Source organism: Felis catus, chromosome E1 (assembly GCF_018350175.1).
Source record: "Felis catus isolate Fca126 chromosome E1, F.catus_Fca126_mat1.0, whole genome shotgun sequence".
Lineage (NCBI taxonomy): Eukaryota > Metazoa > Chordata > Mammalia > Carnivora > Felidae > Felis > Felis catus.
Window position 1 is genome coordinate 54,700,775 of NC_058381.1, and position 121,896 is coordinate 54,822,670.

At 54.2% G+C, this 121,896-nt stretch overlaps 2 protein-coding genes and 3 long non-coding RNA genes across 11 annotated transcripts; 3 read left to right on the forward strand and 2 right to left on the reverse strand.

Moving 5' to 3' along the window:
* Positions 1-4,671: 4,671 nt before the first annotated feature.
* Positions 4,672-6,991, reverse strand: LOC123382124. Its single transcript, XR_006590042.1, has 3 exons — positions 6,469-6,991; positions 4,887-5,038; positions 4,672-4,727 (listed from the first exon to the last, which is right to left on the reverse strand). It is a non-coding gene; the product is annotated as an uncharacterized LOC123382124 (long non-coding RNA).
* Positions 6,992-37,088: 30,097 nt separating this feature from the next.
* Positions 37,089-41,984, forward strand: RPL38. Its single transcript, XR_441931.5, has 5 exons — positions 37,089-37,204; positions 37,403-37,441; positions 37,613-37,673; positions 41,062-41,184; positions 41,910-41,984. It is a non-coding gene; the product is annotated as a ribosomal protein L38 (long non-coding RNA).
* Positions 41,985-47,061: 5,077 nt separating this feature from the next.
* TTYH2 (tweety family member 2) lies at positions 47,062-85,254 on the forward strand. 3 transcript variants are annotated; one of them, XM_019818193.2, is made up of 15 exons: positions 47,097-47,226; positions 53,563-53,875; positions 54,147-54,319; positions 59,092-59,203; positions 64,033-64,253; positions 68,750-68,845; positions 69,414-69,486; positions 73,943-74,012; positions 74,272-74,327; positions 74,622-74,714; positions 74,994-75,086; positions 76,864-77,006; positions 77,691-77,876; positions 78,384-78,462; positions 83,314-85,254. In XM_019818193.2, the coding sequence occupies exons 2-15, from the start codon at positions 53,870-53,872 to the stop codon at positions 83,392-83,394; spliced, it is 1,482 nt and encodes a 493-aa protein (XP_019673752.2). In that variant the 5' UTR covers positions 47,097-47,226; positions 53,563-53,869; the 3' UTR covers positions 83,395-85,254. The 3 variants fall into 3 exon arrangements, with proteins under 3 accessions (XP_003997178.2, XP_019673753.2, XP_019673752.2); XM_003997129.5 differs by lacking the exon at positions 53,563-53,875 and having other exon boundaries at positions 47,062-47,226; XM_019818194.2 differs by lacking the exons at positions 53,563-53,875; positions 54,147-54,319 and having other exon boundaries at positions 47,063-47,226.
* Positions 66,655-68,397, reverse strand: LOC123381894. The gene is made up of 2 exons (XR_006589450.1): positions 68,075-68,397; positions 66,655-67,259 (listed from the first exon to the last, which is right to left on the reverse strand). It is a non-coding gene; the product is annotated as an uncharacterized LOC123381894 (long non-coding RNA).
* Positions 85,255-93,231: 7,977 nt separating the features above from the next.
* On the forward strand, positions 93,232-121,272 carry DNAI2 (dynein axonemal intermediate chain 2). Of its 5 annotated transcripts, none has more exons than XM_003997188.5 (13): positions 93,232-93,376; positions 98,820-99,013; positions 100,991-101,152; positions 102,119-102,240; positions 105,239-105,381; positions 106,347-106,460; positions 109,916-110,055; positions 111,156-111,278; positions 113,300-113,523; positions 117,087-117,222; positions 117,745-117,891; positions 118,651-118,875; positions 120,551-121,272. In XM_003997188.5, exons 2-13 carry the CDS (start codon positions 98,831-98,833, stop codon positions 120,635-120,637), a joined length of 1,806 nt encoding a protein of 601 aa, XP_003997237.1. In that variant the 5' UTR covers positions 93,232-93,376; positions 98,820-98,830; the 3' UTR covers positions 120,638-121,272. The 5 variants fall into 5 exon arrangements, with proteins under 5 accessions (XP_003997237.1, XP_019673760.1, XP_019673758.1 ...); XM_019818199.3 differs by having other exon boundaries at positions 93,271-93,376; positions 98,823-99,013; XM_045044412.1 differs by lacking the exon at positions 93,232-93,376 and adding an exon at positions 93,427-93,445.
* Positions 121,273-121,896: the final 624 nt, after the last annotated feature.

Consider the following 121,896-nt stretch of genomic DNA (forward strand, 5'->3'; position numbering starts at 1 on the left):
ACTCAACCAAGTAGAGTTTATCCCAGGAATGTAGTATTCATTCAACATTTCAATATCAAGCATTATAACTCAGTGTATTAATGAATCAAAGGAGAGAATGCACAAGATCTCAAAAGATTCAGAAATCCAAAACCCACTCCTGACTTAGAATCCTCAGCAAACTAAGAATTGAAGGATAAATACTTCAATCAGATAAAAGGCATGTACAACAAAGCTACAGCTACTATGATATTTAATGGTGAAATACTGAATACTTTGCCCCTAAGATTGGGAAAGACAAAAAGACTTCTGCTCTCATCACTTTGACTTAACGTTGTTCTGGAAGTTCTAGCCAGAGCAATATGGCAAGAAAAATAAATAAATAAAATATATACTTCTTGGAAAAGAAGAAAAAAACGCTTTTCACACTTGACATGGTTGTTTACATTTAAAATAATAATAATCTACTAAAAAATAATAGAATTAAACAGTTAATTTTGCAAAGTTGCAGAAAATAAGCCAATATACCAAAGATTTATTTTTTTTATATAGTTCAAAAAAAATAGAAAATGAAATAACAAATCCCATTAACAATGACATCCAAATGTGTAAACTACTTAGGACTAAATCCAGTTGGATTTATTCCTAAGACCTTTATATTGAAAACTACAAAACACTGATGAAAAAAATTAAAAACACCTAAATAAATGGAGTAATATACCATATTTGTGGATTTAAAGACTCTGTATTTCAAGATGTAACCTCTCAAAATGGTCTATAGATTCAAAAGAATCCCTATTAAAATCCCAGAAGGCTTTTCTGTAGAAAACGACAAGGTGAGTCTAAAATTTATATGAAAATGCAAAGGAACTAGACTAGCCAAAACAAATTTTTTAAAGGGAGAAAGTTGGAAGACTCATATTACCTGATTTTAAGACCTGCTATAAAGCTACAAGACAGTATGTTATTAGTATAAGGGCAGACAAATAAATCAATGAAATAGAATAAAGAGTCCAGGGAAGAATAGACTCACACATACATAGTCAATTGATTTTTGATAGGCATCAAGGAAATTCAGTGGGAAAAAGATATTTCCAACATACATGCTGAAATAGCTGGGTACTTATATATTAAAAAAAAAAAAAAAAAAAGCACCATGACCCCTACCTCACACCCTACACAAAAATTATTTGAAAAGGCTTATTGACCTAAACACGGAAGGTAACAACTACGAATCTTGAGGGAAAATCTTCTGTGAACTTATGATAGGCAAAAGACACAAAAGCACTAACTGCTTTTTTTTATAATCAAGTTAACTTTAACAAAATAAAAAAATATATATTGCTCACCAAAAGACACCATTAAGGAAATGGAAAAACACTCATCACAAGAAAAAAAAACTGTAACTACATGTGATGATGAGTGTTAACTAAACTTTTTGTGGGGATCATTTCACAATATACGTATGTATCAAATTATTATTGTACACCTAAAACTAATACAATGTTATATGTCAATTACATATCAATTTTAAAAAGAAAATGAGGGGCACCTGGGTGGTTCAGTCGGTTGAGCATCTGACTCTTGATTTCAGCTCGGGTCATGATCCTAGGGTCATGGGATGGAGCCCTGTGTTGGGCTTAAGATTCTCTCTCTCTCTCTCTCTCTCTCTCTCTCTCTCTCCCTCTGCCCCTCTCCTCCATGCATGCTCGCTCTCTCTCTCTAAAATATAAATAAATAAATAAATAAATAAATAAATAAATAAAGGAAAAGAACAAGAAAAAAAGGAAATGAAGAGACTCAACATCAAGGAACGCAATCAAAATCTGTCAGCATGGCTAGAATTGAAGACAGGAAACAACAGGTGTTGGAGAGGATGCAAAGAAAAACAGAACTCTCGTGCACTGTTGGTGGGCTTACAAACTGGTGCAGCCACTGTGGAAAACAGCATGGAGGTTCCCCAAAATACTTTGAAATAGAATCACTGTATGATCTAGTTATTCCATTACTGGGTATTCGCCCAGAGAAAATGAAAGCATTAACTCAAAAAGATATACACACCCCTATGTTTATAGCAGCATTATTTACAATAGCCAAGTTATAGAAGCAGCCCAAGTGTCCATCTATGGATGAATGGATAAAGAAGAAATGGTATAGGGGCACCTGGGTGGCGCAGTCGGTTAAGCGTCCGACTTCAGCCAGGTCACGATCTCGCGGTCCGTGAGTTCGAGCCCCGCGTCAGGCTCTGGGCTGATGGCTCAGAGCCTGGAGCCTATTTCCCATTCTGTGTCTCCCTCTCTCTCTGCCCCTCCCCCGTTAATGCTCTGTCTTTCTCTGTCCCAAAAATAAATAAACGTTGAAAAAAAATTAAAAAAAAAAAAAAAGAAGAAGAAATGGTATAGGGGCACCCCGGTGGCTCAGTCCGTCGAACATCTGACTTCAGCTCAGGTCATGATCTCGCTGTTCCTGAGTTCAAGCCCCATGTCAGGCTCTGTGCTGACTGCTCAGAGCCTGTAGCCTGTTTCGGATTCTGTGTCTCCCTCCCTCTCTCTGCCCCTCCCCTGCTCATGCTGTCTCTCTCTCTCTCTCTCTCTCTCTCTCTCAAAAATAAAGTAAACATTTAAAAAAAAAAAGAAAAAAGAAGAAGAAGAAGTGGGACACCTGGGTGGCTCAGTTGGTTAAGCATCCAACTTTGGTTCAGGTCATGATCTTGAGGTCCATGAGTTTGAGCCCCGCATCGGGCTCCGTGCTGACTGCTCAGAGCCTGGAGCCTGTTTCAGATTCTGTGTCCCCCTCTCTCTCTGCTCCTTACCCGTTCATGCTCTGTCTCTCCTTCAAAAATAATCAAGCATTTTTAAAATTTTTTTAAAAAGAAAAGGTGTTTATATCCGATGGAATATTAATCATAAAAAAAGAATGAGATTGTCCCGTTTGAAACAAGAGAGTATAATGCCAAGTGTAATAAGTCCATCAGAGAAAGACAAATACTATATGATTTCATTCATATGTGAAATTAAAGAAACAAAACAAAGGGAAAAAGAGACAAACAAACAAAAAGCAGACTCTTAAATATAGAGAACAAACTGATACTTACTAGAGGGGAGGTGGGTGGGGGGATGGGTGAAAGAAGTGATGGGGATTAAGAGCACACTTATCATGATGAGCACTGAGTAACATATAGAATTGTTGAATCACTTTATTGTACACCTGAAACTAATATAACACTTGTTAATTATACTTCAGTTTAAAAAAAGAAAATGAAAAGAAAAAATACAGACTGAGAGAAAATATTTGCACATATATATAATTATAGTAATTATATAATAATTATAATATATATAATTATATGTAATATAATTGCACACACACACACACACACACATATATATATATATCAAAAGACTTCTGTCCAGAATATACAAAGAATATACAAAGAACAATACAATCAAAAAAAGACAAACAACCCAATAAAAATATGGGCAAAAGCTTTGAATAGATACTTTACAAAAGAGGATATAAGAATGGCAAAATAAGCATAGAAGATTATCAATGTCATGAGTCATCAGAGAAATGCAGATTAAGACCACAGTGAGATATTACTACACATTCACAGGGATGGCTAAAATCAAAAGGGTGATAACCAGTGTTGACAAGAAGTTGGATCAAAAAGGACTCTCACACAGCGGCAGTGGAGTTTTATAAAGCTGTCTGACCACTTTAAGAAACTATTAAGTATTTACCTGTGTAATTCACTCAGTTAAGCGTCTGACTTCATCCCAAAGCATGATCTCAAGGGTCATGAGTTCTAGCCCCACATCCGGCTCTCTGCTGTCAGCATGGAGCCTGCTTCAGATCCTCTGTCTCCCTCTCTCTCTGCCCCTTCCCCACTTGCACTTTCTTTCTCAAAAATAAATAAACATAAAGAAAGAAAGAAAGAAAGAAAGAAAGAAAGAAAGAAAGAAAGAAAGAAAGAAAGAAAGAAAGAAAGAAAGAAAGAAAGAAAGAAAAGAAAACTATTAGGCATTTACCTATCATATGGGTCATCACTTTAGCTCCCGGGATTTGCCCAGGACAAATGACGACATACAAAATAGTTGTACAAGAAAATGCATAGCAGCATTTTAATAGCCACAAAGAGGAAATGACCCAAACGCCCATTAGCAAGAGATGAATAGAACAGCACAGTATATTGGTGCCGTGGAGTACTACACAGCAGTGTAAAGGATCGAACCGCTAAAGCCTGCAAAGTATGCATGAGTGTTTCCGATGATGCATAGAGAAGACAGACACAAAGGAGTACTTACAGTAGGATCCCATTTATATAAAGTTCAAGAACGGACAAAACTAATCAATGGTGAAAGAAGCCAGAGCTGTGATCACCTCTGTAGAGGCTGAGGTTAACTGAAAGGAGGCACCAGGGAATTTTTATATTCTGATTGGAAAGGGCTTCAGATACACCAGCGTTTCCGTTTGTCAAAACTCATCAAACTGTACATTTAAGATCTGTGCATTTCCCTTTATGTAAATTTTACCTTTGAAATTTCTTTTAAAAAACAATCACAAGTGGGGCGCCTGGGTGGCTCAGTTGGTTGAGCGTCTGACTTCGGCTCAGGTCACGATCTCGCAGTCCGTGAGTCCGAGCCCCGTGTCAGGCGCTGTGCTGACAGCTCAGAGCCTGGATCCTGCTTCAGATTCCGTGTCTCCCTCTCTCTCTGCTCCTCCCCTGCTCACACGCTGTCTCTCTCTCTCTCAAAAATAAATAAAGATTAAAAAAAAATTTTTTTTTTAAATCACAAGTTAAAGAACAAACAGAAAACCACAATCTTTGCCTGGCCCGCCTGACCCTACAAGATGAGGCCGTGACCAGACTCGGGCCCCACTTTGCATAGCTCAGCTCTTCAGCTCACCTTGCTTTGGTCTGACCAGCTTTCCTTTCTTCTGGCTTCTCACACGCAGCGAGCTCATACCCTTAGGGCCTCGTGTGGTTCCCCGTTTCCGGAGTTCTGCCCCAGACCTTTGCGTGACTGTGTTCCTAAGAGAGGTTCTATCAGTCAGAGTCCTGACATAAAAGAGATAGCAGATGGCACAGTCAACCCGGGGGATTGGAGGCCAGTTCAATAGGAGCACTCTTTTCAGGGTGTAGGAAGACCGCCAGGTCTGATGCGATGCCTGGAGCTGAAGTGCGGGGGCAAGGAGAGGGAGCTGCTTCCAGAATGTGTTCACCTGCCAGGGTGGAAGCCACGGAACAAACCCAGCGTCATCCCCCGTCCCCAGCCCTGCCGGTGCTCCCCAAGGGAGAACTCAGTCGGAGTCTGCTTCAGGTCGGCCCCCCAGAAAAGGGTGGAGAGAGAATTTGGGGGAGCAAACAACGACCATCCAGCATAGACACTGTTCCAGCTTCTGACCTGAACAGCATTCTGTACGCGCCCTTTTCATTTTCTCCATAGAACATACCACTGTCTGAACGCATCTTATTTGCTTTATTTGGTTACTTGCTTGTTGCCAAACTCCCGTCCTCTGAATGTGAGCTTCAGGAGCACAGAGACTGTGGCATATTTATTACTGACTCCCTAGAGCCTAGAACAGAGCATTCCCATAAATTCTTGAGAGAAAACCGATGGGTGGGAACGCTGCCCCCACCAGGCTGGGATACTATTGAAGGCTCCCACGTTCTCAATATCATTTTTAAAAAACTAATAGACTTCCTTTACTTTTTTTAAGCAGTTTGCAGAAACATTGATCGGAACGTACAGAAAGTTCCCAAACCCTTACAGCCACCTCCATGCCTCCCTTATTATTTATGTTTTGTGTTAGTGTGGCACTTGCTACGAATGATGAAGCAATGCTGATACGTCAATATTAGCCAACGTCCATAGGTTACATTAGGGTTGACGCTTTGTGACAAATGTATAGTGACGTGTGTCCGTCGTTACTGTCTCATACAGAATAATTTCACCGCCCTAAAATCCTCTATGCTTCACCCATTCACCCTTCTCTCTCTCCCCCAAGCCCGTGGCAACCACTGATCTTTTTACCGTCTTCACCTTCTCATCTTCTCCAGAATGCCATATAGTTGGAATCAGACAGCATCTCCAGTGTTTTTCATCCCTGTGGCCAAGCACCACCCAGGCCTCACAGGTATTTTCCAAATACGCCAATGAATGGACCAAAGGACCCAACGATGCTCGAATTTTCCAGGGCTTCGAGCACATCAGGAGGAAGCCAGCCCAGCCCCCATCCCTATCTGGGGTGAGGAACCTTTGTTCCCTTCCCTTCTGCCCTGTGCTCCCCCAACCTCACTCCTGTTCCTTTAAATTATACGGAAATTTCCTCGTATGAAAGCTAATTTAGGCGCCATAACAGAGACTATATTTAATGTAAATGGAAGAAGTAGAAGCAGAAGGATTTATGGTAATAATAACCTGCTTGTAATAACATGGAGTGGGTCACCTGCTTAAGATACAGTGGATTAAAGAGAAGGAAATTTACCTCCCCAAAGAACGCGGTGTCACCAGAAAACTGCAGTAGGTGCCAAGGCTTGGACGATCTTATTAAATCCCATAGATCTTATTACGCTTTCCTATTGGAGAGGGTTACTTCTTTCCCTGGTTCATGAGAACGGCCAAAGTGAGGCTTGCCGTGGAAATAAGGGCTGGAGGCCGTTCCCAGAAAGGCCTGGAGTCAGTACCTATGGGGCAGAGGCCCCTGTCGGCACAGCGCCCGGGCGCGGGGCCACTTGCTGGGGGGCACAGCACAGTCGTGAGGGTGCAGGGGTCTTCCGGGGGCAGGGAGGACAGGAGCAGAGGGCATGCAGGAGGCAGGAAGCATCCTTTGTGAGGATGGCTCTGACGTCATCGATCCAACCCTGTCTGGGTCTGGGTGACAGGGAGGCCATCAGCAATCTTCCAGAAAGCAGGTGCAACACATACTTCACCCCCAAAGGGGTTGTCCATAGAAGGAGGCTTTGGCAACCCAGCGGGCTCTGCACATTTCAAGACACTTGGGGGGTGCCTGGGTGGCTGAGTCGGTTAAGCGTCCGACTTCGGCTCAGGTCATGATCTCGCGGTCCGTGAGTTCGAGCCCCACATCGGGCTCTGTGCTGACAGCTCAGAGCCTGGAGCCTGTTTCAGATTCTGTGTCTCCCTCTCTCTGACCCTCCCCCGTTCATGCTCTGTCTCTCTCTGTCTCAAAAATAAATTAAAAAAACGTTAAAAAATAAATAAATAAAGACACTTGGGTCCAAATCCCAGCCCTGCCCCCACCTGCTCACACCCTGGGTGACGCTGAGCAAATCCAGACCTGCTTCATTCATTCCCCTTAGGGCACCGGCCCAGGATCGGACCTGCCCTAGCCAGGAGGCCAGGTGCAGAGCCCGGATGTCTCCCCAGAAACGTTAGAACCGGGAGAACCCCTCCTTGCCTCATGAGGGCCCTCATCCCCAGGAGAGATGCCAGGCCCCCAGCCCTTGCCTCCTCCCCACGTTGGAGAAGCCTCAGCCCCCTCCTCCTTCCTTCCCTCTTCCCCTCCCCACCTCCTTTCTGTGTTAATGGTTTGTTAGGAAATGGGTAATCTGGAGAGGATCATTAATGCAGTGAACAGAGATATTGCACAAAAGGATTATGGCAGCTTCCTTAGTGCACTGCGGCTTTTTTAATGTGTTTGCATGAAATCACCCCATTATGAGAATGTCCTCACCGGGGACGATGGGGGGAAGGGGCACCATGCCTCAGAATGAAGGCAAAGCCACATGTGCTGAGGGGAAGGGTGGCTTCCAAGAGGCCCCAAGAACCGAGTCTGGGGCCCCTTGAATGACCTTGCATGCTTCTGAGGTCTCACACCAAGACGGATGCTGTGACATCCCGGACAGGAGACCAGTTATCTCCCTGCAGGGAAAGGACCTGGACCTGAGGGACCTGGTCCTGGTCCTTCCTTTCCCAGGGGCCTGAGTGAGCAGGGCAGGGGCTGGACGTATCATTTGCCCATAAAAACGAAGGATGGGGCCATCCCCCAGAGCTCGCACGGCAAGCCACAACTCACCTCCTCCTGCCCACATCTCCCCTTCCCAGGTCCTCCCCTGATCACTTATTTAATCTGCAGCCCACTCCTCCCCAGTCTTCCCATCTCTCTTGGTTTCTTAGTTGGCTCTTGTGGGCTTCCTAACCTGCCACGAAAGTTACTAAGTTATGATTGCTAGGCACGTTCCACTCCCCAGGAAATGATACGCCCCATGAAGGCAGCCACTGCAACCTCTTTTGTCCACTGATATATCTCAAAGGACTACAATTGCTTCTGGAACATACTAGATGCTCCACAAATATTTCTTGAACGAATGCATAAATCGGGCCCCTAAGGAAAGAAGTGGGCTCTCGTCCCACCTCATGCGGTTCCCCAGGTCTCCCTGGGAACTTCTGTCCAACAACCCAAACCTAAACCACATCTCTGGCCTAAATGGCACAAGGTCCTTCCTAAAACGGATGAGACACCTTGAGACAAACCCAGCTCAGATTCAACACCCGGCTGTCAGGGCGCCTGGCTGACTCAGTCAGCAGAAGGTGTGACTCTTGATCTCAGGGCCGTGTGTTTGAGCCCCATGCTGGGTGTAGCGATAACTTAGATAAAACTCTGCTGTCTCACCTGCCTCACATTCTGGGCTGGTGTTCCTGCCCCCGCCCCCGGCCCTGTATGCCACCATGACAGCCTTGCTGGCCTCTGGGCACACAGTCCACAGTGACTAGGATGTCATCTGCATTGACCAGATAAGTACCCTGTCACTTCCCAGCCAGTGGCCCCTGGTTTCTCCAAGCAGGATGGCCAAGAGGACTGGTTTGCTAGGACCAAAGAGGTTCCAGGATGAGGTCTTTCCATGCCCAAACCAGGAAAATCCCAGGCAAACCAAGATGGTTGGTGACCCTATTTCTAAGAATGTTAAAAGGGGGACAAATGGGATATCCTTCCCAGAATAGCTGGAGGCCATCCCAAAGGCCAGGACATCTATTGCTACGTGAGGGGTCACCTGCCCAGGGAAGAAGCTGGATCTCCATATGACTTGTCATTGAAGTCCTGTCTGCCCTTCTGGGTCCTCCCCATACTGATGATGGACAACACCCTTGTGGCTCAGCCAGCCCAGCCCAGCCCAGGTACCAATGCAATAGAATATTAGAGGTTGAATTGTGTCTCCCCAAAAGATACATTGCAGTCCTAATCCCCAGTATCTGTGAAAGTGACCTTACTTGGAAATAGGGTCTTTGCAGATGTAATCAAGTTAAGATGAGGTCATCAGGGTGAGCCTTAATCCAATATGACCTTGTTCCCTAAACGAGAGAGAAATTTGGACGTAAATGAACACACGGGTATAAAATGGCCAGGTAGAGACTGGAATGATATATCTACAAACAAAAGAAGGCCAAGGAATGCGGGAGAAAACCAGAAAATAGAAGAGTCAGGGAAGGATCCCTCCCACAGGTTTAGAGGGAGCATGGCCAGCTGACACCTTGATTTCAGACTCTCAGCCCCCAGAACCACAAGACGGTGCATTTTTGGTGGTTTAAGCCACCCAGTTTGTGGTTCTTTGTTATGGCCTAGGAAATTCATGCACTGGTCAAAGTAATGGATCAAATCAGACTGAAAAAACAAAAGGAAAGTTGAAGCCAAAAGAAGAAAGTGGGAGCGAGGGACATCATCCTGGCTCAGGGTCCCAGCTGGAGCTGGGGGAAATGTTACAGAACTTCCGTGACCGCGTCACAGGGACAGGACTTCAGAACGTTCCCTTGCTTGCCCAGGCCAGAATGCTCCTTTCCTCCAGAGCTCTTGTCTGTACAACCACAAGTGGCCAGGCTGTGGGCCCACCCCCTGACCCCCCTGAGCCCAGGTCCAGAGGCTCGGGTCACTGTCAACCTAAACTGGCCGAGTCAGGTAAGGTCATCATGCACCTTCCCATCTCCTACCTGCTGCATTGCCTCCTGGGAGTATCCCAGCCCAGACTGAGAACTGACCTGGGACCTCCAAACCTTAACTCCTCTCTGTTGTCGGGGATCCTCCAAAAGGTAGGTGTCTTGGCCTGGTCCTCCCAAAAGCAGAGCCTGAGACGAGGGCATGCGCACAGATATTTTATTTGGGAGATGGCCCCAGGGAGCAGGAAGGAAAGAAAGGAGAGGAAGAGACAAGGGCAGACTAAAGCCAATACAAGGCAGGCTATTGAGATGAGCAGACCTGGTTTCTTCCAGGACCTCCGGAGAAGAGTGTAGATTACCTCCTGGGATTGTGCCCCCGGTAACACTAGGGGCGGGAGTTTTGCCCCACTGTCCCAGCGTTTCCCCTGCACTCCCCAGCAGGAAGCAAGAGCCTACAGAGCTCTGCAGGCATCCTCCACAGCAGAACAGCCCTGGGGCAGAAATGCATATGTGTGCCCTTGCTTGAGGCACCGCAGGCGAACCAGAGGAAGCCTGCGGGGACTGTCTCCCGGCTGGCCCTGATCAGAGGTGGGGCATGTGGATGTGGGTCAGGTACCAGACTGCCTGCTCACTAGATGAATCTTCCTACAGACCTTTGAGGAATGACTCATCACTTCTGCCCAGGTGGAAAGTTTGTCTTTCCCTTGAAGGTCTCGGTAAAGAAAGAGAGAGAGAGGGTGGTACAAGAGGGAGCCTCTTTATATCGTTTCCCTGTGTTACGAGCCCAAGGAAACCTCCGGTGGCCCGTGGGCCCCCACAGGTACAGAGCAGGGGAGCGATCCATGGGGAGACCGAGCAAAGCTTCAGGGGAGCTGGAGCAGAGAACTCAGCAACAGGATAGCTGGACGGGAGAAGCCGTGCAGAGCAGAAAGCCCCACTTACCTGCACCTGTCCGTCTTTCTGAGCCCGGAAGCCAGCACAGGCTGTCTGTCCCCGAGCCTGCGAATAGGCCGGGCTCCAAAAGCGCTTTGAAAAATCTGCTGTTTGGAGCTGGAAAGCTTGGAGCACATCTTCCTGTTCAAATGACACTAAGCAAGTTTCTTGGGCCCCAGTCCAGCCCCCAGGAAGCCCAGAGTGTGAGCCCCAAAGCGCAGCACCATGGACAGGTCACAGGGTCCCACAGAAAGTCCAGCCAGGGCTACAACCCCGGGGGGGGGGGGGGGGGGGGGGAATCAGGAACAGACTCCCCTGGGCAGCGAGGTCAGGAATTCTCTCCACCGACCCCCTCAACCAGAGGCAGTGGAACCAAGCAGTTTCCAAGCTCCAAATTTTAGATCTCAAGTCCCAGAACCAGAGCAAGGGGTCCAGCAAATGGGCAGGACAAAGCTGGCAGAGGTTGAGCCGCCCCTGAAGTTAGCAATAATCCTGGAACTCTGGGCATGGGGGAGGGGAAGGGAAAGGTGACACTGTGACCTCTTTCTAGCCACGTCCTAGGCTGATGTGGGCAGCCCCTGCCTGCGGGCTAAAGATCGCCACACAGTCACCGGCTCCTTGTGGCTAATTCTGACTCCTATGCGCCTGGATTCTCCACCTTGCTTACTGATCTCGGCTCCTGAGCTCCTTCCTTAAGGTTCTTGTGCTCTACTGGGATTCAGACCCCACCCCGCCTGCCTCCCCAAGCCCCCAGCACAGCCTCCGCTTCCCAGATGGGAAAACTGAGGTCCAGAATGATCCAGCAAGTTGGTGCCAGGATCTAGACCAGCACGCAGAGTCAGAAACCCCTAGCCAGCCCACCGGTTCTCCAAGAAGGGGAAAGGGGACCCCGTGTCAAGGGGGTAATGAAGGCCGCTCAGCCTCTGTTTTGGGACAGAGTCTCAGGAAGACTGGAGCACATCTTTGGGGAAATTACAGGTATCACTTTATTTTCCAGGGGAAAAAATAACCATGGAAAACGTCTGCAATTATAGCTCATCACTGCTGACTGTGTAACTTGCAATCTAAGTACCTGGTAATCAGAAGATCAGAGACAATGAGATTTTGGCTTTATTTAGCACCTTTCCACTCCCCTCCCTCAGGCCTTCCTGTGTGATGTGACAGAGCAGCCGGGTTTCTCAAACACCCAATGCAGGCTTCCCCTCACCCCCCACCAAAGATCAGACCACTGACCCTTGGCAGTGCTCAGAAATTTCAACCCCTTTCCCTTCCCCCGAGGTCAGGCTGAGTGTCACTGGGCCACCTGGCCCCTGTCCGCTCCCCTGCCGTCCATCCCTCATGGAGACAGGGGCAAGTGGGCGAGCCAGGCAAGCCTTGTCCTCCTAGAGATGATGTTCTGACCTGGGAGACAGACGGCAAACAAGCCAGCGTATGGATACAGGAATCAAAGCACGTCAAAAGAGCGTGAAGAAACTCAGGGATGATGAGACAGAGGGCAACACCACAGGGACCTTCAAGTGGGATCAAAGGCACCTCCAAAAAGGGGACTTGTTTACTGGAACAAGAAGGATGAAAAAGAGTTGGCTGCAACAGAGCGAAACAGGTGCAGAAGGCAAATCAAAAATAAAACACCGATCCGCACGCACCCCCAGGTTCACTGGGGCCGCATGCACAACAGCAAGGATGCCGAAGCAACCTAAGTGCCCATCGATGGACGAACAGGTAAAGAGGATGGGGTCTACGTGCACACTGGAATACTACTCGGCCATGAAAAAGAATGAACCCCTGCCATTTGCAAACATCATCATAGCCCCATCACACTCCTTCAGACAAGACAGCATCTGTCGGCCAGTGCCCCTCCGTGGAGGTCTGAGCCTGGCTCCAGGCAGCTTCTTCTTTAAGCTTCTGGGGTCACATAACCCCGCCCTCCCCTCTTTCTGCTGCCAGCCCTAGAAGTGAGGGCCTCTCTCCGCAGTTACTACGCCCTTGCCACTTCATCGTTCTTTCTCTTTTCTAATACGTGGTTAGCCAAGTCTCCATGTTACATGCTCCTTGCTAGAATAATTGACATGGTTTCTATTTTCCTGACCAGACCAGACAAGGTCTGCCAGAGACAGGCAGACAATAGTAACTTTTTACTCTAGGCCTCCTATACAAAAGGATTTTTCTTTACCTCTGAACATGTACTGTGTCTTGTTAACATCTCATATAATCCTGTGATCTAAGGGTTAGGAGAGTACAGCACCATGGAGAAGGAAAACCTCGTCTACACTGGATGGGTCCTGGAAGGCTTCCCAGAGGAAGTGACATCTAAGATAAATTTGAATAATGAGTTGGACCTTTGTAACCTTGGTGAGGGGCTGGGATGTTTTGCTGAGGACTGTGGGGATGGTTCAGGAGTTTTCAACGGAGGGAGGGTATGACCATATTGGCTGGTAGCAGACACCCCCAATGTCATTGTCCTGACCTGGAACGCCCTGGCCCTCCCTCTTAGCCAAATCACATCTGCCCCAGGGGTTTGCCCAAATTCCAAACCTCGTTTTCTCCTGAAGTACCTCCTCAGAAAAAAGATATAGATAGATAGATAGATAGATGATGATATAGATAGATAGATAGATAGATAGATAGATAGATAGATAGATATTCGTGCTGTGTCTCTTCCTCTTGGAAAACTTGTTAGGGCACTAGTTAGTGTGATAAACTAATTCACAGTGAAGTGTTAGCAAACAAAAAATGGTTTATCCCTCCTCAGGGTGTTTTCATTTTAATGGAGGCTCAGTTGACAAATATTTACTGAACGGTCTATTACATGCAAGAAACTATGTAAAACTCCTGGGGGTGGCGGGGGGGAGTCATAGCCTGACCTAAATAAATCAGTCTCTAATAATAGAATTTTAGGCTCAAAGGGAACATACTGCAGGCAACAGAGAGCTTTCTTATCTCTGGTCAAACCACATAAGCATCTGTTGGGGTCTGCCTCAAGTCGTCCCGATCCCTTCCAGTGGAGGCGATGATCACCATCTGACTGGTGTTGAGTCATCGCTGCTGTACTGGGGACTCAGGAGCCAATTCTTGCCTCGGGTTCTACAATTCTTAGGTCTGCCCATTTCACTGAGGAGCCCACCTCCCGTCCGTGGCCACCCTCTGCCTGCCCCTCTCTCCCTCAGTCTTCACGACCTCCATCAGGCACCTGGTGGGGTGCCAGGTCTGAAGGACATGGGGGGCCTGGAAGGACGGGCCCCCAAGATAAATGAGACACAGCCTGCACTTAATTCGGTGTGAGATGGAGCTTCCTCAGCCTGGCTGGCTCCCTTCTCTCTCCTGCTTCCTTCCCAGATGCCTCCACAGAGGAAGGTGCTAAACGAAGAGGCTGAACCAGGACAGTGGGAGTCAGAACCCTCGGGTCCCTTGACTCCCTGCGTGGTATCCAGAGAAACCCTTATTTATGCCTTGGCTGTGTTCCCTGTACTCACCATGCACATCTCTAAAATGGGCACGGCTCAGACACACATCCCCTAAGACAGTCTAGAACTTCCCTCTGCAGCATCCCTGCTCCGGACTCCCACCCTCCATCCATTAAGAAACACCGCCATCTAGTGGTTCTGTGGAGGACCTGCAGCACAGAATCACCCTCCAGGTGCAGGGACTTTAGAAGTATCTAGAATCATGGAGACCCCCATCCCATGCTTCCCTCTGCAATTTCCCTCTCCATCCCCCTGAAGTGCCTCCAAGACCCCCAGACAGCCTGGGAGTCAAGAACCACTGTTGAAAAGGCCATGTGTGTTGTGTGTAAAAAAGGAAAGAAAGGAAGAAAAGAATTACCATGTGTGCCCTGCTAAAGACGGCCCGGAAGCATCCTGGGTGGCAAGGAGAGAGAGACCTTGGACGGAACACGTCATGGATAATCCGCAAAGTGAATCATAGGGGCTGAGTACAGGCCAGATTCCAGGAGCCATGCAGGGGCCCCGCCCCCTACTGCTGTCTCGGGGAGGGTCACAGACAGCAAGATGGATGGAGGCAGCTTTCTACCACTCACTCATCTGCCAGCCGCTCCATCATGTGGACCACAGATGCTTATTCAGCACTCCCAGGTGCCCAGGGCCATACCAGGCATCTGACTGTGTGTGTGTGTGTGTGTGTGTGTGTGTGTGTATGTGCGTGTGTGCGCGCGTCCGCACGCATGCACGCATGCGCTCGCTGCAGGGTGTGCGAAGGAAGGGGAAGATGCACACAGTGTGAATAACTGGTAGGCACAAGCAGGTGAACCACACGATAATCTAAACTCATTTATCCAACAAATGCTTCCCGAGCACCTGCTGTGTGCCCAGCATAGGGAGCCACCCCCTGAGCTGCAGAGGGCTCCCACTCCGCCACCTGCTAGCTACCTAAGCCCCCCCCCCACCCCGCATCCTCTAACTGACCTACTTTACATAAACGCCAGGCAACTTCACCATTGTCTTTCATCTATGCATCCCCAGTACCTAGCACACAGGAGGTGCCTAATAAGTGCTTATTGAAACCATTAATCCAGGGCAACCCCCTGCCCAAAGCAGGAATCCCTTCTGATAACGTCACTGAAGGCTGTTCACGCAGCCCTCCTTGAATCGGCCACTGATGGCTACGCGTTACTTCATATGCTGTTCAGTAGTCAGGGCTCTGTGGCAAGTGACAGAAATGCAATTCAAACTCACTCGAGCAGAGAAGGGGAGGCAGTGGCCCCCATAGCCGGGCAGGGAAATGAATAGTGGAGTTGGGAGTGGGCTGGCTGGATTCTGGGAGGATGGCATCAGGCTATTCCCCCTTCTCTCACTCTGTCTTTCTTAACCCCAGCCATCCCCTCCCTATCTCCAGTTTCTGCTTCTTTTTGTCACTGGCCAATGCAGGGGGGTGGAGGGAGATGGCCACGGGGCCTCCCCAGGAGGGCATGGATCCTAGCTCAGGGTCCCGAAGCGCTCTCTCTCCGTCTCCCACTGAAGATACCCTGAGGAATATGTCTGGGGGCGACACTCAAATCCCCAGCCCTGGGAGCCCTTCCCACGGCCTGGGAGACAGGTGCAATTGCCCAGGGGTCACACGTCTGCCTATGTGGCCAGACAGACAGGCAAGGATGCTGGCACTGGGCAATATGGGCAAGTGGGGCAGGTGATCCCCAAATGAAGGCAGGGGAGTGACCAGGAAGAGGCAGGCCGACCCTATGGAGGTGCAGTGAGTTGAAAAGCATCCTCTGTCAGGGAGCAAGCCTGTCCTGTCCCCTTCAAGGTCCTTCTAGCCAGACTGAGAATCAAGTTGACACGAGACAGATTAACAGGAGAAAATCAAATTTAATAGGATACGTGCGGAGAATCCACACAGACACAGAAATTCCAAAGACAGTCAGGCACAATGAGGTACATATGTCACCCTGAACTAAGGAGGAGGGGGTCGGGGCCTGAGGCTTCAAACAGAAGGAATGCGATCCACAGGAAGATGAAAACCAGTAAACGTTTGGCGCACAAATGTTTGCGGGGGCGCGTCGGGAACAATGGGACAGAGAGGGCTGGGATCAAACAGGCCTTGCTGGGTTCCTCCCTGACTAGCCTCCCTGTTCGTATCCCAATGAAGTTATCTATGGTGACAGCTCTGTCCCTGGAGCAGATCCTCTAAGTTCTTTTTCGGCCGTTGAGGGGAAGGTAACGAGATTGGCCGGGTTTTGATTGCTTCTTGTCAAAGGGGCTCATCTTGGGGTGGCCTGCCCTGGTCCCTACACCCGTAAAAACTCATGCTCACCTGGAACCCAGAGTGTGACCTTATTTGGAAATAGTGGTCCTGAAGCCCCGCCCACTGATTGTGACCCCCCCCCCCTCCTTCTGCCATGAACCCCAGGAACGCACATGTGTGGTGTGGTGGAGACCGGGTGATCCTCGGGCTTGTCTAGTTTAGTACCCCCGCCCCCCCCCCCCACCACCACAATGAGTAAACTGAGGCCCAGGGAGGCTAAACACCCTGCCCACGTTCAGATAGTTTAAGGGATTTCTGAATCAAGAGACGACCTCTTGATAAATGATCTACTTCTTTTTTTTTTTTTTAATCGAATTAATTAGGAAAACCCGGAGCACTTGCTATAGCCCTTGCTGAGAACACTGGAATTGTCAGAAAGCTAAACGCTTCTGGGTAGTGGGTGAGGCGTTGGAGGCATAGCTGCTGTTTCTCTGGCCTAAAATTATGACAGGGTCAGCGGGACGCAAAAGCCCTAGGGGGTCTGCACCCTCCTCGTCTATTTCATTGTTTGGAAGTTGGAGAGTGGGGTCAGTTGCCTTCTGGCTTGTTCATCTCCAGCCTGAAATTTCCATTTTCCTCGAAACATCTTTCTTGCCTTGATAAGCTTTCTGGAACCTCCGCCTGCTGGTTGGCAATCTCTCTGCCACTGGGGCTGTGGCCTCCCTCCCGCCAGCGGGCCAGGCTCTGCCCCAGCAGGGGGGGTGGGGGGTGGGCAGGGACTGGGGCAGGGGCAGGACAGCCCCAAGGCCTGGGGAGGGGGGTATGTCGGGGCTTCTCCAACAGCCCCTCCCCCACCCCCACCCCCTGCCCCACCTGCAAGGGGGCAGAGGCGCATCTCTAGGGAGCCCAGCTTCACCCTCCCAGCCCCGCTTAGACAGCAACTGGGAACCACCGGCCAGCTTCTCCAAAGCAGGCTGTTCCACCGCCTCCTTCAGGACCTCTGATCTGCTCCTGGTCCCCATTCCCAGGGCTCTGAGATGCCGACCCCTCTCCCGCCCTGGAAGCTGAGGTTCTGTCCTCTCTCTCTGCTCACAGACTTAGTAGAGTCCAGGCCGCTTCTCAGGTGACTTGGGACCCTTCCTGGGAAACGCTTTGAAGCCCCTTCAAAGCCAGTGGCATTGTATACCGTCACCAAGTGGCAGAAAATCCCCCGCACCCCTGGGCCACCTCCAATTACCAAGCCCCGAGGGGCTCACCGCACACCAAGGCCAGCGATGACAAAGCAGGGTCGGGGCCCAGCGTGGGGTCAGTCCCTCAGGCACAAAGCAAGAACTGGGAGGCCACAGTCTCAGAAGAGCACATCCACCGTGGGTCCTTCCCCTGCAGCCAAGCTGCCCATCGCCACCCCCTCCAGCCATCATGCCTCCAGGGTAGGGCTTCGGGGAGCTTCTTCCTAATAACAAGGAGCTTCAAAAAGAACTGCTTCTGAGGGCAGCTGCTTCTGGAATTGCTCAGGAGCTCGGGGCCAGAAAACAGACACCGTGGATCTGAGAGTTATTAAGCACTGGGCCGACCGAGCTCGGCACCAAGGAATACAAACGTGTTCTGCCGGCTTCTCTCTTCTGTGCTTCAGGCTCCGCCGCTGAGCCCCTCCGCAGGTGGCCTCTGGTTCCGGCAGCCTGGAGAAGGGGCACAGCCCAGAGAGGGTCTCTGGCGCCCCGCCCCTCCCCTCGCCTCCCTCCCCCAGATCCTTACTTAGAAAGATGCAAATACTCCCTGTCCATTAGGGGGATAATTTCGACAGATGCCTGCAGGGCGAGGGCCCCACGCCTCCTCCCGCCCACGCCCCAACCCCCCCCCCCCCCCCCCCCCCCCGCGGACTGTGAAGTCTGATGTGAGGCTCTGTGGAGGGGACCCAAGACAGCAAGGTGTCCTGGAGCCATCGCTAGCCCACCTGCCCCCTGAAGAAGGGAGCCCCCTCCCCAGCCTCCGGCCATGCCTTCAGAGCATGAGGTTGAATCTCATCAACAAGAAATTTGAAGCCATTAAAATACAATAAAAGAGAAATTAAATGTAATCGCTCTGTAAATTATAACTAATTGAAACATCAATTGTAATTTTTATGATCTGCATTCGGAGTGAGTGATGTTCTGAGCCACGGAATAAAAGTTAAATGATGGCGGGGTGTCCTGAAATGCCCTCCCCCACCCCCAGCCTCCGCCCCTCTCCTCCTGCTGGCTTCTCTCCCTTCTCTTCCAGACCCTGCCCCCAAGCACTCTTCCAGAAGCTTCCCTGGTGTAACTGCTCCTCACGCCCCCGGAGACCTCAACTTCCTCTCATTTGGAATATTTCCTTTTCTTTTTTGATTGTTTTTTAATGCTTATTTATTTTTGAGAGAGAGAAAGAGACAGAGTGCGAGCAGGGGAGGGGCAGAGGGAGAGAGGGAGACGCAGAATCTGAAGCAGGATCCAGGCTCTGAGCTCTCAGCACAGAGCCCCACGCAGGGCTCAAACTCACGAACCGCGAGATGATGACCTGAGCCGAAGGCGGACGCTTAACCGACTGAGCCACCCAGGCGCCCCTGGAATAGTTTCTATGTAGGGCCCCAACAGGTGGCCATGATTCCCGGGAAACCCAAGAAGGACTGGGTCTCCTGTGTGCTCCCTGTCCCCATATTTGGACCAAGACCCCAGGTCCCACCCAACACACGACCGGTAGCCAGAGCCTAAGCATGGAAGTTAGGAGAGAATGCCTAGAAGCTACAGATGCCCCCAGAACCTTCTTTGTGCCAGCCACACAAAGCAGACTCATGAGTCTGGAGGAACTGTAGGGTCATCTGGTCCATCCCCCTGCCTCCCTCCCAGTTGGGTCCTGGGGTTGTTCAGCCCCAGCTCCAGCTCCCCTCCCACAGATCCGCCCAGGCACGGCCGTGACAGGGAAAATGTGGGTGACCCTCCGCGGGCATGGGAGCCCACCATACATATTCAGGGGGCTCTTCCTGCCCGATCCCCTCTGCAGACTTGCCCCCTTCCATCGGCTGCCCGCTGTCCACTCTGCATGCGGGCACAGGAGAGAGCTCAGTGTGCAGACACATGGCCGACAGCCCTGCATCTGCCCCAACGTGGCTGTGGGACTCGCACGAGCCACTCGGCTTCCCTCAAAGACTGGGCTAGAGACAGTAGCAGCCACCCAGAGGCTTGGGGTCATTGTGACAGCGTTTGTAAAGCCCTTAGCACAGAGCCGAGCCTGGAGCGGACACCTGTAACTCCAGCAACCGTCATTTATTGCCATCATTATTCACCCTGGCTCCAGATGCTTCCGTTCTGCTCAGGGACCAGCAGACCAGGTGGAGGGCGGGCAGGCAGCCTTGACCGTGGGCGCTGCCCTCACCTTCTCGCGGCTGCAGCCTCCTCTGGATTCGGCAGTGCTGCGAGAGCCCCCTCGGGGCAAAGAGACAAGCCCCCGGTCTCTGCTTCTGCAGACAGCCTGGCTTGCCTTCTGCATGACGGAGGGAAGACGTTCTCTGGGGTGGCCAACTCCCAGCTGAAGAGGCAGGAGAGACAAGGCCAGGAAAGCCAGTCCGCTCCCACCCTCCTCCCAAAAAAAGCCTTTTCTTACAGAGCTTTGTTCCGAGGTGTTTGAGGGCAGGTGTAGAGGCCAGGACACCCTGTGCCCCATTGCTCATGAGCTGAGTCATGAGAACTGCCCATGGCAGAGCAGAGCAGACACTGGCTGATGACCGCAATGCTGGGCTCACCGCTGGAAGTCGGGGACCCGGGCCCCCGCCATTACTCCCACTGGAATGAATCAGGGTCTCTCCTCCGCTTGGCTGCAAGTCAGTTGCCTCATCTGAACGTGAACTAGCCCAGTGCCTCTCAGCTACGGGCAGTGAAGGACCAGTTTTTCAGGTGCCAACCAGTGGTGGGTCGGTGATTTAAAACAAAATATTTTAAGGTGTAATTCACCATGAAGTTTGCTCTTTCAAGGTGTGCATTTCAGCGGTTTTTAGTATATTCACAAGGGCGTGCAACCATCACCACTGCCTAATTCCAGAGTGTTTTTGTCAGCCCAAAAGAAAGCCCGCCCTCATTAAGCAGTCGCCCCCCCCCACCCCCAGCCCCCAGTACCCACTAACCTATTTTCTGTCTCTAGACATTTGTCGATTCTAGACTTTTTACCAAACTGGAATCATACACTTTTTGGGTCTGACTTCTTTCACGTAGCACAATATTTTCAAGCTTCATCCATGCTGTAGCTGGTATCAGTGTTTCTTCCCTTTGTATGGCGGAGAATATTCCGTGGTATGAACAGACCACATTTTTTGTATCCGTTCTTCAGCTGATGGACATTTAGGTTGCTTCCCTTTTTTGGCTCTTGTGGATAATGTTGCAATGAACATCATGTGCAATGCATATTTTCAGTTCCCTTGGAGATATATATGTGTGTGTGTGTGTATATATATATATATATATATATATATATATATATATAGCATCATATGGGAGCTTTAAACAAAGAGGTCATATGTTTCACTTTCTTAGGAACTGCCAAACTGTTTTCCAAAGTGGCTGTGCCATTCCTACTCTGTACAAATACTAGAAACATGAATTGTTAGCAAAATGACATTTAAATAACACGAAAAGAAGCCTGATTTTTGTTACTATTAGATCCACAGACATAAAATTACCTTGTCAATAGCTATGGAAGTTTCTAAATGCTTCCCCTTGATTTCTGCACTTACTTGGTGGAGGACTGGGAAAGAGCGACTCTGGGACCCCCACAGCACGCAGACCACACCCTCCCTCGTGGCTTCTGCAGCCTTGTCTTGTGTCCATGCGGCCCCCAGGTGTCCTGGTGGCCCCCTCCTCATGGTGCTTAAGGTCTAAGCCAGAATATTTCATTTATTTATTTATTTATTTATTTATTTATTTATTTATTTATTGCAGTGGGGAGGAGCAGAGAGAGAGAGAGAGAGGGAGGGAGGGAGAGTAAGAATCCCAAGCAGGTTCTGCGATATCATCGCAGACCCCAAGGTGGGGTTTCAAACCCACAAACCATGAGATCGTGACCTGAGCCAAAATCAAGGGTCGGACGTTTGACCAACCGCGCCACTCAGGCACCCTCAGAACATTTCTTAGAGTGGAAGAAGAGCTACTAGATATTAAGCCAGAACACTAGACATGAAACAGAGCTGCCCTGGGCAAATGAGGTTGTGTGGTCACCCCATCAAGGAAACCATCCGAGGCCACAGCGAGGGTCTGTGGAAAGGACGTGGGGAAAGGAAGAGACAAGAAAATGGCGGACGCTGAAGGCGCCTAGAGCAATGGGCCCCTCACTCAGGCGCAACTGCTCCTCTACAGGCCTTTGGTCTGGTCGTCCTCCTCCAAACCCTTGCTGCCTCCATCACTGTGTGGAATGTGTCCCTCCTCCTGAGCGATGTCACCAAGGCCTACCTCCCCAGCAGAGACCCTCCTTGGGTCTCACCTGCACAGTTGCTTAGGGCTTGAATGTTGAGCCGGGGTCCTGAAAGTCACGGCCAAGTCTTCTGAGTCATGGAGAGCCCAATCAAAGAGAAGAGGGGAGCCCCCTGTGAGCCCTCCCTTCCGAAGGGGGGGGGCGGTGAGTGGATCGCGAACTTCAGCATCTGTTAGAACTGAGTTTTCCACCTTTGTACCACCGCGCCCAAGCTAGTGAGCACCTCGAGAGCTGATCATATGCACGAAAGAAACCCTGAGGTCCCTGCAACAGCCAGTTAGACGTTCTAGAAGCCGGAGATTCTTAGGCCTCTCGGGAGCTACAGGGGGTCAGTCAGTCAGCCTGGAAGTCATCTTTTCCTGCTGAAAACTGGAGAAAAGAGCAATGAGAAGCAAAAAACCGTAAAGCCAGGGGCTCCCCGCGTTCCCAGGTTACAGAATGGCAGGGTCTCCCTGGGGCTGAGATTTGTGGTTCCTGGTTAAATGCCGGCGTTTAATGGGCTTGCTAGGGAAAAATATTTTTTAGTGAGCAGTAAATGTCTCCCTGGTGCCTGGTGGCAGTAATTACATCCATGGGACAATCTCTCCTTAACATGCTCTTAGCCGGCAGGTAGTGGGGGGGCCCTGGACTGAGGGACCGGGTCTGGAAGCCGTGCCAGAGGGCTCCTCCCTGAGGAAGTGGAGGGAGACCCAGGTCGGCCCACACAGGGACCAAGGGAGGATGACGGTGGCCTGGGGAACCAGAGCTTGGGGCAGTCAGTGTGGGGGTGTGCTTAGGTGTGTGAATGCTTCCAGTTAGGTTATTCAGTCATTCAACAAACCATAACTAAGTAGCTAATAGCACAAGTTATGTGCCAGGCACAGTGCTAAGTAAACACTTTATAGGCATTATTTAATTTAATATGAAAACATACTTTAGGGGCACCTGGGCGGCTCCGTCGGTTAAGCACCAACTTCAGCTCAGGTCACGATCTCATGGTTCATGAGTTCAAGCCCCGCGTCGGGCTCTGTGCTGACAGCTCAGAGCCTGGAGCCTGCTTCGGATTCTGTGTCTCCCTCTTTCTCTCAAAAATAAACATTAAAAATTTTTTAAAAAGATTTTTTTTTACATTTATTCATTTTTGAGAGAGAGAGAGAGACAGAACGTGAGCAGGGGAGGGGCAGAGAGAAAGACGCAGAATCCAAAGCAGGCTCCAGGCTCTGAGCCGTCAGCACAGAGCCCGACGCGGGGCTCGAACTCACGGACCGCAAGATCATGACCTGAGCCGAAGTCGGACGCTCAGCCGACTGAGCCACCCAGGCGCCCAACATTAAAAATTTTTTTTAAAGAAAAAATATTTTACAACTATATGCAGCAAATATCATTCCTCTCACCCCCTTACAAAGGAAGGAGCTGTCTCAGAGGAATTAAAGATTCCAGATGAAAGATACAGAAGACAGAAAGATAAGTAAGACAGTCTCTCCCTGGATGAGGTTAACACCAAGGGCAGGGTGGGCCAGACTGAACAGAAACCAGATTTTTCTACTCTTTTTATTTATTTTTTTATTTATTTATTATTATTTATTATTTATTTATTTATTTATTTATTTTATTTATTTTTATTTACAAAGTACACGCACAAGACACACAGATCCTAAGTGCAGAGCACTTTTCACCAAAGAGACAGCTCTATGAATCCACAGGAGCCCAGAAGCCCCCTCTTGACCTTTCTGTCACTACCTTCTCCAAAGGCCACCAGTGTCTGAACCTTTGTCATCATGTATTAGTATTTCCTGAACAATTAGATTTTGTAGGGGATGTTGAATAGTGTGGAAACCATACGCATATATATATATATATATATATACACACACACACACACACACACACACACACTCTGGAGGGACACAGCACACAGCGTATGGCACAGAGAAGATTCCAGAGGAGGTGATGTCTGAACCAAGTCTTGAAAAAGGGTGTGCGTGTGACCACCCACTCCTGTTGGCTCCAAATCTCTTACCTCCGGTTACTGATCTCCTTTCTGTTCCACAAAAAGAGAGGAGTTCAAAAAGAATTTGCGGGTTCCTCAACCCCCACACTACCCACTGACAATTTGAGCCAGATCCCTCATGATGGGAGCTGTCCTGCGCCCTGTATGCTGCTTAGCACCATCCCTGGTTCTATCCTGGTTCTACTACACGCAAGTAGAAAGAAACCCTCCTCCCAAATCGGGATGCCCAGAAATGTCTACAGTCCTTGCCCAGTGCTCCTGGAGGAAGGGGACAGTGCCAGCCACTCCTCGTTGGGGACACATGGGTGAGGACAGGGAGAACTGTCCAGTGGCCAGCAGGAGCTGGGAATAAGGGACCTAGTGTGAGCTCTCAGGATTGTGCCTGGATGGCTGCAAGGAGATAAAGAAGCTTAGCTTAGCTCAGGGGGTCCCAGCACTGGTCTGCATCTCCCAGCAACCACAGGGCACCCGGGAATTCGCAGGGGGTCAGCCCTGGAAGCAAATGTCCCAGAGCTGGCAGCGAGCCAAAGGCAGGATTTTCTCCCTGTTCCAGGAAGATAAGAAGAAGCCGGCCACTCTGAGCAGCCTTCCCGCTGCTGGGATCGGATTTCAATTACAGCGATTAGCACCGTTTATTTAGACTCCGCAGACAATCTACTGTGCATACAATCTACTGCGCTTTATGGGGAGTTTAAAGACAGCAAGGAGGGGCGTGGGGGGGAGGGGAGACGATTCAGCCCAAATTGAAAAAGTCCTTCTGTAATTACGAGATTGGAGAATATCCGTGGAGGAGATCAATAACGGGAACTCTAAGTGGCACTGTTTGCCGAGATTACGGTTTGTGAATCGCTCCTTCTTGGATTTTAATTTCCTCTCTCATTGTCACGTCGCCTTGAGCAGTGATTCCAGCCTCGTCTCCCAGCTTGGGAGAGGCGGGCCACGGAGCTGAAGCAAAGCAGGGTCCATCCAGGCGTATCTGACCCTCTGTATGAATTTTTTATGGTTGTTTTACAAAATTACCACAAATTTAGTGGCTTAGAACAACACACAGGCATTATCTCACAGTTTCCGTGGGTCAGCAGTCCGATCATGGTTTGGCTTGGGGGCTCACCAGGCTGCACTCGAGGTGTTGGCTGGGACTGGGGTCCCCTCTGAGGCTGAGTCCTCTATTCAGACACATGGAGTTCTTGGCACAATTCATTTCCTTACAGCTGTAGAAGCCTGTCAGCTTGCTTCCTCAAAAGTAGCAAGAAAGAAAGCCTCTCATTTTCAGTCACCTGATTAGGTCAGGTCCACCCAGGATAATCTCCGTTTTCATAAACCTAAAGTTAGCTGTTTAGAGACCTTAATTACATCTGCAAAATACCTTCACCTTTGCCATATCCTATGGGTTAGAAGCAAGTTCTAGGTCCTAGCCACACTCTAGGAAAGAGGATTATACAACGGTGCAGGTCAATAGAGTCATTTTAGAATTCTGCCATCCACACCACACCCCCCCCCAGCAGAGCCAGGAGACAATTCCCAGAACCAGGCCATGGGACCACGTCCCATCCTGAGCCAGCCTCACATCTACAGGCCACCCCCCCCTCCAGTCCCAGCCTGAAGGACTGCCCCACAAACAACCCAGCAGCCAGCTGTGACTGACTGAGAGCCTTCCCACATGGGAGAGGAAGTGGAGAAAACAACCCTAGCGATCTGACACAATCTGACTCTCTGTCCAGTGTTCTTTGCTCCAGACCAGAGTTACACTCACTGGTCTCTGGTCTTCTCCATGTCCCAAGCCCTGGCAAGGATTCTTGGCTGCCTTGACCCAGCTGGCCTTGGTCAGCTACTTTCCTTCTTCCCAGGATGCTGAGCACAGGGTCCTGACACAAGCAGGTCCTCCAGGCTGGAGGAGGGGAGGAGCCCAGGATTCGGGAGCCCGGTCACCATTCTAACAATTACCGTGCCATACTATTCCTCACATGCCTCCGTCCTCCTTCAAGGTCTAGACTTAGATGTCACCCTGGATTCATGCTCAGTGCTAGGTTCCGTGGTCTGTGTTGTGCTGGTTTGCTCTTTATCTTTATGTTGGAATCTCTCTTTCACAGCGGTGCACATATTACTTAGGATTAGATTCAGTCGATCGTTGAAACCTAAAATAACAGGAAAAAGGGTTGGAAGTTAATTTCTCTTTCCCATTGCAGTCTGGAGGTTAGCAGCCCAGGGCTGGTCTAGAAGCTCTGTTCTGCACAGTCTTCAAAAGACTCGCCCTTCTTCTGACATGTTGCTCCAAGCGGGCTGGCTCCCAAGTCTAAGAAGGCTGCCCCAGCTCCAGCCATCACCTCCATAGTTCAACCAACAGGAAGGAGGAACAGAAGGAGAGAGGCAGGGAAAAAGCATGGCTCCTCCCTTTACACCACTTCTCCACATACCCCATTGGCTACGAGGTAGTCACATGGCCACAGATAACTACAAAGAGTGGTGGAATGTGTAGTTTTTATTCTGGATAGGCCTATATGATGGAAGAAGGGGATGTGGATGTGGGGATCTCTGGAAATCTCTGTTCTAATGTCTCTGTCTTGTGTATGTAACTTAAGGGATGGGATATTTCGTTTGCATCCAAATCCTTCCCCACCCTTTCAATAGCCTGGCCACGATTCTGTATCCATTGATCAATTCATCAAACGCATTATTCATGCATTCTTTCCCTTGCTCCTCTATCTACTCCTGTATTCACTGTTCCATCCATTCGTTCATCTGTCAAGCTCTCTCCGCACGGCTTGCACGGTGCCGGGCATGTGGTCAATATTCAGGATATGGAGAGGATAACACACACCCTTGCATTCAGGTTGCTTACAAACCAGCAGGGAAAGCAACCAAGAAAATGTAGCATTTTAGCATCTTGACATAAGTGCTATGAGAACGGGCAAAGGTTGCCATGCGGACACCGTGGGCCCTGACCCACACGGAACTGCATGAAAGGTTTCCAGCGGGAGGTGACCTCCCATCTGAGTCTTGGAAAACAGGGGAAGCAAAGGAGCATGAAGGGTGTTCCAGAAGGCGGTAGCATAGAGCAAAGCTGGCCCCTGTCCAAGGTGCTGACCACAGGCCCAGCCAGGAACCCCGTTTGGATGTGAGGTCAAGCCACAACTCCCCCAGTCTGGACCAGTACTCTGGGTGGGCAGGTGGGAAGGCAGTGGGGAGGCACTTAGCTACACACTCATTTTCGTAATGACCTTCCCGTCTCCCCTCTCTGTCTCGCCTGTCAGTCTGTGACCATTAAATTCCTCATTAGCAAACGAGATTTGGATGGGCTCATTAAGATGAGGGATGGCCCCAAGGTGCGGCCGGCTGGGGGTGACTTAGAGCTCCTCTTTATTAGAAAATAATGCACCTCACATTCTGTGCACCCCTTCCCAGGCCTCATACTGGGCTCAGACTCCCTGGGGTTATTCGGGGGACCAGTTTAAAGAGAGGCACCCTATATAGCTGCTGATTCACACACACCTGCGGTCACCCAATCAGGGCCTGGGCTTCTGCCACTTCATCCGGAAGTTCAGACTCCCAAATGTGGCATTCAGAACCCTTCCTGACTGTGTCTCCATCCACCTCTCCTGCCCTCCCACATGTCCCCTGCATTCAGGCAATGGCACAGGACCTGACATGGCCCCTGCTGGAACCAGCTTGTGAAAGCGGCTTGCTGCATATTGAGACGTCGACATCACACAGACAGCTCAAAACCAGCCACGGCGGGAGTATTTACACCACAGGAATCGGCAAATGCTACAAATTAAGAGTTCTGTTGTCATCGTTAGAAAGCCGGGTTTTAAACATTTGCCAGCATACCCCTGTCAGAAAGTCGCTGGGCTTGTCTTGAGTCCCTCCCCATCTTTGCATGCCCTGTCCCCTCTGCTGGGGTCTCCTCCTCTCCCCAGGAAGCTTCCTGACTCTCTTCTTTGTTGTCTGCTGAGATCCCAGGCACTTGCTGAGGCCCCCAGGAAGGCGGCCAGTCCCCTCTTCTCTGTTCCTGCAGTAAAGGCATCACATGTGCCCACCAGGACCTCTACTTCGAAGATCATTCAGTTTCCGGGGCTCTGGGGTGTCTCAGTCAGGTAAGCAGTCGACTTCAGTTCAGGTCACGATCTCAAGGTTCGTGAGTTCGAGCCCCACATGGAGCTCTGTGCTGACAGCTAGGAGCCTGGCACCTGCTTCAGATTCTGTGTCTCCCTCTGTCTCTGCCCCTCCCCCACTCACACTCCGTCTCTCTCGCTTTCTCAAAAATAAATAAACATTTAAAAGAAATTTTTTTAAGGATCATTCAGTTGCCAAAAATGGAACTCTCCCCCTCACAGTACCCCGGGGAAGAAAGTTCTGCTGCTCTTATGGGCACTAGCACCCAAGCCGCTCTTCCTCCCAGGGCCACCCCGCCTCTGACTTCTGCTCACATGCATATGCACGGCTTCCCCCCAAAGAAGTGCCTTTTTCAGACTCATTTCCATGAAATCCCAGATCAATCCATCACCAACTAGAGCCTCTAGGTTCCGGTCCCAAAGCCAGAAGTGTCCCAGTTTAGTCCAATCATCTGAGGCCATGGGCGCAGTCATGCGGTCATGGGGAGCAGGGCACAGTCACCCTCACCTCCTCAGCAGGAGCTGTAGGGCTCGCTCTGAGAAGGGCAAAGGGCAGAGAGGCCATCTCCCAGGCTGGGGGGCTAGGACCGTGAGGACAAAAAACACATCTGTGCCTCTCTAGACCCCCAGTCCCAGTGCAGACGAGGTGCTCGGTAAATATTTGCAGGTTAAATGAATTGTCTCACAGTTTTGGCCTGTCTTCAGCCACCTGTGGCTCAGGTGGTCCCTGGACAGGGAGGCAAAAGGCTTTCAACGAGAGAACATTCCATGCCCAAGAAATGAGGCAACCTCTGGCTCTCTAATTACCAACTATGTGACCTTGGGCAAGTAGCCTAACCTCTCTGTGCTTCATCAGTAAAAGGGAGGTTGGACTTCTGCTTCACTGAGCACTGTTGTAAGGATTCCAGGAGATGATCTTCATGGACCAGCTGGGATGGCAACTGACACACAGTGGGCAGTCAACACAGAGGTAACATTTGTCACCTGGTCTACTAAAGCCACGGTGAGGGTTCCTCAAGGCTCTCCCACCAGGCTTCTTCTCCAGGTCTGATGTGACTCTAGTCAACCACACACACACTGAGGCTCTTCCAATCCCACCCAGGCCTCTGCTCTTAGAAGACTAAATCCAAGGGTTGGACCACATCAACCACAGACTGTGGCCATTCCAACCCTTTCCTTGGAGGTCTGGGCTGAAGACTTCAACTGCTGTGATGAACAAACCAACTGCACCTGTCTTGCTCCATTAATAGATCAGCCTATCGGGCAGGGGCCGAGAAATTCTAAACAGGAAGGTAGGAAAGAAGTGGACAGGGGCTGGGGCATGACCAGCCAGCATCCAGCCTGCCCTCCACCTCCACCCCACCTTCTGTTGCCTCCCGTCCCTCAGCCCCTGAGGCTGCCTCTTTCCAGAGGCCACGGGCTACATCTAAGGGGAGTAGTGACAGAAGGAAGGAACAGCCATGTCCCCTCCGTGGGTAAGCACCAGGTGGGGTGGGGGGAGAAGAGAGGAAGCAGTCATCACAGAAGGTATAGACTGTGAACAGCAGCCACGCCCCCTGTGGGAAGCCCCCTTCCTGGAGTCTCAGCCAGGCAGGAGGTTGGTCGGGGCCCCTTCTGCCTCTATCCCTCCTCCTCTAAAGATGCTGTAATTCAGGCCACAGGAAGTGGTGTGGCTGCAGGGAGCCTCTGGGGAGATGACCATGGCAAAGGTCTCTCACCACGGGGACCCCTGCCAGTCCTGAGGCATGCCACTTCCCCTAGCCCTTGGGATCGAGTATAGGTTTGTACAGATTGGTTTTCCCAGCTCACACACAGCAGAGAAGGATCCAGGAAGGAGACGGGAATAGTGATCCAGTTCCCACCCCAACTGTGGGGCTGCTGGCCTGCAGCAGTCCTCGCGTCCCCATCCCCCAACTCTAGCTCCCTCTGGGGGACTCTCACGTGCTCAAAGGCAGGCACCTGCACACATGCACCTGGTGCTCAGACACGAGCTGCCCGCAGGCCCCTGGACCCCCTGCTTCCAGCCGCGCTGCAGCCTTGAGCGTTCTCTGTAATCTTGGGAGGCATTGCAGCTCCCATAATTGCTTTTGGAAACGCGGTCACCAGTTTAATTGGTAGTACTTGTCCTGGGTGATGTAACACCATGAAGCTTCGGGCCTGTCTCTCAGGAAGCGCAGGCGACTTGCATGGCTGTGTGTGCATGCTGGTGCACGCGCGTGCAAGATGCGGGCGGGCGGGCTCACATGCACAGGATGATCGCCAGCCGGAGCGTGTCTGCGCCGGTCGACAGGCACATTAACCTGGAGACCTGGCCTGGCTTTGGGGCGTCAGGGAATGTAGGGGCTGTTTGGATGGTGAACAGGATAGAAGAGAGCCATCTGAACCCTGGGGGACCTCTGCCTTGCGACCACAAAAGAGATAGACAGACAGTGACAAGTCCACATGAGGTCATAAGGCCACCCCAGGGTGGAGCGGGGTCCTCTGTGGGAAGGAGTAGAGGGCGGAGTATCTTCCGCTGTCTCTGAGGCCACACCTCCACCCTGCTCCGTGCCCCAAGGGAGACCGCCATGGACCTGTTGGGGTGCCCTGGTGGGAGACTGGAGACAGGGAGGGAAGGAGGGCCAGGGGGAGGACAGACACTGAGCTCAAGAGACTGTCTCCAGCTCTCCCTGAGAGGTTGCTGTGGCTGAAGCTTCAGCTGGAGGGCTGAGCCTGTCAGTCATGCAGCCCCTCCCTCCGCACAGCCCCCTCCCTCCTGGCTCCCTCCCAGTTCCCTGCACCTGCCCACACCTTCGAAACCATTTCTTTTACTAAAATTATCCTCCACTCGCCCATTCTTGCTGTGCCTGTTCCCCGTCAGGACCTAGAAGGATGCAAGGTGGAAGGATTGGAGGGTGAGGCCGAGGTTGGGGGTGGGGGGGACAGCAGTGGTGGGAAGCGAGTGGTTCTTTCCCAGAGCCTGCACCCTCCCCCCACTGGGGGCTGGCTCTGGCTTTCTTTTCTGTCAGCCCTCCCTGGAAACGTGGGTCCTGGGAGGGGGGGGGTGGGGAGGACGTGCGGTGGGTGGCCGGGGACAGGCAAAGGCGGTGGGTGCTTGGCCCACTAGCTCATGTCCTTCCAGGAGCCTCCGCAGCAGCTGGCCAGCTCCGTGAAGGACGTGGGGACATCCTCCGACTCCCCCACAGGCTTGCCACCCAGGGGCTAGAAGGACGGGCTGAAGCAGGGACAGAGAAGGGAGGTGGACACAGGCGGGGGTTGCTAAGAGGAAGCCAGAGCTTCTTGGGAGGGAGCAGTTAAGGAGCAAAGAGCTGCCCCCTGCCCCTGCCCCTGCAGCTCCTGCAATGCCACCCCCAACGCACAGGACCCCCACACGCACACACCCCAGGTTACGAGGGTATCATCGGGGTCATTCTGCCTCCCCCACCCCCCTCCCCCCATCCCTGTCTCCATTAACACCTCTAATCCAAGAGGCCTGCCCGCGATCCCTCCCCAGGGACTCCCACCTGGCAGAAGGGACCCCAGACCCAGGACTCCACTGCCGAGGGAAGGGTCTGCTGTCACTCTCCCCCAAGATGCTCCCTGGGCCTCGGGATTTATGGACTTTCATTTTCCCAGATCCTCGGTCGCATCCCTTCCTTCCCTCTGGTCTGCCAGGGTGTTTATCTCCCACCCCTTCAGCCCCCTCTCCCCCTCCCCTGGTTTTTAATTTGGAGCATCCGTCTGGAGCATTCTGAGATGGGGACGTCTGCAGTGTGAGCACGCTGAACTGCTGACAGCTCTATCGATTTTCTCTCTCCCGCTGCATAATGCAAGATATATACAAGCTGATAGGCTGGCCCCTGTCCCTTACTTGGAAGGGACTGCGCCCTTTCTCTCTCTCACTCCAACGTCCCCTCACCCCTGCCCACGTTGATATATAGGAGCGGTGCTTGTCTTTTACACTCTAGATGGATTCCCCTCCGCCCGATATTATTTCCCTCACTGGTGGACGACGTCCATTCCAACCTTTTTATGGTAGCAGATTGGACACCGTGGAAGCAGTTCACGGACTGAGAGGGGCCGGTGGAGGGAGGCAGGGGCGGTGAGGAGGTGTCATCGGCTGGTGCTCCCACCGGAGAAGCCCAGGCAGGTGCCCTCTGCCTGCCCCCCCCCGCCCCCCGCCCAGCGCTGGGGAGGGAGGACCCCGCCACTCGGGCTGACCAGCTCTTCTCCAGGTTGTGGCTGTGCATATCCACCCACAATTCCCGCCCTGGAATCGCATTCAATTAACAGTTACAGGGCCAGCTGCTGGGCTAAGCGTCTTCCGCTCCTCGTTCGTCGTATCTTCTGGTTTCTCATAAGCAGGGCAGCCGCAAGACGCACAATTGGCACAGTGGCCCAGAAGCCTTGGAAGGAGCAAATAATATCCCTGTTTGATAGAGACAGGCTCAGAGATGCCACTGAGGCTCAACGTCTCCCAGCCAGACACGGGCTCTGCCCTGAGATTGTCAGTCTCCAGAAACAGTTTTCTTCCCATCCTTTGTCACAGTGCCTCCTCCAGGAAGACCTCTCAGATTGCTGCCACCCAGTCTGACTGCTTCTTCCTTCCAGCCCCCCTGGAACACATTTGCCTTGAGGGTTTGCACATTCTGGCAGGCTGCTCCCAGGGTGCTGGGTGGATTTTCTCCCTTGTGAATCGGGCATCATGGTTACTTCCTCCTGGAGGATTTTCCCTGGGCCCACCCGCCCTCCCCAGCCTGGATCAGTCCCCTGCGGTCCCCATCTGGTCCCACAGTGAGAGGCACTACTTACTGTACACACAGCCCTGATGCGTCACTGACTCCCCTGCTAGTCTGGGAGTTCCTTGAGATGGGGACAGAGATTGAAAGGATCTGGTGTCTGTGTTGTCACGGCTGTGCGGGGTGGGGGCGCTGGCACAAAACTCGAGCGGCACAGACTTGTCCTGAAAGGTGTTGCTGGGACAGAGAAAGCGCCCAACGTGGTGCCTGGTTAACGGCGGCCTCTCTAAAAACGGCTGGAGTCCATTTACTCCATCAACGAGCTCTCTGAGCAGGTGGTTGTTCGCCCTCTTACAGGTCCTTGCAGGTGCAGTTGGGGGGCGGGGGCTTTTCTCCCACCCCACCCTCCCCCACACCAGGCCTGCTGAGGGTCTGGCATCGGGTGGGTAGGGGGCGGGGGGCTGCTAACCATCCTACAACGTTCAGAGCGACTCCTGCCCTGGAAGCTCCTGCCCCAGCTCCGAAGGTCAGAGGTCGGTAGTGCCCAGTTGGAGAACCCCCATTCCAGCCTGACCAGTCATGCTTTGTGGCTTCTAACTCAGGGGTCCTGAGGTTCTCTCCAGCTGGGGAGGGCAGACTGGAGGAGGGGAGTCACCCATATTCCTTTAGTCTCACCATCCTGGGTCCCCCCAAAAAGCACCGGTCCCAACACCGGCCCTGGACTCTTTCCCTCCCTCCCATCCTTTTCCCAGGGAACCACGTTCAGCCAGAGACACGGCAGACTCTCCCCTCCTGAAAACACACAGGGTGTATCTTATTTTTAATTTTTAAAATTTATTTATTTTTCTTTTGAGAGAGACAGAGACAGCATGAGCAAGCAAGGAGCAGGGAGAGGGAGAAGGAGAGGCGGGGAGAGAGAGAGAGAGAGAGAGAGAGAGAGAGAGAGAGAGAGAGAATCCACACTGTCAGGGCAGAGCCTGATGCAGGACTCGAACCCACGAACCCTGAGATCATGACCTGAGCTGAAAACCAAGAGTCGGATGCTTAACCGACTGCGCCCCTGGGCACCCCCTGCAGCGTTTAATAAACAACTTCCTTCCGAGGTGGCTTGAAGGTCAAAGGTGCAGGCCGCGCGCACAGGCCTCTCGGAGACTTAAACGGGATAGCACATCCGAAAGCACCTGTGCCTTCAGGGACAAATACCACACCTGTCCCTTCATACCCGTCCTGGGAGCCCGGATTTCAGAAGGCAGCAAGGGGCTGTTCCCTCACGTTCCATTTCCAGTCATGGCCTTGGGACGCCCACTGGCGGTTGTGACACTACACCCACGGGCAGGGGGTGGCTTCCCGACCTCCTGGAGCCAGTGGGGATAACAGGAATTCAGCTGTCATTTCAGTTATCCCAGGAAGCTTCGCAGCAGCCCCATGAGGAAAGAGAGAGGTAGGTGACCCCCCCACACATCGCGTTTGAAGGAGGCAAGCCTAGAACCGGCCACAGGCCATTGTGCCCTGATGCCTACGGTGAGCAAGCCCAGGGTGCCAGGCAGACCCACAGAGCAGCTTGGGGTGCCACTCCTCTACCCCTGCCCCCCCTCGTGTAGACCATGAGCTCCCCCACTGGAGGGGCCCCCGCAAAGGCCTGAGTGGAAGCCTGGTTGGCCATCTCACCACTTGGCATCACCCTTGGTTCTCTGGACGTGAACCCCACCAGCCTTTCCCTGCTGACACACTGACTTCCTGCCCCTCCCAGTGGGTCCAGATCACCCATTCCCTGCAGGTCTGAAAGGACCTGGAGCCCGAGGTGTGGCTTTCCAGAGGGAGAGGACGGAAGGCTGTCTGGCTCCCCAAGGGTGCAGGGGAGACTGAAATGAGACCACCGGAGGGCTGGCCTCCCCCCAGCACCCCCTCCAACCTCTTCTCCCCACCCCCACCCCCAGACCATACCTGCCACACTGAACTATTTCCAGAAACCAAGCTACGCCGGACCACGGAAGCCTAGCTCTCACGTCTGGGGGTCTTTATCTCCTGCAGGGCCTGTGCTGCGGAGCTTCCTGTGCTGCGTGGGTCTCAGCACCACCAGGGAGGATTCTGTCAAGTGCGGCACCGGCCCCCCACTCAGAGATGCAGACTTTGCTGTCCCACGACCATCGGGGTCATCTGCCCGTGAAGCACGACGAACGTGCCTCTAGGCTCCTGGCCTCACCTTCCAGGAGCTGCTGTTTATTTTCCTAGTTGTGCCCCTTGGGGAGCTGGAGGGAACTTTAGGTACTTGAGCCAATCTGCCTTCGTGCTTTGCAAATACACCTCTATGTTCTCTTATTATACGGTTCAAGAGGGTGAGCACCTGTCTCTCTGGGACAGCCCCTCCCCTGTCCCCTGTCCCCTGCCCCTGTCCTGTAGGTCCTGTAGTGGAGAGAAACACCAGGCATTCATGCAAGAAATATTTTGTGGGCCTACTATGCGCCGAGCGCTGCTTTGTCCTAATTAATTCCCCCCTCCCTCCCTTCCTTCATTCGCACTCCATTTAGTGAGTGGTCTCGGAGGACAGAATCCTCCCTGGTGGTGCCGACACCCACACAACACGGGAAACTCCACAAGGGGCCCAGGGTGGACCCCGCAGAGGTGAAGCTCACAGTCGGAGACCCCTGTGAGGTCAGCAGGGGCCACCCACCATGCACGTATATACTGAATTTTGAGACTCATCAAATGATGCCGAGCCCCACTCTGGTCTTCAAAGAAAAGACGGCGCAAATGTCTCGAAAGGTTAACGCTGTCACACAGTCTATCAGGAGTGTGTCTGCTGTGCCAGTGACAAGTGACAGGGGTCAGAGGTGAAGATTCCTGCCGGGTAGGACTTAGTAACAGGGGGGGCAGCGCAGACAAGACCTGGAGCCAGGAGGTGCCAGTTGGTTGGGCTGAAAAACCGGTTGCTTGCGGCTGAGCGGTGGGGGACAAAAGACCAGAAAGTCACCACCAGCCTGGGATGGAGGAGGGCTGGCAAAGTCAGGCTGTGGCATTCGGGGGTGTTTTTCTCAGGTCAGAGCTGAGGCTTCCATGATTCCCAGGCTGGACCCCAACCTTCAGACCATCTAAAATGAGGCTCCTGCCAATTAAGGTGTCCTACTATTAATACCCAGATGCCTCTGTATACACATAGTTTGGCTTCTTTTAAAATGCTCCCTAGCACAGTTGGAGCCCTTTGTGATTTCCCGGGGGCAAGGACTGTCGGTTTATCCTCCCCTGTGTTCCCTGGGAAGATGCTCAAGCTGGGCTTGTCTAACAGAAGGCAGGGAGGGAGGGACGGTCGGACGGATGGAGGAGAGTAAGTTCAAAGTAAAGTTCACGGCGAAGTACTCCTTCGCTTCAGGTGGGCTGCTCTATAATAACGAGCAGGCTGCAATTACATCCTGTCCTGCGGTTGTTAAATTGGGGGGAAACAAAATATAATCAAATGTAGACATTTGTAGAGAGGTTGAAAATAGACGACAAGCGGAGGATAAAAATAAAATCGATACCCTCAGGCTTCCCATAGCCTGCCTGAAAAGACGTTGTGTGAGAGCTGAGGGTAAAGGCCTGCGGAGAAAACGAGGTCAGGCATGGGCTGGAGGCTGGGAGGAAGCAAAGGGGCAAAGGAAACGCTGCCTGCCCAGAGCTGCCCGCCCGTTTCAGGGGCACCGCCTCCGAAAGCAGCGGCCAGGAGTCTGGGCTTGGGATCTGACCACCGTGGGTTCGAGTCCTGGCTTCACCTCTCTCCAAAAGGACAAACCTTCATTCGCCCCGTGGGAAAAACTGGGGTAACGACGAGAGCCACCTGTCACAGGTGCACCTGGGGATCAGAGGCTTAGCACAGGGGATGCCCCATGTTATGTTCCATCAATGTCAGCTACTGGAAGTATTAATTTACCCTTATTGTACACCAGTTCTTAAAGGAATTGGAAGCAGCATGACGGATTAGACGTCCACAGGGAAGGCGATCAGACAGAAATGTGAGAAACCCCTAGAAAGTTCTAAAATGTACATAAGAGGATCCCTTTATTTAAATAGGAAAATCTCTGCGTAGATGCCCAACGCACAGATCGAATGAAAGTAGTCGATAATAAGTGTCCGGTCTTTCAACCGGATCTGAAAGAAAGCCTAACAAAGCCTAGGTGGGGGACTGGGGATGGGGAAGGTAAAGAGAGTGAAGGGAGGAGGGAGGCGGCCCACTTTATTCCTCGATCTGCACTATTAATATAGGCCAGAAGGGGGCAGAGATGCTGCAACGGGAAGGACAAACGCCTAAGTAATTCTTGACCCTTTGCAGACACCGTACCCAGTTTCCTTCGGGGGAGGGTTTAACTGCCAGGAAACGGAAGTCTCGCTCTTTTCCGTCCTCCCTTCTTGCTGCTCGCCGCGAGTGTCTCCTGAGCGGTAAGCGGGGCTCTGGCGGGTAATCCGGGGTAATCCACGACCGGGGGAGAGCTGAGGAACCCGGGTGTGGATCGAGGGTGCGGGGGAGGAGGATGGAGTGCGACGGGGTCGGCATTTCGGGGTGGGGGTGGGGGAGAGAAGCGGGGGTCGTCGCGCCTCCCCGCGCCCCGTTGACGCTAACGCTTGTCTTCTCCGCAGCTGCCTGCCGCGCGCTCGCCTGCGCCCCTCGTAACCATGGTGAGTACGGCCCCTGCCGGGACCTTCCCGGGGAGGCGGCGGGGCCCCCGGGGCGGGCGGGCCGGAGCGCCCGAGCAGGGGTCTCCGATCCCCGCCAGGGACTGGTGGCGATGGTTAAGTCACAGCCAGAAAAAGCGTGTCTGTGCAGCCCATTGCCCGTTTGTGTTGCAGCCTCGCAAGATTGAAGAAATCAAGGACTTTCTGCTCACGGCCAGGCGGAAGGATGCCAAGTGTAAGTGGTCTCCCTGACCGGGCGGGAGGAGCGAGCGGGGACGGGCGGGCTCGCGGGGCGGCCCCTACCCCGAGCGCCGTCCCCTGGCGTGTCCCCGGGGAGGCTGTTCCCGCGAGCGCCCGGTCGCCGGGGAGCGGCGGTCCTGGCGTGCTTTCAGAAGGAAGACCTCGTTGGGCAGCGCGTTCCCTGCTCTGCCTGATGGTGAACGCTTTCAGAGCCGTGCTTAGTTCAGAACAAGGTGTGCGTTCCGAGCAGAAGCCTTGCTGGGTGGGGGTCGGGAAAGGCGGGTCTCCGGACCCTGACTCCAGCGCGGCACGTTGGGCTGGGGGCCCGCGGCGGTCAGGGTCCTGGCCCCGCGCCCAGGGAACCGCACGAAGTCTTCGGACTTGGTTTCCCGGCGTGTAAAGCAGGGAAAGGAAGCGGTGCGTCCGAAAGCTACAACAGCAAGCTTCGGATTGGTGAGGTCGCGGCCCGGGTGCCCAGTTCTCGGCGTTCGCACCACGCGTGGGAGGGAGTTCCGTTCTGGCTTTGTTGTCGTGGCGGGAGGTTTGGGGGCTTGTGCTTAACGCGGGGTAGATGTTGAGTTCGTACCTTGGAGGGAGGGTGCTTTATATTTAGAGCGAGCGAAGAAGAGCGAATCTTAAGCAGGCTCCACGCTGAGCACAGAGCCCAACTCGGGGCTCGATCTCATGACCCTGGGATCATGACTTGAGCCTTTGGTGGCTGCTCAGCGGCCACCCAGGAGCCCCCTTGGGGTTTTTTATTTGGGGGGGGGGGTGTTTGTTTTTTAGCCCAGAGTTGTTTTCCTGCTACATCAAATACTCCTTAAAGCTTCCTTTTCCACTCAGACGTGTCATTAAGAGAACATGAGATGCTCTGAACGTGGCCTGGCGTCCTGTTGACGTGGTTCAGGACCTGGTTGTCCTGTCTGGTGCTCTGTCCTTGGAGGGATGAAAGTGCACGTGGGTTCACAGGGTTGGGGGAGGGGGGTCCCATCTGTGTCCTTGTTACCTTCACGCCTCTGGTACTTCTTGAGATGGTGGCCGTCTGTGGGAACAAGTAGCATCTGGTAGGAATGTCTGTCCGGTGGTTCTGGGGACCGCAGGTGACAGCGTGTGTGTCGTGTACTGTCGTGCTTAGAGAGGTTGTCTTGACAGTTTCATTCGGACCAGGGAATGTGGTCACACTGCCTGCCTGAGTCGCATCCCAGCTCTGTCGGTAAGTGGCCGTCCTCAGCAGAGTAGACACAGCACCCCCCTTTCCTTCAGTTGAAGATGGGACAGTAGAATCTGTCCCGTGGGATTGGTGCAAGGATCACATAAGAGGGTCCTGTAGAGACCTCAGTATGTTGAAGAAACGGCCCCAAATCCGTCAGATTGGTTTGCGTTTTAATTTGGGAGCGTGGTTTTCCTGTGGCCTGTGAGGTCGGGGTTGCTGCCCTGCAGACATAATAGGGTGTTCAGTGTCGGTTCAGTAAATTTTTTAAAAACTGAATTTACAAATACGTGTAATATGAAGCTTATTTTTACTTTTTTTTAAGGTTATTTAGTTACTTGGAGAGCAAGCTTACGCACGAGTGGGGGCGGGGCAGAGAGAGACAATCCCAAGCAGGCTCTGAGCTGTCTGTGCAGACCCTGATGCAGGGCTTGATGTCAAGAACCGTGAGATCATGGCCTGAGCCCAAATCAGGAGTCAGACACTCAACCGAACGAGGCAGCCAGGCACTCCCATAAAACCTGCTTTTAAGTGTGCAGTTCACTGGCCCGGAGAACGTGCTCGCTGCATCTTCAGAACTCTTGATCTTGTAAGACTGAAACTACGCTCCTGAAACAGTAACTCCCCGTCCTGTCCCTCCAGTCGCCGGCAGCCACCATTCTGCCTGCTTCGTGGACTGTTCTAGATCCCTCCTGTAGGTGAAATCAGCGGTGTTTGTCCTCTTGTGACTGGCTTGCTTCGTGTAGCGTCGGGTCTTCGTGGCTCATCCACGTCGTCGCATTTGTCAGAATTAGCTTTTTAAGGCTGAATACTCGTACGGACGTGCCCCATTTGGTTTCTTCGTCCGTCAGTGGGCATTCGGTGTGTCCTCTGGCTGTTTTGAATGCTGTTGCCTTGGACACAAAGGAGGCATAAAGTCTCCTGTTTCTGCTCTCGGTCCTTAGGGGTGCAGGACCGTGCCCAGAACGGAACTTCCGCACACTCTGATGATGTTGAGTAAATGTCTCTTCTTTAAGAGATCCACGGGTCTTCCCCGCACACGTTGAGCCTAGTGTGTAGACATAACAGCAGCTGCTAGGGGCAGTGCCGTGCCTTCGCTTTAACGGGAACGTTAAGGTAGAAAGATAGGTTGGTTTGAATGAATACCCAGTTTTCTGGATTTACTAAAACATAAGCTGAGGCGGCCACTGCCTTGGGCGGGCTGAAGGGCTTCTTCCTGTGCCGTGTCTTACTTCTCCGGCAGTTACTGGCGGAGACGGAGTTGTGGGTTGTGAGTCCGAGTTAATCTTGCGCTGCTTCTGCAGGGGCTGAGTGCTTGTGTCAGGTCAGGTACAGGGCTGAGACGCCAGAGCCCTGTGCATTCCCCAGCCAGCGGACTCTTGACTGATACTGATCATCCGCTGATAACGATAATAACGAATTCTGGGGAGAGTCTGGGCTGTTTCTAAAGTTACGGTGGGGAGTTTTGATGGGCACGTGAAATGGCCGTAACATACGGGGAAGTGAGTGGCCTCCAGAGCAGACCACGCCATCCACAGACCACAAAACTTAGACCTTGCAGCGCTGAGTTTGAGTTACACCTGGGACTCTTTGTTGTCTGTGCTCTGGTCCTGGGAGAGAATTTGGCAATAGGAAAGAGGCCAGAAAAGGAGTTTCATGAATTTAAGAAAAGCTTTAGCATGTAACTGACTGTGTAGGTGATGGGATCCTGAAGCAAGCAGTTCCCATTGGCCCAGGGGATGTCCTCTGTGGAAGGGAACTGAAGGGAAATGTAGTGGCTTTTGTTTTGAGAGAGAGAGAGAGAGAGCGCTCCTGGGTACAAGAGGGAGGGACAGAATCCCAAGCAGCCTCCCCACTTAGTGCAGAGCCCACAGGGTTCAATTTGTGAACCTGAGATCACGAGAGCCAGAGTCAAGAGCTGGGACGCTTAACCGGCTGAGCCACCCAGGCTCCCCGGGAAATACAGGTTTCTGACAACTTTTTAAATACTGAAGTCTTAGAGGACCTCTTGTTTTCTCTTTCAGCAGAGGCACGGTACAGGGAGGAGAGCACAGCCCTGTCCGTGGTTGCAGTCCAGAGTGCCCCTTTCTGCATAAATACAAAGCAGGTGCGCTTCATGACATCTCTTTTCTGTGACACAGTTTTTAATTGCTCATTCTGGTCTGTTTGGTAGCCGTCAAGATCAAGAAAAATAAGGATAATGTGAAGTTCAAAGTCCGATGCAGCAGATACCTTTACACTTTGGTCATCACAGACAAAGAGAAAGCAGAGAAACTGAAGCAGTCCCTGCCCCCAGGTGAGTGAGTTTGGAATCGGCGGCGGGGGGGTGGGGGGTAAGACCAGAAATGTGGAAGGTGCACGTGTCTCCATCTTGTTCCTTGAGTTGTCCCCAGATTCAGGAAAGTGCACGTGTGGCTTGTCCTAAGTATCTGCTTTTGCTGTTGGTCGTGCAAGGAGTGAATGGTCGTGGTCCCCAGCGTCCATCCCATACCAGGAATCGTTTCCTTGGCCAGAGGGCAGTTTGTTTCGTTCCCGTTCGTGCTTTGCTAATGCAGTGTGGGGCACTGGTCCATTCTCCCCACAGCCCTGCAAAGTGGCTACTTTACTGTACCAGCGGTGCAGGTCGGGAAACTAAATGCTATAGGCCGTGAGCATAGGTTGGACGGGGCCCTTCCTGCTGGTGGGAGGACCGAGGGCCATGGGGGACACGGTCCGGAGCACAGTGCTCCCAGGGTCTGCCTCTTGACGTGAGAAGTAAACCGATAGGACCAGGCTTTGTAAGCACCTCTTGAGACTTCTTCATGGAGGCTGTGAGAAGAGGAGTGTGTTTTGTTTATTATTACTATTATTATTACCATCGTCATCAAACACTATTATTTTAAGCAAAACCACCTCGGTATGCTTAATTTCTGAGTTTTGTTAACCCTCTTCAGTTTTAAGTACAAAATCCAGACAAGCAAGAGTAACTCAAAATACAATGTATGTTTTGGGTGGCTCACTTCTGTATCTCTTTTCTCCTAGGTTTGGCAGTAAAGGAGCTGAAATGAACCCGGCACACTGATTGGAACTGTATTAAAGTTTTAAAAATTCCTAAAACGTCCTTTGTCTTTGAGGGCAGGAAGGGAAATATTACTTGGTCACAGGTCTTGGTGGGAACAGGCTGGGGGGTCCCGGTTGCTACCTACTTGGTGTCCCTCATCTTTGGCCGTGATCCCAGTGGACGAATAGAACCATCCTCTTTTTAGCCTAAGTTTGAAAATAAATAGATGGAAATAGACGGAAGAGCCAGGTATTTGTGGAAGTAAGCCAGCGTGCCCTCGTGGGATTTAGAAGTCATTTGGGTAAAGTGAGCTTCCTGATAACGAAAATGGTGGTTACAAGGTGGAGTTGATTAGCCGTCTTAGAAGTGCAGAGCCGGCCCATCTTCCCAGCAGGGCTGCGTTCAGATCCACTGTGTGCTGTGGAAGGTCTCCCTCGACGCAGGGTAGGCATGAGGCTTTTCATCAGACTGAAACACTTGTTTCCGAAGTGCTCCCGCTCAGGGTAGAGTGGAGCGGAAAAGAAGAACGTTGCGGATGTAATGAGATCGTTGCCGCGAACAGATGAATGTTAGTCTATGAAACGGGCCAAGCTTTCCGGGGAAGAGGGAACAGGAAACAAGATCCTGGGACTGAAAGACAGTCTGATAAACCCAGTTGATGGTTAGGGGGGAGGAGCCGGGGTTCCTGCTGCAAAGATCTGACCCTGGGCCTTACGGCAGTGGGGTGCACATCGAGTTCACAGGGGTGGGGGGGCATGAATGGGGCCCACTGCTCAGACAGCCCCGTAAGGGTATTCGCAGCGTGAGCGATGCAGGCCCCAGCCAGCCTGGGCTCCTTGGGGATTAAATCCCAAGTTCTACCACTTGCCAATTAGCGTGATCTTGAGAAATCACCTCACTGAGCACCGCGTGCTGGTAACCAGTCCCAGGGAACTGCAAACCTGTCTGCCCACTGCACCTCGATCTCACAGTCACCGTGGACAAGTCCAGCAGGGATAGGACTGTGCTTTCAGAGAAGAGACCGAGATGGCTTTGACAGTAGGCGGCAGTGTCCTGTGGTCAGCAGGTGTCTCCCTGTGCCACTGCAGGGCGGTGAGCCTCCGAGGATCCCCTCCCCTCTCAGGACAGTGGGGTTGGGCAGGTGCTGTAGGATGCACGTATTTCAAGCAGAAAAAACACTGAGGCCGACCAGCAAAGTGCCTCCACACGAGGTCCCTGGTACAAGTTGTGTGGGCTCCCGCGTGCAAGGCCCACGCAGGGCTGGGTGGGGTTTGCTAGACCGCCTTTCCCAGCGTTGCCTGAGTTTCCATATCGTTAAGGCAAATAACTATTGACGCTTCCGTGGTTTATTGTAAGGGGAAAGGAGCAAATAGTAAAAGGTTTGGGACCCTATCTGGCACCTGGCCATTTTGAGATGAATGAGGGCCATATCAGGATAGGCCACAAGGTGGCGACACGCTACAGCAAATGAGCGGTCTCCAGTGCCTAGTGTCTCGAGTTGGTTGACCAGATCAAATCCATTCCCAAGCAGCTAAGTGCCTGAATTCATTAATTTTTTTTTTTTCCTTTTCCCTATAGAAATTCTAAAGTCGTAAGGGAGTTATTGAGTCTAGTCGTGAGCGGGTTTCTTCCAGGAGGGGTCCACAGGCGCTCCGTGATCATTGACCAACCCAGAATGGAGCACCTTCCGTGGCTTCCAGTCTTCTCCATTCTTCGGGTGTTCGAGATTCCCAGGAAGAGGGCGGGCTTGCCACTTGGGCTCCCTTTGTCCCAGCACATTGTCCAGAGACCAGCCCCAGCTCCTAGGAGACAAGCCCCGTGGGCATTTGTCTGGCCTCGGAGTCTAGAGGAGGCACCCTTTCCTGCCGTGGATCTCCGCGCTGGCTTTTGCCTCAGAGCCATTTGGGGCACTTTTTCTAAATTCACCATGATGGCCAAGGCCAACTGCAGAGATTCTCATTCGGCTGGTTTGAGGCCTAGGTGTGTTCCAAGCCCTCGGGTGGCCAGGGTCACCCGCTGCGTCGCTGAGGTCAGCTTGTAGGCTCGGGTGAGCCCATTCGTGTTGCACAGCAGGTGAACGGCCAGGTGCAGGCCACGGCTGCCGGTTTGGAATGGGCGCGGGGGCTGTTCTCACGTCAACTCCACGAAGAGTTCCCGTTCCTGTTCTGCGGTTTTGCTTCACAGGCTGGCCTGCCTAGGTCAGCAGGCCCCTGGAGAAGAAGCTAGAAGGATCGCAGTTGATCACTGTCTAGCTGGGTGCAGACTGGCCCAGCAGGTTTGGGTGTTCCAGGCTGCACCCAAGTGGCTGCAGGGATGGCCCTGAGGGCGAGCTTTTGTGGTTTGTCAGGTGTGTGCAGGCCCGCCCCTTGCCCCACCCCCTCCCTCTGGGGCCCAAGCCTCCGCTCTGGCAGGACGGTCCTGTACCGGGTTCAAGGTCAATTCCCCCAAGGTGAGAGGGGCCAGGAGGCAGACCCCTCCCACTTGAGGTCTCTGGCTTCTCTCCTAAAGCACTTAGAGTTCGCTGCTGTGATCTAATCTTCTGGAGAAATGCCAAATCCTCAAGCCTCCAAGGTGTTCCGGAGGCAGGGTCAGCAGCTAGAGCCTTCTGTGCTATTGACCGAGAGGAATGGGAGGGCAGCCGTGCAGGTGGCACCGGGCGGAGTGAGTTCCAAGGCCACATCCTCTTGTCTGCACCTGCCCTGGGCCCTGGGAAATAGCTCCAAGTATGTTTTCCTCTGCAAGCAGCTATGGCCACGTCAGAGACCAGAATCCATGTGTGAAATGGCCCTTGCGTATCTCTCCCCATCTTTTTTTTTTTTAAATAAAGGTATTTATTATTTTTTTTTAATGTTTATTTTTGAGACAGAGACAGAGCATGAATGGGGGAGGGTCAGAGAGAGGGAGACACAGAATCTGAAGCAGGCTCCAGGCTCCGAACTGTCAGCACAGAGCCCGACGTGGGGCTCGAGCTCATGGACTGTGAGATCATGACCTGAGCTGAAGTCGGAGGCTCAACCGACTGAGCCACCCAGGTGCCCCTAAAGGTATTTATTTTAAAGTAAAGCTTATTGAGGTGTAATTTACAGCGAAATTCACTTTTTTAGTGTGCAAGTCTATGAATTTTGACAAACGTTTATAGTGGCATAACCATCACTGCGGTCCATATTTCCATCACCTGGAAACGTTCCCTCTTACCCACTCCCCCGCCCCGGTGGGGCAATCAGCCCTGATCTGTTCTCTGTCCCTGCAGTTCCCCAGTCTCTCCTTGCCACCCACCCCCCTCAGAGGACTCTGGGATTGTCCCCTTCCACACCCTTACACCGGATATTGGCTCAGAACCCTCCCCCAGGACACCCCAAGTTAACAAGTCCCCCCTTCCCAACACCAGACTCTTGAGAGCACTGATCACTGAGTAGGGTGAAGGCCACCTCTCCTCCCCTAGTAAACTCGAGACCCCATACAGAGAGGAACACGGGTGTTTCATCCATCACCATATCCGCTAGAACAGAGAAGGGGCTCAAAGTTTGTTAAATTCATGAAAACCCCTATGACAAAGGCATGGGTCCGCGGCCTCCTGTGGCCCCCTGGGCACCTCCTCTTTGGGCGTGCATAGATGAGATGGCCACAGCCAGGCTCCGGGACCGTCCCCTGACTACAGATCCGCATGCACTCTCTGGCCCCTGGCCCTTTGATAGGGGTCATGGTAGGGACATGGGTGGTCCAGCAACCTCTAGCAGCCACGCTTTCAGGGCACCCAGCTCCCCAGCCAGAAACTCAGGAGTCTCTCGAGTCCCCTTCTTCACCCCTGTCTCTGGCCCCCTTACGACCACCCACAAGACCGTGTCCCAGCCCGACCCGTCCTTAACTCCTCCACTCCCACTGAAACCCCGGTGGCCCTCCACCCTGACCTCATCCTTGCCTCAAGCCTCACCTCTCCTCCCCCGCCCCTGGCGTCCTGCGGTCACACCACACTGTTTGCAGTTCCAGAATCGGGCTTCTCACACCTGGGCCTCTGTGAGCGCTCAGCATTCTCAGGGCCAGGCGACCAGGAGAGGCTTCACTGGATCTCTGACTACCACCAACCCCTTCCGTGTCTGCTGACTCTGCTCCCCTTTGCTTTCCCCCACAGCCCCCTCTAAGACAGCGGTCTGCAGATTTCTGTGTGCGCTATTAGCAGCCACACCCTGGAGCGCAGTGCCCTTGGCCAAGAGTTTCCATCGGCCCTGTTCAGTGCCTGTGGTGCCTGGCACATAGTAGGTGCTCAGTAAATACATGCTGTTGACGGTCTTGTGTCCTCCCGCCCCCCCCCCAGATGTCCAGCCCTTCCCTCCCTCCTGGTCAGCTCGAGGACCCCTTCCTCCAGGACCTCCTCCCGCCTGCCCCAAAGAATCAAGCTGCTCTTCCCAGGCCCCAGTGTTTCCAAAGCCACATCAAGTCAGTTGTTTGGGCAGATGGCTGGGGGCTCCCAGGACAGAGCCACATCTCAGTCCGCGTGGTTTACGAAACAGAGGCTCCATAAATGATGGGGAGTGAATTTAGAACGAGTGACCCAGGGGCAGACTGTTGTTGCCCGAGGCCCCAGTCTGTCAGCTTACTTACTCTCCTCTGGAAGCCCTAGGAATGGCTGCCTCGACTCTCGGGCCGGGACGCACTGCTCGCAGTACTCCCTGACGCTCCACATCCTGGTTTGATAATAAGTGATGAGAACCCAGGGACCTGGAGACTGCTGTTAAGAAACAGGAGCCGGGCGCCCGGATGGCTCAGTCGGTTGAGCCTGGGACTCTTGATTTCAATTCAGGTCATGATTGTAGAGTGTGTGCTAGCAGCTTGGAGCCTGCTTGGGATTCTCTCTCTCCCCCTCTCTGTCTCCCCCCGCCCCCCTCCAAATAAATAAATTTTAAAAAACAACAGGAGTGCTTGGGTGATGTTTTCACTTCTCCTTCCACCTCTTTGGCCCTCGGGGCCAGGACACAATCCACAGAAGGAAAAGGCTGCTGACTGCAGGGCCGACCCCCTGCAGCCCGAGGGCGCGCCCAGGGCGAGGGTCGAGCCCGGGAGGAGCTAGGCGGGGCGGGGCCTGCGCTGGGGCGGGGCCGGGGCGGGGCCGGGGCGGGGCGTCCCGGGCTGGGTAGCGGCGGCCGCAGCAGGCGGGCGCACTCGGGTCGAGCCATGCTGGCCGCGCGCGTGGAGTACGTCGCGCCCTGGTGGGTGGCGTGGCTGCACAGCGTCCCGCACCTGGGCCTGCGCCTGCAGCCGGTGGACAGCACATTCAACCCCCGCGATGAGAGCTACCGGGAGGTGAGTTCGCGCCGCCGGGACCCGAGTCACGGCCGGCGACCCAAGCCCTCGCGGCACCCCTTCCCCCTCCTGGCCCGCCGCGCTCCATACGCCTCTCCGACCCGCCCCCACTCTCCCCCCGCAGCCTCGTCACCCCTTTCCCTTTCTCCCCCGGGACGCTTGGCCACGGCCTTCCCGTCTGGGAACCTCATGGGCCGGGGAAACTGGAAAGATGGGAGTTATGCCCGGGATGGGATACGGGGAGGAAGGGCGCGGCGGCTGCGCGCGGGGGAAGGGGCCGAGCGCGGCGGAGCGGGTATTTGTGGCGGTACCCGGGCAGCTCCTGAGCGAGCTCCGGGGATGCCAGAGGCGCCTCGGGCTTTTCCTCCGTCTGCGGTTCCAAGACGGGCGCTCTCTTTCCGGGTGTGTGTGGCCTGGGAGAAGTTTGGGCAGAAACTGGTCTCCCCGAGTTCGGCTCCGCAGCGCCCCTCCCTCCCCAGCCCTGCCTGCGGGGCGGGAGCCGCTGCCGACACCTCTGCCTGGGCCCCTCTTGGACGTCTGCAGGGCTGGGGGAGGCGGCTGAGTGGGCAGCTGGGGGTGATTTCCCCCCAAGGCCCTGGATTTCTGGGGTCTTGGCTTCGTGGCCGGCCACTCCCCTCATCCTCGCGTTCTGCCCTTTCTCCGCTCGGCCGGCCCTCCCCTCTGCCGTTTCTGTACTGCCCTAGGGGGAGGGGCTCCCCAGACCTCCAGGCCCTGGCGGAGCTGCACATTTCTCCCAGCCTTCTGGGTCTGGCCAAGGCCACCCCGGCCTCCCGTGGCCCAGCTGAGTCAATTCACTGTTGGGTCAAAGATTCCGGCTGAAAAGCCCAGGACGGGACCCGTCTTGGGACTTTGACCCCTGGTGGCCTTTGCCTGCAGAGTGTCAGGTTCTCAGGCGTGATCTGCCAGTGTGGGGCAGGTCGGGGCAGAGCGGGGCCTCTGCTGGGTCTAGAGAGGCTGAGCGGGAGGCTGAGCCTGGAGTCAGCTGTTCGCCTGTTCCCCCACCAGGCCTTTCTCCTGCAGGGCCCCGGGGATCCTGATCTGGCAGGGTGTGCAGTGCCCCCGTGGTGACGGGAGTCTAATAATAACCCCTAGTGTCCCTGTCGCCCTCAGGCCCCGGGCACATGGGGCCTGCCCTTCCAGAAAGAGGAGGCTATCAGGACCCCTTCCTGCTAAGACAGTTGGGCGGGTTAGCCAGGCTCCCTCCTAATATGTTTTTGCCCCTCCCTCTCCCGGAGCCCAGCCTGTGGAAGTCAGCCTTCCCTGAGAATGTGGCCGCCTGGGGATAGCTCCAGGGAATCTTCCGCTCCCAATGAATGCATGAAAAGAGGCGGATATGATTTCTGAGACAGCTGTGTTGTTGGGTGTGTGTGTGTGTGTGTGTGTGTGTGTGTGTGTGTGTGTGTGCGTGTTCGTGTTCGTTGCTGTGTCCCAAATCTTGCACCCAGATCCTGCACCCAGGGTCTCCAACCATAATTTTATTCTCTCCACGGGAAGAAATCTAAACTGGCTGGAACAAGAAGCCCTGGGGGCAGGGGTAGGGTACTCTCCCTCCCCCTCCCCCACTACGACCCCAGAGACAGCGCCTGTCCAGCCACCATCTGTGGCTGGCAGGGCCTGAACCTCCCCGACCCCACCGAGTCCCACGGACAGGTGGCCGCTGAGCCAGCGGGACCCACTCACAGCCCCCTGCCCCTCTCGTCCCAGGGTTTAGACCCTGGCACACCGAACTGGGCATCAAATGACTCCCAGTGATGAGCGGCCCTCCTGGCCCTTCTCCTGAGGGCACCGAGTGCGAGGTGGGTGTGAGGGGCCAGGATGGGAAGTGTGGCTTGGGGTGTTATTTTAGGTGGCTCATACTTGGCTGAGTTCCTCAGTTGTCTGACCATGGGTCTCTCCTGGAAGGAAGTCCCTTTCCTCCCAAGTGCCAGGTCAGTTACCACGGATCGGGCACCTTCTGCTGTCAGTCATCTGAGTGCTCCACAAACTAGATCGGGGCCAGGGCTGTGCTGGGCTTGGGGTCACGTGATTGCCAAGGCCGCCAGGGCTTCTGGGCGTCAGGCTACCGCAGCTGAGTAGGTGGGGCTGGGGCTCTGCCATCCAGCTGTCTGGGTTGGAATCCCAGTTTTATCACTTACCGTGTGTCATAGCAGGTGTCTGTCCATCTCTGAGCCTCCCTTCCCTCATCTGCAAGTACCAAATGAGACGTTGCATGAGACGCACTTAGTACATAGAGGGACGTAGTGGGACCCACTGATACAAATCATTAGACGGGCTGGGGGCTCAGTAACGTGTCCAAGGGCAATACTCCTCTCGGGCGACAGAGCACTGCATCCGGCTGTGTCTCTTTTCCAGAACAAGCTACTTGGGCTCCTTCCTTCAGCTGTGCCTTCACCACCCCACCCCCACCCCCCAGTGCAGGGAGACCAGATGAATTGTCTTAGTAAAGTTCCAGATGCCGTGCAAATGTTCGCGGTGGCCACGGTCAACGTGCAAGAGCCACACGTGTGCTTCCTGTTCCACCTTTCCTTTCCCTGCTTCTGTAGACCGTGTGTCCTTTCCAGATGTGCATGGTGAGGTGGAGGAGAGGTTTTCAACTTTTTGCGTTTAGACGGAGAGGTTTGCAACGTTTTGCATTTAGACGTGGATTTCCACATGTTAATTTTGGATGGTGCTTCAGTTCCTAGGCTCCCCAGAGAGTCCCAAGTGTGTGACCTCAGGCCAGGGGTGGGGACAGCGTGGGGGCCGGACCCAGAACTACAGGGCTCCCCCCACCCCCTTCCTTGGGGGCAGCTCTCAGGAGGAAAGGCCCGGCTGGGAGCCCGGGGAGCCAAAGTTGGAATGAGGAAGCCCCATTCATTCAGTCTGAACACTGAGTCATGGTCATGGGACGATCACGCTGCGCCCCCCTCCCCTGCTGGTGGTGGGGGGGCTTAACCCTTCCCTCCAGTGCTGCAGCTCCCCTCCCTCTGGCCTCACCCTCCGCCCCCGGGGCTCGCTCACTTTCTAGCTGTCTCCTGACCTCTTGGGGTGAGGGGGACCCAGGCTGTCGCCCCTTCCCCTGCCTAGTGCAGAAGCCCCTCGTGGTCCACGTTCCCAGAGTACAGATCAGTCAGTGCCGCCCCAGCTTGGGTCCTGGGTTCGTGCTCTGGGTTTCTCATTACAGAGTGACAAACCAGAACTAATTGAAGTCACTTTGATGGGGGGAGAGGCGGGAGCCCCGAGCCCTGATGTGGAGCTGCTGTGGGCTGGTGTTGGGCAGAGTGGGGAGGTGGGAGCTGCCAGGCACTGTGGAGGTGGGACTGATGTGGGAAACTACTTTCCAGGCTCTGTGAGAGCAGGGGACTTGTGAGCAGAGCTCCCAGGTCCCTTTGGAAGGGAGGTTTGCTCTCCCCCACCCCCACTGCCACCGCACATAGGGACTTGCAGTGTTAATTAGGGGCAGGAACGTAATTGTCTATCCCAGGGTGGCAGGTGACACCCAGGTGGCTGTGGGGTTCTGCTGGTTAGGCTTCCGCTCCTTCCTCCCTCCAGCTCCTCCTTCCTCCTCTTCTCCCTTCCCCAACTTCCTCCTTTCCTTCCCTGCCCTCCCCGCCGTCGCACCCTATCCCCCCAGCACCCAGAGAGACGTCTGGAGGTGAACTGCTAACCAAAGGGCCCCCCTGCATTTGGGTTTCCCAGGGCTGGCCTCTCCCAGGCTGGGCTGCATCACCGGGAACCCACCTGAGGCAGCTGCCCAGCTTGGGAGGCCCTGGCCCCGGAACTGGGCTCACAGGGGGCAGGGGGCTCTGAGAGCGTGACCTAGGGGAGCCAGCACACAGACTAAGGGCAGCAGCTGGCTGTGGTTTGCAGAGACTGAAATGGCACCAGCCCATGTCTAGACTACCGCTTAGAGGTCCTCCCTTGCTGGGTGGGGACGCATGGCAGAGTGGTGGCTTTGCCTGTGTAGGGAGAGGTTGGGAAGGGGGCCGGCCAGGAGGCCAGCTAGAAGTCACGGGTAGCTGGGAGGAGGTCTGGATGTGAACCGCTCTCTGAGGTACACAAAAGGTCTGTCGGGGTTTAGGTTGCTTTTTTTTTTTTTTCCCCCGTTAGGAACACCTTAAAGGAAAGTGCACACTCTTAAGTGTGCACCTCAATACGTGTGTGTGATACCATCCTGAGAGAGTATTCGCACCTCCCCAGGGCTCCCTCACACTCCTTCCCAGTCCATACCCTCCTAAAGGGAATTACTGTTCCCACCTATCACTATAGATAGGTACGCTTCTCTAGGGCGCCTGGGTGGCTCAGTTGGTTGAGCATCTGACTCCTGATTCCGGCTCAGGTCATGACCCCAGGGTCGCGGGATCGAGCCCCATGCTGAGTGTGGAGCCTGCTTGAGATTCTCCCTCTCCTTCTCCCAGCCCCCGCCCTTCCCTCTCTCTCCCTCTGCCCTTTCCCCGCTTGCGCACACACAGGCACATGCACTTTTTCTCTCTCTAAAAAAATAATAATAATAAAAACATAGGTGGGTTTCTTCGACGTTGAACTTTATGTCTGCCGTTTTGCCTGGCCTGTCTCCCCCACCGCTGTGCCCGTGAGGTTACCGTCCGGCCGTGTGTGTAGCTGCAGCTTTCTTCCCATGGCTGCGTACTATTCCCGTGTATGACTATAGCACGTCGCACATGTATCTGTTTTCTTGTTGGTGGACGTTTGCATTGTTTCCGCCCTTGGGCTGTTACCACTGCGGTGAACGTTCCTGTCCGTATCCTGTGGGGACACAAGCCCTCCTTTCTGTAAAGTAAATATCCTAGAGGGGAATTGCTGGGTTGTGGGCGTATACTTGTTGTGCAGTGGTTTGCAAATTGGTCAGGGGATCCCTGGGTTTTAGCAGAGGGGCCTCGGGGGCCTGCGAGAGGGTGGCCAGGACAAAGTGTGGCTTTTCGGCGCACTCCTCGGTGAGAGGAGGCCCTGAATAGCGGGCCTCCGCTAAGCAAGCGCGTCTGAAGCAAACGTTAAGCTGCTGGAAGAGGTTTGAGAAAAGTCTGTCGGCGCTCATCAGTGCTCCCAGACTTGAGCGGGATACCGATCTCCTGGGACCATCCCTAGATGCCGTTCTGACTCACTAGGGTCCAGAATGAGGCTTGAGACCCTGCATTTCTAACAAGATTCTGCATTCTAAGAGAGGTCCATGTTGAGCGGGTCAGTGAACTTCACTTTGAGTAGTGAGCCCCTAACATCCAGTCTTCCTTGGCCCCCTTCACGTTGGCCCGGGGCTGCAGGACCCTCCAGTGAGGACGAATGGGCTGGGGGGCAGGAAGGGGGCCGCTCCTTTCTACTGTCTCACCTGGGTGGGGGCCTCCTGGATCAGTCACGGGACAGGCGGTGCCCGGCCACACCTTGAGGACTGCAGGGACCCTTCTGCAGGGGTGATGTGTTCAGACCCACTGGGCCTTCCCAGCTGCCTGCAGGTGGGCTTACCGTCCACGCTGCTGAGGGAGGGAGGCGAGCGGAAAGGCGAGTTCCTGCAACAGCAGTGATGTATTTTTCCCAGGTGGAGGTGAAACCACACTACGCCCTCCACCATCCCCATTCCCAAAAGAGCCATTGCCCCTGCCCGCTTCTGGACCGTCCCCACCACGCTGGCCGTTTGTCCCTAGGCTCAGAAGCCTGCAGGTGCAGGCGACGGGCAGAGCAGGTAGAGTCAGGGTCCCCGAGACCTCGCAGGGCCAAGCAGCCAAGCAGAGAAAGACAGGGCGGACCCAGCAGGTGCCTCACTTCTCTGAGCCCCCGCTCCCCTCCCCCCTCGCCCCGCCGAAAATGGCCCCCAGCCTGAGGACAGCAGAGCGCAGCCTCTGTGTTTCAGGGTTGTCTCCTATGGGTACATGGCCCTGCTCAAGTCTGGTCTCCCGCCTTAGACCAGGAGGTCCTGGGCTCCCAGCCCAACAGTCCCAGCCCGGACTAGAGGGCAGGGGGCTCCAGACCAGGAACCCACCCCCCCCCCGCCCCCGGGGGCACATGGGGAGCAGGGTGAGGCTGTCAGCTCAGGAGCCTGACTTACAGCCAGGTCCGGCCCTGGCTGGCGGCCACCAATCCTGGGGCCATCTGGTGTCCATCTGGCTGAAGCAAGAGACTGGAGGGCAAGGAGGGGAGTGCCTCCGGGCCGCCTGACAGACGGCAGCTCTTTTTGCAGGACCCCGAGGAGTGCGGCTGGCCTGAGACGGGCTTCAGAATCTTGGGCTTTGCTGCTGCCCTTGGCCCCAGGCGGACGTCCCTCCCTTTACGGATTTAGTGAAAGGGACCCCCCGGGTGCATGTTCTGACCTCTCCCCTCCCCCTCCAGCACAGGACTGGCTTCTGGTTTCTCTGGAGGGACCCCAGCATCTAGAACAAGGCTCAGAGGAAGCAGATGTACCAGGCATCCCTTCCTGGCCCTGGCCCAGGTTCCACTTGGCTTCTGAGACATCCTGCCCAAGCCCTGTGTCCTCCAGGAGACCACGGCCCTCGGACCCCCGGGGATTTTCCCCTCCTTGTCTGTCCCCCAGCCACGCAGCTCAGCACCCGCAGCCCCCACTGCCAGCGGGCGGTTCCTGCCTCGTCTCTTGGACGTCTCAGGGCTGCTCATCAGGCAGGGCCTGGTCCCTATCTCCATGCAGGTGCATAAGCCACCAACCTGAGCCCAGCTCCTTCTCCCTCACATCCGCCCCCGCACCCCCCGCCCAGCCCCGGTGCCAGGCCCCGTGTGGACAGGGCGAGAACCTCAACTGTGGGAGGAGGGAGGAAGGGCAGAGGAGGGGATGGGTGACCAACCACGTGCGGTCACGGCTCCTACACTCACAGCCCGAGTGGGAGCTCAGGGCCCCGGGGCAGGGCGCCTTCCGGATCTGCCCTGGGACCAAGTGCTGACCCCAGGCATCTCCCCTATAGTCACTGATGTTCCTGGGGCTGGTGGCCGCCGTCTGCCTGGGCCTGAACCTCATCTTCCTCGCGGCGTACGTGGTCTGTGCATGCTGCTGCAGGCGGGACGAGGCCATACAGACCAAGCGGCGCAACTCCTGCTGTGTCACCTGGACGGCGGTGGTGGCCGGCCTCGTCTGCTGGTGAGTGTCCCTGTGTGCACTGGGTGCCGCCTTGCAGACCATGTGCCCTCTCCCTCCGCCACCAGCCCCTCACCAAACCCCAAGGGGTTCGTCCGTTGTCTGGCCACATCCTCCTGACCGAGTTCCGGGTACCTTGATGGCAGAGCCCTTCACAGGGTGAAGGCGTTTCTTGCGAAGCAGAGGGAATTGGATTCGTGGGGTGGTGATGGGGGTCTCCCTAGTGCACCTCTGTCCTGGTGTAGTCCTGTGCGTCCTGGCCGGGCATGTGCCTGCCCCCATCGGCAGCTCCTGGAGCAGTTTGCCAGACGGCATTCCTGGACGGAGGGGGTGTCTGCTGTTTGCATCCCGGTACCCTCCCGGCTGGTCTGCGAGGTCAGAGAAAATTTGGCTGCAGTCTCCATCAATTCCATCTTCTCAAGAGATCAATAGCTCTTAGTGCCTTCAGACGGCGCATGAGGGTTTCTAACTCCGTGCCAGAGCCCGCGCCCCCCGGGCCGTGTCCACACACACCCTGGGTCTGTTTTCGGGAGTTGCTTGTATGTTTCTTGTTTTCGTATCTGCAGAGGTTTTTCCAAAAGCCTCGGATCCACCCTGAGACGCTCCTGGGGGTGGTCACCCTCGAGGCGTAGAGACCCTCATTGCCAAGTGTCCATTGTATCCAAGAACCCACAGTGGGACTTAGCTCTCTGCCTCAGCGGCAGGACGAGAGGCGGGCGGGACGCAGTGATCCTGGGCCGTTAGCCTCACTTCTCTACTGTGGTCTCTTCTCCATTAGAACATGGTCACGTCCCGTCCCGCCTGCAGTGTAAGGGTCCTCTAAGCCAAGGAAGGAAGGAACTGGAAGCAGGGTAGCAATGATGCCAACGTACTGAGCACTAGGGCTGGTAGGGGGGCTGGGGGGGAGAACAGGGAACGTGCAGCCGGGTCCTAAATCATAAACTGCCTGAGTCAGGAGTTCAAAGACGAGTCTGACGCCCAGCAGAGAGGAGCTCCCACAAAGTAACCAGAATAAAGGCCGCCTGCTGGAGGGGGGCAGGGGGCAGGAGACAGTGAAGGAAACTGTAGTGCTTACCACACAGCGAGTCCTCTCTGTGGGAACTCAGAGTAAAAAAAAAAACAAAAAAACCTCTACAAATGACAGAAGAATACTTTGGAACAGTGAGAATGACTTTACGAGGGTCAATCCCAATAAGCAATAATTACCAGCTGTTGAAGGAAAACTCAGAACAGAAATGTGACGTGACTCATCCTTCCAAATTCTACATGCTATTTGCACCAGGCAAGAGCTAGCCGGCGGTGAGCACAGGCGCTAATTCTGCCTTCTGTGGCTCCTGGTCCACTGGGAGAGGCAGAGAATTACACACTTCTTTACAATTACAAACTAAATTACAAACTGAGAAGTAAGTTCGGAGGAAAGGAGCAAGTGTCAAGTTGGATGGCCGACTCGAGTCGGGCATTACTGGGTGATGGACGCCAAGATCCATAGGGTGACCAGGCAAAAGTGGGGGGCAAGGTAGGAGGAGGTACTTGCAGCCAGAAGGAAGAGGAGTGTGTGCAAAGGCCCTGTGGCAAGAGGGAGCACAGGACATTTAAGGAACTGGAAGAAGCCAGTGAGGCTAGAGCAGAGAGAGCAGATGAGGAGGCTGGGGTGGGGGTGCTACGGGGATCTTGGGAAACAGCAGTAAGTAGAGTGGCTGACAGTCACCTTCACTGGGGTTGTGCTCAGATTGGAAGGAACGGAGGGGTAGAGTCAGGGGGGCGGTGGGGAGTAGAAAAAGCGGGAGTAGCGGGGTACAAGGTGAGGCTGGGGGGGTTGGGGGGGAGATGTGTTGAGCTCTGACAGGATCCTGGAGAAGAGAGGAGATTCAATCCATAGAAGAAAGTACCAGCAGCAGGTTCCTGAAACGTCAAAAGGGGTATGAGGAGAGCTCCTTGTGTTTGGGAGACAGTAATTTTATAGCTGGGAAAGATAGGCAGGGCCATCATCGCATTTATTCTGTCTCTTTCCTCGAGCAGAATGGTCCACATGGCCCAGGCAGGACCCATGACACCCGGCGGGAGCTGGGAGGCCCCCGTTAAACAGCCAGGGCCATTTCTGGTCTTGAAGACCAGGTGCCCTCCTGGGCCAGCTCCAATAAATCCGGACTAGGAGAAGGCGGAGAAGTAGAATACCTCCAGTCCCCAGAACAGAGCAAGAGATGGAAAGGTGTTGGCTTCAGGCCAAATCCCCAGAAAACACTAGATCATGACGCAGGTGACTAAAGGAGAAAGTTAGAAACGCAAGGGGCAAACAAAAGGTATTTTTCCGAGCATAATAAAAATTTAAAAAAAAAATTTTTTTAATGTTTATTTTTTTTTTGAGAGAGATACAGACAGAGCCCAAGGGGAGGGGCAGAGAGAGAGGGAGACACAGAATCGGCCATCAGCCTAGAGCCCGATGCGGGGGCTCGAACTTACGAACCGTGAGATCATGACCTGAGCCGAAGTCGGATGCTGAACCGACTGAGCCCCCCAGGCGCCCCTAAGTGCAGTGAACTGGAATGAAAGCTGGTTGAACATGCGGTTGAATGAACGGAACACACAGCGGGACAGCAAACCGTGGCCAGCGTGTGTGTGTGTGTGTGTGTGTGTGTGTGTGTGTGTGGTGTGACACAGAGGAAGCGGTAGGGACTTCACTGTCAAATAAATGCACGTGCTCACAGCACACTGACACGGTGGGCGCAGGGTGGGCACCCCTTACCTGCACTTCTAACAGGCGCTCCAGGTGATTCTGCCCTGTGGTCCACGAGCCACTTTCCGAGAAACACTGAGCTCGTGGCTGAGCCCACCCTGGGAGGAGGTTTCTGTGAAGTCTCCCTAGATCCTTCCTCTTTTTTTTTTTTTTTTTTTTTTTTTAAATTGTTTCAACGTTTATTTATTTTTGGGACAGAGAGAGACAGAGCATGAACGGGGGAGGGGCAGAGAGAGAGGGAGACACAGAATCGGAAACAGGCTCCAGGCTCTGAGCCATCAGCCCAGAGCCTGACATGGGGCTCGAACTCATGGACCGCGAGATCATGACCTGGCTGAAGTCGGACGCTTAACCGACTGCGCCACCCAGGCGCCCCAGATCCTTCCTCTTTAAGGAGAAAAGAAAACACGTAAGTGCGTGCCCATGTGCATTCATCTCCCGCCCCCCCCCCCCCGAGGTAGTGTTTGTTCTGGGTGAGATCTCGGAGGCTGCACAGTGAACCCCCCTTGGCTCAGGTCGGACGAAGTCCGGCGCATGACGTAGGCGAGATTTGAGATGATGTGTCCCGGCTGGAATGTTGGATCAAAACGAACTAGATGCGGTTTCACAAGGACAGATTGAAAGTTCTGCTTTTGCTTAAAACAAAATAAAAATCAGCGGCGCTACAGGCAGGAGGGGAGAGCAGGCTTGATCCGGTGGGGGGGTCGTAGGCCGCGGGGTCGGCGGTGGGGAGAGGGGGGCTGCCGGGGCTTAGCCCCCCGGGTGCTCGGAACCGAGCGGACACCTGGCCGTGGGTGCCTCACCCACAGGCCGTGGCTAGGAGCGCCGGTGACCGGTTGGAGGGGTTGAACCTGGTGGACAGTGATGATGTGGACCGGGGTCTGGAGGGCACGTGTCTGACCTGGAGAGCAGGAGGGAAGAGGTGACACGACACGGAGCCACATTCTGATGCCCGAGGGGCGTCTTGCAGAATTGGAGGCTTTTTCCGGGCCGCCCCCCAGGACAGTCGAGAACCAGCGGGTGTGCGGTGTGAGGATGTGGGCTGCAGCTCCATGTCAGAAGGAACTTTCTACCAGCTGGAAGGTTTCAGTATGGCAGGCGGCCCCATGGGTGCTGTGGGGAAGCAAGGGGAAAGGGTAGAGGATGGTGGGAGGGAGGCCCAGCTCCTGGAGGTTTCAGGAGAGACCTCAGGGGTCCCCCGAGCCTCCCTATGACAGTCACCTGGGGAGCAGCAGAATCCCTACGGCCAGGCCAGCAACCTTCCCCGCTTTGGAGCTGCTGGATTGAAGACAGCAGTAGTATTCTCTGCCTAAAGGAAATGTACTGTAGAGCTGGTCAGCCAGGCCAGGGACAAGGTGGCCGTGAACCTTCACCCCCATCTCCCTCACCTGCCGGAACTCCCTCCCCTCCCTCCCTGGGGAGGAAAGAGCTCCTTACTCAAAAGGGAGCGGCTGTTCACAGCAGCTGTGTTCGTAATCGCCAAAACTTGGATGCACCCAAGGTACCCTCGCGTAGGTGGACGGGTAAATCCAGACACTGGACTGTCACTCAGCACTAAAAAGAAATGAGCTATCAAGCCATGAAAAAACGTGGAGAAACCTTAAATGCATAGCACTGCGTGAGAGGAGCCAGTCTGAAGCGGATGCAGACTGTTTGATTCCAACCATATGACATTCCGGGAAAGGCAAAGCTGTGGAGACAGCGAAAAGATCAGGGTGGCCGGGGAGGGAGGGCGGGATAGGTGGAGCACAGATTTTTAGGACAGCAAAACCGGTCCGTAGGATACCGTCACGGTGGGTACGTTTGTCCAAACCCACAGAATGTTCCAGACCCAGAGTGGTCCCTAGGGTAAGCCGTGGACGCTGGGTGATAATGACGTGTCCGTGCAGGTGTTCTCAATGGCACGGGGGATCTCTGTACCTCTGCTCGACTTTGCTGCGACTCGAAAACCACTCTAGAAAATACTGTGCTTGAAAAAACAAAACAAAAAACTTTCTCTTCTGGGTGTCACCTCTGACTCTGTTTGGGGTCTCGCCTGTAGTGCCGCGGTGGGCGTCGGTTTCTATGGAAACAGCGAGACCAATGACGGGGTGTACCAGCTGATCTACTCCCTGGACAACGCGAACCACACCTTCTCGGGGATAGATGCACTGGTAAGGCTCACGGGCAGCACTGGCCGGGCCGGGCGCAGCCCGTGAGGTCAGCGTGCTCAGAACAAGGGCCCCAGTCACGGCCCGGCCAGCTTGGCTCGGGGGTCGGGAGGGGGGGTGGAGCGGACACCCCTTGGGGCTGCATTTGGTTCTGCTGGGAGTAAACAGGCAATTTCTGCTCTTCGGGCAGGGAGGGGTGGTGAGGACAAAAGGAGAAAGGCTGACCGGGTCCTGGGAGGACACGGAGATGGCCGTGGACTCCAATCCTCTCCACTTCCGGAGGGCTGACCACTTCCCCGTTTGTCCAAGGGGTGCCTGAACGTGGACAATCAGCCCCATGGTGTTTGATGTTCAGTTCAAATGCTCCATACGGGGCACCGCGAGGTCCAGAAGATGTCAAGGTGTGAAACGCTTCAAAACCAAGTGAAGCACCCCGAGGGGTGGGAAGACGAGGTGTCCTCCGGGCTCTGGCGTCCAGCTGGGGCTCAGGGTGGAGGATGGGGTGGGCTAACAGAGGAGGGGTCGGAATTTTAGGGCCACAGCCACTCTGCTGGGCCCCTGGCCTGAGTGAGAGGCCGAGCCACAGGATCAGGGTTTTCTCAAACACTGGCCTTGGCCCCCTGGCCTCCAAGTGCTTGTCACCTCTGCTGTAAGCAGCAGGCAGGTGTTTGGGCCGGTTTCCAGGGAGCCCCCGTGCCCCTAGGAGCCAGGCTCTGGTAGAAAACCAAAGGACAGTTTTCAGGGAAGCCAGTCCCTGGACATCCCCACTGCTCCCAGTCCCCTCTGGACCATGTCCCCTGCAGAGGGGTGACCTCAGCCAATAGCCAGGTCGTGTCTTTGGGCAGCCTCAGCCACAAAGTCCAGCCCCAGCCAGAGCATTTGGACATTGCCCTGGGACCCAATTCTGGAAGAGGGTTCGACCTCATTGCCCGCTCCTTCTCCCTAAGCTCCTCTAAGACCTTAATCCCTCAGCAGCCCTTGGCAGGGGGTGGGTGGTGCCCCTTAAAGAGACAGCGCCCAGGAAGGCTGCTGGCGTGGCTCTGGCCTCAGAGAGAGCCCTTCTGGGGAGCTGAGGGTCACACGTCAGACCAGGACCCACCTGTCCTGCAGCGCCTGTCCATCTACCCTTTGCATCCACCAGAACCCATCCCTGGAAGACTGAGTCATCCAAACATGGGGCACAGGCAGCTCTGTGGGGCGAGGGTGGGCAGCTGGGATGTGGGGCTGAGGGCAGCCTTGAGGCCGCACACAGCCTGGCCGGCCGAGAGGCATGGAGGGGTCCTCACTTTCTGGGCCCCCACCCCACCTTTACCCTAGCGGGGAAGGGCCTCCGTGGTTACTGCCTCTAGGCTGCCTCCCCCTCTCTCTCCACCCACAGCACCAGTTCCCCCTAGAGGAAGAACCCAGCCCCAGAAGGAGAGTCCCTTGCCCGGGGAAGCCCCAGAGACATGACCTGCACTAGTTGACCAGTGCCCATCATAAGGAATGGCCCCTGTCTCCCCCCGCCGGGGACGGAGATCGAGAATGCCAGGGCCATCCTGATGGGAAAGGCTGAGTTCTTCCTGTCCCGTAAGATGAGACACAAAAGGAGTTGGGAACAAGCCCCTAGGCTGGCCCATCTGCCCCGAGGGCTGAGTCTCCAGGCCAGATTTGGACATTCCACAGCGAGCCCCACGTCTCCAAACTCCCCCATGTTCCCAAAGGGAAGGGTTCTGTGTGTCCCTGGACGTCAGCACCTCTTCTATGCACCATGTCTAAAAGTTGAGGTCAGGAGCCCCAGGGTTTTGTGATGGTCCAGCCAGCTGGGAGCTGCCTCTATCCTGCCCAGGACCACCTCCTGCCTCCTCTGGGTGAGCCCACAGGGGGCCCTGTGGAAAGGCAGGGCTCTGGGCCCTTGCCAGGGCCTGTGAGGCTGGTTTGGGCCTCGGGGTAGGCACCCCACATACTGGGTCCCAAGGGTTGCAAGGGAAGCAGCAGCTTTTGGAGGGCTCCCCAGATCCAAGGGATGAAGGCCTACATCAGGGAAATGGTGTTCAATGCGATAATGTTGATGAAAGTGCCCGGTAATCTACAAAGTCCCCCCAGATGGGGTGACTATGATAATGAGTGCCATTATTATAATTACTGTAATTATATATGTTCCTGTAATCACTGTGAAGGAGAGAGGAGGCTTGGGTGAGTGGGAGTGGGGAGGGCAGGACTCCGAGGACAGGTCAGGCAGCCAGAACTGGACCAGAGCAAGATGAGCCCTTCAGGGCTTTCCTGGATCGGAAGTCCCATCCCTGCACCCTTCCACTCTGAGGACCCCAGTGGGTGGGGGCCGCAGCTCAAGGCTCAGGCAGGCCTGGCAGGGTTCTGGGTCAGCCGCACATTTTGATTTGGGGGGTGGTCAGAAAGGGTCATTTGCGAGTGCCGTTCGGGGGGTTCCTCTCTCTCGTCCGGTGCCCTTCATCTACCTCCTATCCTCCAGTGAAGGGAGCCTGAGTTCCAGCGACTCACCCAGGGGACCAGGCACACCTCTGACCCCTCAGGGTCTCAGCTTAAAATAAGGGCCCCATGAGCTTGGCCGATTCAGACTTAAGGCACCCATTCCAGTGGCCAGTGTGGCCGCTCTGGGCTGTCTCCTTAGAGCCCCAGCAAGCCCATGGCAGCCGCTGGGTGAGGAATCCGGGGCACAGGGTTTGAAGCTAGTGTGTTTGGAACCAGAACCTGCACCCAGGTGTTCTGGTCTCAGCCCCTCCCTTCAGGATCTGAGACAGGGGGGCCCTCGTGGCCACCTGCAGAGGCTGTACCCCTCTGCCCCCTGATGCGGCTGCCCTTCTAGAAAACCTCATTAAGCAGAGAAGCTTCCTCCCCTCTGGAGGTTTTCAAACTTGAGTGCCTGATAAACAGAGATTGCTGGGCCCTTCCCCAGAGTTTCTGATTTTGTAGGTCTGGCGCAAGGCTGAGAATTTGCAGCTGATCACCCAGCCGGCGCTTGGGCCAGGGACGACTGTTCTGTCGTCTGGGGGTACACCTGCTTGCTTGCCCCAACCCCAGCCCAGCCCAGGGAGCTGAGCCATCCGTCCCCTGTTGTTCACAGAGCTCGTCACCGGGGTGGGGGAGAACTCTGTCCCAACTCCGGGACGTCCCTGGTCCCTGTCCCTTGGGAGCTCTCATGTCACCCTCTGAGGCCGGGGGATGGAGGAGGAGTGGAGTGGAGTGGGGAACGGGGAGGGGGCAGGGCTGCAAGCAGGTCAACGTTGTGGTTTTAATTTTTTTATTGTTGTTATCTTCGGGAGGACATCAGGAGGGAAGCGAGGGGCCTGGCAGATGTTTTCCCGGCTTTTGTCTTTTGCCAAGAAGAGATTTAAGAAATCAAGAAGTTAAAGCTACGGAGCTATGGAAGGAGAAAAAAAAATCATCTTACAGATCATTTTTAGCAGCCCTTTGCTCTAGAGCCGGTTTTCTATCATGTAGGAATAGAAAACATATCCTAATCTTGGCACTTAGTAATGGTGCCTTTTGGACAAAACACTTACACGCGGATCTTACTGAATTGAAACGGAGAGTTTATTAGGGCGAGAGTTAGAGAATCTGCTTGTATGTCTTTTTTTCTTCCGTGTGAAGCTATAAAGTGCCCAATCTAGACTACCTCTGCCGTCTGGTACCTCTTAGTCCTTACCCAACTTGTAAGAACGGAGAGCAAGCCGGAAAATGGAACAAGCCGCTGACGTTGAAAAACAAAGGGGAACAAAGAGGGCCATTCTCTTTTCTGGAACCCGGAGCTCATGCAGCAGTGCAGATGCGAAAAGCCTCAAAGTTGCCCCACAAAGTTGCCCCACCGCTGGTGGCCAGGAGTGTTACCTAATGGGCCTTCCCTCTGGGAAGCTTCTGCCCCCTCTGCTGGCATTTTATCTTCCTTCCAGACCTGGGGGAGCTGAAGCGGCCCCAGGAGGATTAGCACATACTCCGCCCTCCAGCCGGTTCTGCTCGTTGGTTTGGCCAGCCCGTTTCCACAAGAGAGTTTTCCCCCTGACACTGGCACACGGGCTCAGAGCAGGCTTGCGGGGGCGAGCTCGGGATCCCCAGGCTGCGTCCCCGGGTCCAGCGGGAACCCTGAGTCCGGGCTGTTTGAGCCAGACCCTATTTGTGCTTCTTGTTTGAAAGCCAAGGACAGTTCAGTGCCATCGCCCTTCCCTCTGTGCCTTTGGAAAGAAAGCTGTTCCTGCAGGGTCCATTCAGCCCCGGGCCCTCGCGGCCCAGCCGAGAGAGGGAACCTGTCCGTCCACCTGGCTGGACAGCCGCAGCAGGGGTGGGTGTGCGAGCCCTCAGAGCGGGCCCCGATTTCCCCCTGTCGCTTGGCCAGGCTCTTCGGAGGCAGGATCGGTCCGTCTGTGTCATTTCAAAGTGCTATTGTTCTGCCTTCATGCGGGCCCGGGACACCCGGGGAGCTGTTGCTGGGTCCCACGACAAAGCCTTCCTCTTGTGAGGCGTTTAGAGATCCGACTGTAGGAACAAGAAGTCAGGTAGCAACAGAGGAATTTTTCAGTGAAATATTCTATTCCTCAGTCTAAAAAGAATTGATCCTCCGAGATGTTCAAAGATTTAAGAGAATCTGCAAGGAAGCAGAACAGGTTCTCCTCTTTGTTTCCCCATCTGGGAGCCCGGGGCCTGGTTAAGGCCAGGTTGGGCCTCCCCTCCCCTGGCAGATGGAGGGACGTGAGGGCTGGTTGGGGGGGGGTGGGGGGGATCGGGGCCTCTGCCCTCCTGCTCGTGTCAGGATAGTTGTTACCTCTCCAGCTTCCTCCCACCCGAGGAGGCCAGACTTAACCACCCCGGCCCCTCCCCAGGTATCCGGAACCACCCAGAAGATGGAGGCAGACCTAGAGCAGCACCTAGCTCGGCTCAGTGAGATCTTGGCTGCCCGGGGTGATTATATCCAGACGCTGAAGTTCATGCAGCAGATGGCGGGCAACATCATCGTCCAGCTGTCGGGGCTGCCGGCGTGGAGGGAGGTCACCGCAGAGCTGACCGAGCTGGCCGACGAGACCGGCTACGTGGAGTACTACAGGTGAGGGGCCGGGGGGGCGGGGGGCAGTGGGGGCCATGTGTCTTCCTTCAGCCCAGCCTGCATTTGGGGGCCAGGCGGGGACTCCCCACCCGAAGGCCTCAAGAAGCCATGCCTGAAATCGGAGGGGTGTTGGTGCTGAGTGGTGGTCATGTAAAGCACGCTCCTTATGTGGGCAGGCCCAGAGGCCCAGAAAGGGGCAAAGGGGCCGTGAAGTGCCAGGATCCAGCGCTGGAGGCTGGGCCTGGCCTCCAGGGACTCCTCCAGGACCAGCATTCTCCATGGCTGGTGCTGGGTAAGACATAAGGGCTTTATAGGTTCCTCGCCGGCCAGGGTTTCTGGAGCAGGCTTCCCTACACCCGCAGACTCAGCCACAGGGGTGCAGGGGGTCAGGGAGACGGTGGCCTATCCGCCTGCATAGAGCTTCCCCTCATGGCAACTTCTCTTTTTTTTTTTAATTTTTTTTTAACGTTCATTTATTATTGAGAGACAGAGAGATACAGAGCGTGAGCAGGGGAGGGGTAGAGAGAGGGGGAGACACAGAATCCGAAGCAGGCTCCAGGCTCTGAGCTGTCAGAGCACAGAGCCCGACGCGGGGCTCGAACTCACGAACTGTGAGATCATTGACTTGAGCCGAAGTTGGGCCGCCTAAGCGACTGAGCCACCCAGGCGCCCCCCGCTCATGGCAACTTCTTAGCAAAGGCAGAGATGCCCTAGCTTCACTAATGCAGAACCTGAGGGCTGGGGGGCTGAGGGGCAGCACCCCACCTTGGCCACACCCAGCTGTACAAACTCATACCTACGTCATCTAACCTTGGGGCGTCCGTCTGTGTCTCCCCTGCCTCCCAGACCCCATCCCGAGTGAAGGCACTGGACACAGGCCAGCTGACCAGGGACCGGCTGCCTCCCTCTACGTGCAGCATCTAGTGAAGGTCACTCTGGGGAGAGCCAAGGAAGGAGGCGGCAGTCTTGGCGTTGGGTAGCTCCCCGCCCGAGTCTTCCACTCACAAAGTGCGCCTCGCTGTGCTGCCAGGGCCCAGCACCTTGCACGGAGGGAGGCCCTGGGTCAAAATGAATAAATGAGTCCTGAAGAGCAAACAGCAGCTCTTGGGATCCACCCCCGCCCCCAAATGTGTTGGTTCCCCCTCAAGGCATTAGGTCAGAGCCTTTACCCACCGCCCCATTGCACAATTTACACCAGTTTTCTGGATTCATTTCTCCTTTATGAGAAAGTCCCACCCCGGACTGACTAATAAGAACACAGAGGATATGCTTCTGGCGGGACCTCCAGTCCAGGGCTCTCCCTTCCCCTGGGGTAAGATAAAGCCAGACCTTGTCAACGGAAACGCATGAAATCCCCAGCCCCCACTGGCGCTCCCCACTCATCCCTGCAGCCCACCCAGCCCCTGCATCCCCAGGATATCACGGATCCAGCTTCCCACCAATTTTTTTTTTTCCTCACATCCAAAACTGCCATTCTCCCAAGCCACAGAAACTTCCCGACTCTTAAGGCCTTGGCTGTGACCCGTGACCTAAAACAGCGGCATCCGATTAGTCCCGTGACCTGAGGGCCATTCATTGTCCCAACGTTTGGAACCTTGGTCAGGGGGGCTCAGGGGCAGGTGGAAAGCGGGTGTCCACTTTGACCCTGCCGTTCTCTGTGAGTGGATCTGGAACAGGACCTTGTACACCCAAGGGCCTCGTGTGGGCACTCGGTAACGACAAAGATGAAATAAGTCAGAGTTTACGTATCGAAAGGGGCTTCTTTTTAAGACGATTTCATTAAAAAGGGAGGAAAGATCATGATGAAGCTTATCACCTGTTTCAGTGTGGGTGACCGAAGGGTCCCCTCTGACCCCCGATCCCCAGCCCCCTTGCTCAGGCTGAGGTGGAAAAGGCCTAGTCCAAGGTTAGCACCCGTGCATGGCCCCCGGAAACCATCGTGTTCTGTTCCTTCCTTCACCTGCTCTTTGCCCATTTCTTCCCTTGCCTCAACTTCCCTGGAACAGAGGACGTATTCCTCGACCTAATCAGCTTTCTCCTCTGAACAGACTCCTCATCTTCTCTTTCCAGATGGTTCTAAAGCACAGCCATCCAGCTAAGCAAATATTTTTTAGCACTTGTAGCCACGGCCTGGCCAAGTATTGGAGACCATAAAAAGCCAAGCCTCTTCGAGAGGCTTATAAGGGGTGTGACCAAGGCATCAGCGGAGGCCGGGTCCGGGAGAGCTCTGGGAGTGAGAGCCCGGGTAGCTCCTTCCAGAGCCAAGTTCTTGGTTAGAAACACATCCCGGATCACCGCTGGGCCCCTCTGGGAAAACACATCCGCCCCACAGAGCTATTTCCAGGAATTCCTTACAACACGAGGTGCGGATACAGAGAAAACACATTGAAACACGATCATGGAGGGTGACAGAAGCGATCCTAACCTGATTTCCGCTGATGTGCAGAGCAGGGAGAGAGGTAATAAGAAACCTTTAGGACTGAAACATGAAACCAGGATGTTGAGAGATGCCTGGCCATGTCTCTTGCGGGGAGACTCACAGATGTGGAGAGTCCAGAATTCCTGGGCCAGGCTCTCCTCCTGCGGGCCTCTGTCTGCTTTCCAATCTGCAGAATGGGGTCCTCACATGTGACGTTCCTGAGATTCCTTCCTGTCCCGACTCTCAGGAAACTGGCTCGTTGGTGGAGGGAGGGCCCTGCACTTGCTCCAAAACCCCAGCTCCAGTCCTGGGAGGCCCGGAGGCTGCTGTACGTCTCTGTGCAGGGAGTCAGGGGTCTTGATGAGCCCCCTTTCTCGGCACTCAGCCTCCACTCCCAGAGGTGGGAAGAAGCGCCCTTGGCTGCCTGGTGGCCTCAGCATGCTCTCTCCTCCCTCTGGAAGCCACTGTCACTTTCTTCCAGCTCAGTCCGCTCCCACCTACGCTTCACACGGGTTCTCAGCCTCCTGACGGTGCTGGTGAAGCAGCAAATCATTGCTGGAGAGGAGGGGGTCCATGAGTTTATCTGCCTGTTGCATCAAGAGAAATAATCATGATCAAAAGCGTTCCCGCTGCGGGGGCTTGGAGAAGCCCCTTCTGTCTGTCCCTCAGCTGCTAGGTGAGGCTGGCGCTCAGTTGTAAGGACCCCCTTGGGATCCTGTTTGGAAGCGAAAGGAACTAGGGGGCTCTGCTTAGGATTGGATCAGTGCCTTTGGACTTTGGACGCTCTGGATTCCTCAGCCCATGCTTTGGAGAAGCAGGAAAGCAGGGACTTTGAAATCCCTCAATGACATGCCTTATTAACCTTTGCATTTAGTGAGCATTTAAATTTTTTTTAATGTTGTATTTATTTTTGAGAGAGAGAGACAGAGACAGCATGAGCAGGGGAGGGGCAGAGAGAGAGGGAGACACAGAATCCGAAACAGGCTCCAGGCTCTGAGCCATCAGCACAGAGCCCGAGGCGGGGCTTGAACCCACGAACCGTGAGATCATGACCTGAGCCGAAGTTGGACGCTCAACCGACTGAGCCCTCCGGGCGCCCCTAGTGAACATTTAATTTTTCATCCAGCCCTGAGAGACGAAGGTTCCTGCAGTAAAGGTTTGGAAACTGAGCCTTAAAGGAGGGAGGCAGCTTGTCAGGGTCTCCCAAATGGTGTGTGACTGCCTGTCCCCGTCAGTGCAGCCCTGGGTGGGAGCAAAAGGCCTGAGGAATGAGGGGTGCCCTGGGATGACCCGGCCTGGGGCTCCCTTGCCCCCTGTTAAGCTCCCTGGTGGTCTAGAAATGAGCCCCCCGCCTCAGGCACCCCTGGCACTAAACCCAGGGTATGGCACAAATATTGCTTACATGAACCTAACTGTGCTAAGTGGTGCATCCCAGGCCGCCGGGACGATGGGAAGCCAGGCTGAGCCCTCATCACAGAAGCGGCATCTTAGCGGCTTTCTTAGATCTGTGGACACAAATGTTAGCTGTGATCTGACACTGGTGAGAGTGCTCGAAGCAGCAGGAACCGGGGTCCAAAGACGTGCCTGCTGGGGGGCTGCAGGGAGACCATGGCGACCTGCCTTGTCCAGTGAGGGGCCTCTCGCTGGGATATAATTTAATCAAAAGCAGCTAAGGTTAGAAATGAGTCTCCTCCGCTGCCCAAACCATATCTCGAGTTCCCCGGAGCCATGCGTGGGCAGGGGCAGATACAGTGGGCAGTGCAGAGATTGAACGTGTCCATCACTGCAGAAAGTTCTGGCTGTCAGTGCTGGTTTAGATCCCCGGCCTGGGCGGGGGAGGGTGGCCCCTTTGTCCAGGGAGAATTGGGGGGTGCAGCCCCGGGAGCCCCTGAAGAGCCCATCTGCTGCGCACACTGGTGCTTCCTATCCAGGGTAGGGGGGCACAGCCTCGTGCTCTGCTGCTGGCCCGGGGCAATTTGTCGGGAGGGGGGGCTTGGGGTTGCCGTGCAGGCTTCTAAGGTGGGGTGACCCTGGTGGGGTGGTACCTCCCCCTGACCGTCCCAACCCGTCCACCCAGATGGCTTTCCTACCTCCTCCTCTTCATCCTGGACCTGCTCATCTGCCTCGTCGCCTGCCTGGGACTGGCCAGGCGCTCCAGGGGACTCTTGGCCTCGTGAGTATCCCCGTCTGTGGGCCAGAGAGCCGGGCAAGCATCAGGGATGACGGTGCCACCGTCTGAGAGAGATGGGGGCCTGGCCGGCCTCGGAGGGTGTGGTGGGGAGCAAGAACCTGAAGCCACCTTCTGACCCCTCCTCAGCCCCCAGTCGAGGGAGACAGCAGCCACTGACTTACCATCTGGACACGGAGTGAGGACTGGGCTTTCCTCCCTGGGCCCCTCCGTCCCTGGGTCTGTCTGCTGAACAGCTGAAGGAATGTGGCCCAAGCCTTAGAGCCTCTGCCGTCTCTAACCAACACTTCCTCGTAGCTTGTGTCCTCACGGCTCGTACTCTGCCTCTGGCCAGGGGCAATTTGTCGGGGGTGGGGGGGCTTAGGGGTCCCCTGTTCGGCCCAGGGGTCCGGCCTCCATGCATCTCTCCCAGCAGTCAGCGGGCTGGTATTAGAGGCCACTGCAAGAGTTTCAGGGCCAACAGGATGGTGGCGAGGAGGAAGGGCACTGGAGATTGGTGGGGTGACAGCCCTCAGTGTTCCCGCCTGCCAGCCTGTGCCTGTGCCTCTCCCAGGATGCTGTGCTGCGGGGTGCTGGCCCTGCTCCTCAGCTGGACGTCCTTGGCAGCCGACACGGCTGCAGCAGTGGTGAGTTCGGGGTTGGGGGGAGGTGGGTGGTCCGACCAGGACTGTCTGTCTGGTGGCATGTCGATGTGTCGTGCCCAGAGCCCCCAGGGCAGGGCCAGCTTCTGGTCTCTGTCCCTGACCTAGAATCCCTGAACCGAGTGAGCTTGGATCATCCTCACCGGCCCCCTTGCCCTTCCCGGGGGGACGGAGGCCCAGAGAAAGGAAGAGGCTCACCCAAGGTCATGAGGTATTTAGGGGCAGAACCAAGAAAAGATGCCTGATCCCTTTCCCTCCCCACTGGCCCGTTCCAGCATCCCAGCCGCTGCTAGTAAGGCCAAGCTGGGATGGCCAGGCGACCTCTCTGGGTGTGAAGAACTAACCGGGTCTGGTGGGGATGGGCGGGATCTCAACCTCAGGCTGGAGAAGCCTCCGGCCTCAGAAGAACACTGCTTGGCCAGCTTCCCTGGGCATCGGGAATGTGGAATGTGGCATTTAGCTTGCCTTCCGGCCCGTTGCCTTGAACTCGCACACACAGCCTAAAACACAATGGTGTATGTTTCTGGATGTGGTGCCTGAAAATGTCTAAAAAGAAACACACAAGGTAGGGGAAGCTTCCTGTGTAGGTATGCTTGGTCTTTAAACACACCTAACGCTCAATTTAAGCTGTGCGCATGAATCATTCGTTCACCGACTTTCTGGCTCTGTGGCATCTCGTGCCAGGTGCCCAGGGATGCAGAAACCAGGAGGACATGATGTTTGCTCTTGACATGGTCTCAGCCTGCAGAAGAAAGACTTGTAGGCAGATCACTGTGACCTCGTGTGAACGGATGCCATGGAGGTGCATTGCTGTGTGTGTGTGTGTGTGTGTGTGTGTGTGTGTGTGTGTGTGTGTAAGTGTGAGAGTTGGGGGGGGCAGGCAGGATTGACGGGGGGATTTCAGGGAATCCCTGCCTGATTCAGGGGCCACAAACTAAGGCCCTGACCTGCGTCTGTACTGCCCTAGCTACCTGGGGATAAAAGAATGGTCAAGGGCACCTTCTGGAAGCCCTCTCCCCAAACTCACGCCTTGCCCAGGGACTTGGGGGCCGGCTAGTCGTTCTAGCTTTGGGCATTTCGCTGCCGTGATGCCCACAGTATGAATGGCCCCTGGTGCTGCTTAGCTCATAGCAACTTCTGGCAGAGCTTGTCCGGAAGGGAGAGGAGGTGCGTGTCTCCTGTTTTGTTCCCTGCCCCCACCATGCGGTGTCCACTTTGGGCATAAGAGAGAAAAAGCAGATGGGAGCCTATGTCCTGAGGGCCGGGTCCCCTCCAGATGCAGGGAAGGGCAGGATAGGAGGGCCCAGGTCCTGCTCCAGAGCATTCTGATGTCCTCAGGAGCTGAGCGGGTACATAGTCCAGGGGAGTGGCTGTTGGCCCGAGCCACATGCACAGCTGCCTGGCCGACAGCCTCTCCTCCAGGGACAACTGTAAGCACAGGGAGACTGCAGAAGGCAGGCTTTCCGGGGGCCCATCCTGCCCCTTGGGCAGCCTCTGCCTTCTGGAAGCAGCGGAAGCTTCCATCTTGCCGCCATGAGCTGCCCTTTGGGGGACAGCTCCCTCCCAGCGGGGGCTTCTCCCTGGCACTGGGCTTCAGTGTTCGGGGAGACCAGAGGCAGTTTAATCCCCCAGCTGGGCGCCCTGGGCTGCCAGTTCTGGCGAGAAAGGCCATTTCCCCAATTGTTGAGTCAGGCCTGTGTGAGGGAGTGCTGTGAGGGAGCTGAATGCGCCTTTGAGCGGGCTGCGGGCCCTGCTGCATGGTAATGGGAAGCAGGGTGATGCGCGGGAGGCAGGCTGTTGTGGGAGCCTTTGTGTGGTCCCGCTGCCCTGCCCCGGGAGGCCGCCTTTCTCTGAGCCAGTGGGGCCGAGGACAGACCCCGCCGAGCGCCTCCCTCCCCATCCCTTCCCTGTCCCGAGAGAGGCCCTCCCTCAGGAAGGAGCTCTGCCCACCCCCACCCCCACCCCCCGAGAACCTGCTCAGAGTAGAATTTGGGGGAACTGAGCTCTGGGCTTTGGGTGACGCCAGTGGGCATCTGAGCAGAACACTCCCTGCAAATCCCGCCACCCCGGGGGAGGCCGGCCCCCCCTCACCCCTTCCCAACAGGACCCCTGGGAAAGTTACTGAAGCTCCCCAGACCTCAGCTTCCTCGAGTGTGGAATGGGGAGAAGGGATAGCACTTGCTCCAGAGAAGAAGAAGGGCTGGTTAACCCCCGGGGGGGGGGGGGGTGTACAGGAAATGTTCAGTAAGCAGTAGCCGCCATTGCTTTGCTGTGCATTTGTGTCATCAGGCGAGGGGCACCGGGGGACTCCTTCAGACCGTCACCTGTGCTCTCCAGAGCTGCCTCAACAGGGCTGGACACTGGGCTTCTCCGGTGCTCAGTCCCCACCCGTGCCCAGTGCCCCCTGCCTCCCCCCACCCCATCCCCACTGTGTGAATAACGCACGTGTGGGCCTTGGTCTCCTTGGACAGGAAAGTTGAATCCTCACTCGGGTCTGAAGAGCAGGCAGGCCTGAGTGGGCTGGGAGGGGGCCTCCTGTCCCCTTTTGGATCCCATATTTTTGCACGGGGCAGAGGTGACCCAGGCCAAGATGGCAGCCTCACTCTATCTTTCCCAAGGCCTCCCATCCCCCACTCAGGTCTGGCTCCTCCCTCTTTGCCACTCCAGTGACCGGGTAGGGGTACCCCCTGGCCTGCTGGTGCTGTGGCTCTGATTGGTAGTAATAAATCAGTCTGATTGATACATGTTAGTGATTTGCATATAGAGTAATACTCCCAGGGTCCTGAGCACGTGGCTGTGTGTGGGCACATGAGCACGTGGACATGTACAGATGTGTCCTTGTGGAAGCTCCGTATCTAAACGGGCATCTAGGGGCACTTGGGGGGCTTAGTCAGTTGAACGTCTGACTTCGGCTCACATCATGATCTTACAGTTCGTGGGTGCGAGCCCGGCGTCGGGCTCTCTGCTGACAGCTGAGAGTCTGGAGCCTGCTTCAGATCCTGTGTCTCCGTCTCTCTCTCTTTCCCCTGCTTGCGCTCTCTCTCAAAAATGAATAAACATTAAGAAAAAAAAATGTAAAGGGGCATCTTATTCCCCAACCCTACCCAAAGCCTGTAAATACCACGATGCAGTTGGCCACTATACTCATGCCTAGTGTTAGCAGCACAGGGCATCTGATAGGTGCTTTATAAGTAGTTATTGACTCTGTGAATGAATGAACGAAGCCCCAGCTTGGAGCTGCTCCTGAAGGAGGGCAGGGCACCAGCAGTGCGGGGGCCGTGGGGATGGGTCCCTGCTCGGGGAGCACTCCCTGGAGCAGGGGAGCCCCTAGGAACAGGTTGGAGGACCAGAGCTTACTCTGACTGCTCTATAAGAGGGGAAGCCTCCTTTACCCAATGCTACACCTTACCCCCAGGCTGGACCTGGGAAAGGCCTGGCTCAGAGGATGCCATCCTGGCCGCTCCCTCTCCCAGGGCCCCCGGCCTGCCCCAAACAGTCCGTGGGCCCTTAGCGGTCACCTCTCCGGGCCATGCTGGGGGGCCCAGGCCCTCGGGTTTGTCAGTGGCAGAGCCTGGAGCCCCGTAGTCTAACTCTCCGTCCCCCCCCTTCACATCTTATCCTGAGCAGAACCCGCACCCAAAGGCTCAGAGATGGGTCCGATGCCAACAGAATCCTTTTGGAAGAGAGTCTGGGGGACGCTTCATAGATTGACACCCCAAAAGCATGTGGGGCTTAGTAACAGCAAGACAAAACTACAACAGAGGTCAGCAATGGCCGTGGTGCAGGAACTCCCCATCACATGTCTTGCAGGTTCACGAACCCCTCAGGTCCATCCCAGGCACTGAGAAATAAAGAACAGTAACAATGCCAAGTGCTGGCTGTCCGCCAGTCACTTTTCTGGGTGTTGGATTGATGGATCGATTTTAATTTTTTGAGAGAGAGGGTGCAAGTGGATGGGGGGCAGAGAGAGCAAGAGGGAGGGAGAGAGATGTGGGGCTCACCCGAAGCGGGGCTCGAACTCACGAACTGTGACGTCGTGGCCCCGGGCCAAAGTCAGATGCTTAATGGAAGGCAACTATGCTCACCACTATGACACCAAGGCTACACGGCCTGGGCCAAGTCAGATGCTTAATGACCAAGCCAGGGTCATTAAACACCCGGGGTGTTTTACATAGATTAATTCTTAAGGTGGATAGCGTTTTTCTCTCCGTGTTATTGACGAGGCAGCTGAGACACAGAAGGAGTAAGTCACTTGTCCAGACTTACCGGGCTAGGAAGGGGCAGAGCCAGGATTCAGGCCCGGGGAAGTTGGCTCCTGCCTGTTGCTTTCCACCCAGGACTGAGCGGAGGGGTCCGAGCGGCTGGGGCCGGGGGTGCCTGACTCCAGCCGGGACCCCGGTGTCGTAACTTTCCTCCACCCTCCCGTCTCTCTCTGGCTCAGGGCACCAGTGACTTCTGCTCAGCTCCCGACACCTTCATCCTGAACATCACAGAGGACCACATCCGCACAGGTAACCCCCCCCCACCTCGGGCCCTGTGTTGTCAAGAGCGGCTCTAAATACTCAGACCAGGCCTACGGCGAACCGTACCTTTCGGCCCTGTAGTCCCCTACCCTTCCCCACCCCCCAACCTCAGGTCCAGCTGGACCTCTGGGCCATTTCATAGAAGCGCCCTCCTTTGGGAGTTTGGGGGTTGGCTTGGCCACTGAGGATGGATGACGGTCCGGTCACCTGTGAGCTCCTGCCTGATGCCGACGCCTTTGCCTTGCAGAGGTGACCCGTTACTACCTATATTGCAGTCAGAGCGTAAGCAGCCCCTTCCAGCAGGTATGCCCACCCAGCCCCGTCCTCGCCCTGCCTACTGCCCCCCCTTGACCCCAGGCCCCAACACCGACCAGTAAGGTGTAGGTGGCTGTGTGCTTTTGGCTTCATTGCGAGGCCGATGCCGCTTATCCGAGGACCACACCTTGAGTAGCAGGAAGCCAGGGGACCGTGCTGCTCCCGCGAAACCTGAGGGATGAGGGGAAGGGCCGGGATCAGGGACGCTAGGGGGCAGGACTGCCGGGGAACAGCGCCTGGGAAGGGGAGTCTCACGGCAGGGCTGCGGTCTCTCCTGGCCAGGCACTGACCATCTTCCAGCGCTCACTCACCACCATGCAGATCCAGGTGGCCGGTCTGCTACAGTTTGCCGTGCCCCTCTTCCCCACGGCGGAGGTAAGGCGGCTGCCTCCCCCCGGATCCGTGCCGGAACAGGGGGAGCCCCAGCTGGACCCCGACAACCCTTCTCCCCTCCTCCCCCTCCTGGACCCCATGGCTTTGCAGAGCCAGGCTGTGGAGAGCGCTCCCCTCCCCAGGGGTCTAGTCCCCCTCCGCCCTCTGGCTCTAAAGGCCTCTTTGCACACGCCGCTCTCTGAGGTTTTATCCACAAGCCCTCCCCCACCGCTCATTCTCCGTCTCTCTGCCTGTCCGTGTGTTTGCCTCTTCCTGCTTCAGAAAGACCTGCTCGGAATCCAGCTCCTGTTGAACTCATCGGAGTCCGGCCTTCACCAGCTGACAGCCATGCTGGATTGCCGAGGGCTGCACAAGGTGCTGGGGGGGGGGGGGGCCCTGGGTGGCAAGGTGGCAAGCAGGACGGGGGCACCCCCGCCGGCCACGTTCTCCCAGAGAGCAGCCCGTAGAGACTCTCCATCGGCCAGACTCCCCGGCCATCTGGTCAACCGTCCATCTCCCCGGCTGCAAGTGAACATTCCTTGCTCATTTCCAGGGTTGCCTCTCCAAGAACTTGGCATATCACACAGCCCCAAATGCAGGGAACACTCTGGGGGGGGGGGGGATGAGTCCCCTCCCCCAAGCACTAAGCCAGGGTGTGTGGACACTTCTCACATTCCATATGGATTTAGCACGGAGAGTCCTATAACGATCACAGCTCCACGTAGTGAGCCCTTGATTCTGCGCACCCTTGTTCCGTACAGTCTGTACCCATAAGCCATTCAGTTGTCACGGTTAATATTGTCAAATACGGGGATGCCTGGGTGGCTCAGTCGGTTAAGCGGCTGACTTCGGCTCAGGTCACGATCTCGCGGTCCGTGAGTTCGAGCCCCGCGTTGGGCTCTCTGCTGACAGCTCAGAGCCTGGAGCCTGTTTCGGATTCTGTGTCTCCCTCTCTCTGACCCTCCCCCGTTCATGCTCTGTCTCTCTCTGTCTCAAAAAAAAAAAAAAAAAATTGTCAAATACGTGTTATTTCGTGGGCAGTCTTATAGAAAAGGAAACTGTGCGTGTGCGGACAGATAGATATTTATATATGGATATCTTTTTTTAAATGTTTATGTACTTTTGAGAGAGCCAGAGGGACAGAGTGCGAGCAGGGAGGGGCAGAGAGAGAGGGAGACACAGAATCCGAAGCGGGCTCCAGGCTCCGAGCCGTCAGCACAGAGCGCGATGTGGGACCGGAACCCACGAACTGTGAGATCATGACCTGAGCCGAAGTCGGACGCTTCACCGACTGAGCCCCCCAGGCGCCCCTATATGCGTGTGTATTTGTAAAGTGGCTCACTGAAGTTTCCAGGCTGTTAGGTCAAAGGCTTGGGTTTGGACGTTGGCACGTACCCTCTCTCCCTCTGCACCACCCACATCCAATCCCTCAGCAAATCCTAGCATCTAGACTCTCAAGTATAGGTTTGCACCTGTCCACTTCTCTCTCCCTCCCCGCTTCTGCCACGACCCAAGCACCGCCCTGCTCCCCTGGGTGACGACCGTGGCCTCCTAACTGGTCTCCAGCCTTTTCTCGCCCCCTGACCTTCCATGACCTTTCACACACAGCAACCACAGTGGTCTTTGTAAAAAGCCCGTTGGGTCGCGTCCCTTCTCTCGCATCTCGTCACCTACTGATAAAAAGCAAGCTCCTCACTTGCCTGCAAAGCCTAGCGGGAACTGGCGCCCGCCCCACCCCCCCATCCCGTCTCCTTCTGGCCCTTTTTCCTCTTTCCCGAACACGTCACCCGTGCCCCCTTCCCCCATCTGCTCAAGGCACAATCCACTCCTTCTGGCCGTGCTGGTCTTAGCGTAAATGTCTCCTGTCTTCTGGCTCTCCCGCCCCGCAGCCGTGTCTGTCTTGCTCGCAGCCGACCCCGACCCTCGCGTGCCTAGCACCCAGTAGGCGGTCAGCAGACGCTTACAGAGTGAACCCCAAAAGCCCTTCTGTCGGGCTCCAGAGTGTGGACCCTTAGTGGCTGTACAAAAAGCGCTCGGGATAGAGACGATCCCCGGCCGAGGCTTGGGGAGAGGGGCCACCAGAAGTGAGCTCAGACCCCAGGCGTGCCCTGACCCGCCTTCCAGCAACGTGTCCCTCCTCCTCCTCCTCCAGGACTACCTGGACGCCCTCGCTGGCATCTGCTACGACGGCATCGAAGGCTTGCTCTACCTCGGCCTCTTCTCCCTCCTGGCCGCCCTGGCCTTTTCCACCATGATCTGCGCGGGGCCGCGGGCCTGGAAGCACTTTACCACCAGGTGGGCTGCCAGGGGGCTTCCTGGGGGAGCCCGCAGGAGGCTCTGCTCTGTGACTGCGCCCAGAGCCGATAACCTGGGCCGAACGATGGCCGCAGGGGTTCGAGGCATTCAGCCCCAACAGGCTGGCTGGATTTCTGCAGAAGCTTCCCTGAGAGTCCAGACAGACCCCCAAAAGGAGGTTCCAAGGGCCCGGGGCAGGAGCGGAGCCGAGAGCATGGTGACAGTGTCATACCCCCACCTGGCGCCCCTTCCTCGTCCTCTCTTCCTCTGAAGGGCTTTGTGACGCGAGATCATGAGGGCTCTGGATGCTGGAGGGGCGCTTCCAAAATACCCAGAAGGGTAGATTATAGCCCCGGTAGTGGGGCACCTACATTTTCACGAAGCAGATAGAGATGAGGTGTTTCAGTGCCTGTGGGCAGATCGGACAAAAGGAAGCAGGGCAGGGAGGATCAGTGTGATGGGGTCAGCATGGCGGGCTGCCTGGAGGAGGTAGATGTGAAGCTGGGAACAGGTGGAGTGATCTGTGTGAGGCAGGCCTGAAGACCGTGTGTTTCAGGAACCTGAGGGAGACACACGCTTGTGGCGAGAGAGGGTCCTGGGAGCGAAGCCTGGGAAGCCGGCCGGGACCCTGCTGCCTCCGAGTCCAGGCCCTCAAGGCCGGCCGTGTCCTGTATGTCGTTCTAGGGACAGAGACTACGATGACATCGACGGTGACGACCCTTTCAACCCCCAGGCCCGACGCATCGCCGCTCACAACCCCCCTCGGGGGCAACTTCGAAGTTTCTGCAGCTACAGCAGCGGCCTGGGCAGCCAGACCAGCCTGCAGCCCCCAGCACAGACCATCTCCAACGCCCCAGTCTCGGAATACATGTACGGCAGGGCTCCCCCTGTACATATCTCGACACATCGCGGCTGGGGCAGCACCGCCACCCCTCCCCCCGCCCCAGCCCTAGGGGAGCTGGATCTGGAGGACATTTGGGTACCAGAGAACCGGGTTGGGAGGAAGACATCCAAGGCCAGCCGTGGTCCCCGGCTGCAGCCAGAGGGTGCCTGGTGGGAAGGCCCCCGGGGCCATCTAGCCACCCCAGTACACATGCATCCCTGTAGATGCCAAGCCTTGCCCTCAGGGCAGATCGCAGGGCCCAGAAGCTGCCTTTCTCTGGGCCACGCTGCTCCTGGCTCCTGGTGCCCCACCCGCAGCTTCTCCCCTGGGCTCTCTGAGGGCTCTTTCCCTTATATTCCTGCCCACAGTTCCCCCAGGTCCATTTCCACCCCATGCTTGCCCATGTGCATCCGCGGGCCCCTCCTGGAGAAATCCAAGTGCCCCCACCCCCACCCCCGCGCCTCCCTGTCCTGAGCTGTCCTCTCGGCCCGCAGGAACCAGGCCATGCTCTTCGGCGGTAACCCACGCTACGAGAACGTTCCACTCATCGGAAGAGGCTCCCCTCCTCCCACGGTAACCTGGGCTCCCGGGCAAAGTCAGAGCTAGGCCCTTGTTGGGGAAGTGATGACAGATAAGACCTCCCCTCAACCTGGTGAATCCCCTCCCCGAAGGTAGAAAAAGTGAAACAATTTTGTTACTAAGTAAGCATTAAACCCAGACTGCCAAGCACATCGCTGGCAATCTGCTAAAGACATTGCAAAGACGGAAAGCTCACCCCCATGTAGCCAGACAGCCTCACCCCCGTGCACGCTTGTCCCCGGGCAAGAGGACCGCACAGCGCCTCTGTCACACTAGTCCATCCCGAATGGATGCCAGTTAGGGTGGCCCTCAGCGTCGCTCATTGCCACGGAGATGGGGGCAGTCCTTGATGGTTACCTTCCAAAGAGGTGGCTCCCAGGCCCTTAAGAATGGATTGCAAAGCTGGCAAGAGCCTGGTTTTTTTGAGTCCGAGCCCCGCGTCGGGCTCTTAAGAAAACATTCCTGGGTTGCAAAGCTGGCAAGAGCCTGGTTTAGCCGTTAAAAAGGTTTATATGCATCTCAAAGGGACAGAGAAATAATTTGCAGTGATAAGTTTGCTGAACGAAATAATGTAAGTAAGAGAGAGCGTCCCTTTCTGCTCCAAGGAAATTGTTCTGCTCTCCGATGGTGTTTAGCCTTTCACCGGGGGCTGCGGGGTGGAGCCCCGCGGTGCAATGTCTGAGACACCAGCCTTCCTTAACCCCGCTCAGCTGGTACCTGAGTGGGGCCTGTGCCTCTGGCCCACTCCCGCTTCCAGCCAGGGGACCGAGACTCAGCATCGGGAAAGGAGCCTGTGGCGTGAGGGGGTGCATATTGGAAAGAAAAGGCTCTGTCCTCTCCCAGAGAAGTGTGGGGGCCGCAGGAATCCTGGCTGAGACAGATAGATCACTTCGAGTAGAGCCAGTAGACCGTGGAATCCAAGGACACAGACTCCTGTGCCAGGTGCCCGGGTTCACACCAGCTCACTGCTTCTGACTTCTGTGGCCTTAGACAGGCACTTCGCCTCTATGTGCCTCAGTTTCCCCACCCGTAGAATGGGCATGATAATAGCACACACCCCACGGTGGTGGCGGGCGTTGGAGGACTCAGTCACTGTAAACGCGTGTCTGTGTGGTGCGTAGATGCTCTAAGAGGGCGTCGCTTGCTCCACCCCTACTCTCCACCGTCCCGCCCGCTCCCTCCCGCCGCCACCTTCTCCACAAGCTGCGGCATCTGTAAGAGATGGGGGGCCGGGGTGGCGAGTGGAAAGCAAGGCCGGAAGTCTGTGATGGGTGGGGTTGCAGCACACAGTTCTTGAGCCCGGTGTCTGTTAAAGTGCCCCTTGCTTCCACTTGGCTGGAGAGGGCATTTACTTATTTTCTTAATGTTTATTTTTTGAGAGAGAGAGAGAAAGCGTGTGCAAGGCGGAGGAGGGGCAGAGAGAGTGGGGGACAGACAATCCCCCAAGCAGGCTCCGCACTGACAGCAGAGAGCCCGACCCGGGGCTCGAACTCACAAACCGTGAGATCATGACCCAAGCCGATGTCGGATGCTCAACTGACGGAGCCACCCAGGCGCCCCTGGACAAGGCATTTTAATTCAGGGGGTTTGGAAGGGGCCATCCAGCCGGTAAACTAGAGCGGCTGCTGCTGGGGACCCAAGGACACGGGGCCAATGACACACGCCCGGGTCCTGGTGCTCACACACGCGCATATCCAGCGAGTCAGCCCCAAACACAGGTGGTGCTTGCGGTGGAAACCACAGTGCTGTTCGGGGGGGGATGGGGGGGGTGGCAGGGGAGAGGTGGGGACCCAGCCGGGTCTTCAGGAAGTGCATAACCTGCAGCGGGAAGGTCTCAAAAACGCGGCTCTTGTAATAAGTGCTTTGGGACCTGGAGGTGGGACCTGTCCCTGCTGCTGTGTGGGATCCGAGGGAGTCCTGTGCAGCAGGTGGCACTTGAACCATAGCTTTGAGCGGCTCGCCCTGGGGCAGTTCTGCCCCCAGGAGATATCTGGCCTGTCAGGAGGCATTTGGGGTTGTCACAACTTGGGGGTGGTGGGGGAGGGGAGCAGGTGCTACCGCCACCTAGTGGGCAAAGGCCAGGGATGCTGCTCAGCCCAGCAGAGAATGATCCGGCCCCAAATGTCCACTTTTGGGACATTGAGAAACCCCGCCCCGCCCACGGCCCCGCCTTGCTATTTTTGCCCAGAGCACCTCACCTGCCGTCCTTTTAGGCACAGCCCTAGACGCAGGCCTAGCTCTCGCTGGGGTCCTCAGGGAGGGACCGCGGGCTAGTGGAAGCCCGCATTCAGAGTAGGCACCGTTTAAATCTCAACCTGGCTTTCTCTACCCAGAAGCCTCCTGGGTTCCTTTTCTTCCTACCAGCTGCTGTAGACCCAGGAATGCAGATTGATATTAATTGTAATCTCAGCGAAACATAATTAGGGGCGATCTGCTGCTGGGAATGAGGAATTAGTCCGTGCGCTGTGATGCCAAATAAAAATGATTTGGGGATTACCTTCTGTTTTGAAAGATCCGGGCCACTCTCCCTGCCATTAGCAGAGATAATCAAGGGCTGACTTTATTTGCAAGGCTCAAGGACAGAATTCACCTTCCTCCCTAGAATTAAGACCTGCTTAGGGCCTCTTAGAGCTTTGGCGGAGTTGGCTACCCAGCCTACCCAGCTCGACCCCCACCTCCTGCCGTGCAAGTGGCAAGGGGCACGAGGAGGCATCTACAGGCGCTGCCGACCTAGGAACCCCCAGCGTGTGTGGACGTTCACCGCCATAGACCTCGCACCTGCCACTCCCTGCCCTCCCCCTGTGCCTGCTCCAAATATTCATCAGCACTCGGCTAATGGCGAGTTTGACGTATAGATGCACCCCTCCCTCTGCCAGCTCCAGCTCTGGGACAGATGGGGATTTCACTGCCCGGGGTGATAGCAAGCAAGACAGTCCGAAGGTACAGCCTGTTCCATTGGCTGGAAATGTGCCTTTCCCCAGGATCCACCTTCCAGGAATCCCTGCTTCCCTCTCAGGCACCGTGTCCTTGATTTGACGGACACAGGTGACCCAGGCAATTGTGAAAAATACCGATCCCAGGACTTCAGTCCAGACTCACTGACGCAGACTGTCCAGGGAAGGCACCTGGGAAGTTCTAAGTGCATCAAGCAGCCAGGTGATCCTTATCATCAAGGAACTTCGGGAAACAGTGCTTCGAGGGGGAGATGCTCAGACTCGAGTGTGCATCAGAATCTCCCGGGGGACATGTTGCAACACAGGGTCCTGGGCCCAGCCTGTTTTTTGTTTTGTTTTTGTTTTTAATGTTTATTTTTGAGAGAGAGAGAGCAGGGGAGCGGGGAAGAGAGAGGGGGACAGAGGATCCAAAGCAGGCTCTGCGCTGACAGCAGAGAACCCGACACAGGGTTCGTACTCAGGAACCGTGAGATCATGACCCAAGCTAAAGTCAGACACCTAACCTCCTGAGCCACCCAGGCGCCCTGATCCTGGGCCCAACCCGTTTCTGATTCGGGAAATCTGCGTTTCTAATGGGTTCACGGGGAAAGCTGGGGCTGCAGGTTGGAGAAGCCCCCACAGTCTGAAGCAGGCTTCCTCCCCCACTCTACTGACGGGCTGGGTCCTTCTGTGGGGGGCAGCTGTCCTGGGCGCTGTAGGATGTTTACCTCCATCCCTGGCCTCTGCCCACTCTCCCTACCCCCCAGGTGTGATGACCAGAAATGTCTTAGACGTTGCGAAATGGTTAAGAACTGCTGGGTTAAAGAGCCCCAGCACCCATCCCTGCCACCCCCCAGCTGGAGGCCTGTGCTCCCCGAGCAGTCGCTAACGAACGTCCGTTGAGCACACTTTGTGTTAGGTCACTGCTTCTCCGACTTGGCTGCATTTGGAAGAGCTTTTTGAAAACATGCTGATGGCGGGGCCGCTAGGCGACTCAGTGGGTTAAGCGTCCGACTTCGGCTCAGGTCGTGATCTCACAGTTTGTAGGTTTGAGCCCCGCGTCGGGCTCCGTGCTGACAGCTCAGAGCCTGGAGCCTGCCTCCGATTCTGTGTCTCCCTCTCTCTCTCTGCTCCTCCCCCACTTGTGGTCTCTCTCACTCTTTCTCTCTCTCTCTCTCTCAACACTAAATAAACTTTAAAAAAAAGTGCTGGTGGCACTTGAAGGTGGTTAATTTTGTTATGTGGGTTTTACCTCAAAAAAAAAAAAAAACCAAAACAAAACTGGTGGGCGTGGCCCGAGCATCAGGAACTGTTAGGCTCCCAGGTGTTTGTAACGTTGGGCCAAGTGTGTGAGATGCGCTGTGTGAGGTGTCTTGCCTGTTTCGCAGCATCTTGTTCTTGCACGGTTACTGCCTGGTGCTCTTAGGTCCCTGACTGCAGATGTGGAAACTGAGGCTCGCAGAGGTTGGAAAGCCTCAGCCAAGGTCACGGGATGAGTAAAATGCATAACTGGGATTTGAACCTGGGTCTCTGAATCTCTGGGCCTGTGCCCTCAGCTACTCAGGAGGCAGGTTCCCCAGTGCCTTGGTGCACCCCGACGCTGTCCCCAGTGGCGGTGGTGTGGCCTGGAGTGGACGTGGCAGCCATAGCAGAGGGAGGGTGGCTGGTCTGTGTGTACATCTCACATCTGATGCTGGAAGCCAGACGTCCTGATGGCCCCGGGACTGGAAGCATGGCCAGCAGTGAAGCCTACCCAAGCTACTCTGGTGTCGGCCAGTCCCCACGATGCCTGAGATAAAGACTGGCCCGGCCCCTGCTCCCTGAGAAGCCCCGGCCCCTTTGCTAGTACGGTCTGATTTCACTGTAACAGGTGACCCTGTTCTGACTCGTCCCCTCCCCCTCTCTCCCACAGTATTCTCCCAGCATGAGGGCCACCTACCTGTCCGTGGCGGATGAGCACCTGAGGCACTACGGGAATGAGTTTCCAGCCTAACACGCGTTCCGCAGAGGTTCCTGCCTCCTTGATCTGTTTTGGTTTTTAATTAATGCCAACGCACGCATTTCTTCAATAGAAACCAAAGGCGTCTGGAGACTGGACGCAGGACCACGGGATTGGCAGGCTCCTGGGGCTGCAGAGAAGCAGGGAGAGTCAGCCCGGGCTTGGCTGAGATTCCCGACCAAAGGCCCAGGCGGACAGAAGACCCGTGACTCGGGCCAGCCTCTCCCTCCTCTGCCCTCCTGTCCACACCGGAAACGCCCGCAGGTGCTTCGCCACGCCGAAGCGGGGAGCCTCGTTCTGCTCACCCCCACATCCCACCCTCGCCAGTTGGGGAGCGGCAGTGAGGAGGGTCGGGCGTCACCACCTGAGAGCTGTATGGTTCTCATTGCCAGGACCGTGCCTCTTGCTAACACGGCCGGAAGTCCGGGTGACCACCCTCCCTGAGTCCCTCTCTCCTCTCGGCTGCCCACTGATGGGCGGCATTTTCCCGGGGATAAAAACGGAAGAGCTGATCAGGAGATGCCTCTAAGGGAGGTGATGTCCCTGATGAGACGAGACACTGTCCAAATCAGTGCCCCGGAGCCACCAGACGGACTCTCCCTGGACCACAGAGGGAAGGTGTTGGAGAGGCTGTGTGGTGGGTGGTCCCCGGGCTGGGGGACCACAGCTTCGTCCCTCGTAGGCTCCTCGTAGGTGAGAGCCAGGGGCAGTGTGGGTAACAGCAGCCACTCTCTGCTCATCCTTTGCACCCTTCCCCGCCTCTCCATTCCAGAATCGATGCTGTGAGTTCGTTCGCTGCAGGTAGGGATAGTCTCAGGTATTAATAGACACTTTGAAAGCGACTTTAACTTTTTTTTCTCCCAGTGTTTTAAATACTTTGATTATCCAAAGAATTGAAACTCACAGCACATCCAGTTTTTACAGGAGACTTGGGGCTCACTCCTTACCCCCGGCGGCAGATTTGTCTGGCATCGCCAGGTCTTTAAGCATCTGCAGGGAGGGAGGGTTTTGAAACAAAGTACAAGATCAGTGAGACACGCTGTCCCGAGCTGCTGCTCGATGGGGATGTGGGTTCATCCCAGTCGGAGAGGAGGCCCTTTAAAACAGGAAGGAAGCAAAGAGGGACAGCTGACCAGAGTCCCCTGTTCCGGGGAATGCCCATGTGAATTTGCCCCTCCCTTTGAGCAAGTTTGCGGTAAAAGGTTTCAGCAAAATGAGACCACTGTGTCTTGACCTGAGACGGGCCTCTTTAATCCCCCCAACCCTGGACCCATCCTGTTGTCCTGGGATGTACCTGCTCGCTGAGAAGGAGCTTGTTGGCCAGGAGGAAATAATGACCCACCATCCTGCCTGCTGAGGATCCAGGGTTAGGGTCTCTGGTGCTTCTAATCTCCTGTCAACGCAGAGTGCGAGACACTGAACCCCCACAGCCTTGCCCACCCGAAGCCAGGGGCGTGGGGAGGCGTGGCTTGGAACCAGGGCTCCATTTCCATTTGGGGAGAGCCACTTTCCCATCAAAACACTCACAGCAGAGTGGCTGTCCACGCCCAGCCCCGGCCCCAGGACAAAACAGCCACGGGGCATCCAGGACTCCTGTCTTACCTGCGTTAACCTCGACATCCCGTGTACCGTAAATATATCTGTGTGGGGCCACGTCGTACGCAGATAGGAACTCCGCGGTGTCAAGATGTTGCTTCTTAACATTTTGTGGTTGGCAACTGTAGAGTTGTTTTTAATGCATGTAAACTAAACTAGAATCCTTCGGGTGGTTCCTGAAGGAGCCAGGTGGGCACACTTCTGCTTGGTACATGTGCGCCCTCACCTGGGGAGAAATAAACCACTTGTACTAAAGCATGCACTCCGTCTAACTGCCTCCGCTGCGGGAGTGACGGGGCACCGAGCGCTCCCTTCCAGCTGGGTTTTGGTGGGGAGGGTTTCTCGGCAGATTTCAGTGACTTCAGTGCAAGGGTTGAAAGACGGGATGATTTTTTTCTTGAACGTTATTTTTTAACTTGTTTTTAATGTTTGTTTATTTTTGAGAGACAGAGCATGAGTGGGGGAGGGGCAGAGAGAGAGGGAGACGCAGAATCCGAAGCAGGCTCCAGGCTCTGAGCTGTCAGCACAGGGCCCGACGCGGGGCTCGAACTCACGAACCGTGAGATCATGACCTGAGCCGAGGTCGGACACTTAACCGGCTGAGCCACCCAGGCGCCCCAAGACAGGACTATTGAAGGAATGTCACAGGACCTCTCGTGTGGCCTCCAGCTACTCTTCAGGACCAAGGACAGGCCTTGTCTCCCCTGCCCCAGTCTTTCTCCCAAGTTCCCCCTGAAGGTCAGTGCTCTTAATGTTGCTAGTAATAAGTAGTGGCATTTATTGAGCACCTGCAGTGTACTGAGGACTGTCCCAGATAGTTATGTGAATTGTTAATTAAACTTCACGATCCCTCTGGGCTGGGGCACTGAGATGCTCTGTAGCCTTCGTAGGGCAGGCTCCAGCTCTCTGCCCGTGGCCCTGTGCCACTGTTGACCCTTGTGTTCGGCAGCTAGGCTCCCAGAAGTGACTGCCTTGCAAGGAACTTCCTGAAGGGAGTAGATTATGCATCCTTTGGGAGCACTTGAGGTGTGATACAGAGGGCTGTGTACCACAGAACATGCCAGACTCAGAACTCTGCATCCCTCAAAGCTGAGCATCAGGACTAGGGCGTTTCTCAAATAGGAATGTTTCCCCCACCCCGTGTAGAGTCACCTTTCTCCCTCGTCTCAGGAAACCAAGAGCACCGGGGAAAAGGCTTGAAGCAGTGGAGAAACCAATCTGATTTCTTTTAAATGTTTCTTTAGTTTTGAGAGAGAGAGAAGCACACAAGAGCGAGCACGGGAGGGGCAGAGAAAGGGGGAGACAGAGGATCCCAAGTAGCCTCTGTGCTGCCCGCGCAGAGCCCAATGCGGGGCTCGATCCCACAGACCTTGAGATCCTGACCTGAGCTGAAATCAAGAGTCAGACGCTCAACCGACTGAGCCACCCAGGCGCCCCCGCCCCCCATCTGATTCTTTCTTTAAAGGTAACTGCAGTTCAGTGCTCAGATGAGATTCACTTTGGGGGCTTTCGTTGTCTCTGGGAGCTGCAGAGAGACCGGCGCTGCAGGCAGGCCCTGCATGAAGTGGGAAGGAGGCCACGTGGGGATGCACAGCTGAGGGTGGTTTGGGTCCCCACGTGTGTCACCCGCTTACCCCCACATTCCTGCCTTGGCCTGCACCAATCTCTCACCAAGGGAAAGGGGTGGGGTGAGAGGGCCTCGGTGCCCAGCATGCCCGTGTTCTGCCTGCCTGGCCCACCAGCGCAGCCTTTAGCGTTTCTAAACACCTCTGAACAGCACTGACCCCAGACCCAGGAACCTGCTCCCGGAGAGGAAGTAATGAACATCCGGCCCTCTGTAAGGGGAGCCTCTGCCGGGAACAGGTGTGCGTTTGAGTCTGTCGTTCAGGGCCAACTCCCCCGTGTGGAGCGGCGACCGCGTGGTCCTTTCTCCAAAGCTGACTCCTCTCCAGGAGCCCTGAACTGTGCTGTGCCGTGCTTTCGCCCCCTCTAACGTTTTGGGGTCTCGTGTTTCAAAGAACTGGGGGCAATATCACTGTCTCTGGGCTCTACAGTGTTGGGGGAGCCGTCAGCATTCAAGAGGCCTCGGGTGCCCCCTGACGGATATACCCAGGTCAGGAGAACCTACTTTTCTTTCTTCTCCCTTTCAAATTTCAATTTCCCCCCTTCAAAAATGCATTGATTGCTTATCACAGGAGCCAGCAAACTACCTCCCGTGAGCTTAGTCTGACCTGTTGCCATGTATGGCCTCTGTGAGCGCAGTTTTTGTATTTTTTAATGGTTTTTTTTTTAAAAATAAAATACTTGCAACTGATTTTGACAGTAGAGAATACTAATCCTGAGTCTCAGTGAAACAAGGTGTTGTCCCCCCTCCAGAGAATTTCGTTCTCATCAACAGTCCTGTCCTACCAAAAAAAGTATACTCAGCATAATATTTTGAATTTCGCTAATCAACAATGGGGATGTTTTTCTCTTGTCGTATAAGTATCTACGAAATGTCTTTGATTTTTCTCCTTAACCTGCAGCCTAAAATATTTACTCTCTCTTAAAGTAGTTTGCAGGTTGCTCGCCCCTGGCCTAAGCACATCACCTTCTCTAAATCCTGGGACTACAGAAGTCTCTAAGGCAATCGTGGCCTTGACTTCATAGAGTTTACAAATAGACAAGGCTTCCTGACTCCTAGATGGTGCCTCTTCTCTGTTCTCACATGTAGAAAGGGCTGGGAGTTCCGTGGGGTCCCTGTTATAAGGGCAGGAATCCCATTTACGACAGTTCCACCTTCCTCATGACTAATCACTTCCTAAAGGCCTCACCTCTGAATACCATCACACTGAGCGTTAGGATGTCAACATATAAATTCAGGGAGGACATAACCATTCCAACCATAGCAGGGGTGTATGGGAACTCTTTGTACCACCTTTACAACTTTTCTGTAAATCAAAACTGACAGTGGACAATCTGAAAAGGAAATTTAAAAAATAATTATGTTTACAATAGTATCCCCCCCAAAAGCCCTTAAGAATTAGCCAAAGAAATGAAAGTCTTGTATAATGAAATCTATAAAACATTGCTGAAAAAAATTAAAGGAATAAATAAATGGAAAGACATGTTCACAGATTGGAAAACTTAATATTGTTGAGACGTCAATACTACCCAAAGTGATCTACAGACTCAACAAAACCCTTATTGAAAAATGACATTTTTTTTTGCAGAAATAGAAAAACCCATCCTAAAAATCCATATGGAATGTCCTCAAGCCCCAAATAGGCAAAAGATCTTGAAAAAGAAGAACACAGCTGAAGGACTCACACTTCTGATTTCAAAACTTACTGCAAAACCACAATAATTAAGAGAGAGTGATGCTAGCATGATGTCAGACATAGAGACCAACAGAGTAAAACAGAGTCCAGAAATTAACTCTCACATGTGTGGTCAAATGATTTTCAATAAGGTCAAGGTCAAGGTAATTCAATGGGGGAAAGGACAATCTTTTCAACAAAAGGTGCTGGAAAAACTGGATATCCGGGTCACCTGGGTCATTCAGTTGGTTGAGCAACCAACTCTTGATTTCGGCTCAGGTCATGATCTCACAGTTTACGAGATCAAGCCCCACATTGGGCTCTGTGCACTGAGGGCACACAGCCTATTTGGGATTCTCTCTCTCTCTCTCTCTCTCTCTCTCTCTCTCTCTCTCCCTTCCTCTGTTCTCTCTCTCTCTTTCAAAATAAATAAATAAACTTAAAAAGAAAAAACTGGATATCTACATGGAAAAGAATTAGGTTGGTCTCTTAACCAAAAAGCAAATACAGCAAAAATTAGCTAAAAATGGATCAAAGACCTCAAAATAAGACCTAAAGCTATAAAACTCTTAGAAGAAAGCATAAGGTAAAAACTTCACAACGTCAGATTTGGCAGTGATTTCTGGAGCATGACCCTAAAGGCACGGACAATGAAAGAAAAAATAGACTGGATTCATGAAAAAAAAAATTTTAATTTTTTTTGTAATGTTTATTTATTTTTGAGAGAGAGTGCAAGCAGGGGAGGGGCAGAGAGAAGAGGGAGACACAGAACCTGAAGCAGGCTCCAGGCTCTGAGCTGTCAGCACAGACCCGGATGGGGGGTTGAAGTCACAAACCGTAACATCATGACCTGAGCTGAAGTCAGACATTTAACCGACTGAGCCACCCAGGTGCCCCTAATTCATGAAAAAGTTTTAATTGGAGGCATCAGAAGACACTATCAACAGAGCAAAAAGGCAACCCATAAAATGGGGGAAAATATTTGTAGATCACGTACCTGATAAGGGATTAATATCCAGAATATATAAAGAGCTCCTACAATAACAAAATAAAACCTGATTCAAAACTGGACAAAGGATTTGTGTAGACATTTCTCCAAAGAAGACACACAAACAGCCAAGAAGCACATGAAAACATGTTCCCCATCACTAATCGCTGGGGAAATGCAAAGCAAAGCTATGGTAAAGTCCTGCCTCCCATCCATTAGGATGGCAACTATCAAGAAACAGGAAGGAGGGGCGCCTGGGTGGCGCAGTCGGTGAAGCGTCCGACTTCAGCCAGGTCACGATCTCGCGGTCCGGGAGTTCGAGCCCCGCGTCAGGCTCTGGGCTGATGGCTCAGAGCCTGGAGCCTGTTTCCGATTCTGTGTCTCCCTCTCTCTCTGCCCCTCCCCCGTTCATGCTCCGTCTCTCTCTGCCCCCAAAATAAATAAACGTTGAAAAGAAAAATTAAAAAAAAAAAAAAAGAAACAGGAAGGAACAACTGTTGGAAAGGACGTGGAGAAACCGGAACGCTTGTGCTCTATCAATGGGAATGCAAAATGGCACAGCTGTTGTAGAAAACAGTATGGTGGCTCTTGGAAAAATTAATAAATTCTATTAAGCAGATAAAGTTGCCATAGAATCCAGCAATTCTCCTTCCCAAAGATTTGAAAGCACCGTTTCTTTTTAAGATTTTATTTTATTTTTTAATATTTATTTATCTTTGAGAGACAGAGAGAGAGAGAGACAGAGCACGAGCAGGGGAGGGGCATTAAGATTTTATTTTTAAGTAATCTTTACACCTCACGTGGGGCTCAAACTCCCAACCCCGAGACCAAGAGTCACAAGCTCCACCGACTGAGCCAGTCAGACACCCCAAAGCACACTTTTGAAGAGAGGTTTGTGCATCCACGTTCACAACACCATTATTCAGAGTAGTAAAAAGCGGAAGCAATCCTAGTGTCCATCTGTGGATATAAACAAAATGCAATGCATACATGCAATGGAATATTATTCAGTCTTTAAAAAGGAAGAAAATTCTTTAAAAAAATTTTTTTTAATGTTTATTTATTTTTGAGACAGAGAGAGACAGAGCATGAATGGGGGAGGGTCAGAGAGAGGGAGACACAGAATCTGAAACAGGCTCCAGGCTCTGAGCTGTCAGCACAGAGCCCGACGCGGGGCTCAAACTCCCGAACCTGAGATCATGACCTGAGTTGAAGTTGGATGCTTACAGACTGAGCCGCCCAGGCACTCTGAAAATTCTTTTTTTTTTTTAAGTGTATGTATTTATTTTGAGAGAGAGCACAAGTGAGGGAGAGGCAGAGAGAGAGAGAAAGAGAGAATTCCAAGCAGGCTCTGCACTGTCAGCCCAATGCAGGGTTCGATCTCAAACTGTAAGATCATGACCTGAGCTGAAGTCAGATGCCTGACTGAGCCACCCAGGCACCCCAAAAGGAAGAGAATTCTGACACCGGCTACAACCTGGCTGAACCTTGAAGACATTATGCTGAATGAAATAAGCCAATCACAAAAAGACAACGTGTGATTCCACTTCTGAGGTGCTGAGAGTAGTCAAAATCATAGGTACAGAAGGTAGGACTGTTGGGTGGCAGGAGGTGGGGGAGGGGGAAATGGGGAGTTAGGGTTTCATGGCTACAGAGTTTCAGTTATGCAAGATGAAAAAGTTCTGGAGATGGTCGGTGGCCCAACGTTGTAAGTGCACTTAATGCTGCTGAACTGAACTCTTAAATATGGTTAAGGTGATACATTTTGTGTTCTGCGTATTTTACCCTGATAGAAAAAAATCGGAAAAAGAACAGGTGGGGGTAGACGGCAGTGCAATGGATCGTGGACTGGCCTGGGGGGGGGGGACATGGGGGGGGGCGCCTTCAGCCAGGGATTCCAGGAGTCCCTTGCCCTGTGATTGGGCAGAGATCAGAGAGAATTGAAAATTGTTTTTAACGGGATCCCTGTGCAAACTCCTAATGATACGACCTCATGCTGGCTTTCCCGGCCGGCGCGGCTGAGACAGACCTGCCAAGGGGTGACGGCTGTTCTGCCAGAGAACAGAGGTGCCCAAGGCTGTTGGAAGCACTGGAGGCCTTCTGAGTGCAGGGAAGGATGGGGGGAGGGAACCTGTAATAAATCACTGCGATCCCAAGAGAAAGGTGGCTGCAGGTACGCTGCTCCCACTTCCCCACCCAGGGAATAATGTGTGCACAGAGGGTCTCCTCTTTCCAGGGCTGGGGGTGGGGGAGGGGGAGGAGGATGCCTATGTTTCCAGCCCCAACCAGCCAGTGCTCCATTGTGCAGCCGATCTGTTTCTTCTGGACGTTTTGTCTGGGTCTGATTTGCCTCCGAGCACACAAAGCCAGTTTGGTGGGGCTTTTAGACGCTCCTGCACCCAGCCGCCTACAACACCCTCAGCGCCCACCCGGAGGAAACCCTTTACTTAGAGACGCTGGTGGGAGCAAGGGCTGGGGGGAGGGGAGGGGGGGTTGGTGGCAGCCGTCACTGTGGGGCTTGTTAGTATGTTTGGGCAAAGTGCCATCGTGCTGGGAATTCTGTTGCACCTGCCCAGTTAAAGGCAGGTGACTAGTGGCGAAGACACACTATGGAGAAGTTGGGGAGCCAGAGTCGGGGACATTTGCTTTCTTCCTGTAATCTGACAGCTCCAAAAACCCACAGGGAGCTGTCCAGATGCCTCAGCCTTCCTCTCAGGACACCCCACAAACCGGCCCCAGCTGGCCTTTGCAAATTCCTCTCTGATTTTCTCCCCTACAGGGACTGTCAACTCCTGCCACAATGATGCGTCAACCTCCCCCAAATGTCTTTCTTCCATCACAAATGCCCCTCCCTTGCATACACCATGCCCTCCCCCCAATCTGGAATGCTCTCCCCACGCCTTCCCCTGCGACTTATCACCATTTGTCAAGACCAGTTCCAACCCCAAATCCCACTTTGGGGGCTGACACATCCCCTGTCTACCCCCCTCCGGATCTCCAGCACCCATCCCTAAACTTGGTTAGCCTGATTCCCCGAGATGGGAAGTCCAGAGCTGACAGCCATGGGCACCCTGCTGTGTTGTCTCAGTTGTGTCTCCCAGTTCTGTCACTGTCCGCCCCAGGAGTCTCGGGGCACCTGGGTGGCTCAGTTGGTTGAGCGTCCAACTTCAGCTCAGGTCACAATCTCACAGTTCTTGAGTTTGACCCCGACACGGGCTGTCTGCTGTTACCTCCCCTGTCTCCCCCCCACCCCTCCCCCGCTCGTGCACCCTCTCTCTCTCTCTTTCAAAAATAAACAAACATTAAAAAAAAAAAATTTTTTTAAAGAAGGTTGAGTCTTAGTAACTCTCCCAAGGTCATACGATCAGTAAATGGCCCAGCTGGGATTCAAACCCACGTGAGCTAGCCCCCCCCCCTCCCATACCCCGCTCCCCGTTTACATTATCTCGCTTCATTGCCTTAACCCCAGGAGAAACTGCATCGCATTCATTCATGCATTCCGTGAACACTTACTGCCTGTTTACAACCAGCCCCTAAGCTGTGGAAACACCCCGCCCCACTTTCCGGGGCTTGGTTATTGCACGAGGTGCCCGGGATAGGGTAGCACAGGGGCGACTGGGGGGTTTTAATTCCCAGTGAGTGGTTGAGGGACCCGACGGAAGGGACAGGAAGACAACCTGCCAGGCGACAGGGAAATAAGTAGCAGAGCCCGACATCACCAACCACGGCGCATGACTTCCGAGGCGCTGTCTACAATAGTTTGCATCGTCTCAGGATCTTGCCCGGTGCGTTTTTTGTAGACTTGGGTAAGCACCTTCGCAGAGATGACACAAACGTCTACTCTTGCCAGTGTTTGATTGGCTTGGTTAATTTTTCTCCCGACTCTGGAGACTTCCACAAGAGGGAGTGCTTCCGATGCAGCGGGATGGGCAGTCACGTGCTCTGGGGAGCCCTCCGCCCCGCGTCCAGGCCCAGCCGAGGGGTTGCTAGGCAACGGGTAAACGCCGTACCTCGGAGCCGTTGGCGAAGCCCGGTGGCGGGGGCTCAGGTGCTTCCCCTGCGGCCAGGCGGCGACGCGAGCGAGCGGACGAGGGTAAGGGCGCGGGCCGGGAGGAGGCCGAGGCTGAGGAGGAGAGGAGAGTGAAGCAGGGAGCCCCTGAGGGTAATAATCAGCGACAGTGCCAGAGACTCCCCGTGGGGGCAGCCTCCTGGGACAGCTCTGCCGGAGGGTGGGGGGCCAGGTGTCCGCGCCCCATTCCTCCCGGCTGCCCTCAGTCCTCGCGACTCACCGGACCACGCAGGTTCTGGTCACCTTGCCTCCTACACCCCCTGCTCCCAGTCGGTCTGGCCCTGATCCCCCGGGTCTCTTGGAGGGAGGGAGACCTCTAAAGGGTTCACAGCTGGCTGGCGGGAAAGTAGAGTCTGGGCTGAACTGGAGGGAGGTGGGTTTTCTCATAAGAAAGGAGGGAAGGGAATTCAAAATTACTGAGCACAGACTAGGCAGCAGGTCCCCTAAAATGCATGATTTTATTTACTCCTCAACCTGAGGGGGACATTTTTTTTTTTTTAGTTTAGTTTTATTTTGAGAGAGAGAAAACGAGCAGGGGAGGGGCAGAGAGAGAGAGGGAGACAGAATCCCAAGCAGGCCCCGTGCTGTCAGCACAGAGCTGGATGCAGGGTTCGAGTCCACAAACCGTGAGATCACGACCTGAGCCGAAATCAAGAGTCGGATGCTTTTAAAGGACTGGGCCGCCCAGGCGCTCCTTATGCCCACTGGGATACCACGTTCAAGGTCACACGCTTAGTTTCACCTTCCTGCAACACGTTCAAAGTTGATCACACTCTTGAACCACAGAAGTGCATTCTCGGGTGTTCAGACCCTGTGATTTCCCCCTCTCACCTCTAGCTCTGCTTTGTTTTTCCAATCAGAAAAGGAAGAGGAGGGGAGAGAAAGTTCTAGGAGAGAGCCCTGGGACCCTGCTGGCCCTCAGCATGCTCACAGTGGGAGTGTTGGGCTCCTTCTTACACCAGGCACTGGGGATGACGATGGATGAAAAGACCACAGTCTGCCCTCAAGGAGACAGTGTTGTAGTGGGGAGAGCAGGTTACCACCAACACAGCACCCTTTGGTTCTGGGGACCTCCTCCCACCTCTGCCTGTCCTCCCCCTCCACCTGGAGCTCACCCCAGGTGGACCTCAGTGTGCCTAGCATTGCCCTGGTGGGATGCCCTGGTGAGGGAGGGCAGGGTGGATTCCTAGCGAGGTCTGTCTCATTTGAAGGACCCCATATTCCAGAAGGTGCACAAGGACATAAGAAAGAGGGAAGGAAGCTCTCCACCTGTGTTCCTCTGCCCAGCGAGGGGCACATAGAGGCCACATAGAGGCCACATAGAGGCCATCAGTCCCAGGCACAAAGACTAAGGGCTGCCCCAGGGACCACAAGGAAGAGGAAAATGTTCTCGTGTCTATACCGCGTGGAGTCCAGCGCGGAGGGAAGGCCAGCCACCTTCCTCTTGCCTCTACACTAAGCTCCCAAACGGAGCCCCTCCGCCCCGCGGCTCCCTCAGCCCCACCCAAGCTTGGAAAACACACTTTCTCTTAAGTCGAGGGAAGTTCTTTCCAGGAATCACGGTGCGCCTCATCATTACGCGAGAGGAGTTTTTGTTAACTGCTGGAGGTCCCAGTCTGACCGTCCTGGCACGCGGGAGACGGTTGCAGTTTTGATGTTCACGCCAGCACGTCCCCAGCCAGACGTGTTCTTATGTTTGGGACTCGCTGCAGAGTCCCGCTTGCCCCTGGGTCTCTAGGTTCCCACAGGTGGGGGACCCCCCTCCCCAAACTCCCAAAGAGCAGCAGTACTGTCCCCACCTCCCTTGGAAGCCCCCTCTGCCATCCCCGCCCCCCAAAAGGCAGACAGCTCTGCAGCCAGCGGCCTCTGTCTCACCAGGGTGGGGAGAGACCTCCTGAGACCCCTGCTCTGACCTCGCTATTCATCTTCGGGCCCTGCCGGCTTGGGAGAAAGAGCTCACTCTGGGTCCCTGAATGAGCCGTCTTCCCGTCACCGGGCCAGCCTTTAAATGTCCCCTCTGTCTGCCACCAGATAGAAAACAATGCCTCCGTTCTCGCCCCTGGCTTGGCCTTGGGAGGCACCAAGGAGGAAAGCGAAGCTGTTTCACATATGATCTGGGCTAAAGAGGCTATTTTTGCGCCCCTGGAGTTTCCTCACATTCTTAAGCCTCCTTGTGTCCCCAGAGAACTGGCTTTTGCAGCAAGTGTCTTTTACCAGAAGGAGAGACAGGCAGCCCGTCGTCACTGTGGGGGCCCAGGAGCAGCGCTGTGGCCCCTCCGCAGGGCACTGGTGAAGGCGAGAACTGACCGTCGTCTTCACAAGGCCCTATCCTTGCCCATGTAGAATGGACACACTGGGGCAACTTCTGCCACTTGTGTTTCTGTTCCCATCCTCTGCTGTCCGAGCCATGGCCTCTACCTTTCCCAGGTTACAAGAGAGTTTCCAGACCAGGAGAAAGAGCGGGAGATCTTGTTTCCTGTGAGTCTGACTCAGGTCGAGCAGTCCTGGGGCTGGAAGCGGGCTGGGATGACGCTGCCTTCGAGGAACATCGTACGTGGATGCAAAGGGACCTAGGATAACCCTCACTCCCTCACTCCTACCCCAGCGGCTCCAAGGCCCAAGGCCACTCCAGGCAAGTGCTTCTGGGCTGTGACAATAGCTCTTGGCCTTGCATCTCAGGCGCCAGTGGCCAGGGCCCACTGGTCTGGCACCTTGCAGCCTTGGAGGTAAGAGGAGGCAGCTTAGACACACGTCTGGTCGTAATATTCACCCAGATTGTGAAAAGCACAAATTGCCAGGCCCCGCCCCAGACATACAGTCCACATTTGCAAGAGGGGCCTGGGAACCTCCATAGTTTGAACGAACATCCTAGGTTTGGAGCATACTGGCTGAGAAATTAAGAACCCTCACTTTAAATCGGTACTCCTCAACCCTGGCTGTACGCTAGGATTCACCCGGGAGTTTAACACCTACTGCCGAGAGATTCTGATTTCGTTTGTCTGCAGTTTAACCTGAGGGTTGTGATTTTGTAAAGCCCTCTGGGAGTTTCTGTGTAGCCAAGGCTAAGAATCACTCTGCCGTAGAGCCAGACGTGTCTGGGCCCCCGCTCTGCCTCAACTTAAGACCCACCACCTTTGACAAGGTGTTTGAACTCTCCGGGTATCGGTTTCTTCATATGTAGAATGAGAATTGTGAGTTGGGGGGGGGTGTGGGGAGCATGCAGTGAGGGAACCTCTAAACTGAAGTCCATGGCGCCCGGGACCCCACAAGTCTCTGTATCCTGGATGCAAGTCCTTTATCAGACCCAATATGCCAATATTTCCTCCAAGTCTGTGGCTTGTCTTTTCATTTTCTTGATGTTATCTTTTGAGGTGCAGAGCTTTTAATTCAAAAGAAGTCCAATTTATCATTGTTTTTGCTTTTATGGACCATACTTCTGATGCCATGTCTAAAGAATCTGCCCTATCAGCATCACGGAGATTTCCCTCTACGTTTCTCTCCTTAGTTTTCGCTCTTACGCTGGTGCCTGAGATCCATTTTGCGTTAATTTGTGTGTGTGGTGTGAGGTAGGGGGTCCACGGTCATTCTTTCGCATGGGAACATCCAGTTGGCCCAGCACCATTTGTTGAAGAGACCGTCATTTCTCTGATAAGGTGCCTTAGTGCCTTTTTCAAAAGTCAGTTGGCCTAAGTATCAAAGTCTATTTCTAAACTCTCAATGCCATTCAATCGATACATATGTCTATTCTGATGCCAGTACCACGCTTTCTTGATTATTCGGCTTTGAGTGAATGTTTGCCAAATGAGTAGGTGAAATAAGGGAAACTATGAGAACAAATGTAAAGCATGAAGTCTGGCATTCACAAAACCTATGCATTCCTAGAAAAGTCTATGTAATTCAGGGCGCCTGGGTGGCTCAGTCGGTTAAGCATCTGACTTTAGCTCAGGTCATGATCTCGCGGTTCGTGGGTTCGAGCCCCACGTCGGGCCCTGTGCTGACAGCTCAGAGCCTGGCTGCTTCGGATTCAGTCTCCCTCTCTCTCTCTGCCCCTCCCCGGCTCTCACTCTGTCTCTCTCTCTCTCTCTCTCACACACACACACACACACAAACGTCAAAAAAAATTTTTTAAAGAAAAGTCTATGTAATTAGTTTTTTTTAAGTTTATTTATTTTGAGAGAGAGAGAGCACAAGCCAGAGAGGGGCAGAGAGAGTGACCTAGCCATGGTCAAGCAGCTGGCAAGTGGCAGGGCCAGAACTTGAAGTCAGTGCCCAGCCCAGCCCGCTTTCCAGTTCCACACTGTGCCCTGCCCAACCAGTCTTTCAAAGGCCCACTATTCTGCCTGTGGAGGAAGTGGTCTGGCAGTCTCTCCCCTTCTCAGGCAGACTCCCAGCCCCATCGCGGTCGGAGTGATGTAGAGGAGAGTCTCCGGAAGGGCCCTCCTTCGAGCGGTGAAGGAGCGGTGAAGGGTAGCACCCAGTAGAACTCTGGGAAGGGGTGGGTGGCCTTTTGGACAATCGGGTGGTTGGGTGGGAGAGTTTCCAGAGAGGCCTGGGGCTCTCCAATCTGTGTGCTGTAGGGTCAGATCCAGGGCGTGGCCGGAGATTTAGTTCAACATAATCACCATGACTGTTTCTCCCTGCCTCCCAGTAAACATGTTAGCTGGGTAAAAACTGCATCATTTGGTGAGTAAGAGCTTTGGAGTCAGGCAGAGCAGCTGAACCGCTTACTAGCTATGTACGTGGTCCTGGGCAAGACACCCAGGGTATCGCTAAGTATGAGATTCCTGAAAGGTGGAATGGTGATTTTATTGTCTACCTCAAAGGGCAGTTGCAAGAACTGAACACGATAATGCTTAGCAGGTACTCAGTACTCAATAAATGATCTTTTATTATTTAAGTTTATTTGTGTATTATGAGAGAGAGAGAGAGCATGAGCAAGGACGGGTCAGAGAGGAGAGACAGGATCCCAAGCAGCCTCCATACCATCAGCACACGGCCCCATGCAGGGCTTGAACTCACGAACCGTGAGATCATGACCTGGGCAGAGATCAAGAGTCGGATGCTTAACCGACTGTGCCACCCAGGCGCCCTTCCGTAAATGATTTTTTAAGTTTATTTATTTATTTTGAGAGAGAGTGCACCCAGTAGGGGCAGAGAGAAAAGGAGAGAGAGAAAATCCTAAGCAGTCTCTGCACTGTCGGCATGGAGCCCGATGCGGGGCTTGAACTCACAAAACTGAGATCATGACCAGCTCAAATCAAGAGTCGGACGCTCAACCAAATGAGCCACCCGAGCGCCCCAATAAATGATTTTTTAAAAGTGCAGACACAGCTTCTGAACAAATCTCCTAGGACCCTTCCCCTCCAACCAGACTAGGAACCTGGAAGCCACCCCCGGTGAGGCCCGGGGGGACAGGGAAGCAGCCAGGTGGGGCCCCTTCCCTCACACCCTCCCTCTGCCCCTGCAGCAGCCGGGACCATGGAGATCGTGTACGTGTATGTCAAGAAGCGAAGCGAGTTCGGGAAGCAATGCAACTTCTCCGACCGCCAGGCCGAGCTGAACATCAACATCCCGCCCAACCCTGAGCTGGCCGAGCAGTTCGTGGAGCGGAACCCCGTGGACACGGGCATCCAGTGCTCCACCAGCATGTCAGAACATGAGGTGGGTCCCTGGCCCCGGGGCCTGGGCCAGTGAAGGTGGGGTCTGGCAGAGTGGCCAGCCAGGGTGGTCAGTGGGACTGGGTGGCTCCATCTGGGTGACTGGAAGCCAGTTAGAATGGCCCAGGGCGGATGCTGGAAGTATGAGGACAGAGACGCCCCCACGACCCACCACGGTGCCTGGGGCAGGAGAAGACCCAGCACCAGCCACTCCCTGGGCCAGGTGAATGGGAATCAAGATGTTCTCTCTCCCATGGGCTCTGGTCTCACCTCTAAGTCGTCTTAGGCATATGGTACAGCTGGGAGAGGTATCCTGAGGGGGCAAAGATTCAGATCGGCAGGCGCCTGCCCAGCTGGTGGAAAGGAAAGGGTGCCGTGGAAAGTTCTGGTCAGAGGGGATGATGATGTGATGAGAGAACTGGGCGTCACACTGCAGTCGGAGCTCCCTGCCTGTCTAGAGCCTGCGATCCGCCTTGGACTATGCCAGGCACTGCGGAGACAAAACTAGTTTCCAGGAGAGAAGAACCCGCTTTGTCATGTCCCAAATCATCCGGGTGAAAATCACACTTGATTCGGCCAAAACACGTTGTGGGAGGTTCCAATAACTCACGGTTTAAACACACTGAGTCTCTTGCTCTCCCAGGGCTAATTGCTGTCATGGGGACCGGGGCGATTTTGTCCACAGTGTGGCTGACTCAACAGGATGGCCACCGCGAAGGCCACACGTGCTGGGGTCTCCTGCCACATCTCCATCCTGGGACGACTTAGAGCTTTCGTGAGCGCTGGCTTAGAAAGGAAAAGAGGAGGGGGGTGACCGCTTAATGGCTTTGGGGGCTCCACTTAGGGTGATGAAAAAGTTCTGGAACTAGACAGTGTTGGTGGTTGCCTAACAGTATGAATTGTCCTTCATGCCACAGAATCGTACATTTTTAAATGGTTAAAATGGGGGGGCGCCTGGGTGGCTCAGTCGGTTAAGCGTCCGACTTCGGCTCAGGTCATGATCTCACAGCTCGTGAGTTCAAGCCCCGTGTCGGGCTCTGTGCTGACAGCTCAGAGCCTGGAGCCTGCTTGGGATTCTGTGTCTCCCTCTCTCTCTGCCCCTCCTCTGCTCATGTTCTCTCTTTGTCTCAAAAATAAATAAACATTAAAAAAAATTTTTAATGGTTAAAATGGGAGGTTTTATATTGTATGTCTTTTACCACAATCTTTTATTTTATTTTTTTTTAATTTTTTTTAACGTTTATTTATTTTTGAGACAGGGAGAGACAGAGCATGAACAGGGGAGGGTCAGAGAGAGGGAGACACAGAATCTGAAACAGGCTCCAGGCTCTGAGATGTCAGCACAGAGCCCAACGCGGGGCTTGAACTCACGGACCGCGAGGTCATGACCTGAGCCGAAGTCGGACGCTTAATCGACTGAGCCACCCAGGAGCCCCTACCACAATATTTTAAATGGGGGAACAAATGGAAAGGAAGCAAAGTGGCAAGTTTAAGGGGTAAAAGTCTATCTGCACATACTATCCTCCCTGCTACCGAGAACAGGCAAAGTAATCCCCAACTTTTCATCATTTCTGTGTTTCGAATCCTGTGACACTGCAAATGGTAAGGCAGAGCAGGACTAGTCACTTCTTTTTCTTTGGGATGGCACAGAATGGACGGCAGGGGGTCGGGGGGGGCTCCTCTGGTGCATTAGGGTTTCGATAAAGTCAGAACTGGATTTTCCACGGCCAGAGGCATCAGCTTCGAAGCTGCTAGCTCCATAGGGTGGCACTTCCGTGGCTACCCGGGACCCCCCCCACCCCGAGAACCACAAAGTTCCTTGCCGGAACCTGAAAGTGGCTTTGGCCAGGAGCACCTCGCTGATCCCTCCCTGTGTGCTCAGGGCCCATGAGCAGGCAGCCCCAGGATCCTGGTTTGCGGACATGGCCTAATGTTTACACCCGGGGCAGGCAGATATCTTCTCACCTGGGGCTTTGTGTAGGTCAACACAGAGCGGTTTGAGATGGAGTCCCGGGGGATTAACCACGTGGAGGGGGGCTGGCCCAAGGATGTGAACCCCCTGGAGCTGGAGCAGACGATCCGGTTCCGGAAGAAGGTGGAGAAGGACGAGAACTACATCAACGCCATCACGCAGCTTGGCTCGGTAAGGCTTCCATCACTGCGGTGCCCCACCTGCCTGGCCCCAGGCTCTGCTCCTGCCACTACGCGGACAAACATCGCTAGGTACCTTAAGGAACCTTCTGTCTGGGAGCAGGCAGACCAGTCCACAACAACAGACCAAAGGGGAAGATGGGAAGGTACCAGGGCTGAACAGGATTGAGGAGGAGTCTGACAGGTGCTCCCCTTGAGCAAGAAGGACTCCAAAGAACCCCACCCAGGAGCTGAGTGCCGGCAGGGATCATTCATTCATTCGGCACATTTGGACTGAGCCTGTAGTCTCTGCCAGGCACAGGAGAGATGGCAAAAAATAAAATTCAAAAAATAAAATAAAAAACATGCACCCTGCCCCAAAGAGTTTATCATAATCCACTGGAGGTCAGAGACAAATACAGAGATATCACCGTGTAATGTAGAAAGACATTCTATGAGGGATGACTCTTGCCATTTTGCTCCGTAAAGAGGGAGATTCAGTTTCCCACTGAAGGGATCAGGGAAGGCTTCCTGGAAGAGGAGACACCTGAGCTTGAGGTTTTTCCTTGGTGGACATTTGGAAAAATGGAGAGGGCCTTCTGGATGGCGGAAGCAGAAGATTGGTGCTGTATATGGAGCGATTACCAGTTCTGTGCGACTGGAGGCGTGTTTCCTCACCTTTTTTTCATTGTTGTCCCCCAACGAGTCTTTTCATGTTTTTCCTAATTGCCTCCCCCATGAAATTTTAATACCATTGGCGTATTTCTTTATGTACTATATGTATATCTGTGCTTTATGCATGAAAAGTAATATTTCACCCTCCAAGACCAATTTTCCCTTGGAAGCAATGCTGCCCCCACTGAAAATGCAACGGGCTGGAAGGTTGGGAAAGACCATTAGATATTTCTTGCCATCTCAGCCTGGTCAGGCTGCAGGTACCTCTCTTTCCTGCTAAGAACTCCTGATGTTTTCTCCTCAGATCATGGAGCACTGCATCAAGCAGAATAATGCCATTGACATCTACCAGGAGTATTTTGATGACGAGGATGCGGTGGAGGTGACAGATGAGGCCCCTTCAGCTAAAACCATCAATGTTTTAAGGTACCTCCCTAGCTAGGCAGGTGTCGGGACGCTCTCTGCCACCCCTGTGGCTGTGTGCTTCCCAAGGTCACTCTTTGCCGATCACTCCATGCCGTGGGTGCAATGCCCTCTGTGCTCTGACCTTTGTAGGGAGCAGAGCAACAGAGCACCCAGCAACCAACTGGTTCCCACCCTGGGGGCAGGTCTGGTTGATGGAAAGAGAGGACAGAGTCCAGGGAAAGACTAAGCGAATTTGCAAAGCCGTGTGCAAGCCGGGTTGAGTCACGCAGGGCACAATGAGTCCAAAGTATGGACCATCAGTGACCCAGCAGCAGCACTGTGGGCACACAGGACCCTCATCCCACACTCGTGGGAGTGTATCTGGTGATGACCTCCAAGGACAGAAGCTTGACAACAGGACTTGATCCCACAGATACATGTGTGTGAAGTCACCGTGTGTGTGGACGCTCACTGCACCAGAAGGCACTCTAGCCAGAGGCTGGAACCAAGCTAAGCCCATCGGTAGGGGAGTGCTTCTAGCAATTCTGGCACGCCTACCCGGGGGATAGCACGCACATGTCAGGATGAAGGAGGCAGCATGCTGGGGAGTGTTTCCAAGATTTACTTTGTGAAGCAAAACAAGCAAGGTGCAGAACAGCATGTAGCATAGCACTATTTTTTTTTTGTTTAAAATACGTTTATATACCTGTGATTTTGGAAGGGACTAGTCTCAAATGCCAACTCTGGGGGATTCCTTTTGCTACCATGGCTCACTGAGGGTCCTGGGAAGTACTTGACCCAGTCCCAGCACAACTAGGAAGGACTCTTTTGTGATCCAGGGCTGAGTTGTGGTGTGCAGAGTAGGAACAAGCACTTCTGGGAGAGGGGCCAGGGGGGAGGGGCGAGGGCTGTCCTCCCTGCTGCCCCAGCCCTACTGGGGTCTGACCTCACATATGGATACCTTAGCAGGATGATGGATTAGAAATCATCTCACAGGGGTGCCTGGGTGGCTCGGTCGGTTAAGCATCCGACTCTTGATTTCAGCTCAGGTCATGATCTCATGGTGGTGAGATCTGGCCCAACGTTGGGCTCTGTGCTGAGCCTGGAGCCTGCTTGGGATTCTCTCTCCCCCTCTCTCTGCCCCTCCCCTGCGTGTGTGCATGTTCTCTCTCAAAATAAATAAACACTTAAGAAAGAAAAAATAAATTATCCCATTCAACCTGTATGTTTGACAGATGAGGGGACTGACTTCAGGGAGGGGCAGGTGCCCAGGGCACACGGGAGGGGGAAGGGGTGACCCAACCAGGGATGGAACTAAGGTCTCCTGGATCCCAGCCTTCTAATCGTGCTCCTGGGGAGGAGTGAAGTGGAGAAATCACAGGGCAAGAAGGTTATCTTGCTTTCCACTTTCCTTCATCCCTTCTGATTACTTCGTGGGCAAAGTCTCAGTTTGGGCCATTAAGTGCTTAATTCTTTTTTACTTCTTGCTCATTCTCCTTCCTCCCCTCTTTTTTTGAACTAAGAGTTGATGTTTCAGAGCAGTTTTAGGCCCACAGTGAAACTGATCAGAAAGTACAGAGAGTTCCCACACGCCCCCTCTGCCCCCAGCCCACACAGCCTTCCTGACCATCAACACCCTGCCCCAGGGTGGGGCCTTTGTCACCGTCAGGAACCAGCATTCTGGTACTGTCTTAGTACCATAACTTGGGTAGTTTATAATCAACAGAAGCTTACTGCTCACAGTTCTGGAGGCTGGAAGTCCCAGATCAAGGTGGTTGGGTTCTGTGTCTGGTGAAGACCAACTTCCTGGTTTATAGGCGGCCATTTTTTCACTTCCGGAAGTCACATGGCGGAAGGGGTGAGAGGGCTCTCTGGAGCCCCTTTATCGAGGACTAATCACTTCCCACAGCCACCCCCCTAACACCATCACATTGGACATTAGGTTTCAACATATGAATCTGGGGGGCACAACAGTCAACCTGTGGCACCCCAAAGTCCATTGTTTCCATTAGGGCTCACTCTTTGTGTTGCATACTCTGTGGGGTGTTTTTTTTAATTTTTTCAATATTTGTTTATTTTTGAGACAGAGAGAGAAACAGAGCACAGCCGGGGAGGGACAGAGAGAGAGAGGGAGACATAGAATCTGAAGCAGGCTCCATGCTGTCAACCCAGAGCCAACGCGGGGCTCAAACCCACGAACCGTGAGATCATGACCTGAGCCAAAGTCGAACGCTTAACCGACTGAGCCACTCAGGCGCCCCACTCAGTGGGTTTTGCATCATATAGAATAGTTTCACTGCCCTAAAATCCCACGTTCCTTTTAGTCATCCCTCCCTACCCCCAAGCCCTTGGCTAACGCTTGATCTTTTTACTGTCTCCATGGTTTTGCCTTTTCCAGAATGTCACATAGTTGGAATCATACAGTATGTAGCCTTTTACTGACTGGTTGCCTTCACTTAGTGACGTGCATTATGTTTCCACTGTGTCTTTTCATGGCTTGATAGCTCGTTTCTTTTTGATGCTGAATAATATTCCCCTGTCTGGATGGACCACAGCTTATCTATCCATCCACCTCCTGAAAGATGTCTTGGTTGGTTCCAAGTCTGGGCAGCTATGAACAAAGCTGCTGGAAACATTCACCTGCAATGTTTTGTTAGACAAAAGTTTTCAACTCTTTTGGGCAAACACCAAGGAGGAGGATTGCTGGATTCTCCTCTTCCCCTTTCGTTGTAATAGCAATGGGAAATCAGGCCTCAGGCTCAAAACTTTCAGCAAGTGGAAATATCGGACTGGAATTTGATATTTTGTTCCCACTGGTTTAGTTTTTATTATTACCTTCTATTTATGGCTGGTGAGATCCGGGTTTGGATTAAGGGCTCTTCTAAACTTTGTTCTTAAAAATAAATTTCTCCGAGTGAATGTGATTGCTTAAATACGTTTGAATTTTTTAGACGTATAACTGAGTAAATAAAAGGTGTGGGGAGCCTTCCATGCCAGTGTTCTGCCCTCTCCTGTAAAGGGATCCCCAGGAAATCAAGCGGTCAGCCACACACCTCTCCTGGCACCCTGATGGCAACAGAAAGTTGGCAGTGGCATATTCTTGCTTGAATTTTCAACGTGCGCCCGAGGGCATGAGCCATGAATCGTACATCTGGGACCTGGGTGAGAAGTGGAAGGGTCCGGGGGTCCAGGAAAACTGAGGGGGCAGGGCAGAGGCCAGCAAAGCACAAGAGTGGAAGGTAGAAGCCACAGGCGGGGGACTCTCACAGGGCCGGTCCCTTCTAAGGAGGGACCAGGGACCCCAGGAAGCTGCCCATCCCTTCCTTGTCTGGGTTCAGGAGCAGCCAAACCGGAGCCATATCAGAAGCAGGAAACTCCCTTCATTTCCAGATCCTTGATCAGGGCATTCAAGACCAAACCCCATGGAATCCCAATCCCAGACTCCACAGACTCAGATAGAGTCCCCAGCGGACTGAGAAGGGGACTCACCTCTGTCCCACTTTCCTGGCATTGGTCCTTAATTCATGGCCAGTAGGGGCAATGCGTCCACTTGGGAGCAGGGACCGTTGTTGACAGAAGCACTCACTCTAAGGGCACAAGCCTTGTCAGGTGGCCAGCGATGGTGGACGATACACTGTAGGACATCCCGTCACTGTGGCCATTGTGAAAATAAACGTTAGCCGTTATTAGTAGGTGTGAGTGCCAAGCTCAGAACTGAGCACATTACGCTTTTGAACAGCTCTAGGGGGCAAGGGGGGGGGGGTGGACTCCTTCATTAGCCCCACTATACAGACAAAGAAACTGGTTTGGAGAAGTCAGGGAGAGTTGGATTTATGGAAAAACCTTGGGGTCAAAACCCGGTTTCCTACCGAATCTCCAAAACGGGTGCGCGTGCACACGCACACACACACGCTGCTGATTACCAAAAATAAAACCACTAAAAGAGCCCCTAGGGCCAAGAGTGCCAGATTCTGACCCCCAGGACCTAGAGGTTGCAGCATGGAGAAAGACAGGAGGGACTTCCAAGCATCCCCCTACCATCACCCATCTCAGGAAGGGTTAAACTGTTTGACCCCGTTCTTTTCTTTCCAGACTTGGCGGGATCAATTTGTTTGTTTGTTTCATAGAAAATCCCAACAAGCCTGAAATCGTCCTGAAGCCATCGTCACCTCTTGTCACCTTGGAGTACAACCCCAAAGATTCCCACGTGCTGCTGGGAGGCTGCTACAACGGGCAGCTGGGTAAGAAGGGACCCAGGTGCTTAACCGGGAGCAAGCCCAGCCCCCGCTGCTGTCTGCCAGGGCCCAAGTACCTGGCCGGGCTTCCCAGGGAGCACAGAGTGAGGTGGGGACTTCCCACAGAGGATGAACTCCAGACATCCGGGTAGTCAGGCTTTGCTGATAGCTCAGCAGTGTCTCCAATTGTAACAGTTCAAGTAAGTCTAAGACCAGTTCAGAATAACAAGTTTTAAGAAAACTACAGGTCAAGGGACGCCTGGGTGGCTCAGTCGGTTGAGGGTCCGACTTCAGCTCAGGTCATGATCTCGCAGTTTGTGATTTCAAGCCCCGCATTGGGCTCTGTGCTGACAGTTCGGAGCCTGGAGCCTGCTTCCGATTCTGTGTCTCCCTCTCTCTCTGCCCCTCCCCCACTCATGCTCTGTCTTTGTCTCTCTCAAAAATAAACATTAAAAAAATTAAAAAAAAAATAAAGAGATCCTGATGTAATAAGAAAAGAATTAAAAAAAAAAAACCACAATGATTTAAAGTCTTTGTCTAGTAAGTCCAACAGCTGGGCTCCCTTGGGGACAGTCTCTATTTATTGCCTTTTTTCCTGTGTATAGGCCACACTTTCTCATTTCGTTATATATCTTGTAACTTTTTTGTTGAAAATTTCTCTCTTTACACAATATAAAGTGACAGTTTTGGAAATCAGGTACTTGTACCACTGTAGGCTTTGTGTTCGTTGCTATTTGCTGCTGTTTGTTTCTTCAGTGAATTGTCTGATCTAATTCTGTGAAGTCTGCACTCTATCATGTGTGCCCGCCATGCTCTCTGCTTGGTTAGCTTAGTGGCGGGACAGAGATTTCCTCAAGCACCTGTAGGCAACCAGTGTTTGCCAAGAGCCTCTGTGTGCTTGTTTGAGCATGGCCGCGACACTCCACAGGGCAGCTGCCGGCCCCACCCGTGCCTCTGCACAAAGCCTCAGGGTCAGCAGAGGCGACAGCTTAGGGCCTCCTCAGTTCTTTCCTGAGCGAGTGCACAGCTCTGGGCATGCACACAGCCCTACCCGGGCATGTGGCCTTCCAGATCTCCAGGCAAATGGTGGAGCTTTTCAAAGCCCCAGTGGGCATCCCAATGGACACCTTGTTCTCCAAGCCTGTCCTTTTTTTTTTTTTTTTTTTTTAGTTTACTTGTTTTGAAAGAGAGAGAGTGAGTACAGGGGAGGGGCAGAGAGAGAGGGAGAATCCCAAGCAGGCTCCACATTGCCAGTACGGAGCTTGACACAGGGCTCAAACCCACGAACCGTGAGATCATGACGTGAGCTGAAGCTAAGAGTCAGACGCTCAACCAACCAGCCACCCAGGTGCCCCTCTGGGCTTGCCTTTTAAGCCTTTTGGATAGTTTGCTGTTACCTACCACTTCAGGAAACTGCAAAGTTAACCAATTGCCTATAATTATCATTATTTTTAACAGTTGCCTCTTTTTTTTCCCACGGAGCAAGCTCTAAGTCAGGTTAAATACAGATAACTTGCAGGGGGTGGGGAAGGACATGGTCATCCAGGGATCCACCGGACAGTTCATATAGTCACCGTTCTTTGGTTGGAAGACTGTGAATGAACTTCAGCCGGATTACCCCTCCTGCTGCTGTGAGGCAGCCGGTTCTCACCGGGAAGGCAGAATGTTATTTTTCAAGGCTACCGTGGGACTCAGAGAGTGTGGGGTCTTAACTAGGGCAAGTTAAAAACGCCACAAAACTCAGTGTCCTTACCGACGTTCAGCTGGTTCTCCTGAACAAGCATCCTCTGGATGGCTGCAAGCCTTTGACTAAGTCGTCCTGAAAAAGTTGACTCGCTTTGTTGCCCGTTTTCTCATTGCTTTTATGGAAAAGATTTTCAGAGGTCCTTGCTCGGCTGATTTTGCTGATGGAACACCTAGAAAACTGGGATTTGGATCCCTAGGGAGCTTGGAAGGAAACTGCCTCCGTAGGCCCTGTCTGCCTGCCTGCCTGCCACATTGGCCCCCAAGCAGTGGACGCTCAGCCTAACTGCATCCCAGGCCTGACTTGACCTTGGGCATGAAAAGAGCCCCCTCCCGTCTTACCCTCACATGTTTTTTATTTACCCTTCTTCCTCCCAGAGTAGGAGCTGGATGGCTGGGAAACTTCTTAGACACTCTTCTGAGGCCTCTGACCCCCCTCTCAGACCTGCCATCTCCTCCCTGGGAATAGATGTGGGCTCCCACACATCTCCCTGCCAAATTACCTGGGTGCCAGGGCTCTAGAAGACTGGAGCCGAGCCACTGTGCCATGATTTATTCAGAAGGCTTGCCTCACTCATTATTCATAACCCCTTTCAGGGTTCTTCGTGCCAGCTCAGAGCAGCCGGGGCTCCGGGGCTGTGCCACCTTTGAGAGGGGCTGCCAGGGGGCCCACCCCCGAGCGCTGCTCTGTCCCTAGCCGAGCAAACTTGGCCAAGAAAGCTCATCTCTGAGCCAGTCTTGTCCAAGGGCAAAGGTCTCAGACTTGGAGTCCATAAATCAAAACCTATGGATTGAGTTATTTTGTTGCTCTCTTACAAAACTAGCTTCTCCGGGGCGCCTGGGTGGCTCAGTTTGTTAAGCATCCAACTCTTGATTTTGGCTCAGGTCATGATCTCACAGTTGTGAGTTTGAGCCCTGCATCGGGCTCTGCACTGACAGTGCAGAGCCTGCTTGGGATTCTTTCTCCCCATCTCTGTCTGCCCCTCCCCTGCTCTCTCTCTCTCTCCCCACCCCCAAATAAAAAATCTGTCAGGAAAAAAATGAGAGAAGCTTCAAGGCTGTCTTGGTAAAGCAGAAGAGGTGAAGCCCTTGTAACGGATCTGAATAAAGGGTCTGTGATCTGCATTCCCATCCAGGGCAGCCAAAGTGCAGAGGGTAAAAGGGAGTTTATGTAGCAGAAGAGATTTGCTGCAGTGTTTTTACCTTTTACTTTTTACTTTTTACTTTCAGGAACCTTTCTTTGGGGGTGGAGACACTCTTCTTTCTGGCCGCCCCCCCCCCAACTGCCATCCCAGGCTCCTCCTCAGTCCATGATCCTTCTCACTCCTTCCAAGAAGCTCTCCCTGACCACCCCCACGTGTTCCCCACCAGGAAAATCACAGCAGGTCCCCCTTCCTGCCTCTCAGGGACAGGGATGGTCTTGTTTCCAGTGGCTTCCCAAGGTAGTGTGGTGCTCAACACATGGTAGGAACTCAATGGAATGAGTGAAGCTTGCACTCTGGGAGTCTTTCCATAGAGATTGTGTTGGAACTTCAGGGGTTGGGAGGAAACTCAGGCAGGTTATGACCAAGCCCTGCTTCTGAAAAAAAAAAAGAAAACAAAAAAAAACTACATACCTGCCAAACCAAGAGAAGCAGCATCCCTCCATCCCCTGCTTCCTGCACGGAGGAAGAAGCCTGGGCTTCCGTTCACCTTGCCCTCACTCTCCTCCCTGCCAGCCTGTTGGGACACCCGGAAGGGCAGCCTGGTGGCGGAGCTGTCCACTATTGAGTTCAGCCATCGAGACCCCGTGTACGGCAGCATCTGGCTACAGTCGAAGACGGGCACTGAGTGCTTCTCAGCATCCACGGACGGGCAGGTAGCCAGCCGGCCACAGTGTGGGGAGCAGTGATACTTCCCCAGTTCCCCTCCAGAAGCCCCTGGGGGAGCGTTTCCTTTTGCATTTTATCTTTAAATTGAAGAGTAGGTAATACATGCACATGGAACAAAGTCCAGAAGGCAAAAAGGGCAGACAGGGAAACACCTTCCTCCCACCTCTGCCCACAAACCTCCCGGCTCCCCTCCCTGTAGGCACCCACCTTCATCTGTTTCTCACGGCCGCCTTCAGGGACCACCGCTGGAGATAGGAGCAAATACATCTGTCTTCCTCACTCTTTCTGCACACCTCGTGCATTGGTCTGCATTTGACGTTTTTCATTTAGTGTATCTTGAAGATGATATCATATTTCACAGAGCACTGCCTTGTGCCTGTTAGGAACTACATTAGGTATGCCAAAATTTATTTCAGTGGATTTTAATGTCATGATTGTGTAGCAGAGTGTGTTTGTATCTAAGTTTTTGCACACATGTGAAGATACATCTCCAATGTACAGTGGGACTTCTTGATCAAAGCATATGGGCATTTATAATGTTTCTATATATTACCATATTGTGGGAGGCTTTAAGAATTCAGATTCCAGGGGGCACCTGGGTGGCTGTCTGTTAAGCATCTGACTCTTAATTTCGGCTCAGGTCACGATCTCACGGTTCATGGGGTCGAGCCCCTGCATCTGACTCCACTATGACAATGTGGAACCTGCTTGAGATTCTCTCTCTCCCTCTCTCTGTGCCCCTCCCCCACTCCCCCACTCTCTCCCTCTTTCAAAATAAGTAAATTAAAAAAAAAAAAAAAGATTTCAGATTCCACAGCCCACGTCTGGCAATTTTGAGGCAGTAGGTCTGGGGTGAGGCCCCAGCACCTGGATTTTATGAAGCTTGCCCATGACCCTGATGAGCGGCCAGGTTTGGGACTGTGGGGCCAGAGCAGTGGTTCTCCAAGTGTGTTTGTCCTACGGATCGCTGGTCATCTCTAACACACACCCCTTTGGCCCCAGTGATTGGCCCCAGGAAGGTAGGGAAGGCAAAAGCTAGGAGAATCAAGGGACTTCCGGTCTCAAAGTTGCCCCGCCCTCCCACTAGGTCATGTGGTGGGATATCCGAAAGATGAGCGAGCCCACCGAGGTGGTGATCCTGGACATTGCCAGAAAGGAGCAGTTGGAGAATGCCTTGGGGGCTATCTCCCTGGAGTTCGAGTCTACTTTGGTGAGTGTCCCCGGCTCTCCCTTCCCCGACTTCCAATGCTGGGGCAGCCAGAGCCAGGTGGAGCCAGCGTCTACCACGTGCACCCAACAGCGGCCTGGAGCGCCCTCCCTCCTGTGGTTGTCGGGCTTGTGTGTGGTCTTTCCAGGAACTTTCCAGCAGGGGGCAGCAGAGCTTCTCGAGGAAGGAAGCCAGTCCTCATTCACACAAAGTCACTGCCTGGGTAGCAGCTGTGCTGAACAGAAGGCAAGCTTTCGCAGAGGACAGGATTCCAGAAGGGCCCCATTCTGTAGGAAGAGCCCCGCCCAGGACCAACATGGAGAGCCCAGGCCCTGCCCCTGCCTAGTGTGGGTCGCTTCACAGTCTGAGGGGAAGGAAGAGGTGTTGGAGAGGGAAATGAGGTCAGAGGAGGCTCCTTGGAAAACCAGAGCACAGGCACAATTAGAGCATCTAGCAATGGGAAGGAATGGTAAAGAAAGATCAAAGTTGAGCAGTAACATGAAAGTGTCAAAGGATGGAAGCTTCTAGAAGCAGCAAATGAGGATTCCCACCAAAGCAAGAAAACAACTTTCCCAGATGACTCTTGGCTTGGGCTTGTTCCTGGCTTATGTGTTACCGAAGCCCAGGTCTGGCTCCCCCTTGGGATCATCTCTTGTTTGTTTTCAGGTCATGTGACATCATTCCCAGGCTCTTGGGAGCTGGAGATGCTCTGGCCTCACCCCTGCCCTGGGAGCCCTCACCCAAGGCTGGGGAAGGAACGCTGGGGAAGTCAGGTGGAAGACAATTTAACTGACCCCCAATGCTGGGCATGAGAGTCAGTGTGGGGCGGATGCAGAAAAGCATTCTGTCCTGAAATCAGGGACTTCTAGAGCAAGTGCCTGATGTAATGACAATACCACCAGTAGTCCCCCAGCTCTCCCATGCCAGTCACTGAGCACACTCTGTGTGCTGGACACTTGTAACTCCCTCCAGTGATGAGCTTGCGTAATCGCCCACGACCATCTTGTACCATAATGTTATTGTCCCTCCTTTCCAGACAAACAAATGAGCCTTAGTGTGGTAAGTCATACGCTCTAGGACACGGTGCAACTGGGGCTCAACCCAGGGCTCTGACTCAAGGTCCAGGCTCACCATTCCAACCCCACCAAGAAGTCCAAGGGTGGAGGCATGGCAGGCCATCTGGATCTGGGTACTTCTCTCCATCACTAGCTTGCAGGAGCCTTGCGTTTTACTTCATTACTCGCTTTTCTGGGCCTTTCGAGCTGTGTCTCTTCACATTCCATTTCTCCTCTCCTGGCCCCTCTACTTTCCATCTCTACTCTTCTGGTATTCATCCTTCCGTGACTGGTTTATTTCATTGAGCATCATGTCCTCAAGGTTCACCCACATTGTTGTGTGTGTCCGAATGTTCTTCCTTTTTAAAGCTGTGAATTTCCTTCCTTTTTATTCCACTGTAGGTATAGACCACATTTTGTCAATCCATCCATGTCACTTGGGTTGGGACACTCGAGTTGCTTTTTACCTCTTAGCTGCTGTGAATAAAGGTGGGATGAATATGGGTATGCACTATAGCCCAGTTTCTCAGGAAGTAACTGAAGGCTGGGGGAGGGGACTTTTTAGACTCCTGTTTTACATTATTCATTCAATCATTCACGTTTTCCATAAACAGACATTCGGGATCTTTATGGCAAAATGCCTAGTGGACACAATGATGCTACGTGAAGAGGTGTGTATCACGTAGCTGCTGATGAGTTTCTCCAAGGTCTAGAAGAGTCGAGAGGGCTTCATTAAACATGGCGCCCTTGAGCAGGTTCTAACAGAGGATGGGGTCTGATGAAGCCAGGAAGGGCAAGGCCAGCTCCTTAGGAGGGGCTGGGCAACAGCCTGAGCATAAGCTTACACGAAGGTCCCTTCCAGCACCTTTAGACACATCCAATCTGACTCCAGAAGGCTGCTAACCATGACAATAAACCCTGAGTTGACGTTTCATGGAACCTTTCACTCCTGTGTCACCCCTTCCACAGCCAACCAAGTTCATGGTGGGCACCGAGCAGGGCATTGTCATCTCCTGCAACCGCAAGGCCAAAACGTCAGCCGAGAAGATTGTGTGCACCTTCTCAGGCCACCATGGCCCCATCTATGCCCTCCAGAGAAATCCATTCTACCCTAAGAACTTCCTGACTGTGGGCGACTGGACTGCCCGCATCTGGTCAGAAGACAGCCGGGAGTCGTCCATCATGTGGACCAAGTAAGAGGGAGGTTGGGGCTGGAGGGGAATGTAGGAGGGTGGGAGGGACAGAGGGAGCCAGCCCAGGAGTGCCCTGAGCCTCTATGTGTCCACCCAGAACACCCCTCCATGCACACCTGAGCCTAATCCAGCCACTTCATAAAGGAATGTGCTTCAAACAGCCTGTGTTAGTCATAATAACAGCCTTGGGTGTTTTCATGACCCTCAAGCCCACCTTACAAGTAGGTAGCATTACTCCTCTTGTCCCTCATTGTGTGTGTTAGGGGACAGAGCCATGGGGAGGCAAAGCCACTTGCTTCTGTTCTCCTGGCTGGTAAGGAGTTGAGGTGGGGTTTGAACCCAGGAAGCTTGGACTGAGAATCTGGGCACCTCATCAGGACAGCTTGGTGGGTCTCTCCTCATGCAAGGCTGGGCACATAGGAGCAGAGAGGGACACAGCTGTGAGCGCTGTAGTTGGATCAGAGAAGCTTGTGGGCTTTCCCAGTCTGCCCAGAGGAGAGGCCAAGGGGGGGCCATGAGATTGAGCCCCTCAGGGTGGTCTCACTGCCCCTGGGTGAGCCAGGGAGTGCCACATGCACAGAGATGCTGCAATGCAGGCAGAGCTAAGAGACCAGAGCAGAAGCATCAGGTGGGGGGACTGGTGCCCTCTCAGCCTTCCTGTGTGGCAATCTGGGGTTCCTTTCTAGCTCACGCTGTCACAGACTCTGCAGTGCTGGTGTCGCTGTGGACCCTAATGAGCATGTTCTATTCTAGTGGCTCCCCAATCTGGTTGCATCAAGATCTCCTGGGAAGATTTATTAAAAAAAAATATATATGTATATATATATATATATATATATATGCACACACATACATATTCAACCATTTTGTTGAGGTGTCATTGACACAGAAAAGGCTGTACATCCTTAATGCCTACAGCTCTGTGAGTTTGGAGCTAAGTTACACCTGTGAAACCATCACCACCATCAAAGCCATGAACATGTCCATCACCTCTCTCCTACCTCCTTGATTGTAATTATTCTTGTGGTGGGGGGGTGGGGGCAGGGGTCACTTCACTTGAGATCTACTCTCTTAGCAAATTTTACTATTTGGTCTAGTATGGTTAGCTAGAGGCACTATGTTGCATGCTAGATCTCCAGAACTGACCTATGTTGCATAAATGAAAGTTTGTACCCTTCGACCATCACCTTCCCGTTTCCCCCCCTCGCCCCCGCCCCAGCCCCTGGCAACCACTGTTCCAGTCTCTGCTGCTGTGAGTTTGACTTTTTTTTTAGATTCCGCATATACGTGAGATCACGCAGGCTTTCTGTGTCTGGCTTACTTCGCTTAGCAGAATGTCCTCCTGGTCCATCCACGTTGTTGCAAATGAAAGGATTTCCTTTTTTAAGGCTGAATAATATTTCGTTGAATATATACCCCATTTGCTTTATTTGCTCATCTGCTGACGGACGTTTAGGTTGTTTCCATATCTTGGCTGTCATCAATAATGCTGCAGTGCGCATGAGGGTGCAGATATCTCTTTGAGATTCTGGTTTTAGTTCCTCTGGATAAAGACCCAGAAATGCCATGACTGGACCAGATGGTAGTTCTAGTTTTAATTTTTTGAGGATCTTCCTTACTGTTTCCCACAGTGGCTGCACCAGCTTACAATCTCACCAACTGCACAATGGCTCACTTTTCTCCACATCCTCGCCAACATTTATTATCTTTTGTCTTTTTAAGAATAGCCGCTCTAGGGGCACCTGGGTGGCTCAGTTGGTTGAGCCTCCTGCTTTGGCTCGGGTCATGATCTCAATGGTTCGTGAGTTCGAGCCCCATGTCTGGCTCTCTGCTGTCAGAGCCTGCTTCAGATTCTCTGTCTCCTTCTGTCTTCTTTACCCCTGCTTGTACTCTCTTTCTCTCTCTCAAAAATAAAATAAACATAAAAAAAAAAAGAATAGCCACTCTAACAGGTGTGAGGAGCTATCTCCTTGGGTTCTTGATTTGCGTTTCCCTGACGATGAGTGATGTTGAGCACTTTTTCATGCACCTGTTGGTCATTGGTAGGTTTTCTTTGGAGAAACACCTGTTAAAGTCCATTGCCCATTTTTAAAAAAGTTTTTAATGCCTATTTATTTTTGAGAGAGCAACAGTGTGAGCCAGGGAGGGTCGGAGAGAGAGAGAGAGGGAGCCACAAAATCCGAAACAGGCTCCGGGCTCTGAACTGTCAGCACAGATTTTTTTTTTTAATTTTTTAATTTTTTAATGTTTTTTATTTATTTTTGAGACAGAGAGAGAGACAGAGCATGAACAGGGGAGGGGCAGAGAGAGAGGGAGACACAGAATCCGAAGGAGGCTCCAGGCTCCGAGCCGTCAGCACAGAGCCCGACTCGGAGCTCGAACTCATGAACTGTGAGATCATGACCTGAGCTGAAGTCGGTCGCTTAACTGACTGAGCCACCCAGGCGCCCCTTTAAAAATTTTTAAATCCTTCTTTATTTTTGAGAAAGAGACAGTGTGAGCCAGGGAGGGACAGAGAAAGAGAGGGAGTCGATCACCCATTTTTTAATCGGGTTATTTGTTTTCTCACTATTGAGTTTTTTGGAATGAATTCCTTATATACTTTGTATATCTTGGATACTAACCCTTCATCACACATATGATTTGCAAATATTTTCTCCCATCCCATGGGTTGCTTTTTCTTTTATCTTCTTTTTTTAATTTTTTTGCTTTTTCAGTTTTGACTTTGCTGTGCAGAAGCTTTTGATGTCAATGTACCCCGCTTGTTCATTTTTGCTTTTTCTCTTGTGTTTCTGGCATTATGTCTACAAAATGGCCACCAAAACCAAGGTCAAGGAGCTTTTCCCATAAAATTTCCAGGAATTTTATGTTTCGGGTCTTATGTTTAAGTCTTTCATCCATTTCAAGTTGACTTTTGTATATGGTATAAGGGTCCAATTTCGTTCCTCACCACAGAAATCTTCGAAAATCTAGATCCCCCACCGAGTAGGAAGTATAACGTTCTTCTAATGTCGATATTAGGAACTTCTCTGGGCATATTCTTCCTCTGACTCCTTTCGGCTGGGAGACTGGGCCCAGATCCAGCAACATGTGCCTGTTCCCTGGAGTTAGCTGTAGAGAAACTCTAGTGGCTCAGCCCCTGGGAAGGACCAGAGCCTTTAAAGGGCATATTATCAGGGCGCCTGGGTGGCTCAGTCGGTTGAGCATCCGACTTCAGCTCAGGTCATGACCTTGTGGTTCGTGAGTTCGGGCCCCGTGTCGGGCTGTGTGCTGACAGCCTGGAGCCTGCTTCCGATTCTGTGTCTCACTCCCCCTCCCCCTCTCTCACTCTCTTTCAAAAGTAAATTAACGTTAAAAAAAATTTTTTTTAAATAAAGTGCATACTGCCCACGGCTGGCGGGCGAGGCTGGCATGGCTAGAAGTCAGACACAAGGAAGAACTTCCTGCCCAGCGACGAGACCCTAGAGCCCAGGGGGCCTGGATGAGCAGAGCGGCGGCTCAGCAGCCTCTCTGTGCCTCCCGACCACAGTGGGCCTTGACCGCTGGCACCTGGCTCCCCACAGGTACCACATGGCTTACCTCACCGATGGCGCCTGGAGCCCAGTGAGGCCGGCGGTTTTCTTCACCACCAGAATGGACGGGACCCTGGACATCTGGGACTTCGTGTTCAAGCAGTGTGACCCTGCCCTCAGCCTCAAGGTCACGTGTATCCCACTCCCCATGCATCCAGGCCCTTGGGTCCTGGTGGCCCAGCAGAATTACCTGGGGGAAATTGAGAAAGAAAAGAAAAGTGGAAAGCCTGGCCTCTCCTCCCACCAGACCTATTCCTTCGGCAGCCCCGGCATGGGCTCCTGGCAGTTGACCCTTCCAGCCTACGCTCAGGTCACATCGGCATAGCTACACCCGAGCCCCGCTGGCGTGGGCCGTGGAAGGGCGTGGCGTTTGGGAAGCTGCAGGATGGACGTGGGCTGGACTGAAGGGGTGAGGCGTGGCGGGTGGGGTCAGGTGTGGTGGAAGGTGAGGCCGGAGGGGGGCAAAGGGTCTTGACGGCCGATCTCAGAGCGTGAACTTCTGAACTTTGTCTTGTGAGTCAAGGGAGTCCCGAGGGTGTTCGAACACGGAGCCGGGCCAAGCGCCCCTCTCCCCAGGGGCCGGGGACTCAAGACAAGCTGCTTGGCTCCTCTCTCCAACCCGACCGCATCCGCCTGGCCCCTCCGACAGGTGTGCGACGAGGCCCTCTTCTGCCTCCGGGTGCAGGACAACGGATGCTTCATCGCCTGCGGCTCCCAGCTGGGGACGACCACGCTGCTGGAGGTCTCGAATGGGCTGTGCACCCTCCAGAAGAACGACAAGAACGCGGCTTCTTTGGTAAATGCCCGGCGCTGACCCCGGCCCCGTGGCAGAGCAGGCCAGGCAGAGAAAGAGAGACGCATGGGCCTTTGGGGAGGCGGCGTGGGGTCCTGAAGTGATCACGGTAAGTGGGGTCAGGAGTGTCTGACTCAGCCCTGGCTTCGCCACTCGGGAGCCAAGCCGCCCTGGGCAAGTCCTGCCACCTCCGCAGGCTTCGGCTTTCCTGCTGCCCAAGTGGTTCGACTAGGTCAGTTTGTTTGGTCCCAGAGGTCACATTTGTGGCAGATGAAGGCTTAGCAGATGCCAGAAGAGAAGACGGAGGGAAGGTGGCCACCCTGGGGCAGGGGGCTAAGGGGGCTGGGAGGCTGAGAGCCATCATGATGCCCCCCCCACCCCACCCCAGCACTGTGGGCACACCGTGGCACTGAACCCCCCGGTGCCGAGGCCCTGGGTGAGCCCCCCGGCTCTGCCCAAGGTTGTGGGCCCACCACCGAGCGGGTGCTCCCCTGGCCCAGGGCCCCACGGCGCACGGCTGTGTGGCTGTTCTGTTCCACGTCTTCTCCGTTCTGGGGACCTCTCAGGACTGGGTGACATGGTGGCTCTGCTCCTGCCTCCTGATCTCGATGTCCAGCCCTCCTTTCTTGCCGTTGGCGCTGAGAACAGACCCCTGCCTTGTGCTGTGAGTGAAGCGAGAGAGCTAAACCCGGCCCCGTGCTGGGAGCCGGCCGCCGGCTGCCACCCTCTCCCCACGGGCCTCCCTGTCCCCGTGTACCCCAGATATTTGAGCGGGAGACCCGGCGGGAGAAGATTCTGGAGGCGAGGCACCGGGAGATGCGGCTGAAGGAGAAAGGCAAGGCGGAGGGCAGGGATGACTCCCTGAGAGAGGAGGAGCCCACCTTCCACCTGGAGGAGCTGGTCACCAAGGCCGAGGATGAGTTCTTCAACATCATCTACTCAGAGCTGAAGAAGAAAGAGACGGAAGCCATGAAGAAGACAAAGCCTGTAGGGTCCCGAACGGGGGCTCGGGTGGCCCCGGGTGGGAGCCCTGGCACCTGGGTTCCGCCTGCTCGCTGCCCTCCTGGGTGACCTTGGGCAAGTGGCCTCAGCAGGTGGACCTTAACTTGTCCATCTGGCCAATGGGAGCAATTACTCCCTTCCTCCTGAGAAATCCTGAGTCTCCACGTGGACTGTAGGCTGCTTGAGGGCAGGGACCACGCTCCACGCTTCTTGTGGCCCTCCTCCCCGCCGACACGGCCGGCACTGGGACACACGCGTGGCCACTGCCACAAAGACCCGGGGCTGCGTGAGCTGGCAGCTCAGAGTGAGCCCCGAGGCCCAGGGAGGGGGGTTGGGCTGGGAGGTCCGAGGCACGGAGGCCGGCTGCTGACCCCACCTGGTGTCGCGGGGGTATGGTTTGTGCGGAGCTCACCCATCCGTGCTCTGCTCACCCATCCGTGCTCTCTGGCTCTAGAGCACTTTCTAGGGGTATCGCCTGGGCCAGTCGGTCGCTTCACTTCTTGGCTCCTTCATTTGCATCTGGAAAAGAAGGAGGTTGAGCTATAAAGGGGGTGCCCGGTCACCTTCCAGGCCCTCTTCTGTACCCAGGGATAGAGGAAGAAGAAGGCATTGTTGGCATGGGTCATGGCCTTCAGGGGCCTCCAGATGAGAGGCCAAGGGTGGCAAGAACACCACAGCGGGGGAGTGCGAGCCGGGACCTACCCCGGGAGCAAGGGCGTCAACACGATTCAAGGGCGTGGGCTGGGGCGGAATGAAAACGTAAGTGCAGGGCACCTGCCCGCAAAGCCAGGCCCGCTGGCCTCCTGGGTGCCAACCTCGCAGACAGGCTGGCAGAAGACGGGCGAGCACGCGGACGGGGTGACTGGTTCCATCCCAAGACCTCTTCCCCCTCCGCCTCCCCCCACTGGAGCCGGTCACAGGCTGTGACATTTGCCCCTCGTGTTGCATTTGGAAGCACCTGGATAGGAGGGGCCTTGTTCTCACTCCATCGTCGGTGTGGCAAGGTGGGGCAGAGACCTCCCTCCGCTTACGGCAGAGACGGGACTGGAGTCCCAGCTTCCCAACCCCCCCCCCCTTGCCCTCCAGAAGGCAGTGCTGGTAGTGGCCACCTCCCACAGCGCAGTGCGCCTGACAGACACCCGGCCTGGGGCTGCAAGTCCCGAAAAGCACTCCTTCCCGCTGCTTGAACACTCCAGGCGGAGAAGCTGGGCCTCAGAGGGGAGTAAGGTGTACAGAACAACCCGCTTAGCCTTAGTTTTCTGCAGTTGGCCAGAACCTCTGGGGTCAGAGCTGAGAAAGCAGTGCTGAGCCCTTACACCTGTGTCTCTAACCTGGGCCACAGCCCTGAGAGGAATCGTGTCCACTTCACGGGCGAGGGGACCAAGGAGACTCAGGAGGAGCGTTAGCCCGAGGTCACCCAGGCAGCAAAGCGACCGAAGCCGGACTTGGACCCCAGCCTGCGAGATGCCCGAGGCCGTGCCCGCCGTCCACGCTCGCTGGCTCGCCCTGAGCACCCACTAGGGCCTCAAGGCCACAGAGCCAGGAGCACAGTCTCCTGGGCCTCCACCAGTTGGCTGGTTTGGGCCTCAGGGGATCAACTTCCCAGGGTGCAGGGCGGGCCCGGCCCCACCAATGGTTCTGCACTGTCTTTCTTTGGCAGAAACAGCCGGGTCTGGAGGCAGATGAGGAGGTGGAAGGAGAGGACCTTGGTGAGGAAGAAGGCGACGGTGCCCAGGCTCCGACCTAGAAGGGGCAGGCCAGCCTTGCCCGCGGCCCCTCTCGCGCCGCACCTCCGTCTCCCATCCCCTGGCACCGCCCGGGCTTTGCACGTGGGCGCTGAGCTCGGGAGGGAGGGAGGGAGGGAGGGAGGGCTGGGGGAGCAGAGGGGTCCTGACCCGACCCGACGCCCCACCGAGTGCTGGCCCCCACTACTCACGGAGCCCAGTCCCAGGGGACCTCTTGGAGGGAGGGAAGGGGCAGGGCTCGTGCCCGAGCTGGGTACCCGTCCTCTCAGCCGCCCGAGCACACCCCGAGGGGCTCCACACTGCCTTTCAGCCTGGCCCTGCCTCTTCCCGTGGGTTCTGCTTCCCCGGGGTTTTTCCCGGCAATCATTTTCCCTCAAAGGTTGCAGAGCCTCCGACGGGCTGGCCTCAGCCTCAGAAAGACCTGTGGGCGGGGAGAGGGGCTTCTCCTCCCTTCCTGACCCTCCCCTGCACACACAGTTCGGAAAGGCGGTCTGTCCACTTCTAAAATGTCTCTGAGCACCACCCCCCACCCCCAACTCTGAGGGCAGATGGACGAATGAGTTTGCTCCTGCCTGTACGCCTGTGAGCTTTCTACTGGCTTAATTCTTAGATTAAATTAACGATAATGGTGCTATAACAGTGCTTATTGGATACCCTGTGCCGAGCGCTTTCCGTGTTAACCTCGTCCAATTCTTTTTATAAAATCCCTAGAAGGGTCTGCACTCTGATGACCCTTACTCTGCAGGGGAACAGTCTGATTCCGGGGCAAGCGTGGGGACTTGCCCGGGTCACAGAGCTAGCGCAGGGCAGAGCAGGGACAGGCATCCGGACGGCTCAGTCCCCACCCTGCACAGCCATCGATGGTAAGCCAGGCACTTGCAGGGCCCACTGGGGGCTCCAGGAAAGGCAGTGCTCTGGAACCTTTAGGGACCATTGCCAGAAACGTCTGTATGCAGGAGGGCACCTGCAAAGTCCCTCGACTGTGCGTGTTGGATGGTCCTAACAGGGACCCAAAGTCCCCTTTTAAAAATTGCCTGTGTTAAGAATCTTATTGGGGCGGGGAGGGTGCCTGGGTGGCTCAGTCGGTTAGGCGTCCGACTTCGGCTCAGGGCATGATCTCATGGTTTGTGGGTTCGAGCCCCACGTCAGGCTCTGTGCTGACAGCTCAGAGCCTGGAGCCTGCTTCGGATTCTGTGTCTCCCTCTCTCTCTCTCTCTCTCTCTCTCTCTGTCCTCCCCTGATTTGTGGCCTGTCTCTCTCT

Excerpts from the sequence above, each read along its gene's own strand:
- TTYH2 (XM_003997129.5), top strand. The coding sequence starts at position 47,098 with ATGCTGGCCGCGCGCGTGGAGTACGTCGCGCCCTGGTGGGTGGCGTGG. Across the intron at positions 68,846-69,413 it reads TCCAGGGGACTCTTGGCCTC|GATGCTGTGCTGCGGGGTGC; the intron begins GTGAGTATCCCC and ends TGCCTCTCCCAG. Across the intron at positions 78,463-83,313 it reads GAGGCTCCCCTCCTCCCACG|TATTCTCCCAGCATGAGGGC; the intron begins GTAACCTGGGCT and ends TCTCTCCCACAG.
- DNAI2 (XM_003997188.5), top strand. The coding sequence starts at position 98,831 with ATGGAGATCGTGTACGTGTATGTCAAGAAGCGAAGCGAGTTCGGGAAG. Across the intron at positions 102,241-105,238 it reads AAAACCATCAATGTTTTAAG|GGATCCCCAGGAAATCAAGC; the intron begins GTACCTCCCTAG and ends TCTCCTGTAAAG. Across the intron at positions 117,223-117,744 it reads ACCCTGCCCTCAGCCTCAAG|GTGTGCGACGAGGCCCTCTT; the intron begins GTCACGTGTATC and ends CCCCTCCGACAG.